This window comes from Haemaphysalis longicornis, unplaced genomic scaffold (assembly GCF_048455015.1).
Source record: "Haemaphysalis longicornis isolate Haplotype H1 unplaced genomic scaffold, Haemaphysalis longicornis Haplotype H1 scaffold_3, whole genome shotgun sequence".
Taxonomy (NCBI): Eukaryota; Metazoa; Arthropoda; class Arachnida; order Ixodida; family Ixodidae; genus Haemaphysalis; species Haemaphysalis longicornis.
Window position 1 is genome coordinate 125,182,029 of NW_027526335.1, and position 144,179 is coordinate 125,326,207.

The 144,179-nt window shown below is 48.1% G+C and overlaps 2 protein-coding genes and 1 long non-coding RNA gene across 5 annotated transcripts; 1 reads left to right on the plus strand and 2 right to left on the minus strand.

Moving 5' to 3' along the window:
* Positions 1-5,156: 5,156 nt before the first annotated feature.
* LOC144175069 (cytochrome P450 2A4-like) lies at positions 5,157-104,949 on the minus strand. Of its 3 annotated transcripts, none has more exons than XM_077704111.1 (9): positions 74,967-75,069; positions 51,082-51,340; positions 47,791-47,915; positions 34,124-34,230; positions 27,218-27,522; positions 22,360-22,475; positions 20,702-20,960; positions 10,018-10,208; positions 5,157-5,587 (listed from the first exon to the last, which is right to left on the minus strand). In XM_077704111.1, exons 1-9 carry the CDS (start codon positions 74,983-74,985, stop codon positions 5,328-5,330), a joined length of 1,641 nt encoding a protein of 546 aa, XP_077560237.1. In that variant the 5' UTR covers positions 74,986-75,069; the 3' UTR covers positions 5,157-5,327. The 3 variants fall into 3 exon arrangements, with proteins under 3 accessions (XP_077560237.1, XP_077560239.1, XP_077560238.1); XM_077704113.1 differs by lacking the exon at positions 74,967-75,069 and adding an exon at positions 104,826-104,949 and having other exon boundaries at positions 5,158-5,587; XM_077704112.1 differs by lacking the exon at positions 74,967-75,069 and adding an exon at positions 86,163-86,263 and having other exon boundaries at positions 5,158-5,587.
* On the minus strand, positions 89,964-94,275 carry LOC144175421 (uncharacterized). Its single transcript, XM_077704499.1, has 2 exons — positions 93,060-94,275; positions 89,964-89,992 (listed from the first exon to the last, which is right to left on the minus strand). Exons 1-2 carry the CDS (start codon positions 93,994-93,996, stop codon positions 89,964-89,966), a joined length of 966 nt encoding a protein of 321 aa, XP_077560625.1. The 5' UTR covers positions 93,997-94,275.
* Positions 104,950-129,504: 24,555 nt separating the features above from the next.
* On the plus strand, positions 129,505-133,743 carry LOC144173415 (uncharacterized). Its single transcript, XR_013323259.1, has 3 exons — positions 129,505-129,642; positions 130,614-130,737; positions 133,434-133,743. It is a non-coding gene; the product is annotated as an uncharacterized LOC144173415 (long non-coding RNA).
* The last annotated feature ends 10,436 nt before the right edge of the window (positions 133,744-144,179 follow it).

Here is a 144,179-nt window from a genome sequence, read left to right on the forward strand (position 1 = left end):
TTACATCAAAGGAAGGCGTTCCTTTCTGGGCCTGAGTCTCCACCACAAGCCACAAAGCCATCTGATGAACAGCACTTCCCAGCATTGTCATCTTTGGAATCCGCAAATGTGAAGGACAGTGCACACGTTTCGCCACGCTCATTGTCACCTGAGCTGCCAGGTCCTCCAAACACGACCGAGTCCACACAACAGCCATTACAAGTAAAGCAGCGTCCAAGAGAAACAAACTGCTCAGCGGCACCTGAGTTGCACTTCCAAACGCGACTTCATCCGCAAAAGAGCCATCTCGGCATTTGCAAGCAAAGCAGCGTAAAGGAGAACTATACTCTCGAGTCCTGAAGGAGCGTCATACTCAACGCAATCAAAAAGAGGAGCAACCGAACACGTACAAAGATAGGGGACAAGTCTCGACTACAGATGAGCAAATCAAGGCGATGTTGAAGCAGCTGATAGCTGCCCTGCGTTTGTTATTGGCCGGCGTCAAAACACCAGTTGCGCAGACAGCTGTACAAATCCTGGATGCTGTGGAGCCCTTTTTGGCCTCGTTTAACCAACAACCAGCACAATGGCCCTGATGTCGCAACAACCGACCCTGCAGGAAAGAATTCGTCAGTTCTTCATTCTCCAATGGAATGCTCGAGGTCTGAAAGGTCGCCTGGAAGATTTCAAGCAAAGGGTGTTGAAATACCACTTTCCTATTATTGTGATCTGTGAGCCAAATATCACGTCATTTCGTCTATCTGGATATGAACAATTTTCGTCGTATGCGAGTGGAAGTTCCAGCAAAGTGTTAGTCTGCATTCGCCGTGACTTAACCTATATTAGGCACCAAGTTCCGGCCCACAGCAGCAATGAATATGTTGCTGTCACGGTGCAGTGTAAGACCAACACATTTTCAGTGATAGGTGGATATGTGTCACCCCGTGCACGATTCGATGATAACCACTTGGACACGATTATTGACGGCTGCCCTGGACCTCACATCATTGTAGGTGACTTCAATGCGCACCATGAGATCTGGGGAAGCATTGTGAACACCACAAGAGGGCGACGTCTCGCGAACTTTATTCAGACTCATGATTTGGACATTCTGAATGATGGTTCGCCGACATTTTTCCAGGGCGCAACTTACAGCAGCTGCCTAGACCTCGCACTTATATCTAGACGCCTTGTGTCCAAAGCCGCGTGGTGCGCTGATGTTGACTCCTACGGAAGTGACCACGTGCCCACATATGTTCAGTTTACTTGGTATCAAGGTTCACAACGAACACGGGTACAACATTATACTGACTGGCAGGCCTTTCGGTATTCTGTTGAATTGTCGTGTAATAGCTTGGATTCCGTGACTGATTTTGAACTGAGCATTGTCGAGGCAACCAGGGATGCATCACGAAGTGCCACATGCTCCTCTCAAGGGAATCCGGGGGACGCTTTGTATCAGATGCTTCGCGCTGTTAGACGTCGCGCTGAAAGGAGGTACAGACGGACAAAAGCTGTCTCTGACCTGAGAGCGTCTCGCAAAGCTCAGAAACTTGTGCAGCGTTATTTAGAGAAGCTTGGCCGACAACGCTGGAGATCCTTCTGCTCCAGATTAGACCCACGAAAGCCAGTTTCTAGGATATGGCAGATCGTTCGGGCGTTGCCATCTACAACCACTCAGCAGCATCCATTTCGAGCTCTGGCCGTATACCAGAACCGCATGGACACAGATGTTGCCGAAGACTTCTGCATTCAAGTGGCAAGGGACAATGCTGCAGGCATGGCTCCATTACATCGATGTGCTCCTCCAACTGCGGATAGCCGCCTAGACGTGCCTTTTACGCTCCACGAGCTCATTGTAGCGCTCTCTGCTTCGGCTCGTTCTACAGCTCCTGGGCCTGATGAAATAACGTACCGTGCACTTTGCCATCTCGGCACGCAAGAAAACAAAGCTCTGTTAGACCTCTACAACTTCTATTGGTGTTCTGGGTCTGTCCCAAACCACTGGAAAAGAAGTCGTTTAGGGGCTGTCTTGAAGCCTGGCAAGTCTCCACGAGACATTTCGTCCTACAGGCCAGTGGCATTGGCTAGCTGTGTCAGCAAAGTGATGGAGCGTATGGTGCTCGCTCGTCTGGAATGGTTTCTGGAGAAGCGTGGCTTGTACCCAGACGCCATGACAGGCTTTCGCAAAGGACGTTCCTCAATAGACAGCGTTATTCACCTTGTGACTACCGTCTAGAACGAGAAACACCGCCGTCGTCTTACAGCTGCCGTGTTCCTGGACATTAAGGGAGCATTTGATAATGTGTCCCATGATACCATTCTGGATGCCCTTGAGTGCATTGGTATTGGAGGACGGTTGCATCAGTGGATAGCAAGCTATCTCCGCGGACGGATGGTTTTTATGTCCACACTTGATGGAGTGACATCCGATCACCCCGTCACGCGCGGCGTGCCACAAGGAGGAGTCCTCAGCCCTACGCTATTTACCATGGCTCTCATAGGAATCACTAAAGTGCTCCCTAAAACGGTATCAGTATCTGCCTATGCGGATGATATTTGCATTTAGACATCAGGCGTAACGCGACTTCACGTGCAAGCACGGCTTCAGACAGCAGTATCTGCCACTTTGACGTACCTACGTCGCCAAGGACTTGAATTTTCAACGTCAAAAAGTGCAACATTGGCATTTACCCGAAAACCCATGATATGCTACCCGGTAAAGATCGAAGGAGCTGTTATTCCATGTGTCACGCATCATAAATTTCTCGGCGTGACAATTGATAGAGATCTGTCATGGTCAAAACATGTCTCGGCACTAAGAAGGAAATTACAAAGTTTCACCCACGTCCTTCAACATATGGCAGGGAAATCATGGGGCCCATCGGTTTCATCGCTGTTGCGCCTTTACCAGGCGCTCTTTATTGGCTATTTGCAATACAGCGCCCCCATACTGTGTAACCTTCGGCGATCGTCATTACGCGTGCTTCAAAGTGCACAGGCACAAGCCCTACGAATCTGTTTGAGGTTGCCTCGATGCACATCAACACGTGGAACGATCGCAGAAGCGCGAGTCTGCCCGATTCAAGTCTACCTCGCGCAAGAACCTCTTCCTGTGCACCTCCGACATCTGACAAGACATGAGTGCCATCCACTGTCGAGTGTTTTCAGGTACCGGCCAAATTCAAACTACTCCCGAAGTATTTCGGCGCAGCAACATTTGATTCCCTTCAGATTTGCAGTCGCCAAAATATCAGAAGTGCCTCTATGGATTGTACCTGATCTACAGGTGCGGTTGTCGATTCCTGGAATCGGTAAAAAATCCCACATGGCGTCTTCGGTCCTACGACAACTTTCACTATTTTACATCAGTGAAATGTACGGAGAGGCATCGCATGTTTTTGTTGACGGCTCGGTCACGGCGTCTTCGTCGGCAGCGGCAGTGGTTATGCCTGGGAAGGACCTGACCAAACGTTTCAATATTGCTTACAGGACGTCGTCTACCGCAGCAGAACTGGTCGGTTTACGCGAAGCGCTCCGCACCATTTCTTGTGAAAGGCCACAGCAGTGGATTATCTTTTGCGACTGCAAACCAGCGCTGCAGGTACTATGGTACCCAATGAAGAGAGGCGCGTACGATCAGCTGACCACTGATGTCGCTATCCTGTTTAAAGAGTTGAATGAAAAGGGCCACACGGTGGTATTTCAGTGGATACCAAGTCACTGTGGCATCGCTGGGAATGAGTTGGCGGATGCAGAAGCACAGCAGGCACACCACAATGGAACTCTCCTGTCTATACCCATCACAAGGCAGGATGCTAACGCGATACTCTACGGAGCGCGTAAACAAGCCGCAGCCTTGCATTCGTCGGACCCGCAGAATCGACATGAACGCCTTCACACGCTCGATCCAGAGCGGACGTTCTGGGTCAGTCATGCTCCTCGTCTTCGTCGAAGTCGAGACATTGCTACACAGGCTGCGTCTTGGAGTAGCATTGACTCGGAAGTATCTTCACACAATCGGGCGAGAGGACAGCCCAGACTGCCTTCTGTGCGGTTGTCCTGAGACTATCGAACATTTGCTTAGTGCTTGTCCAAAGTACTCGAGTGAGCGAATGAACCTTGAGACAGCTTTACTACGCTTGGACACTCGCCCTCTGTCCGAACAAAAGATTTTGGGCACGTGGGCTGACAACAGGAACCAACGCCTAGCCATTAAAGCCCTGTTAACATTTCTTGGTGACTCCTCTTTGGATTCTCGCCTCTAGGTTGTGACAAAATTGAACAGACTGCGAAATAATGTCTGAGCAGTGTTTTACATTTACTCTCTCTCTCAGTCTGAATGGCCCGATCCCGACTTTGCAGGAAAAGGCCTGCCACAAAAAGGATCGTAGGAGTGTGCAAATTTCCCACTTCCTACATGACAGTAAGGGTTAAGCAGCATCGACCAGGCTGATTCACTGGGGCACACCGAGTGTGCCACTGGGGCCGCGTGCTGTAGATCCTGCCTGTAGATCCGTCTGTAGATCCTGCCTGATGCGGAAAAAAACACCACTGAATACAATCCCATGAGAATAGACGACATACTCGTCAACATACTAGAAATACAACCTGCGAGAAGCAAGAAGAAAAAAATAATCCTATGTCCCAGACGGGATATCTCACTCAAGAATGCCGCTTGCAGCAGTGGACAGGATCAAGTATCCACAATACGTCTAGGGGAATTGGGCACTAAACTACACATACTCATCCATACGGTTCAATGAAAAAGCACATGATAGCTTGTGCGTCAATTGCTGTTTGTAGGAGGTGTCTTCTTGCATATTGTTCGTAGTTTGTGCTCATGTGTGTCCAGAGAAATGTTAGTTTAGAACATACCACTTATACTCTACTTTACGTACTCAAATTTAATTTTACTATAAAATTTACCTTATTGTTCAAATATTATATTTTTTACTATATGTACACTTTGATGATTCTTTGAAACGAATATGACGTCCTAACAGCGAAATCAGCCCATGCAGTACCGCATCCCCTATCGATGGCGTTGATTGGCCGCAAGATTATTAGTTGTTACTAGTAAACATTTGTCTTTAAGACGCGGTATTTCCACAATCGTACAAAAAGTGAGTCAGTAACTCGAAAATTTTACATTCTTTATATTCATTGCTTTGCAAACACTTCTACATACAGATGTTAGTGGAAGGCATCTGCGGTTGAATGAATGGAATAATTAATTAATGGCAGAAAAAAGAATAAATGAACGAACGAACGAATGAATGAATGAATGAATGAATGAATGAATGAATTATGTCAGTGAGCGTTCCTATCTTGCTTCGCGGGGCCTCCTAAGCGGCAGCGTTGGCCTGTGTGGACTGTATTAGTTCTACGTCGGAGACCTGTCGGTCTCCCCTGCTAAAGAGCGGTCGAGAAACTCGTGGAAAGAAGCGTAGTTTCTGTTGATTACTCTTTAGAACGAAGGTGTCGTGTACGTGGATGTCGACCACGCAGCCTTCCTGAGGAAGAACTCGGAATTTTTGGAGAAACCCAGTCAGGTAAAGGAATATCTCCACGGAGGCAAATATTTCTCCTGGGCACATCCGTCTTCCTGAAAGACAAGTAATAAAATATTCAGTCATATTTCCCTGTTTATTCAAGCATAATCGAAGCATGCACCAACTTCCGCAATGTGTCACCTAGAACACGAAGCACAGTATCGAATTATATAAATTATGTGAGCTGATTTGATGCAAATTGGTTCTATGAGCACAATCAAGCCTCATTTTGTTCAAATAGGTCAGAAAAACGGTTCAAACGCATTTTTGGTGTTCTACTCAATTTGTGCGCACCACACTTGGATGGTTTTTTAAACAGCGAAGCTGTTTGGCGGATGGCAATTTTTCCAGTCCACAGTTAAAAATACCAAGAAAATGCGGAACGCGCGCCTCGAGGCGACCACGCTGCCGTTAATAAACCAAGGAAATGCCGAGCGCTCGTGGGTGTGTGCCTCACAAACACCGCCCAGCGTCCACGGCGCACGTTTGCAACGCCAAGCATACCAACTTAGGGAAATTGGACAAGATTGTGACGACCGACCAGATGCAAACAAAAAAACAAGAAAATGCCAAGCGCTTGTGTGCGCGTGCCTCGAAACGACCGCCCAGCGTCCGCGGCACCCGTTTGCCAAGCCAAGGATACTCACTAAGGGAGATTGGTCAAAACTGGCATAAAGAAACTCCAGCGATTGCCGTAAGTGTGGCAACACTTGCTTGGAACGAAAAAGACACGTCATAGCGTAAGCCCCTCGAATGTGATTCCCAATGATTATCACTTAAAAAATGAAAGAAGCTCCCAATTAAAGCCAGTATATTAGAGTAATGGTCGTCGCGGCATCGAAGAAGCAAAACGCCTGAAATCATGGACAGAAACCGTCGTGATAGTCATGAAGGTTGCGTACAGCTTCGCTACCTTCAAGTCTTACGCGTTAGTGTGAGCTTGCTTCATTTTGTAAAGCGTTGTCCATCGACCTTTTAGCGGACATGCAAATGAGCAGATAGTACGCCGGCAAGGTTTCTTGTAGTGAAACCTGTTGGCCCTCGTAATGCTCCAGCTCGAATATTGGGTCGGTGAGACGACTGATTTCTGGGACTTTTATGATTTTCTTTTGTTGTGTTTGGCGCTACCCATCGCAGCGACAGGCTAACTCTTATTTTGTCGTGTTTTCACCTGTCTCCTTTTTAACGCCATTTAACCTTGTTTTTGTATGGGACTGGAAGACTCCATTGACAATCACTGAACTTGGAACGTTTAGTGCCTTAGCGCTGGACATGCCTGTCTGCTCCAACATTTCTCCTTTCTCTGCTAGATATTCGTGCATATTTCCCTTTACCGCGCGCAGCATAGCAAACTAGCCTTTACCCAGGTTAAATGGCGTGCCCTTCTTCTACCTCCATCTTTTTAATTCGGTGTGTCATTTATGTTTGTAGAAACCTATACAGAGACGTGGTTAATAATAAACATACGGTGTATTTTTGTACCCATCGTTATGCTTTTCCTTAGTGTGTAAATTATGTTACCACTGATAGTAAATTGAATAGTTGTTCCCTATATAATACTGTTTTCGCTCACTGCTAAGAATACCACATAAATACCGCCCGTCAATTTCCTGACCACGAAAAATCATGCAGTATGAAAACCGCAAATAAACAGTTTGCCATGGTTGAACGCAGTTAAACCATGTTGGCTAGAGTGATGGTGGCTAAATCATGGTCTAAGGCGATGTTGTCGCGCCTAGAGCACGCAGTGAACGTGCAGACAAGAGCACCGCAAGGCAAAACAAGACGCTTGTCGTGGCCGTCGCCAGCTTAAGAATGAAGGCGCGTTAGCTTGGATGCAGCCAGTGCCTCCTTCCATCTTTTTCTGATGTCACGCGCCCTTACCCTTTCCCTTATCCCCCTCCGCGCCCCTTGGAACAAACTATCAGTTAGGAGCTTTCACTCCGCAACCGCAAGAGGCGCTGGCTGTACGTTGGCTGAACTTGAAAGTCCAAATGACGGTGCGATGCGTTTTCAGATTGGAAACTGGAATAATACAGCTTTCACTCTGAAACTTGATCTGTACCCCTAGAACTCTAGATGAGTAGTACAGGGATGCTACGCATTCAAACAGCCACTGCAGTCTTGAATACAGCTTGTTGTCTCATGCTGAGAAGCGCAGCTCTTAGCCACTAAGCCACGTCGGCGGGTGGATTAGAGTATTAGCTGCTCGCGAAGTAAGTGAGAATATAGGAATATTGTTCTGAAGAACTGTAAATCATGCAGTGTTAAGTTTGACATATGAAATAATAAAAACACCAAAACGTTTTATTACTGTACTTTTTGGTGGAAATTGCCAGATAGTGCTTACGCATTCTCTGCAGGGCCGTGTCTGTATACATAAACTTTTACATCTCTCTGCCTTCGAGGCACTTCGGTGAAGTGCTTTACATTTAAAGGCCCGTACCGTTTTGTAAAAAAGCATTTAATAAATAACGGCATTCATTCATGTAAGGCACCGCCACCTTTGTTAAGTACCCCATACGGCCCAGTATAGCAATGCAGCGCTCCTTATATCGTGTTACAGACAGGCAGGAAATCATACAGGCGGAGAGACGGGCATATTTGTATAACTAGCAAAGCTTACTCGTATACAGTGGCCGCACAGTGATGTTTGTCACTCCACCTCGCGATTCTTCACAACACCTCTCGAGCACATGTCGCTTCCTTTTATTTTGTCAACTTCAACGTTGTCTATGTTTTTATGGACGCGGCTCTTAGTTCTTCCCCGCTATAGTTCCGAGTGCCTAACACATCGTGCGACAGAGCCCGAGGTCCAGTCGTCTCTCCTCATGCGCCGCTGTATTTGTGATCGAATGTAAATATGAATGCAGCCTGTGAACAGCAAGTTTGCACCCATCACATATGGTTCCAACTCCAAACCCAAACGTACTACAATCACACTGGCCTTCAACGACTTTCGCCCACCATTTCACAATTATAGTGTAAAATTGCCAGCCCCAGCCCCAGCCCCACCAACCACGTAGTTTGAACATGCCCGTCGAATATCCTTCTTCCAAGCTCTGTAGCCCACTCGGCCGAGCATTGCATGGGAGCACACGCTGCGTTGCAGCCGGCTCGGAAACATATTGAACTAGCATCACAGACTTAACGTCGCGAAGACTGGTCAGACGACAAAGCTGTTTGCACTCCTTTTGCACAACAAAGCCTGTCTCTACAGTGAGAGTAGACCAGATACTAAGAGCACCTGCACTTAAGAGCGTACGTCATCACCAGGCTCAGGAAATCCCATACGAAGCGCCTCGTCTCCACGGTGGCTGCATCGCGCTCCACACTTATAGGACAGTTGCAAGTTGTGCGAGTTGGTAGGTGTTCTTATCTAATCACAGCGCGAAATACGGAACAGACAGAAGAATAACCATAGGACAGATAGCGCCTGTCCTGTGGTTATTCTTCTGTCTGTCCCGTCTCTCGCCCTGTGATTAGTTATCAACCCCGCGCCTATACACAGCTGTCTCTCTCTCCCACTATGCCCCCACTACTCCTCGTGCGCCATTCGTTGCACACCACCCATCCCTCCTCGCCACACGTGCCGCTGTGATTGCTTCCCTCGGCCGCGATTAGCTATCCCTCTCTCTTGGCCGAGCGGAATGTTCTACTGCGTGTCTTTATCTTAATCTTTTGATTCTTGTTCTGCCCGGAACAGCACGAGCAGAAGCTCTATTCTTTTTGTGCTGGCCTTTGTGTCGCACGCGCTCGAGTGGAGCTTTTTTTTAAGTTCGGGACGGCCAGAGCTAAAGCTTAAACAGATATCTCTCAAAAAGAAACGAGGAGTCTCCAGGCGAAGGTTGCGGCCACGGTCCGCCGTTTAGCAGAATAGGATGAACCCCCATTGCTACACTTTTCCACCCAACACTCTTCCCTCCGCTCCTCGATAAACATTTTCAAAAGCAACACCGTTAACTCGAGTAGCTCCAGATACCTTCCACCATGGCTCATCCTTTAGCCACATTGTAGTTGCGGCATGCGAAATCAGAATATTACCTCTTCGCCGTTAGCTCCAAGTTTACTTCTTACAGCACTTCGCCTTTTAGCGCCTACTTTTCCGGGCATCTGCTTATTTCAGCCACTGTAGGTGTGCGCACACCTGATCTTTCTCGGGCTAGCTTACGACGCTGTCCGCTTCACTCCTCTGACTGCGTTTATCTGTGATTACTCTCCGTTTCAATTGAGTCTGACAGTGGTATTTTGAGTCTGACAGTGGTATTTTCACCTCTGCTAAGAAGCATTCAACACCGCCCAGATGCGCACTTGCTCATGTAGTGAACTTGCTCAGAGATGATGGGAGACACGGTATCAGTTGCGCTGTCCCCGATCTTCTGCTCTATTATCGTCCGATACCGATGAAACGATACGTCTATCGTGTCTTTTCATTTCCTACAGCTGCGTAATTTAGGGAGGAGGAAAAAACTGGTGTACTTACCGACAGAAAATGGAATGATTTCTTGCGCTTTGTCGCATGCCAGGGAGCCATCTTTCTTCAAAAAGCGCGTTGGGTCAAACTTCTCCGGTTGATACCAACGTCGAGGATCGTGGTGCACTGCCCAGACGTTAGCAAGGACAGTGGTATCTTTTGGTAGAAAATATCCGCCTATTATGGTGTCCTGTTGAGCACTGCGAGAAAGAAAAACACTTTTGAGCATGAATATGGGCGTTTATTTAAATAAAACAGTAAGTACAACCAGACAAATTAAGTGCAGCTTGATCAAGTGTGAAATTTGCTGAAATAGTGGAGCTGTGGTTGTCCTGCGTCGGCTCTAGGCCCCGAGAACGGCAGCGGTGTCGCCTCGCAAATTCTACTGTCGCGCAGAGAAATCGGCAGGTAAAAGTCAACAGCGGGAGGCTCCCTCCACTCTCCCTTCCCGGCGGGGAAAAGAGGAACCCGTCGATGCCAGACCACTGCGCCATCTATCGGTAAATCTGGCAACCGCGAGACCCACCCATAGAGGCTCCGGTGCGCCTGGGAATCTTGTCCCACGCCTGCGTGACGGGCTACCTACAGCCGACGGACGAAAAGGCTCGGCCTGCAATAGCTCCACTATTTAAACAAAAATAAATTATCTTCACAACAGTATCAAACCTGTGAAGCTCATTACAATACTGAGCACTTTGCATGCATCCACTATAGACTTTATCTCTCCTGAAAGGTAAGATATCACGCACATAGGTCCCACTTGGCCTCATAGATTGGTCCCAAATAAACAGTGAGTGTTGAATATACTGCGGGGGTTGTCTACATAAAAATACAAGGGTATAAATTACAGTACGAAAATACTAATCAAGCTTAATTCCTTTTTCCGCACTAGAATGATATTTCCCAGTGTTCCGGAGAGAAACTTTATTGTCGCTCTCAACGTCAGCACCGTCCTACTCGTGATACTCGGCTTTCATATCCTCTCCCCTAACCGAGGAGAGACGTGAGTGACAATGATGATAATACCAGATTATCTCGTAGAAAACGGCGAATTGCTCTTCAGGAGTCACGCTGCGTACGAACATGGGATAGACGGATTGCTTTGTCCACTGCCTCCCAATCAATTTTGTTGTCACGGCGGTTTTTACATTCCACTCGGAACCACACCCCTTCCCAAATCCGACCGAAACTTCGCTTGCGGAGCACAGTAACCCAACAAATCATGCATAAACTATCAATGTTATTCCTCTTGATTTCATGCTCTACAAACAGCTGCTGTCGTGCGTCCGTAACATATTTTGCGGCACAGTCTCACTGCGCGTCCCTCAAACTTTGCTTGTGTGAATGTTTGCTTTAGAAAATAATTAAAAATAAACGATGGCCCCTACCTCAAGACGAAAAATACCGGGATGGGGATGACCAGCCAAACTTCAAGCACCTTAGGCTCGCGGATGTTAGGTGTCTGCGCTGCAACGGATATTCGGGGATAAAGCCCGACAGGCCAATGCTAGCTGTTCTGCTAAGGAAAGGGAAACCGACGCTAGTAGAAACGACCAGGTGTTTGAAAGCGAAGCGTAGAAGTGTGCAAATCACACGCAGCTAATTGTCGGTGAAAGCGCCATGCCGATCCGCATTCTCCGCGAGAGGACTTCCTCCCAGCACCTAATGTCACTTAAGTGATGCTATCCACATAGTAGTATAGGTAGTTAGTGCACTCGGGAATCTGGAAAGAGCTTCCCAAAAAGCTCCACATTGAAATGAAGCCTGCTTTGGTTGGCGCGTGAAGGGGCGAAGTGGCAGTTTTGAGTGGCAGGCCGGATCCGCAATCTATTGAGCTGGAAAACACCCCATGTGACCATTCTATTCGCACGTGAGACGTGAAGTCGTCTAGAAAAATCATCTGTGTGAATGAAGGAAAGTGAAGTGGCACGTGGTTCATGCACAGCAGCCGAGTTCGTGCGAATGTGAAACCGAGTCGCGTTTTCAGCAAGGCAATTGCGAAATGAGGCCCAGACACCAAGAATAGAAAGAAGCTCTGTTGCGTCTTGAAGCACGAGCTTCGTAGAAGCATACCTCTTGTGAAGAAATTCGGAATGGGGCCGTAGACTGCAGTAGTCATAAAAGAGTCATTGATGCTGGCATACGCTGCAACTTCCAAGTCTGGTGAAAAAGAATGGTGTCGCAAAGGCCTTGCCGAGATAATCGCTCCATACATGCAAGAATGATTCTCTGAAGGGGTGCAATAGTACGAACCAGACGAAAAAAACGACGATTTCTTTCGGGTGGATATGATAACGGCAGAGTTTCTTGAACGCCCATATAATTCTATTGAGAAGCCCACGGACATGCGAGTACGTTTATAGACCGTAATTGTTCTGCGCTGGGCGACCTGTTCACCCGGTGTGTTGGACTGAGCCCCTTAGAATTATAACTTGCTTAGTGAACATACTTGGAAGGTAAATTATTGCGTGCATTGCTGAGAGATTATTGCTATCAAGCGATGTTCACTCAGTCTATATTAGGCCACAGAACTGAGCAGAGCACACCAAACGAGTTTACACGGTGGAGAAAACCAATATACGAGCTTCGGTTGGTGTTGCCCTCCGCCTTTCCTAACGACGTGATCAATAAGATGAAGCAGCTGCAGAGACAATAGTGTGCAAAGCCAGCAACCAAAGGACTCAAGAACATCAATAATTGAGACAATATATCGGAGGCTGTCTACAACATGGTTAGAAGCTGCGCGAATGGATATGACATGAGAGAATGGTGACATGGGCACGCAGAAAACACTTGGCTACATGGAGAATGGCGGTGTTTGTTGTAGCCAGCTCGTGACCTTGTGTGTCCCAACTGCCGTATAATCAGGGCAATCTAGAAAAAGGAAAATGCACGTGTTTAGTTCAGATGCGTCAACCAATCAATTCAATCGTCCGCTTAAATGAATGCCTTCAGGCTGAATTCCTTCTGGTAGAAAACCTGCCTTAAGCAGTCGTGGGTCTGTACGGAACCCAGTGCCACACTACGGCGGGCTTCAAAAGAGACGGGAGAGAGAATACATGAAATATAGAATAGAGGCTAGGTTTTCAGCGATGCCGGGAGGCTGGAGTGGACATATGTCTTAGGTATGTCCATGTCCACGCCCAAAACAGCGCCCGCGAAACTGGAGAGGCCAGGACGAGTAGGTATGAACAATCAAGATCACCCACTGATAACAGATGTAGTCGGAAGCTGAATTGTAAACGACGATGCCAACGATGCTCATCGGGCCCTCATTGGAGCCGCGTAGTAAGATAGGTTTCACTAGCTTCCAAAGTGTCGTCTTGTAACACTGCTGTAGCTTAGCTAGAGCAGTTTACGGCCAGGCAGGCTCATTACTAGCCACTACTGCAGCTGTTAGTTAATGGGTAAGCCTTTAAGTGGCCACATATGAATATTCAAGCTTAGTAGGACAAGAAGGATGGTATCATTTTTGTTCTTGTAGCGCCATGTGGAAATCCGTTCAGATAGGGCGAAGCGTGGGGCTTGGACCTATCGAAAGCGGTCAAAAGCTCACCGAGAGTTGATAGGGCGAAAATACTGTTACGAGTGCAATAAATACTTACAGGCTTACTTACTTACTTACTTATAGATACTACAGGCTTACTTACAGTGAAAGGGGCGAAGCTGGAGACACTGGTGAATCAATACTTTTCCTGCGATCGAACAGAGTTCACCTCAACCTCTTCCCACCAACCCTTTACCCCTGATATTCCCTACTCGTGGTAAAACTAGGCCTCTCCCCTGCTAATCTAAGGGCCCCCTATGGTCCGCGTTGGCTGCTCACATTGCAAGAAACTATGCACCTCCGCCGAGCTCATCACCGTCGGAGGACCGCGGAACACCCCCCTTCCTCTGAGGCCACATAATAACGGTGCTGCTGAGACTGGCGCCACTAAACATAGTGTGCTCCATATATGGCTCAACCTTATCTCTCTCTGTCTCTCTTTCCACCTCTTGTTTCTCTCCGCCCGCGACTAGCATTGTCCTCCGACTTCGTCAGCCACTTCTCCTAGGGCTCAGCGTTAGTTGTACCGCGTAACACCACAGGATTTCGTTCAGTCTGTCTTGTCGTAACAACTTCACGAGGGTTGGGGAAGAGTGAGTGCGCCCTCGAGCTTTGTTAAGCTTGACGTGGCCAATCTGTGTGTTGCTTGATCGATGACCGTGAGAGTTTATTTCAGTGAGACGTGGTTGACTTTGCTTAAGCGCTTGGGCCCAAAGAAGGCCCAAGAATACTTCGACCAAACTTTTTCTTCAGTGCGCGTTTTTGCACAGTAGTTCCCACCCCCACAAAGTCCCTTGGAGCTACGTGATGACAGGGTGTTCTCCGTCATGAGAGAGCCTTCATTCGAGCCTGGGAGGCAAGAGTACAAAGGTTAGTTAAGCGACGTGACTCGTCGGCAAGGCAGAGTGTTTGGGCGACCGATGAATTGCCATTGCGGATAAAAGAGAAGAAGCTTTCCATGAAGCAGCGCGGAACTCGGGCGTAGAGAAGTAGGTAAGCAGGCTACCCTACATTTCAATGGTTCGCAGTATTGTATGCGTATGTAACGAAAGGCAGAACGGCATCCCAGCTGTTCTGGTCGGATGCCCCATACATGGGCATTGTGTTTGGGATTGTCCTATTTGTGGTCTCCGTTAAACCGTTGGTCTGGGGACGGCAGGGCTTTGATTGACGCAAGTCAGTACCGCTAAATTTCAGGAGTTTTTTAACCGTAAACTGTCGGACATTCATGACAAAAAATCATCATCACCACTAGCCTTTCTACGCCCACAGGATGGGAAAGCCCTGTCCCCTAGATATCCAATAATCCCGGTTCTCTGCTAGCTGCGCCTAATTTCTCCGCGCGAACTTCATGATTTCATCTACCCACCTAACTTTTTGTTGTTCCGTTCTACGCTTGCCTTCTCTAGGGACCACTCTGTTGCCTTTAATGACCAACGGTTATCTTGCCTTCACGTTGCATGCCCTGCTTCTACTTAATTTCTACTAACATGTCCTTAACACGCGTTTGTTCCCTGACCCACTCCGCTCTCTTCTTATTTATCAACGTTTCCTTTATCATCTTCCGCTCCAGTGCACGCTAAGTCGTCCTCAATGGCGAACCCTTTTAGTCAGCTCCGAAGTTTCTGCCCCGTAGGTGAGTACCGGTAAGATGCAGCTGTTTTATACTTTCCGCTTCAGGTACAATGCTAGGCCGCCATTCATTATCTGAGAATGTCTGCAGAATGCGCTCCACCTCATTCTTATCTTTCTAATTATCTCTGCCTTATGGTTGGGATCCGGGGTCACTACTTAGCCCAAGTAGATATAATCGCTTGCCACTTCCACCACCTCGCCACCCATCTCAAACCGCTGTGCTGTCCCGAGACTATTGACAATTTAGTTTTCTGCATATTCTGCGTTTTCTGCGGTAAATATGCTTTGCAATTCGTCCCCTGAGTTAATTAGCAAGGCAGCGTCATTAGCAAATTTCCGGTTACTGAGGCATTCTCCATTACCCTTGCACCCACATGTTCCTAATCAACTCCAACACCAACGTGTTTCCAACCTGTTCCCAATGACAAGAAATAAACGTGCGCAATAGAAAAAAACTACATCAGTTCCACTCAGCGTGAAAGCGGTCGGAAGTGCACAGCAGTGCTTAATCCGCCAGAGGGGCTCTGGTGCCGTAATCCGCTCATTGCTACCACCCCTCACGCTCTTCCCCTTCCTGTCTCACTCCTGTCCTGATGAATTGAACATAGGGTCTGTCCAATGCAGTTTACATTTCTCGCCTTCGTAGCACTAGCGTGCCCTCTGCCTGGAACAGCACGAGCGGGAGTTCTGTTCTTTTTGTTCTTGATTTCATCTCGCATGTCTCGGAGCCTTACTGCGCACTTTAGGAGACGGCGTTTTTTTTGTTTTTTTTTTTTGCGGCCGATTTTTTCGCCTACTATGGCAAAAACCAATTCAATGGGCGTTCCTTACAAAAGGGACGCGTGCGCTGCCGGTTGCTTCACATATTTTGCTTCAAATGTAGCTGCAGTGTCTTTGCGCTAAGCAACGGGGAGATGTATGGCAAGCGCCAGCGGTTCAAGAGTTTCGAAAAGTTTTGACTGTATAACACGCGTGTTTTTCGTAGCCTCTGTTCGGGTCCGTTACGTCGCTGCAACACCTGATTGCGGCGTTGGCTAGACAGCGTGACAGCAAACGAGCTACGACGACAAGGCGGGATCCTAAAGTGCTCTGCACTTAATAGGCCACATCTACAGCTTTGGCAGAAATCAATGCAGTTGTGTTGACGTACCTAGTAAGATGGTCAACGAACAAAATCATCCACCTATTTCCACTGGGGCTGTTGGGAAAGGTCCCGCTATATCGATGCCTGCTTTTTGGAGAAAACTGTAGCGGATATACATGGCGACCTATTGCAGTGTATTCTTTCGCAATCTGCGACAGTAAAAATGGCTTAGTGTTTGATGAAAACTGTGTGAAAAAGCAAGATGACTAGAAGTTGCATCCTCATGCATGTCACGAAGGATCGCTAGGAGTAAGATTTCAAGTACACCGATCAAAAGGCGAACCCACCCGCGGAGCGATTCTCTTGTACTATCGTGCACGACGCACAAGGCGCGTGAACCAGCCAGCTGGGCCAAGTTACCATAGGGTGCCAACGAAGGGTCGTTTCGCTGTTCTTGAACGAAGGTCAAAGGGACGGGTACAGCAGCTGAAATGGTATCGAGACAACTGTCGAACTGATTGTCGCTACCAGGAGCCGTCTTGACAGGGAGGCGCGACAATCAATCAGCATCAGTGCGTCGCCGACCACTCCCATGCGAGCCAGAAAAGCCATATAATTTTAGCCATAGGGCCCGACGATGAGCAAGCCGGCCGGATGTATCGCGAAGACCCACCAGCCAGCATAGCAAAAGCTGGTGCGTAACTATCGTGAAGTTGCGCCCGTATATGTAGTGCCGGAACTTCTTGTCGGCAAACACCACTGCAAGACATTCCGTTCCCGTGACCCTGAAGTTCCTCTGCTCAGGAAACCGGCCATAACCCAGAACACTAGCATCGGTGTGCAAGTCAGTTACGCAGTGTGGGTTAAAACCCCGCATAACCCCGGACCCGTAGAACCGGTCCGGAGGGGAGTAAAAACTTCGTTTGGGTAAACGAAGACCCACACTCCAGTATCCACAGAAAGGAGGTGCCTTTTTGCAACATTGCCGTGAGGGTAAGAGAAAACTGGCGAAAATTCTAACAAATCGATGAAAGTAAGAACATAATCCCTGAACACTTTGCAGATCCTTTCAGGTGCGCGGTGGTTGAAAGGCACATACTTACGCAATATTCTGGGGGTCCAGACGCATTCCATCCTTGTCAACAAGGAACCCCAGCACTATTGTTGGGTGTTCACCAAAACGAAACTTTTTAGTGTTAAGTAACAACACAGCTTGTTTGCTACGGTCACGAACAAGGCCAAAACGGCTATTATGCTATTGGGTCGTTTTTCCGAATATAATGCGGTCATCCAAGTAGCAAATGCAAACATCCCATTTCAGGCATTGCAGGGTGGTTTCCATGAATCGCTCTAACGTGGCCGGGGCATTGCACAAACCCAAAGACATTACATTAAATTCAAACAGACCACCGGGTCTCACAAAAGCTGTCCTCTGTTCATAACTGTTATCTGCCAATAACCGAGCGGAGATCTTTCGATGAGAAGTATGATGTTCAATGGAACCAGTCAACCGCGTAATATATTCGATCGGGAAGGCGGACAACCTTCTTTGTAATGACGTTCACTCAATGGCAGTCTATGCAGAATCTTTATGAACCATGTTTCCTCCTCACCAGAATCACTGTGGTTGCCCACGGGCTGGAAGACCAGGAGTCTCCCATCCCGTGCCTTCGTTTGTGCCTCCGCCAGCATTTCTTGTGTTTGCTCGTTGATGACTTTGCATTTTGTCGGAGCCACTCTAAATGCTTTTTCGACGGATGAGTGGCGCTTCACCTGTGCCAATTCTGTGATACATACGAGTTTGGGCCGCGTTGGCGGTTTATCCAGCGCAAATTCGGATACCAATGTGTACTGGGCTAGTAAGCTTTGCAGGGAAGCGGCCACTGGAAGAAAGCGACTTTTCGCAGCAATTCATAAGAATGTCCCGCCTAATCGGTGGTGACCTGCCTGCACCACTGACCGCTCGAATTGCGTGACGCTGATACGCTAATCGAACTTGGTGATCCTGTATCCGCTAGGCAGGAGCACAGATTCAGCGGACGCGTTCACTGTCCAATCTTGAGTAGAACCACCAAATGCCTTATCCAACGCCTGTGGTACGAAGACATTTTTCTTAATGACGCTATTGCTTTATCTTCAACTAGGACATGGTGGTGACCTACGCCAAGGCGCGAAGTTGTGATGGATACGAACACACTGCACTCAGGGCTGAAACAAGCACGTCTTCAGTGACCGAAAACGTTATTTTTTTTTCGTTTTTCCAGTTAACATCTAATTAAGTTGGCAGAATCTCAAGACAAAAGAAGAGCTTACCCGCTGCTCAGCCTACTGTAGCTCGGTATGCATCCAATAAATCAATACCAAGGATGATGTCGTCTGTTGCCTGTACGGGAACCATAAACTGTAGCAAGAAGCGAAGTGATTTTATTCTGTATGCGACAGAGCATATGTCAGGGCTCGGAAAGCAGCAGTAGCGGGGAAGTGGCCGGCGGGCATTTCATAGCACTCAAGTCAGGGCTGCCTGGCCAAAGGCTGGAAAAAAGCAGCAGTGACCGAATTGTTCTGGTAGTCATTCCATCGATCTCTGTAGGTATACCCGGACCAACATTCAGCGACGTCAGGAGGGGGAGGCTGTTGCCGAACTGCACACTGGTAGAGCCCCAAATTGGGCTCAATGCAAAGACGATGCCTTGTGTGAGGGCTTTTTTTAATGATTTTGCAGGTAATCATGACGATGTCGTCTGGAGCATTTGTGTCGATGTAGGCAGCGCTAGCCACGTTGACAAGGCAGCAAAATTTCTGTGAAATCCGCCGAGTTTTCAGCGCATCATATGCGCCGCAGTGCCACATCATATCAGCGGCCGAGTCTAGGTCTTCCTTGGTTATCAGAAAGTTGTACACATCCTCAGCCATACCCCTGAAAAGGTGACCTCCTTCATCTTCATCCGCCATTTCGGGAAAAACAAGGCTGCACGGCTTGAGCACTTCAAGGACGTTGTTATGACGCGACATACTATTATAAAGATCTCGGTGTTACGCGGTAAAAGCTTACGCAGCGTCCTGGGAGACGACGTTGCAGAAGTAGGTGGAGGACAGCGCCAGTTGCGGTTGTCCTCTGACTGGCGTTTTCCTCTCCAGTCGGAAGTTTAGGTAGTCTCGCATCGATCTCCAGAAAAGGACCGATTCACCAGCGTCTCCGGCCTCACCCCTTCTACTATAATGGATCACATTCCATTTGTTACACTAGAAGCAATATCCGCGACCTCAGCCAAGTTCGGGATCAGTTCAACGTCATGTGAAACTAGGGAACGAGTTGTGTGCTTTGCCGATAAGGTGGTGTGCGTTCTCTTGGTGGGGCAAGAACAATCGGTGATCGAGTTGTCGGTGGAACCACAAAGGACACAAGTGGATTCTGGAGAGCGAGCGAAATTAAAGGTCCCGGCATGCAGTTTTCCAGCCCTAAGTTTTAAAATAATCTGGTCTGAGGATTTTCCAACAAGGGTCTCCTTGGGGCTTCTACGGCCTCGGCACGAGGAAGCAGCCGTTGCACATAAATCTTATTGGTAGTTTTGAGGGGTCAACCTCCACCACTAATAACGTGCAAAGCAGTTTAAAGTAACGGACCGGGAGGATCGGGTGAGTAAAACAGTCTAGTTTCTCTGCAAAACCTATCTTGGGTAATCTTGCTCCACTCTCATTCTCCCGCGACCAATATTGTTGGAGCAACCATCCAAGAACTCCAGAAAAGCGAGTTTGATGCCGGGAGCCTGGTCAATGAAGGTGAGCGAGGTCACATAAGAGATTCTATCCAATGGTAGCAAATAAACGTAAACTCTGTTATTCTGCTGACCACGGCGTAGACAGTGTATCCAATAAATTATGAAGAGTCTGCGTTTGTATAGTTTGGTTGTAAAGTACGTTTTGGGGCGGATAGATTCGTACTATACAGACAGCCCACCTTGAGCACGACGTGGTAGGCTTGCATGAAATAGAAAGCCTGCCGGTGCAATGAAAACTTCGAGGTCTGTGTCCTAGCGTTTGGTATACTGGCGAAATCGTCGTGTTTAGGTCACCCGAGAGTGACAATCATCCTATTAAGAATGCGGCATGGTTAGAAAACGGGTCGAACCGTTTTTGTCGTCATCGTCGCCTGCCCTTGTTCGAAACTTCTTTCGTGGAAGTGCTCTCATACATCGGCTTTATCCAGAAAATAGTTATTCCCAAGAATGGGGGCACAGAGGGGCGAAAAGACGCAAAAATACCCTTCTAACCTTCTTCCGCTCTACGTTCATTGGGCGAAGACACTCCATTACCATGGTTGCTCTCAGCCACCCTGAACTCTCGAGAGTGCTCGGGAATGCTGTCAATGTTCCATCAAGTACCATGGAAATAATCCATACGGAGGGCGGTGCCCCAATACTACTCACCGCCTCGGCACGCCCATCGGAAGAAGCGTGTGCCACCGGTGACACTCCAAGATGGTAGCCATTGTGAAGGGCATTGCATGTCGGTCTTCCCAGGCAGGAGGCCGCTCGCACCCGATGACAGCGTCAATTTCTTCCTGGATGCGCGCCTGCACCGTATCCGGGTAGGCGGCTAGCAGCAGAAGGTGACGTTGAAGCACAGCCGTCACCGTGTTTGACCCTGCTATCATCAGGCCCATTGCATTTCCCACGATGCAAGCCACTGCAGAATGAAAGGTAGAGTGACTGAGATCACTTTTTGCTTAATTCTAATGTTTATATACAGCGTTTGTTGCACCTACTTAGTTTATTCTCTTTACATTTTCATTGTATCCGGGAGTTATTATTTGCCCTCAATATTTCGGTTAGTCCATTTCCGAATCTGTTTCACCCTTTTCTCCATGCGTAGTAATTCGACAATGCTTCTCTGCAATAAATACATGCAACAGCGATATATATATGTTTAACTTTGGAATACAAAACGCCCTTAGGGCTGCAAATGATGCAATATGGCACCTTACATCCAAGCTGGTAGATCCCTTCATAAACGATATCCATAGTTATCTCTGGTTCCATGTTTTTGATGTTGTTTAGATTGTAAATAAATACAAAAACACCCTGGCTTCCACTGAAAGCAATTAAATATATTCTATCATCCTCGTACACAGTTTAGCTTAATACACTGCAGTATGAAGGCCTCCCTTAGAGACTTCTATGCGCGTCTATACTACGCCGTCAGAGTGCCTTTTTTGGCCACGTTTTGTGACCTGATCCCTTTGCGGAGTTATGCATCTTTCCTCAGCTGTTTGCCCGCCCCTGGCAGCTACTTGCGTGATCTAGCTGTCCACGTGACCTCAGTCTTTCCTACGCCTCGTCCGGCTAAACTCTACTCATTTCTTCTAATTTGAGTGAAACTTATTGCTATACTAACTTATTCATTAATCCCAGACAACAGTTTCTATCCCTAAAAGCGCATCCATTACCCCTGTTGCCGTCAGTTGATCTGACTTAAGTATTCTTTCAATTGGCTTGGTGATTAACTAAGATAATTGCCACGTCAGTTTGCACCGCTTGTTGGCATAACTTGTGTTCAATTTGTTTGGCGGCAGAATGAACGCATTGTTTATTTTTTTTTTAAACTGCTTGCCAAATGCACCGAGACCATATCATCTCGTTCACTAAAGTTGAACAGCTTTGTTTAAGCGACACAAAGTTCGTTTCTTTACGTCTACTGGTATCAGGGTAGTGACCTTTGTGGCCATGTGTTGTTTTCGCCGCATTAGTGTGACTATTCCAGCAGAACCTTACTTTTAATGTAGCCCCGTAAAGCCACCGTGAGACACCCATTTGGTGGTTTTCTTTTGCACGCGTGGAGAATTCTACTATTGCAAAAAGAATTCAAGACTTCTGCCGCTTAATTCACTCGAACAAAGTGTTGGATTAAAACATTGCTCTTGAGATAGCTTACTTTAAATACACAAGAGTATACTTTCACTGATCCTAGCCTCTTACGGCCGCTCCTGATTCTTCTGGGGCGTTTCCACTTACGACCTTAATTCCGCACGCACACTCTATGCAATTGCAAGTAAAGTGCTTAGAGAGCAATTAAACGCGGTACTTACGGCTATACGTAGTTGTTTCGTCGTTCTCCCGCCCTTCCCTTTTCCTTAGATAGGCATCCATGTAGTCCCGATTTTCGTCGCCACCGAGGGTTTTACGATGCCAAGTGAGCTGGTGACTGCACAACAAAAGTATTTTTTCTAACGTTAAGCAAAGGAACTCAGCTAAAGCATTTCCCAGAGCTAACTGCCACACAATTTTTTGCGTACAGGAGGTCACGGTCATCCTCAACTCTTTTTACAAGGTTGTGTTTACGAAATTTAAACCACGTCCTATTTTGAGTTGTCTGTTAATTTTGCTTCCTGCAAAAATAAAACAAAACTTCTATTTCATAGAACGTACAAATCCCTCCCACTTACGTGTTATTTCAAAAAGTAAACCTGAACTTTCTGTTTCCCATTTTAATTCTATTTAATAATTTTATTTACCAATACACTGCACGACAATGAGGACAGAATCCGCACGAAACACTCTGCAAAAGGCAGCTTCTCACACCCACGCGTTAGTCACGCATAGACCGCAATATTGGCAACGAAAAACATGCATTCATCCCCGACAACAAAACGCAGTTAATATTTACATACGATGTGCAGGCACAACGCATAAAAGGTTTCGTAAAGCGACTCTTATATAGAATTATGCAGAACATGCATAGTAAAACAAGGAGAAATCATGCGTACACAGACACCTCCAATAACAAATGATTAGAGCCAATTCCACGCCTGTGAAATGTGCTGACACAGAAGAGATGACTTCAGCACGCTGACGGCCACCTTCCAGAGAGTCGGTAAAGAAACCTTTAGTACTAAAGAGTACGTTATACTTGTTAGTTTTCGGGTTTTATATTTAACACGAAAGTGTTCGATTCCGGGATACACCAAGATTTCAGTGACGTGATATCCGTCACGGAAATGACGCCAGCACACCTTTGCCCAAGTGACCCGCCAACAGGACGTCCCTGACCAAGCTCACCCACAAGACAGCCGCCGACCTGCAAATCATGCTCAGCTGCAGATTTCACTGCACATTTCACTTTAGTGTTTTACCAATTTCTATGACAGGTGAATCAACCACAGTTTTTATCTTCTTACTCAGCATTCAACAGTGTTTGCCTTTTAAAATGCATACTCAATCTTTTAAACCTCCACAATAGAAGCAAGTTTTTACGTATGTCCTTTTTTCAGTCATTGTAATTTGGGGACTCTTCATTCGGGGCTGTGCGCATTCTTCTTGAGCATCACACTTCCACGCGTGTTTATCACATTCACAAGGTATTGCCCATGTTCGCAAGAACAGTCCAGTATCAAACTTCCCCCCTTCCCTCCTCAAACGTTCCGTATATACGGAATTATGGGAATGCGGAGTACATTCTTAGCACGACACAAAGCCGCCACAAATCAAGAAAGATTGTTCAGAAGCACATGAAAATGAAACAGTGCATGCCTATTGAAACATTTGACATCGGTTTTAAGTCTCTATGATCAATAGAACCGATAAATAATTGTCCGTATGAATTCCGTATATACGGAGTATACGGAAATCATACGGAGAGTTATTTTGCTTATTATTGAAGATAAAAACACGAAAACAGTGCCAAACGTTCATATTGTGCAAACTCATATAATTCCCGTGTTTGTAGGACTAATATATACATTTATTACGCTTGGGGGCGTAACACTCCGTATGAACTCCGTATTCCCATAATTCCGTATGTACGGAACTTTTCAGTAGGGTTTGATAGTCAATCAAAGCATGGAATGAGTTACCAGATTGCAATGTGGCAATAAGGGACTCTGCATCATTTCAGAAAGTTCTTTTTGCCTATCTCGAGTCAAGAACGGTGCAGTTATTGCAAGCGATAAGGTAATGTTGAAAGTGACTGTTGTATATACGCGACTCTGGTGCGATTTTAAACCCGCTATGTTATGCGTTCAAGTTCGCCAAGATGTCCCTTTTTTAAGTGCGAATGCACTTTATAAGCGACCCCAAACCATCCACCGCCGGCGGCGGCGGCGGCGGCGGCGGCGGCGGCGTCGGCGTCCGCAGTGCTCCTCTATATTTAAAAAAAAGAAACAGCATCCGGCGCCAGGTTTCGATCCGACGACTTTGCGGCCGCAGCGCGACGCTCTACCAACCAAGCCACGGACGCGACGCTGATATCAGTGTTAGTGACGCGCCTTATATCTTTAAAGCATTCAAACTACGTCGTCAGCGGCGTGCGTTGGCGACTCAGCGGCGTTATAGTGGCTTGATAACTGCGTGGTGTACACGTGATACTACAAACCCGATGGGAGAGATGGAAGAGAAGGCGGCGAGGCGGTGGGCTGCGGGGGCCGAGCGCAAGCGCCGCAAGCGGGCCGACAACCGTGCATTCGCACTTTCACATTCTCCCCCTCGGGGAAATGCGGGGGAATTTTCTTTGCATGCCTTTTCTTCCTTCTGTCGTATATGTTTTAAATATTGATTCTGTAAATTACCCTATCTCCCTATGTAATGCCGCTTGGGGCCTTCAGGGTATGTTAATTAATTAATTAATTATTAATAATAGGATAATTATTATCCGTAAGTAAATACATAAATAAATAACCAAACATTTTCATCCAATTAAAAAAATGGTGCAGCTTGCACTAGTGGTGCAAGGCTGGAGAAACAGCACAGCTGGCGGCCTCTCTCCCTTCGTCGGTGAACCGGCGATTGCATCATCATCATCAGTAGCAGCAGCCGAATAGGTCCACTGCACGACGAAAGCCTCTACCATCGACCTCCAACTGCTCCTATCTCGCGCCCTCTAGTCCATTCGTTGCCTCCATTTTTTTTTTAATTTCGTCCCTGCTTGGAGTAATTGGTCGTCCTTGTTTTGCACACTGTACCCCTTGTATTCCACCGATTTTCATTTCGCCTTTGCGTAGCCAGTTCAAGTCCCTTTCTTTTTCTTTATTTCAGCGACGATATCTTCTACTCCATCCATTCTATCAATGCAAGAGGAGCCTCAAAAAGCGTTTAAAACGACTTCAACAACGAACATGCTGCGCCTGCTTCGCAACAACTTAGACTGTAGTGGCGACGAACAACAATCGATGTGATGCATTGCGCAGGTCGAGTACGCTTTTCTGGGGAAAGATGGGAATGCGATACAGGCGAGTATCAAGCAGTTCTTTCTTCCGCAGTAATAAAAAGTCGTATTACAAAAGCTCCCTTGCGCAATTGAGCTTTTGTTACCATGAAGCATTAGCCCTTATCCCATTGACCTGACCATACATTTTTGGCATTTCGCTTAACTGTAAACTCCGCTTATGTGGACATTTTCACCGAATTTTACGATTTCCAGTAAACGAAGGCTTGGTTTATATGTTGCCAGACAGCAGGCTGCGAAATCTTAAGCAAAGGCAATCTTTCCACGCCTGTGTCTATAGTTTTTCGTTTGACTCATGATCACTAGGTTTAGTATGTAAACCTTGAGCCCTTTTTAATAGCAGGGCTGGCGTAGCTGTTGCAACTGTTCTTTGGCGGGTAACGTGTTACAAATACCAAGAAAATACCGTGCCTCTATTCTATCTAGTTCACTGTTTCCTTGTTACGTATTCCCCGTGGCAGAATGGCGCAATAAACAAAATACCGAGCGTTCATGAGGGGTGCCTCACGGCAACCGCCCAGCGTCCCCGGCACGCGCAGTGGCTTTAGAAAAAAATACTGGCGAAAACCCCGAGGAACGCTTCGCGTTGCCTCGTAATCAATAACGGCCCCCGGAATCTCGATGCGACACCAGGAACGTCGCGCATCCATCGCGCACGTACGCGACGCCACTGCGCCCCGTCTGTTGTCATGCTTCGCATTTAATGCCTCGCATGAGGAACACGACGATATCGATGCATATGACGATGACTATTACTAGCATATCGACTACGAAATCTGTCAATAAACAATTTCAAACTTGTACAAACACGTTCTTATGCGTTCCACAGTGCTCGCGTAGTAAGAAATTCTGAAGCTTCGTTATGGGTTAAGCCTTGCGCGACTTAGTGCAAGCTTCCCCAATTTGTTTTCACCTGGCTAGTATCCATAGGCACTTGGCCCGTCCTTTACAAATGTACATCCCTGAAAAAATTCTTGGCACTTAAGACTGCTATGTACTTTTAAGGCACAATGCTCGTAATACTTAACAACTTGTCTACTGCTGCATGATACTTGCGTCTCTTTCTTCGCTTTTGTTCCGTTGTATTAGGGCGCCAATAACTTCAGCAAGCAGTCTGAAACACGCCGCAGCTTTCTTATAATAACGGCTTTTGCAGAAGGTTCCCACCTGCTCTACTGACGTGTCATCACGTTCGGGTGTCACGCGGCCTGCTCTATTCTACAACTTTTACGCTTCCAATTCTTCGTTTTGCAAAGCGGGCACGTTAGCCCCTAAAAGCTACCGATTTCTGGCTTATCCCCCATAAGGCTATGTGCCAAGAAGCAAAGAACAACACTAAAGCTTTTGTTGCTCCGCTGGCCGTGGACGGATTTAGAGCAGTGGTAACGGAATTAACTGGTACTGTGAAGACCAGGGTATAAAATGCCGTGCAAACACAAGTGTATTTTTATTTGCGCTTTAAAGCGGGGGGCATTTTATCGGCACGACAGGCGGGCGTATTCTTTTAACCTTTGGCCGGAAGCCTGACTCGAGGTACAGACAGACAGACAGACCAGAATTGTTGAGCTACAGTAGCCCAAGACAAACGGTAGTCTTTAAAAAGTTCCAGCTGGTTTAAATAGGGTGTCCTTTTTGAGGCTACTTCCGCCTTAATGTGACTCAGAAACTCGCCACGTACCCCTTTGCGTTTGATCGTACGGCGTAGCAGAGTGTTAGAGCAATCTCACCCGAAGAATTTCTCCATCCATGTCATAGCTTTGACGAGTGAGCCGCTGCGAGTGAAAGACAACCGCTGGGCCAAAGACCTGACGAAGTCGGGACGGAAGCCCAGCACGCCTCCGCTTCGGCTCGCCGAGAACTGGTCGAGCAGAGCCCAGCTGAGGCCTTTTCGCTTAGGGTGACCATGCTCCAAGCGACGCCCGAACACGAACACACCCACGTTGTTCGACAGGCTGTCCATGAGTAGTTCCACGATGTCCAGCGCCTTCCCACGCTCCTTGGCAATGCGTTCCATCAAGAGTTCGCATCCCTCCTGATGGCGCAACAAAAAACGCATTTTCGAGGTTTTTTCAACGACTCAGTTTGATGTGCGTATACGTGTGAGCTGAATAAACCTCGAGTCACCACGGTTGTATTCAAAAAACGCTTTTTAGCGCAGAACAAACTAAGACGTATTCGTAAAAAGTTTGCGGCGTATCTGCTTACTAAGGTACAAATATCGTCAAAAGACGACAATCTTCTGCCGGCCCTGTCACAAAAATGTCTCTCTTCCATTTCCCGTCCACCTATCGCTCTCTTCCCCTCCCGTCTGTCTCCTCCCACGTTAAACACGGTGGAGATTTCGTCAAGTCAATTCAATTGTCCAGCGTTGCACTGCTCACGGGCCGTTTATTTAACCCTTTCGTTATGTTGTATTTCAAACGACGCCATGAGGTCCGGGCTCCACCAGCTTAGCTCTATTTGTTATTTCTTTGTGAAAATATTGTTTTCAATGCTCTTTTTATTTATTATTGCCAAAATCATGCAGGCACGTATGTTTAATTAAAACGACACTGCCGAAACTAGTTTTGTGCCGATGTTTTTTTCTCAAATATCACTCATGATTTTTTTTAGTCAACTGTATTGGCAAACATGAAGGGTGCAGTGTTTTGGATGCAGTCCAGATGCAGTGTTTTGGAAAAGGTCTGCACTAAACCTCTCGTTCAAGTATTCTTTTAACCTTTGGCCGGAAGCCTGACTCGAGGTACAGACAGACAGACAGACCAGAATTGTTGAGCTACAGTAGCCCAAGACAAACGGTAGTCTTTAAAAAGTTCCAGCTGGTTTAAATAGGGTGTCCTTTTTGAGGCTACTTACGCACAGAAATTCTTTTCTGCGTCTGTATGTATACATGTATGTGACTGGGCGGCCTTTTGGCACGAGTGGATAGGCTTACAAGCGGCCGCTTCATCTCATTTGTTATAAAATGTTCAGAAGACATGGTCTACAGATGTACGACGAGATAGCGTCACTTCGCAATCGAGGGAAAATTCTGGAACGAACCTACCGCATTCACAGTTTATGCTCTCTAAGCATTCACTATTTCTGCCTAATTTCGTCAATAAAGGGCAAGGAATGTTGGGTCGCGGGGGGTGGCGACGAAGCCATGCCTTCCAGCAATCTCCAGCGCATGTGTCAAGGCCCAAACTTGCATCGACGGGTCGGTGCTGAGCATCGCGGCCTCCAACGTCTCTGAACTAGTTAATTGCAGGTCGCTAGGAGAGGATAAACTAATGTTGAATGCCAATGGCAGATCCGGAGTACTTTCGGGGCAACTTTTCTGCTCTGTCTGGAGCAGACGCGTTCCAATGGCAGATCGGGAGCAACCAAATCCTGTTCCAATTGCAGATCGCGAGCGCCGTCGCAGCCGAGGTCGCTCCGTGGAACACAAAATTGGCCACGTATCTGCTACTTTCGTTGCAAATGCCGCCAAAAGACGATAGTCTTTATCGGCTTTTGCGAAGTAAATGCCTCCCTTCGCTTTCCCCCTCACCTCTCATGTTGCTCCTCTTGCGTCGCGCTCCTCCCATGGTAAAGACGGCAAAGGTTTGCTTAAATCATTTTAAATTTCCCGCGTTCCACTGCTCCAAACCGGGTGTCTCGATGCGAACGCTGCCGTACGGCGAAGACGCGCGTTAATCGAGGCGCCCTACTTCAACGTTTATAGAACCGTGTTTCCCTTGTGCACGTGCGTTCCAAGCAGAACGTGGAACATATCTAGTGGAACCTTTCGTAACTCTTGCCACTTGATTTCTTCAAATGCCGCCAGAAGCTATATGGCGCGGGCGACAGCAGGCGACGCCGGAGTGATATTTTTAAATGCAGAGCATTTCAGTAACTCACGATGTCACCCGCGTTGGCGTCCGTAGTCCGCACGCTGACTGCGCATGCGCGTCGAGTCGAGGCGAAAGCGAACACATCTCTCGCGAGGGGTATTGGATTGGATTCGAACACTCTCTCGCGAGGAGCATTGGATTTGATTCGATTGGATTGGCTTGGATTGGCTTGGCTTGGATTGGCTTGGATTGGATTGGCTTGGCTTGGCTTGGATTGGATTTGGATTGGATTGGATTGGATTGGATTGAAGTGGATTGTGTTGGATTGTGTTGCGTCATAGCCGCGGCACGTTGCGTCATAGCCGCGGCAGACGCGCTTGGGCCGGCGCATGTGCAGTACTCTCTCTTCCGCGGTTTCCTCTCCTTCGGGCGCGCTGCGCATATAACCGGTGTGCCGTTCTCCGGCCAAGCAACATCCGCGGTTGGCTCAAACACCTAGAGTCCACGCCGCTTTACAAGTACGCCAACGTCGTCGACTGGGACCGGCTTACGCAGTCCCCTCAACGTATATAAGCGGCGGAGCGCGCGTTCGGAATTCAGTCAAGGGCGTCTTTGCATGGCTTACGCTTGACGTGACGCTTTGCTTGACTCGAGTAGATGCGACGCATTTACTCGAGTTCCCCCCGTGGGAAGATGCGGGCGGCTTTTTTTTTTCTTCAGTTTATGAAGCATTTATTCTCGCCAAAATCAAACATGTACGATTTTTTATAAAGGAACGCTGCAAGTATCCCTTCTGTATTGATTTGTTGTCTCATATTTGCGTAATGTCTTGTTCTTCTTCAACAATGTTGACAAGTATGAACATTACACCGGACATAGACGGGTAGATTTAGCTGTGACTATATAAGACTATTGCGCAGGCATTGTTTTTCTTTGGCCGGGTGGCTGAATCGAGTCACAGACGGACAGACATACAGACATGCAGACAGACAAAAATTTCTGGGTTTAAGTAGCCCAAGAAAGACTATCGTCTTTAAAAAATTCCCCCGCATTTCCCCGAGGGGGAGAATGTGAAAGTGCGAATGCACGGTTGTCGGCCCGCTTGCGGCGCTTGCGCTCGGCCCCCGCAGCCCACCGCCTCGCCGCCTTCTCTTCCATCTCTTCCATCGGGTTTGCTGTATCACGTGTACACCACGCAGTTATCAAGCCACTATAACGCCGCTGAGTCGCCAACGCACGCCGCTGACGACGTAGTTTGAATGCGTTAAAGATATAAGGCGCGTCACTAACACTGATATCACCTTCGCGTCCGTGGCTTGGTCGGTAGAGCGTCGCGCTGCGGCCGCAAAGTCCTCGGATCGAACCCTGGCGCCGGATGCTGTTTCTTTTTTAAATATAGAGGAGCACTGCGGACGCCGCCGCCGCCGGCGGTGGATGGTTTGGGGTCGCTTATAAAGTGCATTCGCACTTAAAACGTTGCTCCGCCAATATCGGCGGAGTAGGTCGGAGCTCACTAGGGCGTTTACGTTTGCCGCGTGACGTCGCCAACGTCGCCGCCGTCTGCGCTTCCAGCCAGTGCTCTCTTTCTCCGCCTCCTCCAGCCGCGCAGCGCGAGGTGAACGCGCCCGCGGGAACCAGACGATTTCGGGGAAGGCGCGACGCAAAGGATGCTAGGGACTTCCTGTTCCCGTCACGGTTTGGCACTCTGCTCCGGCGGGAGCGGCTGCGTTCCAAAGGCAGCTTCGGAGTACCTGCTCATCGCGGAGTCGGCGGGCTCCGCGGTGGAGCACGCTGACCGCTCCGGATCTACCATTGGAATTCAACATTAATCTCGTCTTTAGGCTTTGCACAGAGAGCATTAGGGTCGGCATAGATCTTAATAATTTAGAGCTGCCTCCAGGTGGTTCACTGCATATATGCAGCAAAGCACCTAGAGGAAGCTCTAAACTAAACATCCTCCCCCTCATAAATATCCAAATTAAATATCCTCCCCCTCATAATAATCAAAATTAAATATCCTCCCCCTCATAAATGCCTCAACAAAATATTGTCGAGGAAGTTATGAGGGGGAGGATATTTAATTTGTCTGGGCGGTAGTGCACAACTATCTGATGATAGGTTTTCATGCGTTCCCTGGCCGATCTGAGGGAGAGGTCACCCACATCCCGGGTGACAATAAAGCCCGAGCATTTGAAAAAAATGTGCAGGGGCAGGCAGGCCACCAGGCTGTTACACCGCGAAACATCGCCCCACGCAATAAAAGTGCTTACTTGTCGCATTTCAAAACTTCTAGGGATGGAGAGTGGTACATGGTGCTTCGATACTGCCATATAAAACCACTTACATTACTCTTGCCAAAATGCCTTCCCATTTAATCACTTCTGTATAGAGGTGAAGCCGACTCTATAGAGGCTCGCTGCATAAAATAGTGGCTGGAGAGGATGTTTACGCATTATTAGACAACTGTTAGAATTTCCGTAACATTTCTTGTAGATTTTTACTGGTATGAAAACGCAAGAAGAATTTGCTTTTCCTGAGTGTGAAAGGAAGTTCCGAACTGAAGTCGCCTAACTTCGTGGTCGGCGCAGTTCCCCTCCTGCATAATTTAGTTTACACGCTCTGCATGGGAGTTAAAAGTAGCCATGAACCCAAAATAATCCATGACGTTGTTTTATTTGATAGTAATAGCATTTGGTAACGCTCTCTACGCTATACCGGCCTCACAGGCCGTTGCATTGACCAAAAACTATAATCAGTTTCGAAAACCCTTCAAGTTTCACTCTAACCGATGTCAGCGGTGACGTAATGTGGGAAAACAAGATTTATCAGGTATTTAATTTTATGTTAGCAGTTACAAGGCAGGGTAAAACAAGATTGGAGGCACCACTAAATTTCATAAACCTGATTTTTCGCTGTGACTTTGGACGGCGGCAGCCAACACATAAATAAGCCCTTGTGACGTCACAAGGGCTGTGCAAGAAGGTGCCCCTTGAACGGCAAGAACCTCATTTATTTTCACGATGATCTAGCCAAATTGTTTAAAGTTGCCATTATGACTGGCATCGTTGCTATTTAGACAAAGCCATCTTTTGTATGAACCAAACGTATTTTTTGGTCACGGTCCCTTTGAACTACAAACAACTTTTTTTTTGCACTTAGCTATAGTTATTCGTTCCGGACCGGTTTCCGAACCGGTTCAGGCTTGCAAACCCGTTCGGGAATCGGTTCGGAGTGGGCTTTATTCGAACTGTAACTGAACCGGTACAAAATTATTTCACCCGAACCAGAACGGTAACCGAACCGGTTTTTTTTTTCCGGTTCGACATTACTCATTGAAACCCCTGCTCTAAAGTCGAGAAGGGAGCCGTCACGGAATAGAACAATTGGTAGTGCACCGCACGCGTTATGCGGAGGTTGTGATATATATAAATATATATATATATATATATATATATATATATATATATATATATATATAAGGTTAGTAGAGACAGAGACAAACGAGAAAGACTTAGAAAATAAAAATAAGTTTACTGACGTTTCAGGGAGAGGACTCCCTTTCTCCTCTGAAGAAAGGGAGTCCTCTCCCTGAAACGTCAGTAAATATATATATAAATAAATAAAATATATATATATATATATATTTATAATATATATATATATATTTATATATATATATATATATATATATATATATATATATATATATATATATATATATATATATATATATATATATATATATATATATATATATATATATATATATATATATATATAGTCTGGAAAGATAAAAACTAACCAGAGCGCGAAAAAATAAGGTTAGTAGAGACAGAGACACAAGAGAAAGACGTAAAGAATAGAAATAAGTTTACTGACGTTTCAGCAAGAGGACTTCCTTTCTTCAGAGTACAGAATAAGTTCGTTGCAGAGTTATATATATACAGAAAATGAAGCAAGGGCGAGGGCAAGGTAAGAGAAGGGAGAGTTTGTACAATTGGATCATGGTTGGTGGGTAGTAAAAGAATGAAAAGAGAGCAGAAAAAAAATTATAAAACGGATAGTAAGAACACACAGTCACGCGGTACGCACATGGGAAAGAAAGAGAGAAGAACCAAACAGAAAAAATTAACAACGTAATTCCCCCCTCCCCCGTGGCAACAGGGGTGAAAGAGGGGTCAAAACAAGATATGCCCATGCACGTGTTTAACAAGGGCTAAAAAATTAGTCACGCGGAACGAAGAAGGTCCAAAGAAGATATGCCCATGCACCCAAAGGGCGAACATCTGCCCATACACACCCGTTCTAAGAATCAGGGTAAGGTCATTGAAACATGAGACACTTGGCTTCTGTTGGTGGGAGGCAAGGGTCGCACCCAAAAGCAGTAGGACGGGCAGTTTCGACAGGAAATAAGTGTACATTGATATTCAAAGAGCGGGAAAAAAGGACAAGGTCAAACAACTCATGAAAAGAAAGAAAACAGGCAGGTGCACGCGTATGACGCAATTTGTTGGAGGGAAACCTTGTTGCTTGCAGAGCCCTTGACTTCATGATAAAATGTTTACTTTGGAGGTACGGTTAATGCTCTTGTGCTCAAGTGCAGGGATGATAACGCATTATCTCAGTTAGAGATAACTGTTCGTCCACGTGCGACACGTACTTTCAGCTGCTTCAGAGGCCGAGACTGTATACAATGGATATATCCGTTAACAAAACAGTCGATAACCCCGCGAACAGCAGACGAAGGCGTATGCGGCTGCTCCCAATTTATCTGCGAAAACAAATCGGTCTTGAAAGCATGTAGGACAATTCACTCACCGAAAATGTGTTCTTCATAACCGATTTGGCGAAGCCGAGTTCACGAAGAAGCTTTAGAGAAAAGTTCCGGTTCTCATCCCAGGCGTGACCTCCGAACCCGGAGAATCCTGCGATATTCGAACTTTGTATTAGCGTCTGAGGAAGGAGTCATGGGTCACATATAAATGTAGAACAGGTTCGAGGAAAACGCAGTTTTGAACAAGATTCTCCGCATCGTAGTTCAGTTTCCACGAAAACGCTATAAACAAGGCGAAACAACTTAGGCTGATTCAGAAGTTTTGTCACGCCGTAGTTAGGGCGTTTGCCTTGAGGGGGTTGTTTCGATTCAGGCTACCGTGACCGCTAACTTGCAAAAGCCTATCAAACGGATCTAGGCAAGGAGCTCGTTGGAATTGGTGGTCATAAAAAGTCAGCCGCGCAGAGAGATATGGCTGGGCAGGACGGTAGGTGAAGGCGTGCTCCACTATTGAGTTACATCCTTAGATCGGGAAAACAAAAAGATCCTCCTCAAATAATCGCATTTTCTCCTTCACGCGGCACTCACTCAAATCAAGACTCAAAAAGCTTCTTTGCGCCTAAAATCACTCGTACTTACTCATCACATACTCATTTGTAATGGTACCTCCTTGTAATTAAACTCAATACTCCTCATGAGTACTCGTACTCAATATGTAATCATTCGTACTTAATCTGTACTCACTTGTAATCGCACTCAATCTGTACTCAGGAGTACTCGTACTCAGTATTGTATCTTCGCCGAAGCAGTGGCGGGACCGGCAGGCAGCACAGGCTGGCCGCTGGCTAAGTGCAATACGCGCTTATTCGGTCACACAACGAACAGTTTAACAAAAGGACGGAAAAGGGCCGCTGCCTAAATACAGGCTCGAGCCACTATCACACCAAGGCATTGAAGTCACTTAGAACAACAGTCCGGGGTCACCGCTGATAGCGAAGCGCGTCTCGGGCAGCACCACGATGCACAAACACGATAACACAACACTCCTCCCCCCTCACGAGGTTTCATCTCACGGCACGTAACCGTCTGGCGGGCGCCTCAACCGGGTAGAGCGTCGAACCTGCGGTGCCGAATGTCCCGAGGGGTCGCCGTTATGGGGACCACTGTCGAGCGCCGGACCGCTAGCGGGTAGAAGGCCCGGAGAAGGCCCAGTGGAAGGCCCGGCCGACTCAGCTGCTGGTGAAGTCAGGTTCAATGCTGGTTGTTCCTGATTGTTGAGCCGAGTAGGCGTGCTGGTCGAGGTGGGCTCTCTAGTGTCCATGAAGAGCGGACCCCCGCCTTCCAGTCTCGGCCCGTCCAGTACTGTTTCCGCCACCTTAAGCCAGTTCCGCTTCTCCTGAAATGTACGCAGTCGCAGGTCATCAGCGTGAACATACCGATCTTCGTCGCCGACGCGAACGACGTACGTGCAAGCGCTGCACCGCTGAGCAATTGCACCCAACAGCCATTTGTCGACGTCCGGGCGGAGTCCTTTTAGCAAAACCTGGTCGCCTTCACTGAAGTCTCTCCATGGCCCTCGTTTCTGGTTTGCGTGGAGCTTCCTCTGTTCCCCCCTTTCGCGCATGCGTTGTTTCATTTCACGGTGCAGCAGACTCAGCCTGGTTCTGGGCTGCCACGACAAGAACAGCTGGGCCGGGGTCTCACCAGAGGTGCTGGACGGGGTGTTGCGATAACTGAATAGAATTTGGTCTATACGGTGTTGTATGGGCTTCCTGTGTCCTTTTCATTCTTCGTCTAGTAACTGTTTAAACAATTACTTCTTGACCGCCTGAACGCACCATTCTGCGCTACTATTCGAAGCTGGGTGATAGAGAGGAGATTTGGAATGACGAATTCCATTCCTGCTCAGGAATGTTTCGAAGTGCTGCGATGTGAACTGGATCCCGTTGTCGGTCACGATCTCCTCTGGTAGTCCGTAGGCCGCAAAAACACCTCGCGATTTCTCTACCGTCTTTTCACTTGTTGTCATGACAAACACCTCAGCCCACTTCGAATGAGCGTCCACTAGGACCAAAACGAAATGCTGATCCCTTTGCGCAAAAGCGAGATGTACTCGCTACCATCTACGCGTTGGCCTGCCCCATGACATTAGTTGCACTCTAGGCGCCCCATTCTGTGACAACTGACAAGGAATGCACTCTTTCACTGATTGCTCTACGTCTAGCATTAAGCGAGGCCACCAGACATGACCCCTTGACAACATTTTCATTCGAGTCATCCCTCGGTGACCTTCGTGCAGCATTTCTAGAACCTTCCGCCGCACCGAAGCGGGTGTAATGACGTGATTACCCCATGTTACGCACTCTTCGTCTACCGACAGTTCGTTACGGCGAACGAAGTATGGTGAAAGATCGTCGTCCGACACATGCGCAGGCCACCCGTTCTGCGTAAAAAACAACACTTTGGACAGCAGTTGATCTTTACGTGTTTCCAATCTGATTTTTTTCGCAGACAGTGGACCCTCGTCTAGCACAGAAAAGAAATAAACGCCCCCGACTCTGCTTTGTCTCGGAGTGGTAGCCATGAAAGGGCATCGGCATTTTGGATTTTGCTTGCCTTTCGGTAGACCAATCGGTAATCATACGCTTCAAGAATTAAGGACCACCGCTGTATCCGTGCTGCTGCAGTTGTAGGGGTTGGCTTCCTATGCCCGAAATTTATAACCAGGGGTTGGTGATCTGAATAAACGAAAAATTGTCGACCACAAAAAATTTGTGAAATTTCTTTAGACCGGAAAACACTGCAAGAGCCTCTTTTTCCAGGTGGGCATAGCCCTGCTCTGCCTGACTTAGTGTCCTCGATGCGAACACTGTCGGTGTTTTGACACCCCCCGCGATTTTATGGAATAAGATTGCCTCTACTCCATATGCGGACGCGTCGCATACCATTCCCAGTTCCTGATCCAGATTGTAGTATGTTAGTTCTCTGGGGTGCATAAGCCAATCCTCAGATCTCTTAAAAGTATCCGCCACCCTGTCCGTCCATTGCCATTTTACATTTTCGCCCAACAACTGTTACAGTGGGTACAGCTCTGCTGACATGTTCGGAACAAACCTGGCATAAACATTGAGCATGCCCAAATATGTTTGCAGCTCCTGTTTGTTCTTTGCTGTCGGCGCGTCTTTGATAGCGCGCACCTTATCATGCGATGGCTGAATGCCATTTGCGTCAAGCACGTGACCCAGATACGCCACCGATGTTTCGAAAAACTTGTACTTTTCTTTGCGCAGTTTAATGCCTGGTTTCTTGAACCTCGTCAGCACGCTTTCCACCTTTTTCCAACATTCCTCAAAACCTTCCCCGCAATCCACACATCATCAAAGTAACAGACGACTCTATCTAGGCCTCCTAGCACATAGTCCGTGACTGCCTAAAATATCGAGGGTGCACTGGTTATCGCATACGGTAGGCGCGTAAACTTAAACAGCCTCATATGCGTATTTATCGTGAGCAAAGACTGCGAGTCAGGGTGCAAATGCAGCTTCTGATACGCTGTTGAAAGGTCAAGCACAGTGAAATATTTTCACCTATGCAAGGCGACAAACAAGTCTTCCATGACTGGCTGCGGATAATGATCGGTGCGCAAGCAGGGATTCACCTTCATTCTGTAGTCTCCGCATATCCTAACCCTGTTGTCTCCTTTTCAACCACTACCAGCGGCGTGGTCCAGCCTCTTTTGAGGATGGGAACAATCATCCCTGCGTTCTGCCAGGCCCTCAATTGGTGGGAAACGAGATCTCGGAGTGCGAAGGGCACCGGTCGGGGATAACAAAAGACCGGTGTTGTGCCATCCTCCATCACTAAGGTTACTTGACAATCCGTTATCTGTCCGAGCTGTGGTTCAAACACTTCCGCGAATTTTTCAAGCAAGCTAGCTACTATATCGATCCCCACCCCACATATACTCAACCAGTCCTACTTAAGGGATTCCAGCCAGTCTCGCCCTAGCAATGCAGTCACACTCTTTTCCAACGTGCGGACAACGACCAGAGGCAGCGTCGCTGTCTGGTTATTGTGCTCTACCGGCATCATCAGCCTTGCCCATAACCGCTAACGGCGTTCCCCCATAGGCTTATAGCTTTATGTTAGACGGCAACAACGGTCGCCCCGCCCAGTGTCGCTGATAGAGAGTCTCGGGGACGATAGAAACAGACGCGCCCGTATCTATCTGCATCGTCACATTACGACCCCCGGCCCGTACGTTTACAGTAGAGTTTTCGGACGCTTTCGTCACAGGAAAATACGTTCTGTAGCAAAATACTGTCCCCACCGCTACTGTCCTCCACATAGTGCGCTGTGTTGGCGGACGACCCGCACGCTCTTGCCAAGTGACCCACTCGTTTAAGGGCGCGACAGTGGTATTTTCCGGAACGGGCACCTTTCGTCTGTGTGGGAGGAGGCTCTGTAGCGATAGCTCCGCAGCACCACGAAGCACAAACACGATAACACAACACTCAGCTCATCTGTACTTACTTTCACTCCTGCTAAATCTGTACTCACTTGTAGTCGTACTCAATATGTATTCACTTGCACTAGACCAGTCTGCACTCAATCCGAACTTGCTCGTACTCATCTGCACTCACTTGTACTCAATCTCTACAAACCTTTACTGGTATCGAAAAGTGTTTCTGCTAATTTGTTCTCACAATTATCCACTTCTATTCATGCGCTGCAATAGGTTGATCGACTCGACTAAGCCCGAGCTAGAGAACGCTTCAACCCATACCAGTTGGTTCTCCTGGTTCCCTTTTTGTAGCGGAAGCTACACTACGCTACCTCGGGCAGTCTTCACGGGGTGACCAGGTTTGCCCTTGAGCGCTAGAGGTCAAACCACGCACCCTTCTGCAAGCGCCCGGCACGGAGCAGCGGCCTGATTACGGGTAGAGATAGGCGAAGAGGTAACGAAGGCGTGCGCGGGACCCGTGCGCGGAGGAAGGCGAGGAGGCCGCCGCGATAAGCGCGCGCCACGAAGAAAGGCCACGTGTGCCGCAGAACCATGCGCGATAGAGGAAGACGAATCCAGCCGTGCTCCCTCGTACAGCGGCGAGGCTTAAACGACGTCGTGAGGCGAAAAAGAGGGAAAACGCTGCTGTTGCGTCCAGCTTCGCTACCTTCAAGTCTTACGCATTAGTGTGAGCTTCCTTCATTTTTACCTTTTTGTGTAATTGAACGGGTGAAAGCTTTTCTGGTTACCGATTTTGATGACCGAAACAGAGTGGATTCAGCGAAAAGTTGTACATAAAGCAGCTTCCCGCACCCCTGCCTTCGAACAATGGTAACCAAGAAAGTGCAGCGAAGTCGACCATGTTTGTCAGACTTTCACTATGGCAACCCGTGACGAATCGTGGCAAAGAGCGGCAACACCGCCCAAGAGGAAATGGAGAGTGTCGCAGTTACCCCCCAAAACAGGGGTGGCGGGAAATGCGTGAGACTCGTACACGCACATCCCGGTTATGGTGCGTGATCAAACTTACAAATTTCTACACAAGAGTATGGTATCGCGAGTACTACTCGCGAGTGCGTGTACTCGTGAGTACAGTATAAGCGACTATTTAATTCACGAGTAGTACTCGCAAGTGCATGTTCTTGTGAGCAGAGTACTCGCGAGCACTCCATTCACCAGTACAGTGCTCGTGAAAACCTTCACTCGCGAGTAGTACTCATGAGTACTGTACTCCCGAGTACATGTACTCACATCGGTACTCACTCGTCATCGGACTCGCATCTTTTGCCTGGGTCTGTACCATCTCATTGTCGTACCCACTCGTAAATTTGAGTAACAGTACCAATGCCGGTACTCCCAAGTGACTACGCCGACCTTTGGTTATAACTCAGTAAACGTGGTGAAGGCAGCAGGAACATCTATATCCCATTACTCCACCCTTGTGGTGAAGTCTCGCCACGCGGGCATGTCGGACTACAAGGCAGGCAATGTGCTCTCAATTCGATGGTGTCTAAGCAGCGTAGCCCTGTCGTTCGAAAAAGATTACAGAACAAGCACACGAGTCTTCTCTAGTGTCTGTAAGTAAGCAAACACACCGGCAGAACATACGCACGAAATAACTCGGAACTGGTTAATGGTCACCAGTAACCAGTATCGAACGATGGGCACCACATCTGCTCTCTCCATCTAATCCCCTTCAAGAGAAACATGCGAAGCCCGCAATTTTTTCTCGTGGAGGATAACGACAAAAATGCCCGTCCGTACGATATTTAGGCGCTGGTTTAAAAACCACAGGCGGGCTAAATTTGTACGTAACCGTCTATTATGGCATGGGTGCACCAGCGGAAGTGAAACAACAATTTGAATTAGAATATACATCGAGTCATTCAGGATAATAAAACTTTCAGACATTCTCCGACGCAGTGCCTGATCAACCAGCTTATCTATGCCTGGTCTTTGATGAATGCTGGACATGGGGCTTTTATAAGTCTCCCCGGCTCACTTAAGCCCATCTTAGGAAGGTAGATGCGCAATTCCAAACCCATGTTTGCTTCCCTGTACTTCACTGCAGTGTCTTCACGGGTGAGGCCATTGCCATATATAGATATACGAAGACAAGACTGATCACAGCATTTGAACCGCTAAGTTAGCTATTCACGAAGTCCAAATAAAAAGAAGAGGTGTTGGTCACAAATATGTCTGAGCGACTTTTTATTGCACGCTTCTTGCTTGCTATTCACACATTTCTTTGATAAAGGTGATAAATGACAGATGCACATGAACTTCTAGTTCCTTTTTCTCAATACCTTCGAGGCCGAACTGCAGTCTAAGCCGCTTACAGGAAACAATCGCCCTTAAACTCTACGTTAGTAAGGCAAAACTATTATTTCTACTATGCGTACCGTGAACAGTCATTTTGCAATACAGCTATCAATAGTCGGAAATACAATTCGAAATTTAAGCTCTCAAGCTCAGATTTCGAGGGCCTGGTAGATCAGTTACCTGAACTTTTCATTCTGACGGGCGAAGAGAATGCACATAACTCTCTTTGGGGCTCCGCTCGAACGAATGCCCGAGGTCGCCTCATTGAGAAATTCTTAGCATCGTCGGAAGCATGTCTTTGCCACCAGAAACAGCCAACATACCATAATATAGGACGCAACCCTTATTCACACCTTGACTTGGCTATTGGATCTGCAGTTCTCTTTCCATGTTTTGAGTGGGGTGTGGGAACTAACCCATATGGTAGTCACCACTTCTCCACCTACACTAACATATATATGGTAAAGGCACAAGCAGTCCATCTTCCCAGAAGAGGTTCAATGAATCAAGAGCACACTGGAATACATTTACAGAGGCATTCAAACTACACTACACGTACATACGACACCTACACGTTGAACAGGCAACCCAACTACTCACGGCGCACATCCTCGAAGCTGCCGAAATATCCATTCCCCACGCCTCTGGTGACCAGCGCAACCAAAGGAGGCTGTGGTGTAATGAAGACTGTAGGCGGGCGCGAGAGGCCCAGAACAAGGCGTGGGGTGTCCTTTGTCGGTGCCCCACATCGGGAAACCTCCTTTTGTTCAAAACAGCAAAGGCGTTAGGAAAACGTGTGCGCCGTTAGGCGAAACGAGATAGTTGGCGTTAATTCATAAGATCAATAAACTCCTACACAGACCCACGGAAAGTATGGACACGAATACGCAAACTCAATGGACAAGAAACACACAGCCTGCCTCTGGTCAGCACAACAGGGACACACTCGAAGACCAGGTTGACACACTCGCACAACACTTCCAACACTTGTCCAGTTCAGCAAACTACACAAACACTTTCATGAAACACAAACTCTCGGTCGAAAAGAAGCCTTTACAAGATAACAACAGGTCAACATCTTCTTATAACTCAGAGTTTTTATTGCATGAGCTAAGGGCTGCTCTGAGCACGTGTAAACCCTCAGCTGCAGGCCCAGACAAAATCATATATACATTGAGACAACACCTACACGCAGACACACTTGAAACACTCCTAGATCTAAATAATAAAATATGGCTTTCGGGGCACATTACACACTCTTGGAGGGAGGCCATTGTAATGGCTTTCTTAAAGGAGGGAAAGGACGCGTCGTCGCCCTGAAGTTACCGTCCAATACCCCTGACGAGCTGCCTGGGCAAGCTGTTCGAGAAGATGGTAATCCGGAGACTGATGTATTTTCTTGAGTACAATGGTTTTCTCGTGAGCTGCTAGGCAGACTTCATGGCGGGGCTACCCGCGAACGACCAACTCGTTGCGCTTGCATCATGTATAAAGGATGCCTGCGTGCATTAACAGTTCTGTCTTACAGTGTTTTGCGACATCGAGAAGGCCTATGACAACGCTTGGCGTTACGGCATTCTTAGAGACCTCAAGTCACTTGGTGTCTCAAGTACCACGTTAAACACCCTTGTTAGTTACTTGTCCGGTGGAACGTTTCGTGTGAGAGTCGGTAGTGCACTCTGAAGGGTTCACGTGCAAGAAAACGGCGTCCCTCAAGGTGGACTGTTGACCTACACTCTCTTCATATTCAAGATGAACTCTCTTGGGAAGGCATTGCCACATACAATTTCTCATTCCATATATGTAGATGACGTGCAGATATATTTTAAATCATGTAACATGTCAATCTGCCAACGTCGAGTCCAGCATGGAGTCAGGAAACTTGCCGCGTGGGCGGACAAGAATGTTTGAAACTGAATCCTTCAATAAGCTCTTGCATTGTGTTCGCCAGGAAGCGTGGGGTCCATCCGGACCCAGACATTACTCTTAATGGTGAGTCGCTTCCTCTTAACAACGGTACACGTTTTTAAGTGTTGTGTTTTACCACAAACTCACATTCGTTCCTACAACCAAGCAACTCAATCTTAACTGTCTCAAAACAATGAATATCCTGAAGGTCCTTTCACACCAACCATATCGTGCAACAAAAAACTCCTGCAACGCCTGTATACTGCTTTGGTTGGGTCTCGTTTGGACAATGGCAGTGCGGTGTATAGGTGGGTGATAAAAGCCGCATTAAGAATGCTCGACTCAGTGCTACACTTGTCGCTTCGTCTTGCGTCGGGTGCTTTCCGAACTAGCCCCATCCAAAGTTTCTATGTTGAGTGTAACAAGTGGTGCCTCGAGGACCCACGAACGTACAAGGACTTGCTCTACGCGTTTAAAATTTCATCGCTGGATAACCATCATTTGAAACCTGTTTTTAATAATACATCCGCATTTCTACGGTTTGTAAACCGCCCGTCCATTTCTTTGCCGTTCTCTCTTAGAGTGCGACAGGAAACTTCGGATTTCAACATCTCCTTTTTAGACATTTACACATCTTGTTTTACTGACGTTTTTCCACCCTAGTAGCTTCAACCTATATGTTGTGACTTGTCTTTCATGAAAACTCATAAAACCAGAACACCACAAGCTGCAATTTTGCAGCACTTATTGTCCCTGCAGTATAAGTATCAATCTGCAGAGTTTTATAGTGACACATCAAAAACTGCAACCATCGTGTCTTGCGCCGCTCATGGGCGACACTTTGATGCATGCAGAACAATGAGCACACACACCACAATTACTGAGTAGAAGAATATGGCATCTTACTCATTGCACAGCACATTCTTGAACACAAAATTTCAAAGTCCATCATATATACAGATTCCTTGACCGTCGTGCGCGCATTGGCATCACAAAAGCCATGCAGAAACAGAATTGTTATAATGGTTTTCAACACTATCGTGTCTATATATGCCCAAACGCTTGTTCTGGTGTTGTGCTGGGTTCCAGGCTACGCTGGAATCGCTGGCAATGAGGTTGCAGATGAGAGGACCACTGTTTCCAGACTCAGACATAACAATAACGTATACATAACAATACTACCACACAGTGACCTTAAGCCACAAATTCGACAGCACCTTTGTAGCAAATGGCAAGCACAGTGGAATGAACAGACATATTAAAATACACGTAATAAAACCACTCTTCGGAAGGTACACGACTGACTCACACAACAGACACAGCGAAGTGACCTTGGCTAGGCTACGGATAGGGCACACCCATGCAACGCACTCGTATCTGCTCCCGGGATCTTCAAGACCCCAGTGCAACAGGCGCGGAGAGGCCCTATCCGTAGTTCACATACTCATTCAATGTAAGCCACTTGACACCATATGCCGCAAACACTTCCCACGACTATACAGACAACACATCCCGTTTCACCCATCATACTTTTTAGGAGACGCGTCCAGGTTTTCCATCAAGCGTGTTTTTAAGATTCTCACTGAAGTCAAGTTTCTACCTCTCATTTCCTACCATGCATCATGACAACGTGCCCTTTTACAGCAGTCAACTTCACTACCTTGAGTTTTACTTTATTTTTACTCAAATGGTTTACTTTTACATTCGTGTGACTCGAATGAAGTAACCATCGTTTGGCGCTCTTTGCCCTCAGTCGGCCTTGCGGCATAAAAATCCAAATATCATGATCACCGGAAATACTATTGACAGTGCTAAATGAACAACAGTCCGTTCTCCAGCTTACATTCTCCAGCTAGACGAAGTCTTTTCTCTAAAGGAAGGGCAGGAGAACCACCAGTCTGCAAACACTGTAGTGGATATCCCAATCAGCAACATGTCCTATGGGAATGTTCTTACAATACTCTGAGCATTCCTTACTTACGCACACCGACGCAGCTGCCATATCCAATTGAGCCCATTCGGCTCCCTCTCGCCTCCACTTTTGGCGAACAGCTAGCTCTAGTGCGGTACATCAAAAACGCACTAGAGCAGGGTTCAGCATTCACTGAAGACGACCTGTAATTGGGTTGCCTGAACCGCCTTTTATTCTAAATAAAATTTTCTCTCTCCCTTCTGACTCTCTCTTTCTCTCTGTTAAATTTCTATGACTACGCCAGAGAACAGGTAGTTAGGCTTCAAGACTGCCCCGTGGCACTCCCTCCTGTAGTTTCTTTCCTCAATGCCGGAATGCCGGCCTGCCGTAGAGGAACGATGACGTCAGTCGACCAATCCTGGTTATCACTTCAAAGCGCCTGCCGTCGGGAGCGCAGAAATCGCCCGGCGCGAGACCGACCACGTGCGGGAGGTATAGCTGGATTTTTTCGTTTTGTCTCAGCCAGTAAGTAGCAAGTTGGGTCGTTCTGGAGCCTCTGGACACACCGTGGAGAACTTTTAGGGGACATTCTAGAATCATCGAGCGCCATCTTGCCTACTGTGGTATCTGGATTCGGTTGCAATGAGTGCCTATGTAGATTGCCCCTCTCTGGTCATGGCTGCCACCGATGTTTAAACCAATTGAAGACAAGGGAAATGCAAACATTGCCTACCAATGTTTGACTTGAGCTCCATCAAACAAGACGATTGGGGCGTCCAACTTCCAAGACGTCGGCGGCAAACGTGAAGAAGGACGTGCAAGTAAGGTTTGTTTATTATTCGTTCATATTCGCATGCAGAACAGGAGTTCTGCATTCAAAGTGCTTGCAGTCACACATTAGTTTGTAATTCACGTTACACAGGGTTTCCCAGGTTTTGATCTCCAAGAAACTAAATGCGCGATACATACATGCATGCTTGCACGTTTTTGCTATTTGTGTTGCGCTCTTTTCAAGTTGCAGAATTTTGGCAACATTTTTGTTAGTGGTACCTGCATTTATTTATAGCGGTACCTACGCAAACGTGGGCGGTTAACAAAACCAGCACGTCTGTGTACTTCACAAAAATTGCGGGGAAGAGGTGGAAAGAAAGCATGAAGTGCAGGTGACCTGTCGCATATTAACATAATTGTGAATTTTGAGACTTGAATCGAAAACTTGATAAGAATGGCCAAAGAAACAAGAAAAGAAAAGAGCAAGAAAGGCTCAAATACGCGCGCACGTTAAAACGTTTCCTGCGGTAAAAATGCTTCAAGCTTCAGGCTATGTTCAGACTACCGGCGCAAAAGCCGTACCGTGATACATGGACGTAAAAAAACGGCATGTCACGCGCATCGGTTGCCTGAGACTGGAAATGACGTCATTCTTTTAAAGTTATTGCGATGGTTGTGGCAACACTGTGAACCCGGCCTTATCATTCACATAGAAAATGTTTGGCATCGCAGTGATTAGGCCCGTATTTTGAGCGAGGTTAACATCATTCTAAGACAAACCTCGTTAATTATGTTCGGTGATTCCCAGCTTGTTTCCAGTAAAAAACTATAACTTCATTGCTGCGAGTCCGAAAAATTACCTACTTCGGAATAATTACACACTCCATTGCACCGAACACCAGTCACCTCACTGGATAGCCTCGTTCGCCGATAACGATACGCTACTAACCTTTTTTGTGTGCGACGTATCATTTTTGGTTGGCGTCTCACGAAAGGGTGTATGTGAGGCGAGCTTATGTATTTATTCTATACACCTGAATTGACTCTTGCTATTAGATGGAGGGGGGGTATACAAATTTAAAAGAAAATTATAACTTATTTGTAATATTCGCACGAAGAGACAAGAAAACAGTCACACGGTATATGTTATATAATACACCGCTGAACTCAGTAGACAGCAATAAAGTTGAAATTCTTCACATCGACACATACTCAGCACCACTTTATAGTTACGTAGGACAATATAAGCGCAACTATCAATTCTACTAATGAAATGCTAAAAGGCTGATAATTTTAAGCGAAAAAGGTGAGAACCGGAAACAGTTACGACGTATCGTGGAATCTCCTTTCAGTATTTAAGGCGCGGGTCAAGCACGAGTTATTATGTGGTAATGTAGATCGAAACATCCATTTCTGACTTTAAGTGCGAAATGCATGCGACCTTTATATTGTGAAGGGGTCATAGAGGCGAAGTGCTTAGTCCGCACGTATAGCATGATTTCTACTCTTTTTGTTTAGCTAGCACATCTGCACAAGCTCCAAGAATACGAGAACGTAATGAAAAGAGGATGGCGCAAACGCCTCTCCGAAGAGGCAGCGCCGATTGTAAAGTCCCAGACGCTAATCTCGAACACAGGGCCGTTTTCCCTTTTCGCCTCCGTCTCAAAGGCGGCCGCCGCGGCCTGGAATCGAATCCGTGTCCTTGGGCTCAAATTATATGTTATGGTGTTATTGGTGAGTTCTATTGCGTTATGATATGTCATCGTATGTTCTTTTGCGTAATCTCCTTCTAACCAATGTGTTTTGTGCCGCTGCTAATAAAGCGCATCTCCTATTGGACCCGGTACTAGCAATTTGTATATGGGTCCAAGCACTCTGATGAATAACTCTGTAACCGTACATGAATAAACGATTTTATTTTGAAAAAAAAACTTGTGCTCTTGTATGGTCATTAATTTGGCGCGTGCTGTTTCCTTACGCCGCGCGGTGTTATTTATCACTTCTTAGGTCCCCTATACACTCACGCTCTCGCATTCATCATAATTCATAACGCAGGTAACGTGTCGTCGAATCGAGCCCGGGACATTCACTGTCCACCAATCACCGCCATTTGTGGTCCGCGAGTAAATCTTAGTTGGACCAACTCCTCCACGTCGTGCACAAAAGTTGGTCAGTTGGACACATATCAGTGCAAAATAGTGCGTGATAAAGCTCAAGCCACAAGACCCCCCCCCCCACCCCCCCCACCCCCCCCACCCCCCACTAAAAAATCTCAAAAGCGTCTCTCTACTTACCTATGTTTATACCCAGATTCATTTCCCAGTCGAGAGAGCGGTAGAGTAGGTTTTGGTGGCTCAAGAACTTCTCTATAGATGCCCGGTCATTGAGTATAATCATTTCCGAGGAACCGGCCTTTACCCTATAAAATATAAAAGCCAAATATGGTGAACGGGAAGTCCTGCAGCTCAACCGTGGAAAAAGAGGACGGGAAATGTATTAGTTTTTTTATGAAGCTAGGCAATGCTGGCAACACCAGTCCCAACCCTCTCCCTGGCAACAAACTCAGAATTATTTATGAAAAGCAAAAAAATGCTAGGAGAGAACAAAAACCACCATGATTCAGAGCACAATACATGTAAAGTGAAACACCAAAAAAAAACGCAACATTAGTTCATGTTTCAAGAAATAAAAATGCGCAAACTACCGGTGACCACCACATGTGCCTTAAGGCATGCCCATCTCTGATCAATCCAACTATACATTAACACAAACACAGCAAATAGCGGTAATATTGTACAGAATTTCTTCAATACAGCCAAGTGACAAAATACTACACCAGAGGAAGGGTTGCCTGCAGGTACGGCATGAAGAATTCAGTACAAAACGTTTCGAAACGTTAAGGGGCTTCAAACATAGTTTGACAGAATCACTTAGGTACTGCGTTCTGAGAAATGCCGATTTTATTAAAGCCAAAGCTTTTTTAGTGGGATTTATGGCGTCCTCCCAAACACATATGCATTACCCCATATACCAGTTGGTCGACCGAAACGCTCCTATAGATATCTGGACACACCACGCGTGCGTGAAACCGGTCTTCGATTGTGTCGAAACGGTTACCTGAAAATCGCCAAAAAGGAACGGTTCTAGATAAGACAATACACGCATCGATCAAGAAGAAGCAGTAGAATACTATATCTTTATCTCATACACCACGTGTCGGTATATATTTATATCGTTCGTAGATGCGTTTAATTTGTGCGCGAAAAATCATGGCATGGGTTCTTCGTGCGCGATTCGGGTGATTGAATGTCTGACATTCGATGGAACGCGCTTTTAGCGAAGGTTTTTATGCAACTTTGACGCAGTTTTGATGTTAAAAATCTGTCGCGCTTCTCCCAACGTTTTTTTTTTAAGAAGGGGTGGTATTTTTATTTCGTTACAATCCAAGCGAGTGCGTATGGTATGACCAACGGTACCTCATTTCCACCTCCCAGCTGGGTCCCAGCTTTCAATCCGCTCAAGACCAGGGAACGCCTGCGTTTACACCGGCATAAAACGTACTTTTTGGGCTCCTTCACAGGGTATTTCGATGAAGTAGGCTCAATAAATTGTTTTAGTCCGACTCGACCCTCCGCAGGCCTAATTGCACGGAAATATACCTGCAGTTCGTGAGTCCCGAATATTGCCTGCGACTACTTCCCCCTATATTCCATTTGTCATGCCTGCGAGGTCAGCGATTATTGCCTATTATTGCAGCTCTGCTTCTGGGCGGGCGATTACATACAGCTACTCACCTGAGTTGCACTGATTTCGAAACTGTTCCAGATTAATCTGAACTTCTAGTCCCCATTTGCCGCTGCTTACGAACCTACATTGGCCAGACCAACCGTTTTATTATCGACAGGATTCGAGAGCACAAGGCCACATTAAAGAAACTTAAGTCAGGGCACTTGGTTATGCACCGCCGAGACAGCGGCGAGTGTGAAAGACTTCTATGGCGTCATTACCATGCACAAAAACCGCGGTAGGCGTGCGCGTGAAATCATAAAACATCATAAAACATTAAACAGAAAATCATAAAATCCTAAAACATAAAACATCAGTGTGAATAAAACCTAAACGATTGTGTCAGCACTCCGTTGCCTGCGTTAACAGGCGAAAAAACACTTTTCCTGCGCACTGTTGCACCATGATCACGTGCCTAGGGAGTGTATAAATGTACAAAGCGAGGCGAAATAAAATTCGGTTGGCAGTCACGCTTCGCTTTGTCTTTCGTTTGTGTCTGTCCCGAGGTACATTTAGGTTGACCAGTGCATGCCACCTGATTGTGGCATAGGGCGCTAACAAGACCCATTTTGAAGCATCTGTGTCATTGTAGAGTCCTGTGTATGTACGACCGCTTGTGTAGTGCCGAACGGATCCCACTTACACCTGCGCCAGCGGTGACTCACATCCAAACACGTTTTATTCAGGCCGATCACACCGTCGATGAAAATCCACTGTTTGGGGTTTGCGTTTTGTGAAACGTAGTTCTGTGTCACTAATGTACTTTTAGACATCCAAGGTAACTCCAGTCATTGTTTCCTCCCTATGAGCCGGGAAGGACCGTGCCCTATTATATCCGCGGGCTCGTTTCGAGACTTATTTCGTTCCCCAAACACAGTAGGCTACCTGCACTAAAGTGGCATTACTCAATGCTTTTGCAGATTTTATTTTTACAAAGATGCTTTTATTTATCTTATTATGTAAGCTCCTTAATTCGATACCTTCGATTATGGCACACATAATTCGGCGTCAGGCTAAGTACGGATACGCTAAACACATAAGGCTGTGTTCAGACTACCGGCGTGACAGCCATATCGTGAGCTATGGACGTAAAAAAGCGGCGTGTTCCGCAGTTCGATTGGCTGAGACGTGAAATGACGTCATTCTTTAAAGATATTACGACAGCTGCGGCAACAGTCTGAACCCGGCCTAATCCCGTTCTTAGGAAACACTTCAGATGTGCCTATAGCGCGAACCGTATAGGACGTTTTCTGCCCACGAAAACGCGCGGAGAAGCACAAATGTTGCTTATGAGGGAAAGGAGCCGATAATCTGCGTGAAAAGTGCACTATAAAACGTCATCCGCGCCGCTTGTGAAAGCGCCCATCAAATCTCCACCGCGGTGGTAAGCCTAAAAAACATCGATGGCGGGGTCACCCGGCTATCCCGAGCGCTTCGAAGCGAAGGCCATGTGGCGCGCTCCCCACTGTTGCGCGCATCGCGCGTCATTTTCTAACCGAGGCTTCTGAGAAGATGCCGCAGGCGCGAAATTACCGACGCAAAAGTGAAAAAATTGCGTGCGCATCCCAGACGAGCGCACATTGCGTGCCAAAACGCACCATGCGGTTCACGCAGGACCTATGGAGCTCTTATTCTATGGCCTACCTCAGAGCCAAACTTTTTGTACGTTGGACATTAATTCTTATCAGTCTAATCCTCTATTATTCATCAAAGAAAACAGTGAGTATGCTCTTGTTCAGGAGCATTCCTTTCATAACTAACTTACCCGCATCAAGGTGAAAACAATCTTGCTAACTTACCTCACGATAGGGCCGTATCTGCAGGCCCACCCTAGGCACTTTTCGGGACCGAAACCAGTCAGTAGTGTGGGAAGGTGTCCAATAACCGGAAGACTAGCAGGTCCTGGCGGAATTTTGGTGCCTTTCGGAATCCTCATTTGCTTCTCCACCTCGCTTAGGTAACGGCGCACAAAGAGCATAAGAGCAAGCACCAAGACAGCTCCAGCTGCCACCGCCGCCACCGCCCAGTCCATCTTCTCGGAAAATGGCACGGCAGACACTAGATTTTAAAAAGAAACAAAAAAGATTTGTAAGCATTCTGATGCCTGCGTCATTCGCTACTTCTGAGTAGACAGACGTACTGGTCCGCTCATCGCTGCGTAGCATATAGTGGCGTCTGTGACCCTGTGTCACTGATAAAGCCCACTTCAGTCGGCTCCGAACAAACCTTCCGTAAAAACAACTCGAAGCATAGATTCTTCTTGCGTGCTTTCAAACCGAAAGCCTGGCATCCTATTGTTACGAGCAGCTTCTATATAGACGTTCATCCGTGGACACATCATCCACGATATTTTAGAGGGACCATGGAGACAAAATACATTCGAAAAAATGTCTCTATAGCGCTTCGAGTGCTTGTCTGGCAGCAAACGCTTCTTTATTCTCCACATAATTACACAATTAAAGTCAAAATTGCAACCCCCCCCCCTAAATCGTGTATTTTGTTACGTGAGCGATGACGCATTCAGGGCAGGTATTTGAAAATGGTGTTAGTATGCTTACTAGGGCTGAAGCGGGCGAAGCAACGTCTTTCATTGCTTTGTTTCGCATCCATTCTCTAGATGGCGCCACAATAGCGCCCAGGCCCGTTGTTCGTACTCGCCTGCTTTTCGCGAATTTGCACCTTGCTTATTCTTGTTACGGTTGACAGTTATCCTTTCATGATACGTTTGGAATGCTCAACAAACAGGGTCACATAAAACAATGTCGCTAATGCCAATTGGCCGGTGTCGTGTGAAACAACCCCAAAGCGCGGTACGGCTGTGCAGTTTTAACAAGCATAGTGCGTGCAGTACGCACTGGTGTTTCTATGTTATCGTGCGCGTTTGTAACTTGCATTGTTTACCCCATCATTGTTACTGCTATAAAAAGGATATGTATTAAATTTAGGCGCAGATAGCTCGCTCTGCAAGCTTATAAGCCAAGCCTAACTAGCGTATGCTTTTGCTGGCCTCAGCCAATCACACAGCTGCCCATAGTACTTCATAGGTTCTAATGCTGGAATTGAGCTAGTGGGTCGCAGGGCGTTGAGCTAGTGAATCGCATGGTCATTCTCTTTTCCCTAATTATTGGCCTATTTTAGCAGTTTGCGTTAAAAAGGGGTTCAGTGTTGTTCTAAAAAAGTAACCTTTAACGTCCTTAATCAATCTTAATCCTTCGTAAACAACGTTGATCTACATTAATCCATTTTTATTCATCTTAACCTCCCTGATTCTATTTTAATCTAATCATCATCCCTGATAATTCATCTTCATACAACTTAATTACCTTAATCTATTCGTAATACACACTAATACACGCCTAATTCTAGCTAGATCCATTTTAATTCACCCTAATTCGTCTTATCCAAACTTAACTCTGTTTTAATAAACTTTAATTATTTTATTCCACCTTAATCCGTCTTATTTCACCTTACAAATCATTGCTATTACACACCAACGAATCATTACTCTATCGTACTCTATTTAAATCTACCTATTCTCTACTAATTTACGTAAGTCCACTTATTCCACCCTAACCCTTCTTAGTCTACCTTAATTCTACCTTACCAATCATTCCTATCAGTCTCTAATGAATCTATAACTACTTTTGTAACAAGTAATCATCTCTTATAGCCGCGTAGCATGCTAGCCGCTTTCCCTCACACTTCTTGCCGTGGCATTTTCTTCATCTCCACTTGGCCGAAAGGAGTTTTCTGTTAACGTTTGGCCCACCCGGAGTTCAAGCTTCACCAACTCCGCCGTTAAAATGAGGCGCTGATCGCGGCCAGTAGATGATGAGATGCGTTAAAATGAGATGCGCGGGTCGCGGCGAGCAGAAAAACCCGTTACTGCAAGCAAGGCGTGGATGTTTGCGCTTCGCACCGAGTCATTGCACGTTGAGCACAGCAGAGAAGTGGTGACGTCGTTGTCGGGGGACGCTTTAGGTGACCCGTTGCCGCCTCGCTAACGGCGTCAGTCCGCCTCTTTATCAAGTTCGACCTAGCCTTGTTTCACGTCCAGCTGACCGCTTTGTTCTTTATCACGTCGGTATCAGGCGTCTGCATTTCTCGTGCTTCTCCCCCATTGTTGTTTGCCCTGAAGTGTCGCCGTCTGGCTACATCAGCACCCTGACCTTCCTTTCCATCACTGCACCTGGGTTGATAGCAGCTGGTTACCTATTTGCGTCCTTCAGTTGTTTCGGCCGAAGCCAAAACGCTTCATGCCGCTCGGCATTCGCTCCTCGCCATGCGCGATAAGTGCGGTGAAGAACGGGAAACGGTCTTTTAAGTGCGAATGCACTTTATAAGCGACCCCAAACCATCCACCGCCGGCGGCGGCGGCGGCGGCGGCGTCCGCAGTGCTCCTCTATATTTAAAAAAGAAACAGCATCCGGCGCCAGGTTTCGATCCGAGGACTTTGCGGCCGCAGCGCGACGCTCTACCGACCAAGCCACGGACGCGACGCTGATATCAGTGTTAGTGACGCGCCTTATATCTTTAACGCATTCAAACTACGTCGTCAGCGGCGTGCGTTGGCGACTCAGCGGCGTTATAGCGGCTTGATAACTGCGTGGTGTACACGTTATACTACAAACCCGATGGAAGAGATGGAAGAGAAGGCGGCGAGGCGGTGGGCTGCGGGGGCCGAGCGCAAGCGCCGCAAGCGGGCCGACAACCGTGCATTCGCACTTTCACATTCTCCCCCTCGGGGAAATGCGGGGGAATTTTTTCACAACACCGCAGAACTTCGCCGTCCATTTACACCGCTACACATTCAAACAGCGTGCTGAAGAAAATAACATTCAAAAACCGCAGCGACGGCTTAGTGGCCAAGGCGTTCTGTTTCTGAGTCCAAGTACGACGGTTCGATTCCCGAACAAAGGCGGCAGCTTTTCAGATGGAGGCGAAAAGCGAAAACGCCTGTGTGTCGACATTTCGGCGCATGTAAAGGGACCCTGCAACACGTTCTATAAGCGCTGCGGAAGCTACAGTTAACGCCACCACGGAGCGGCACTTCGTGAATAACTCGTCGCACCAGATACGCCACCCGTTTCTGCTTTGTTTTTGTGGCTTTTTGTTTAAGTTGCTATAAAAAAAGCATTCATGGCCGCAACTGAAGGAAAACCGGCCAACAGCCGCTACATGGCCTTAGTGACGTAATTCGAGCCGTCGAAGACCGTCAACACCTGGAAAGAGGGGAAAATTTTTTGAGCGAGTTTACAAGTTACCTGATGGGCATAGCGCAGCAAATTCGGCTGAGGTACTTTGCGATCCCCTCATCTGAGTATCGGGTGTGTTGGGTGACTACGTTCTGCAAGCATTTAATATTTCAAAAAAAAATGTTGAAAGAAGCACTGCAGGGTGCCTTTAAAGATCCCAAGGTGGTCTAAATTAAACCGGAGACCTCCACCACAGCGCGCCTCGAAGCCCAGGCGCAGCTTCGGTGCGAACCCACAATTTTGAAGATAACGCTTAGGATTACCGCATGCCGCATGGACCAGGCTCTGCGCTTTGAGAGTGACGCTGAGGCAGTGCACGGCTAGATTGAAACGAGACAGTATGACCGGGTTGTATTACAATGTGCTCAAGTATCAGTTGTAGTCGTTGGGGGTCGCGGCGGTATGCTAGAACCCCGTGTCTCCGTTTGGTGACCGACTCAATGAACACAAACCTTTTCTGCGCTGCCTGCGAGAGCAAATTTTCAGTGCAGTTTTTAAGATGCCTGAATTCAAATATCACCCACTCGAATCTCAATAGGCCTTATACGAAATCTTCTGCCCTCTCGCGGCCACCGCAAGCGCGCCCCCCATGCCGAACGGTTGAATCGGAAAGCGGCGCAGCTAATTGCAGAGGGTTGGATCACCTTCGTGTGCTGCTGTCATGGACGCCCACATACTGTTCTGTGCCACGCCGCACACAAAGTGGGAACAAGGATGCTCAAGGGAGACAGGAATAAAGTCTAAAAGTCGAAATACTGTTTCTTGTGTCATCGCAGGTGCTGCAGTGACCGTGGATCTTCGTTCGTGTAACAATGATAAGAATAAATCGTATCAGTGTGGTACGAAAAATGTTACAAAATAACTGCCTGGTCATCTCAAATCTGCTAGTTACTTCGCGCTAACGCAGCTGCGATTGCGCGCTACTACTGCGGTGATCGGCGCGAACGAGAATGGGGCTCTGAGACAATTTAAAAGGTTATTTGTTAAAGTGATAGGTTAACGTTAGTTTTTGTTCTTTTGGTGGGTGAAAGTGTGTCATTCATAGGAAGGAAAAATGTCAACAGAAGCTTGAACGGGGAGGCTGCAACCGCTGCGTTGACATATATGCGTTGTGAGCTCAAGGCAAACTTAGCTGCTAGAATTCCTGGTCTGATGTTCTTTATGTACTGTTTGCCATAATCAGTTTTTACTTGCCCATGACGAAGAGGATTTCTCGCCGTACCACACGTGACGTAGCCACTGTGTTCGTTCCAAATGGCATGTGTCATGAGCTCGAGCAGTCGTGTAAATGAACTTAGTGCCATACCCTGACCATTGTTTGATCTGTGATTATTATTGCCATGAATGACCGTTATCGGGCGCAGTTAGACAACGGCCTCAAAAAGGCGCCGAGCACACAAAAAAAAACACTTTGCGAAGATGCAATACAGCGAAAATGACAAGACAATATTAAAGGGGCGCAGCTTGGGTGCCCTTATATCCAGGTACATTTGGATGCTTTAGTTCGGCGACTAGAGGAATAAATATATGTATAAGGACGTTTTTTAGGTTCGCGATTTAGGAAGTAGTGTAAAAGAGTAGTAGTCAGGAAAGGGGGTGGCTTTCTCGTTGAATATACTGTTCTGTGTGGTGACCACCGTGATACTACGTTTCAATTTATGAAAGATTCGCAATTAAAAAATTTTTATGAAAGATTCCTCTTGACAGCTTCAATCAATGAAACTAATATATGTGGTTTGCGATTACAAGCTGGCGCAAATTTTCAGTTAGGAAAACAATTTAAAGAGACTTTCTTTTGTTCTGTCAACAATCATTACGTCACCAAAGTTTTTCACGTGCCATTGCGCTGCATGCCTGATGAAGAACAAGCACGTAAGGCATGGCTGATTGCAATAAAAAAGGACCACATATTGAACATCAGGGCATAGTAACAACAGCGCGAAAAAGACAGGAACGAAGAAAGCAAAGACGAGCGCTTGTCTTGTCCTGCCCTGCCTGCCCCGTGTCCTGCCCTGCCCGGAGGGTCATTGCTCGGGCGTGGTAGTCAGCGATGACGTTGCCGGCTACCTTTGTATGGGCAGGCACCCATGTGAGCTCTATGGCTCGGCCCAGTGCCCTCTTTTTCGATAGTATTGTGGCTGCCTCTGAGGAGATCACCCCCTTTCTGAAACCGCTGTAGGCTCTCTTTGAGTCAGTGACCACCACCCCGACGCCCGGTTGAACGAGCGCCAGGGCTGTGGCCACTTCCTCCGCTGTCGTGGGCTCCTTAGTCTTTACCGCCGCGCTGTTGATGAGTCGTTCTGCATCGGTGACCACCACCGCTGCGCGATTGCTTCCTTTCACAAGAGAGGCGTCTACGTAGAGCACTCCATTTTCTTGTTGTAGTTGCTGGGACACTGCTTTGGCTCGACCCTGCCTCCTACCGTCGTCCTTGCCCGGGGCCATGTTCCGGGGTAGGGGCTTTGTCTTTAAGGTCCTCGTCCATTCTGTTGGTATGGTGATCTTGATTGTTGCCTGTTCTTTGCGCCATCCTATCTTGTCCAGCACCGCGCGGCCGGGAATTGTCTGGCTCAGGCGGAGACGCTGGCTGGATAGGTGGGCCTCGATGAGCTCGTCAACCGTGTTATGTACGCCCATGGCTTGTAAGCGCTGGGTTTACGAGTACATCGGTAAGCCGAGGGCCTGCTTAGTGGCCTTTCGGATGATGGTGTCGAGTGTAGTCTTCTGGGTCTTGCTGAGATTGAGATACGGTGCCGAATATATAATTCTTGATATTATGAACGCTTGTACTAGCCTGAGCGCGTCGTCCTCCTTCAGGCCTCTGTTCCGGGTGGTGACTCTTCGCAGCATCGCAAGGATCTTCTCAGCACTGTTCTTAATTTTATCGACGGCGGCGTGTGCCTTTCCGTTATCTTGTAGGGTAAGCCCGAGGATTCGGCATTACTCCGTCGGCGTGATCTTGATGCCTTCGATTTGGATAGCGATGTCAGGCGGGAGCTATTGGCGGGGTTTGCCGGGTTGGACCACGAGGAGCTCCGATTTCTGTGGCGCGCAGCTGAGTCCGCAGGTCCTCGCGTACTCGTGCACGGTCAGTGCCGCCGCTTGGAGGGTCTCCTCTATCCAACCATCGGAACCCGCTTGTTTCGTCCATATTGTAATATCGTCAGCGTAGAGCGCGTGACCGATCCCTTCAATTTGATCCAACAGGCGTGGGAGGGGTAGCAGAGCCAGGTTGAAAAGGAGTGGTGACAGGACTGCTCCCTGAGGGGTGCCTCGTTCCCCAAGTTCGATGGGTTCCGATCGCTCGTTGCCCACCGAGATTTGCGCCGTACGGGAGGATAGGAACTTCTTGATATACCCGAAAGTGCGTATGCCGCATCTCGTACCGTTGAGGTTCGTTAGAATGCTTGCGTGTGTAACGTTGTCGAAAGCCCCCTTTAGGTCTAGGGCCAGAATTGCCCTGGGGCTGTTTCTGGTAGCTTGCTTGATGACTAACTCGTGAAGTTGGAGCATCACATCTTGGGTGGATAGTTGTTTCCTAAATCCAAACATTGTCTTTGGCAGTTGATCGGTGTTTTCAAGGTGCGCTTGGAGTCGACGGAGCACCATCCTCTCCATCACCTTGCCCACGCATGAGAGCACGGCTCTCCAGGAGCCACGTGAAACATGCTCAACCTCGGCCAGTGTAGCTCACGCTACAAAAACCCGCGTGTGGCACGGTAACAGTGACCGAGGTTACTTTTTAACACGGCGTCAAAAAGCGGGTTCGCGATGGCTCCGGCAAAAGGCAGCCCTTTTGAAGGAGACCTATACTGGGAATTTTCATTGACGACCAACAGATTTTTTTCGACATAAGACGCTTAATTTAGGTACATAGCTGTTTCCTCATGCGGGGAAGGCGTGACATACCAAAACGTTACAGCCGGGCTCTTGATATATGGAGGTTTGACATGGGCATTGCATGGGCTACATGTGATAATACGAAGTGCTTGGTTCTGGATATGTTGTATTAAATCTAATTGAACTTGGTCAGTCAGGCCACAGACTTCAATGCAATATCTCAGATGGCAATTAAAGACGGTGTTGTAGTGTGCAAGCAGGGTGTGTGGGCGAAGGTAATAGCGGGCTTTAACGAGCAGTATAATGCCATATCCTTTCTTTTTCTGACTGCAGGGGTATGGACATCAAATTTCAAAAGGTTGTGAAGCTGGACGCCAAGGAATGTGCATTGATTGCAGGGTATGATAGGGTACACTCTAATGTATAATGGTTATAGGTTATTGGTCTAGTTCCGAGAACAGAAGACCTCATATTTTGTTTTCAAGGAACTGATTCTTTTGTACACCAGATGTTTACACGAGATCGTGATTTAATCGGGTCCTCACTCTTTATATAGATTTATGAGAAGTATAAATAGTTGTACCTTAAAGGGACCCCGAAAAGCTTTGTGAAGTTGGCAATCAAATGCATTCAGGTGGTAGAACACATAACGGGGGATTTTTGAGCCAAGTGTGAGCCCCATACGTTGTACGGATAATTTGTAAACAATTTTTGAAGATCGCCTTTTTCAGCGGATGAGCGCGACGCCGCAGCGAGCCGACCGCGGCTGACGCAACGGCGAAGGCGCCCCCTGATTCGCCCAATCGCCGGCGAGGTCGGCCGCCGGCGGCGTCACTGCCACTGGCTTCCGGCTGCTCCCTCTCCTTCCTGCGCGATCCCGAGGCAAAGGCAGCAAAGGCGGGTCCGCAGCGATTGACGCGTGCCAGGCGCAGGAATGTAGCTAGCGCAGAGCGGAAGTCGGGCGTCGCGATGTCACATGGCTATTCCCAGTGTTTCCAGCTGCTTTGAAGGAAGCAGAGAGGGAGGAGGAGTCGATCGGCAAGTGGGGAGAGGTGCATTTAATTGCTTCTGGTGCAGCTAATACTGAATGTATATCAATAATTCCAACGGCATTGCATCGCTATGTTGGTGCTACGCGACAATACAGGCCTTTTGTAACTTTTACAAAAGGCTTTTCTGGGTCCCTTTAAGCCTACATGAGACATTCTGCGGAGGAGGAAAGACAGGCAGGAAGGTCATTAGTGTAGACTGAGACTAGAAAATAGCCTAGAATGAACCGTTGCGGGACGACATAGTTAATTTTTCGTTTTTTTTTTTTTTTGGCTGAGAGCAAAAAGAAACACTACATATTAGTTCGCGATTTAATAGGCAATTACAAAAAATCTGTAAAGATGGCCCTACTATGCCATAAGATGCGGCTTTTTTGAAAAGGATATGATCGATGGAACCATAAGCTTTAGTAAGGTGAATGAAAACCGATACAACAAAGTTTGGGTTTGGGCTTGTTGGTAGCGGTAATCCATGACTTCGTGCACCGCAAAAAAAAACGACTGAGAAAACAGGGAGGCGACGGAGGGAGGCGACGGGCACAAGCGCTTGTGCCCGTCGCCTCCCTGTGTCTTCTGTCGGTCTTTTTTGCGCTACACGATTACCGAGCTGGTTCATCCCCTCCTGTGCCTTTGATCTACGCTGCAAAGTCTCTGGCCCCTCCACGGACAGTCGGCAAGCAAGAGGTTGACCACTCGGGGACGTCCTCTGCTTCGGATCCCGCACACCGGCCGCTAGGCCTAGCACCTCAATCGCAGTCCAATTGGCGGGCACGTCACCGCTCAGCTATGCCACACATGTCAGCGCAACTGGCGGCGACCCTTGCTGCTGCAGAATCGACTGCGCACTCGACGCTAGAGGATTTTCCACCAATGGAGGTAACGCTACCGTTCCCGCTACCTCCGGCTGAGCCCTCCAGTTTATCGAAGCGGTAGGATGGAGAGTTGGACGAGTTGGTAAAGCGACATAATTGGTTGGAAACAGCGCGTTAAAACGGGATCACGAAGAAAAAAACCGGACAGGACGAGCGCTAACTATGAACTGAGATTGATTGAAAAAGAATAAACATTTAAACATGAAAAATTCAAAACTGCGCATGTGCAATGCTGAGAATCACACTCAAACGCTCAAAGAGATAACAGGAACGATTTACCCTTGCTTCGACGTTTAACAATCAAAAAAAGCCACTTCTTTCTCGTACAGAGGGCTGACTAACACACTTATCACCAAGCCTGGTTATGTTAAATGCCACTATAAACACTCGCTTAAGCTGCATGTGATGACGGAATAATACAACTGTTTTATCGAAATGGGGCTGACAGGCACGCGAGGAACACCAATGGCAGTGATCCGACGAATGAGATGTGGGTGTGCCTTTTGATGAATTAAAGTGCTCTCTTAAACGCACATTCAGCACCGCCCCGTCTGACCAATATAAAACAGACCACATGACAAAGGGATTTTGTAAACAACACCAACACAGCATGGCACATATTTGTTCTTGTGATTAACCGAGCACTTATGTCTACCCGCTTCCTTTCCTTCTTTCTGTCCACTAAGGCACATATTTTTCCTAGTTTGTTTGGTGCCGATATGGCTACCTGCACCCCATATCTAGAAGCAACTTTTTTTAGCCTATGACTGGTCCGGTGAACATATAGGACCACGGCGTACTTTTACTGATGTGCTACTTCCTTATGTGCGCCAGTCTTATCTCGACCTCTTATCATTTTGACGAGCTTAATGCACGTTGATGACAAAGCACTGGTCGGAAAACCTGCTTCTTTTATTTTTTGGACCTGTTCTTTGAAAATTTCATTCATAAAGTGTATGCATGATTTAGACAATGCTGAACGAATGCTAGACAAGGCAATCGAGTTCTTTACAAGTTTACTGTGACCGGATTTGTAATTCAACAATGGTTTTACTGATCTAGGTGCGAATTGCCAGCAAACATGGTCGTTACCTAAAAAATTGGCCGCGTATCTGCTCCTTTCGCTGCAGATGTCGTCAAAAGACGATAGTCTGTAGACATTTGCCAAAGAAATGCCCCCCTTTGCTTTCCCGCTCACCTGTCATGCTGTTTCTGTACCGTCGCACTCATTCCAAGGTAATCACACTAAAGGTTTGCGCAAGGCGATTTGCATTTACCGCGTTCCACTGCTACAGGCCCGGCTCCTCGATGCCAGCGCTGCAGTACGGCGGAGACGCGCGTGAATGGAGGTGGCCGACTAGATAGTTTATAGAGCCGCGTGGCCGTGCTTCACGTGCGTTCCAAGCAGAACGTGGAACCTTTCGTTGTTGTTGCCGCCTGATTTTTAATATGCCGCCAGGAGGCGGCGGTTTTCTGCAGTAGATGTAGAATATCATTTGCTATCGAAAAACCAAGCATCCATAATTTTTTATTAAAGGAGCCATGAAGAGAAAACACAAGTTTGGTTCATTCGAAAGATTGCCTCGTTAGAACCATAACGACACCACTTATAACGCAAACTTCGCTCAAATAAGCTACATAATTAGGAAAAAAGGAAATGACCATGCGACCCACAAGCCATTTTCCGCAACAGAACCTATGATGTCACTCCAGAATGCTCTGCGATTGGCGGAGGCCGGCAAAAGCAAACGCATGTTAGGCAGGGCTTACAGTTTGCATAGCGAGCTAAATGCCCGTGAAACATACTGCACATTCTTTTTATGACAAAGAACGGTGGAGTAAACGGTTGAAGTTCCGAACGAACACGCAAGCGTGTATGCCAATGCGTACGAAACTACCGCCAGCCGAACTCTACATCTCGCCGTCGCCACCGTCGCGCAGACGAATTTTCGGGTACAAGGCTCTTCGGGGCCAACGAACCGTCCCAGCACGCACAGCCGCGACCTTGCTTGGTATTGTAATCCCTTCACAGGAGGTTGGCCGTCATATCGCCAACCAGCAAAGGTAAAAATAGAAACAAGGGGAATAAGGAACACAGAGCAGCAACGAGATAGTGCCACTCGTCGCACAGGTTTCGGTATGGAGGTCGTGTTGGCTTGCTGCTGTCGTTACGAGCTCGTTTACAGTTTACAACCACTGAAAACTTCAGTTTGTTCGAGTACTTTACAATGAAATTTCGTTGCTGTGTTTTGAAATGCCCATGTAGTACGGGCAAATCGTCGAGGGAGTGCGACATCCCCGCCGGTGAGATCTCCTTTCATGTGCTGCCCAACGACGAACCTCGGCGAAGCGCTCTGACCTTGGGGAAAAAAATTGCCGTACACACCGCGCATTGACGCTCGAATCTTTCTGGTCGGAGCAGAGAGCTTGAGCGAACGGCTTTCCATACACGACACCGGCCAACTGGCATAAGCGATACTGCTACTGAAATTGAAAATACGGCACATACGTACCAGTCTGTATTCGTCCGTCGCGACGGGGCTGACGAGGCAGCGGTGCCGACGGCTGGGCGTTCGTCTGTTGTGGCTATCACGAAATGGTCGCTTTCCCGTCCACCGCGTATCCCACAATTCTTGCCGCTCGTGCACTTAGAAGCATTGAGCGTTCAAGTGGTGTGAGGTTGTTAAATGCAAGCCCGAGCTCCTCGGCGAGAGTTTTGTTCTCCGGATCAGGCGATTCCATGACTAGGGCTGCGGGTGCACTAGGTTTTACTAGTATTTTTAAAATGGCCGCCGTCTCGGTCGACTCCCGCGTGTGGGTGCTATATGGAGTCGACATACTAAGTATCTGTTTCATGGACCGGCTCGTATGACGCCATTGTTCACGTGACGAAATGTGCAATTTTAGCGGGAGATTTAAAATTTTGGCTTAAATTGCCTTATTTCTCAGTGAATAAAGCATCATTTGCTTCCGGGAAAGCGCTTGGGGTACTATGAAACACCTAATCTTTCGAATAAAACAAACTTTTGTTTTCTCTTCATGGCTCCTTTAAAGGAACACTGTAAATATCCCTTGTGTACTAATTTCCTGTCTTATATTTGCGTAACGTCTTGTTCTTGTTCAACAAAGTTGACAAGTATGAACATATAAATCGGGCTTAGACGTTTACATGTGGCTGTGAGTATACAAGACTATTGCGCAATATCAATTTTACTTTGGCCGGGTGGCTGAATCGAATGACAGGCAGACAGACGGACAGACAGACAGATAGATAGACATACAGACATACCAAAATTTCTGCGTTTAAGTAGCCCAAGAAAGACTATAGTCTTTAATAAACTAGGAACTCTCGACAGCTGCCTGGAAACCTCTGGATTTACTGGCTATGCCTACCACAGTCGCACCAACAATATATCGGTGTGTGTGCCGTCTCTAGGGGCTGTCCAGTGGCTATGCTCCCTTCACCGTATTCCTCTCGCGGCTGAAAAGCAGCTTGCTGTACAAGCGTACCTGTTGTCGGGAAGTGACATCCGGCGATATGTCGTTTCCGGGGTAGACCCCGGAGAGGATCCCGAAGCTCTCCGTGCCAGCCTCCGGTGTGCCACTCACCAGGTGCTTCTTGCCCGCTACATGGGCTCTGGTCGCACGTGCCTGGTTACTGTGCGTGGTCCGCTAGAGCCACCGGAACGACTTTTGTACAATGGCTGCGTACTTCATCCCCGCCTGTTTAAGGCCGGAGTGGTGCACTGTTACCGCTGTTTTCGTCAGGGGCACATGAGCACTTCGTGCCCCTCCTCTGCATCAGTACCACTCGCTACTTCTGAATCGGAATCACCTGCTACCCCGTCGGCCGCACCACTGGTTCGAGAACCATGAGAGCTCTTTGACCAACTGGACCCAGTTCAAAAGCGAGTTCTTTAAAACCTTCACTACCGTGGTGAGAAAGAACGAGCTGCGGTTTTGCTTGAAACTCGAACGCGACACACCAACGAAGGAGTTGTGATTTTCGTTGAACAAATGAAGCGACTATTTCGCCGCGCGGACCCGGAAATGACGGAAGAAAAGAAACGGAGGTTTTTTATGCGAGGAATAAAGCAAGAACTCTTTGCTTGCATTGTCCGCAACCCCCCCGAAACAGTGGCCGAATTCGCGTCTGAAGCTGCCGCGACGGACAAGACGCTAGAAATTCGAACGAGGCAGTACGACCGCCCTGTCAACTCGCTGTTCTCGGAGACCATCGGTGCCCCAACTGTAAGCTCCGATACATTACGCGAGACCATCCGAGCAGTGGCCAGGGAGGAGCTTCGGAAGCTTTTTCCAACTAGGCCGCCACCTCAAGTAGCTTCCCTGACTGACGCCATCCGAGAAGAGGTTCAACAGGCACTAGAAACTTCTACGCCATCCGAAGCCCCCAGCGAGCCACAAGCGATGAACTAGTCCGCAGCTCTTCGTCAACCCCACTCTGCTCGACCCGTCATCAAAAGGCAACGCCCTAACGCCGTCCAGTGTTGCCTGCCCGACCCCTGTAGACCAATAGCAGACGCCGAGGAAGACCGACGTGTGACGAACGCCCGATAATCGAATGCTGTGCTACCACTGTGGAGAGGCCGACCAGATCTACCGTCGCTGTCCCTACAAGAGTCCCGGTTTGCGAGGGTTTTCCGTCGACGCACCACGCCCCTGACCCGGCCAGCGCCCTACTGCGATCGAAGAATACCTCTCCAACACCAACCGAGGACCAGCCTGCTTCAACCGTTCACCGTCGCCCTACCCGTACCAGTCGCCGAACCCCCGTAGTACTGCTGACTTCTCATGTGTGTATCATATCTTGCGCAGCATGCGCCTCGTGTCAAACCCACCCTTTTGGGATACGATAGAGTGGCAAGGGTACGCACCCTTTCTTGTCTCGCTCCATTTATAAAGACTGCTACAATACAGATGCGGTCTTCTACCCATCGCACCCTGCGTCATGCCTCCCTCGATCGCGCTAGCGATACATGATGTCAGAAGTGGCTAGTCAAACCCTCGACTTCACCGGAGGACCGGGACGATGGCAATAGCCATGGACTTCCTCAAGCCACCGGACCCGCTGCGCATGTCAGGAGATGCAGGCAAGAACTGGAAGCTGTTCCTTCAGAGGTTTGAACTTTCCTTGACCGCATCCGACCCACCTGAAAAACCTCGATCGGAAAAGACGAAGGCAGCTTTACTCCTAATTGTCGCCGGCGAAGAAGCGCTCGAAGTTTTCAACACCTTCACGTTCACCGACAGCGAGAGCAGAGTGAACTACGCAACGGTTGTGAGAAAGTGCGAGGAATACTGCGCCACCCAGTACAGCGAAGTACACGAGCGCTACGTCTTTCGGAACATGAGTCAAGCCCCAGGTGAGCCCCTGGAACACTTCCTGTGAGACTTGAAAGAACATGCTCGTGAGTACAACTTTGGCGCACTAACAAATTCCATGATCCGGGATCAACTTACTTTTGAAATAGGCGATGATAAAACCCGAAAAAAGCTGCTCAGTGAGATCAGTTTGACCTTAGATAAGCCAGAGCAGGTTTGCAAGGCAGCGGAGGCAACAGCGGCTCACCGAGGCGTATCGGACAGCCAGCAAAAGCAAGTAAACTCTGTGCGGAATTCAAAGCAGAACGAAGGCGAACATCGACAAGGCAACCGTAACTACCAGAAGTGCGCGCGCACGCACGCTGTAGGAAACTGCCATGCATACGGATGGACTTGCCGAAGATGCCGACGAAAAACCAGTTTGCCATATCTTGCAGAAACGCATCGCAAGTTAATGAGGTGGGAAGGCATGAAGACGAGTTTGAAGCGCTCGACGTGTCCGTAACAAGAATGACAACTCAACGTGATTGGGTCGTTCAGGCGAAGGTACAGAACATCCAAGTCACGCTGAAGATTGAACACAGGATCACAGGCAAATTTACTTCCCTTCGGAGTGTTCAGCAGGATGCATCCGAGAGCAGCACTGAAGCCCAGCTGCGCAGTACTTCGCTAATACGGCGGTGGTATAATCAAACATTCAGGGATGACGCGAATAGAGGTGACGCTAGATGACCACACCGTTGAACTCGACTTTTTCGTGGTGCACAAGGGTCAGGCCATCCTAGGCATGAAGGCGAGCAAGCAACTTGGATTGATCCCGCACGTACACGCCGTGTCTCCTATAAGCTCTGAAGAAATCGTCGACGATATTCGCCACTTGTTCACCGGTACGGGTTGTGTCAGACGCGTCTACAAGATGGTCCCCGACAAGGGAACGGTGCCTGTGGTCCAACCAACTCGACACGTACCCCTGACTCTCCAGAAGCCCCTCAAAGACGAACTAAAGCGAATGGAACGGGGCCACATCACACAAGTCGACGAACCGACGTACTGGGTGAGTCTACTTGTGATTTACCGGAAAAAGACGGGAAGCTGCGCATTTGCATAGACCCATGAAAAATAAATCAAAGCCTGAAACGAGAACACTACGATGCCTAGCCGAGAGGACATGGAATCTGAGTTGTCTGGCGCGGCGCTGTTCTCTCGACGAGATTCAAATTCAAGGTTCCATCAAATACCGCTCGATGAAGAAACGTCTAAAATTTTCACGTTCTCAACGCCCTTAGGCCGGTACTGTTTTCTGAGATTACTGTTTGGTATATCATCAGCATCTGAGGCTTTTCAGAAAATCTTAACAGAAATTTTAGATGGCCTTCCCGGTGTCCGAGTTTACGTTGATGATGTTCTTATCTGGGGCACAACACGGGAAGAGCATGACGCGCACCTGAGGTCGGCATGTCATCAGCAAGGACGGCATCAGGCCGATCCCCTCGCTGATAAAATGCATGCACCAGACGCCTGCGCCGGAGGACAAATCGGCTGTCCAAAGAATGCTCGGAGTCGCCAATTATTTCGGCAAATACCTCCCATCACTAGCCGAAAGGACAACTGCCTTGCGAAACCTGCTGAAGCGAGATACAATGTTTGAATGGAGTGCAAACCACGCGCTCGAGTGAGAGCAACTTTGCACTGACCTCAGCAGGCAGCCCGTACTTTCAGTGTTCGACGCCACGAAACTATCGTGCGATGCATCGCAGAACGTTATCGGGGCGGCTCTGCTTCAGTGCAACAATGACACATGGAAGCCGGTCGCCTGCGACTCCCGTTTGCTAACTCAAGCCGAGCAGCGTTATCCGCAAATTGAGAAGGAAGCGATGGCTTGCCTTTACGGATGCGAACGCTTTCACCACTTCGTGTATGGCCGAAAGGTTATCATAGAGACCCGTGATACAGATTGACCATTACCCCTTTTTCGTTATCGCCCAGAAACCCATTGGTAATGTCCCGCCCCGCCTGCAACGATTCTTCTTGCGAATGATGCGCTATGAGACAGAAATGCGATTCGTTCCAGGAAAGAAGCTTTTACTGGCCGACATGCTGTCACGGGCGCCCACTTCAAATTATGCCAGTGACGTCGGGAGCGATGACGTGAAAGTTCGCGCCGTAAGTGTCGTTTCATCTCTTGTCAGTGATGACACATGAAAACAATTGGCTGCAGAAACGAGTCTGGACTCGTATTTTAAAGCGGTGCTGCACAGTTTCGAACACGAGCCATAGAGAAAGAAATTTTATTTCTCTATGCACGAGCTACGCATACAGGGACAGCTCGGGCCATTTTCTACAGAGCTGACGCAGGTGAAAGGTGTTCTTTTCAAAGGTGTAAAGTGGTAATTCCCAAGCGTTTGAGGAGGGATACCTGAGAAAAAATTCCTCAACGACACATGGGCATCAACAAATGCAAAGAAAGGGCAAGGCGGCTTGTATTTTGGCCTGGCATTAAGCCCACATTGCTGCATTCGTGCAGAAATGTGCAGTGTGCAAGAAGTACGCTTATGCGCAGCCGCAAGAACCTTTCATGATGCGCCCGGTGCCCAAGATTCCGAGGCAAAAAGTTGCATCGATATCTTTGAAGACGGTGGACGGTGGTACCACAGCGTATACGACGCCCTGTCAAATTTTCCAGAAGTGGAGCAGTTGCGTGACACATCGGCGAGCTCTGTCATTCAGCCAACCAGCGCCATATTTTCTAGGTACGGCATTCCACTGAAAGTCCTGACAGATAATGGCCCACAATTTTCGTGTCATGAGTTCATCTCCTTTTCAAAGGGCATACGACTTTAAACACGTCACATCCAGTCCAGGATATCCGCAATCGAATGGTTTGGCTGAGAAAGGCATCCATGTTATCAAGAGAATCCTGAAAAAAAAAACGCATGAAGCAAAGCAAGATTGCTGGCTGGGTCTTCTTGCTAACAGGAACCGCCACTAGAGTGTGGCACGACCCCAGCGGAGATATTGCAAGACAGAAGACTGCACAACACCCTGCCGGACACTGGGACCGGACCGGACCACTCCGTCGTGAAGCTCTCCCAGACCAACCGCGCTGGAAGACTGCTGGCGCCTCTCGCAACAGGGGCGACGGTTCGTCTGCGTTCCAAAGAAGCCTGGGCGAAGAAAGCTAAAGTCCTAAGGTCTTCCGGGCATCCAAGGTCCTACGACGTCACGACAGAAGAAGGGCGGCAGCTGCGACGGGATCGTCGACATTTTCTGCTAACCAGCGAGGCCTTCAACCCAGACCTTCCCAAAAGACCTTCCCGTCTGCTACGGCGCATGATGTTCCAGTCGTCTTGCCGGGATACTTGCCTGCGGGGGCACAACACCTACACAAGTTCCAACAAGATCGCAGCGACAACGCAAAGCGCCGAAACGGCTGGCTTACATCGATAGCTTTGTTGGAATGCCGTGAATGAGTGCTTAGCATTTTGTGAGCATTTCAATTGTGTTAACGTGTCAGTTGTTTTATACACCAAGGAGGATGTATTATATCTTGCTCAGCATGCGCCTCGTGTCAAACACGCCCCTGTGTGTTATGATAGTGCGGCGAGGGTACGCACCCTTGTTTGTCTCACTCCGTATATAAAGACTGCTACAAAAATTAGTGCCTTTCCACTCTGTGAAGAAGGATGACCTGCAAAGCTGGACGCAATGCACAGACTGCACGAAACAAAACACGTTTATCGTAATTTGCGATGGAGCATATTTCCTTGCCAACTAGCTGAATGAACGTCTGACGGATCCAAGCTTTGGTCTTTCAGATAAACATGGAACTGCCTGTGTCCCTCCCGCGTCGTAAGCATCGTGTGAGGCCGGGTTAAGAATGTTGCCGCAACTGTCGTAATAACTTCGAAGAATGACGCCATTTCACGTCTCAGCCATCCGAACTGCGTGACATGGCATTTTTTATGTCCATAGATCACGACACAAGTTTTTCATCTCTAATCTGAACATAGCCTAATACACAATCCCAATCCACTCTACCACTAAGGACTCCGGACAGGTCCTATAAGGCTGTTTAACATCCGCGTTTAGACCTCACACCAGCAAGCACAACGGACATCCCATCCATCAGTATGAGCATGAAACCTATAGCTGCGCGTGCACGCCTCCCCTCCTCCTTCTTACTATTCTCCACTACAAACCTGGGCACGCATAAACCGGCAGCATGTCATGTGCGCGAGCTTAGAATTGACAGACGCAGTCGAAAGTATCCCCTAAAAGCCCTCTGAAGCAGTGATACTGGCTCCCACCGGCATTCCAAGCGGGCAATTTTCTGTTCATCCGGGAGGAATTCGCCGCTACTCAACGAGCTGAACTTGAGGCGGTAACGGTGGCGCCAGCTGCTTTCCGTTATTTCTGACCCATTCGCACTTGTGTTTGGGCCAACCCTTCGAATCTCGATCTTCTTCCTCCAAACGAACGACATGCATGCGTCTTATAACGATTTAAAACCTGGAAGCCCTTGATCTCTATTCTAGCGCATAAACATGTGGTTTTCCGTTTTCCTTCCCCATCGTATGCATCTTACTGGGTGTGTAAGATGTCTCTGTAACACATCAACCCACACCCGAACCAGACGACTGAGGAGGACAGCCGACTAACCGCATTGAGCCACGTAATTTCGACATCTAAATACCAGCCCAACCGCCATTTCATCGGTAGCGGCATGAAGCGTAGGTGTGCGTGCACGCCCCCCTTTTTCTACCCTCAAACCATGCACGTATAAACCGGCAACCGGTTATGGCGCATACTTAGGTGTGACAGACACAGGCGAAAATGTCGCTCGGGAGGCCTTTCAAGCTGATAGGGCTCAAGCCCGCGTTCCAATTGGAGAAGTTTCTCTTCTACTGGGAGAGATTCGCAGCTAATTGGCGAAGTGAATTTGAGTGGAAACAGCGACGGCTGGTTTCCGTCGTTTTAGGGGGCAGCCTTTCGGGATCCGTAACCTGGGCTTCGCGGGAGCGGCGTCTGTTCATGTCCCCGTAGCCGAGGGAGCGAACGCCGCAGTGACGAAAGAGGTAAAATGGAGAGGAGCGTTTGGCGAAGGGTGAAAGGGAGTACGACACGAGCGGCTGCGGTTTCATCTCTCTCACTGCCTTTCCCTCACACATGTCTCATGGGCCGCCACCAAAGAGCGCCCTTCCCCTGACAGTTTCCCCATACGCTGTTCCATTTTTCACAAATCCAAACTACGTGACGTTTGTGCGGGAGGTTCAAACACGAAATGGAACCACATGCTCGCTGCTCCCTTGTGCGGGGCTAATCCGAACCACATGACATATGCGCGGGAGGTTCAAACCCGATTTGCCATATTCTGGCCGGCGGCTGCGGCGCAGCAGACGTCGCAGCAGAGTAGCACACACCGCCGTACGTTCGCTGATCACGCGAACACTTCCTTAGACGCAGCAGAAATGCGCCGTGACCGAGAAGACTGCAGCTCGCGCAGCGCACAAATTTCATATTAGGGAGTGTAGTAATCGTCAGTGCATTTTTTACGCCCATATGTGCTTCTCTTTATTTTTCACAATCATCTGATAACCGCATACCGCCGTTAGCTGCCGACTGCGCAAATTGCCAAAGGGGCATCGGTGGAGGATAGGGAAAAATAGTTGTAAAAGAGGTGTCAGCGGTGGTGAGGGGGGGGGGAGAGGGGGGTTACACATATACTGCTTTGCAGTAATAAAGATGCGGGCTTCTTCCCATCGCACACCTGTGTCATGCCTCACTCGATCGCGCTATCGATACAACGTGGGAGGTCCCCCAGCCCATGCGGGGAAACTAAAAGCAGCAACTTCTGGAGGTAAAGTTGCACGACCGAGGGAAAATGAAAACCCTCCAACGACGCAGCGACTCGCTGAAGACCATGATTCACGACATGCCCTCAGCCCGACGACCCGATCTTACCCTGACGTGACTCCCGACCACGACTACAACGACACGGCGCGACGCGTAATCTAAATGACCAAGCCTGCTGCTCAGAAGACAATGATAACGACGACGCATAATGCCCCACTGCCAACACGCACAAGCCGAGATACGATGCCCCGATGCACTCGAAACTCGAGGAAGCGGCGTACGACGTCCAGTTGTCCATCGATGGCTTTGATGTAGTTGCCCTCATCGACACGAGAGCCGACTACTCAGTAACGAGCAGGTCATTCGCGTCTAAGCTGAAGAAACTTACGACAAGATGGGACGGTCCGCCCATACGCACAGCAGGAGGTCATCTCGTAACGCCGAGTGGAACGTGCACATCGCGCGTCACATATAGACGGCACAACGTACCCTGCGGCGTTGGTTATTTTGCCCAACTGCTCCCGCGAAGTACTTCGCTGAATGGACTTTTTGACGGACAGCGGTGCAATAATTGATGTGCAGACCAAGTCTATAACTTGTTTCTTCCGATCACTCCATGACGCCGGAACTGAACCCCGAACACCGTGCTGCTGTAAGGATTGCCGAAGATCACGTCACCCTACCACCTCACGCAAGCTTGATGATAACCGTCTACTGTGAGGATGCTGCTCCTGACGTCGACGCTATCGTAGAGAGTGACCAAAGTTTGCTTCTCGACCGTGGTGTCTCCGTCGCAAGAGGCATTGCGCGCTTTAAGCAGTACAAATCCCACATTTTGGTCACTAATTTCACCGAGGAGTACCAGCATCTAAACCAAGGCGCTGCATTTGCGTTCCTCGAAGAAACGCATGAAGCAAATGACGTGATCGCAGTCGCTGACTTTGAACGCGCACCCGAAGATACCTTCAAGCTTCCGCATCCCTTCTACGTGAATCCGGCGCTACCGCAACAATAAAGGAACAAGTTATCTACTTTGCTGCGTCGCTACAGCGAGTGTTTTTTGTCGAACTCAAAATTACGTCAGACACCTCTGGCGAAGCACCGGATAATAACCGAAGATGGAGTCCGACCTACACGACGGTCACCGTACCGTGTCTCTTCACACGAGCGCGAAGCCATCCGGACTCAAGTCGACGACATACTCAGCGACGACATTATACAGCCATCGAAAAGCCCCTGGTCTGCGCCGGTCGTACACGTGAAGAAAAAAGATAGCACATTAAGGTTCTGCGTTGACTATCGGCGTGGGAACAAAATCTACAAAAATGATGTTTTGCCACGATGTTTTGCCCTTGCCACGAATTGACGACGCCCTCGAACACCTCTGTGACGCAAAGTGCTTCTCATCGATGTATCTGAAGACAAGCCACTCGGAAATTCAAGTGGACGAGAGAGATCGAGAGACGATTGCACTCATAACCTCGGACGGCCTATACGAGTTCAAGGTGATGCCGTTTGGGCTATGCACGGCGCCAGCAGAGTTTCAGAGAGTCATGGACACTGTTCTAGCTGGCCTGAAGTAGCACACCTTCGTCGTATACCTCGATAACGTTGTGGTATCGCTTTTCACAGCCCAGCCTAAACAGCTGTGCTGTGAAAAGCGATACAGCCCGGTATACCGCTGACGACCTTGAAAACGGCGGCACATATACGCGTACAGAACGTCGGGATGCGTGCCTGCGCCGTAATTAAATCCGCTCACTAGCATTTAAATGGTGTGTGCCATTCCTAACAGACACCTCAGAGAAATTGGACCTGAATGAAGGCCAGCATGTCCCAGAGGTAAAAAAAATAACGGTACATGAGGCGCACAGGCGCGAAGCGAAGCAATAACTCTTCCTGAAAACTGAGCGCTCCGCATGTTTGCAAGAAAAACTTTCCCTTAATTATTTATTCTCTAGCAAATAACTTCTAACGAAGACTGGTACTCATCTAGAATGAAATATATCCAGGAAACTACGGTCGTCCCAACCCTTATCTCAAGTTCCCCATTCGTAATGCTCTCCCAAGAACCGTCTTCTGATACTGGCGGTAACTCCATGGTGGGAACTATTACTCATGCTTACAGACGTAAACTTTTTGTTTTCGAGCCATTTAGTGTCGGCAAAATGATATCGTAGTTTAAAGGTCGTTGTTAGACACTGGCTCGTGAAGCGCTGCGCCAGTCGCTCATCAGGGAACCAAACGATCGCACCTGTACGCTCACGTGCTGGCGTTAGATTCCAGATGGTGAGCGCAAGCTTGGAATCGCCAATAGCGGACATGCATGGGGATGATGTAAGCCACCGAGTTTCCGCGTATTTTTCTGTCAACGCGACTTCTTTTGCTCTGTTTAATAAAACGGAAATTCACTGCAGCTTTTCCCGTGACCTTCGGCCTCGTCTGCGCAACGTGAGAGTTACGATGATTGCAAAATAGAGCGCGACTGGGACAATGACAAAAATGAAGAACGACGGGACAAGGGCTCACTTGCACCTAACATTCATTGAAACATCGTCTCGTATATATACATGCATCACTAGGAGCATCCGCACTGGAATACACTAAATGGAATGCACAAAACCGATGATGGACATAACCAAAGTGACGCGAGAACGCGAGCACAGTTCTTCACTTAGCAATACCACGCGCTCGCATTTACTCGCGCATTGCGAAGATTGCAGGCGTATCAGTTCTTTGGAAAAATGCACACCTTTCTTTGAGCAGGTTCGAATTCTCGGCAGGAGTAATAGTACAGTAGTGAGCCAGCTCTTGGAAGCGTTTTATATTAAGAAAAAAGAGGACAAGTACGTCAGTGATACATGCGTGCTTTTGCGTGCCGTCGAGTTTGAATTTTTTAGAAACATCACTTTGTTTGGATCCATCATCTCTTTGGTGCTTTCCATTTAGCGTATTCAATTGCGCATGCTCCTAGACGTGTATAAATACGAGATGGGGTTTCAATAAAACAGTTGCAAGTGAGCGCTTGTTCCGTCGTTCTTCATTTATGTCGTTGTCCAAGTCGCGCTCTATTTTTCAGTCATAATGCACCAACTTTCCCAACAGCTGTGTTTAGTGACAGTTACCGCAGCGTACCTCCCGTACTACATTCCGCGTCAATGCTACACTATTTCACGCTTTAACCCTAGCGGTCTCTTATGCTCACGACGCCGCTAATGTATCACCCAGAATTTAAACTTGAAGTTCGGACTTCAGTTGCAGAATAAGAGCGACGCCAGATTTCTCGTCACAAAGGAGCTTTTCCTGAATAACCTGAATTGCACGCTTCTGTTTCTTCTAAAAGAAAACCGCCTAATAAAACTTTTTTCATGCACACAAATACTGAACGAAAATACTCATGCATATTCAAGCGATAAAAGCGAAAATGCGGTAGCATTCGGAAACGATTCGTAAAGCTGAAAAGTTAACAAACCTGCAATAGAAGGCAGCATAGTCCAAAAGTCTGTTCAGTAGTACAAGCGACTCCGACAGCTCTTCACCTTTCTAGCGGCCACCGTTGTGTACTTACATCGCTTTGAAGCTGGGCAACCGCTTGAGAGATTGTAATAGAGATAAAATATCCCAGGTATGGGTGCGGCCGCAACTACAAACCAAATTGAGAAACTAGGGGAGTTCTGGTCTCTATACTTCTTGTCACTTGCCCGTTATCGCTGCCACCGATGGAACAATGCGTTGCGGTGTCACCAAAAAACGACACACGTGCGGACAACCTAGAGACAGAGCGCGTGCAGCGCGTAGCGGACAACAAGGCTCAAGGGGGAGTAATCTTTGACCCACCCTTTGTGTAAGGACGGAGCTCGTCTATCTGTATTTTATTGTGGCCCCTTTCAAAAGTTTGTAAGGGTACTTTTGCGCGTGCGTAGCATGTGCTTTCTGTCGTCATGCCACCCCGCGGTCTCGTGGAAACACAACACGTTCCTGACATGATTGGGAATGTAAAGACTGGCGGCCGAGTACATTGTTTTTGCCATTTGTTTCTTTTTTTTTTTTACCCTAATGCAGGACCCACCCTATAAGTTTTTATTAAACTGCTCCCTCTCTCCTTCTCTCTCTCTCTCTATCTATCTCTCTATCTCTATCTCTTTTTTCTCTTTCTCTCTTTGTCTCTCTCTCTTTCTTTTCTCTTTCTCTAGCCCCACCACCTCAGCCCGCTCCCCAAACTTATTCCCGAGCAGTGGGACTAAGGAATGACCAGCTCGAACCCGCAAGACCAGTGAGGCGAGATACGGCGGGCCACCCGAGCAGTGAAAGCACGCGCCCACGTTGGCTAAGAGGCCCACAGTTGCTCCTAACCTAGAACTCAATAAAATGTTATCCCTCCTCGTCGTCAATCCCCCGTACGGACATATTTGACATGCTGTATAGGTCTGGGGCAGCAACGGCAAGTTCTACTAAGCCTTGCTCAAACGAAACTTTGATGGGTTCACATGTTTTTATCGCAGCTTTCTCTGCCTGTTCTATTTTATTCGTTGACAAAATGCTTGATCTGAGTTCTCGCGTTTATTTAACATTCTCTCCTGATCATCACTCCGTTTTTTTTCTCATTCTATAGTTGTATGCAATAGAGAAAAAAAAGACACGCGGCGGAGTCGTTATGTATTCTGTTTCGGAAGCCGAGAGCCTGAGAATGATGCCCAGAATTTCCAAACTTAGACGCCATTTTTACCTCTCATTTCTGGGCTCTCAATATCCGTAATGAGCACACGTTCGCCAGGTTTCCAGCCATAAATTAATTGTCATGAAGAAACAGCGACGCACATACGTTCTTTGTACCGCGTTAGAGGAAGTAGCACTTAAAAGGGCCATGAAGACAAAATGAAAGTTTTGTTCATTTAAAAGATTGCCTCGCTAGAATCATGATGACACCACTTTTAACGTAAACTTCGCTCACATAAACTGTATAATTGGGGAAAATAGAATGGCCATGCGACCCACTAACTCATTACCCGCTCCCCTCTCCAACGCTTTATGGCCCTGAGGGTACTGTAAATAAATATATTAATTAATTAATTAATTAACAAAACCTATGATGTCATACCAACCAGCTCTGTGGTTGGCGGAAGCCGGAAAAAGAACGCAAATTAGGCAGAACCTATAAGCTTGCCGAACGAGTTATTTGCGCTCAAATTTTGGGCACATTATTTTTCTATCAGTAAGAATGGTAGGGCAAACAGCGGAAGTTACGAAATCCCACGTAACCATAGAAGTACCGATGCGTTTTGCTGTTGGTACGGCGAGCACTATGCTTGGTTTAGCTGCACAGGACTGCGGAGCTTTGGGGTAGTCTGATGACACTGGCGGACTGACGCAAGCAACGGTACTTTACGTGACCAAATTTGTCGAGCGCGCACCATGTTTCACGGAACAATTATTTTCTCAATGAACAAAACCAAGCCCGGTTAAATAAGGTCAAAAACTAACCAAAGGCAGAAAATGGCTTGCCACGCTATGGTGGCGCCATCTAGGTTTACTAACAGTAAGCAAGTCTCCGCTCGACACAAACTTTAGCTGAAAGACCTATTCTTATGATGTCGTTGAAAACGTCGTTCAAACACACGTTTTGGTGCGAGAGTGAAAATTTCAGCTTCAATTGATTAATTTTGCAGTGAATAAAGCATCGTTTGCTTCCGGACAAGCGCTGGGGGAACTATAGGACACAAAATCTTTCGAATAAAACAAACTTGTATTTTGTCTCCATGGCTCCTTTAAACTGAACTAGTGACCTCTTTCTCTGGGGTAAAATTGTTGGTAGGTGCGTACATAGCGAACATTCTGTGCTCTTTACTCCTTTAACATATGTGAAACCTCTTAAATGTTCATGCTTGACCCAATTTAAGGTTGTCCAACCAGAACGTCATAACTATTTTATCCGGTGCCATAGTGTAGTGCCTAAGTCTTTGTGGGCTGAAGCACGTAACCGATTGGGCTGAGGCAGAACACCAATTTCTAGCCCAGGCCAAGCGGTACGAAAAGCAAACAAAAAACGCATACACATGCACTGAATGCATCCTAAGTAATGCCATTGGGACACAAATATTTATAATTATTACCTAGTCCTTTATAACTTCGTGCCTAATACCTCTGAAACTTCAGCGCGTAAAATTATGAAAACTGCAATAACGGTGTCAGCTAAGTTTACGCTCGCCGCACTGCGCCGACACTTCACTCTTATCTGTTGATGCTCCAAACGGTTGCTCGCAGCGTGCTTATCTATCCGCCTCTCTTGAGATATTGCTATGATTCGCAAAGGGCACCCATTTGACTGCACGCAGTTTTTTTTAACAATGTGTCGAGTATTTATCGAGAACCGCTGCAGAAGAAAAACATAATGGCAGTATGAAGGTCTGCACGTCTACCCTGCTAAGATAAGGAAGTAACAGCGGGGTCACCGACACCAACATAGCTAGGCTTTCCGCAGAACCTACCAACCACCGGATAATAAATGTAGTTAGTTGTGTAGTTTAATACCCGTCGTGGTGGCTCAGTGGCTAAGGCGTTGCGCTGTTGAGCACGAGGTCGTGGGCTCAATTCCCGGCCGCGGCGCCAGCATTTCTGATGGAGGTGAAAAGCAAAAACACCCGTGTGTACGAGATTTCGGCGCACGTTAAAGATCCCCAGGTGGTCAAAATTATTCCGGAGCCCTCCACTACGGCGCCCCTCATCGCCTGCGATGCGTCTGTGCGTTAAACCCTACAATGAATCAAGTTGCGTAATTTCAACCTCAGGTTGCAACGTAGTCAGTATTTCCCGCATCCCAGTATTAGGGAGAAAGATAGACAAATTTGGCAACATTTATGCTCTTGGTTTTTAAGAGTGCAATCTGAGGTGCAAGTTTAGTTCACTTTCAAACGAATCTGCATTATCCGAGTTATTCAGGAAGTTATCATTGACCTCCATTTTTCTCACGCAATGTGTGCCGGTTCCCACCATACCATGGCCCCTTCCCCACTAACGAAGTAAATGCGATCCCTTCGTTGACCTCTCATAGTGGGTTCGCTAAGTTGAGCAGAAGATGTTCATTGTGGAAATGTCTTTTAAGCACCGGAACCGCTTCGGCGGTGAGCATTTGTCGCACGACGGGTAAGATAAATACTAATTTTTCAAACACATTAAGAAAGACGGTTTATCCAGTGTTAACGGCCGTTTTAGATGCGGAGCATCTCATGCTCGGGGCTGGGTCCCTTCCTCCCTTGTGGTCCGCCGTCCGCACTCTAATGCGCATGCGCGTCTCTGCAGCCCTGTCAGCGTTTGGGCTGACGTCAGCACAGTTCACTATAAAAAGAAATAGGCGGCGCCCGGTTTCGATCCCACGACTGCCTGGCCGCAACGGTAGGTACGTGGCGCTCTTCCCACTGCGCTACAAACCGAGACGGGAGCATGTGCTACGAACGCGCCTTATGTCCTTCACTCATTCCAACTACGTCAAGAAGCTACTTATACAACGAAGGCACGCGAAGCTAAACGTCAACGAAAACGACGAACTGAAAACTAATGGGAACTTCAGTCGACCCCATGGCTGCTTCGCATACTACTCAGGGTTCTCATGAGGGAAGATGGCGTAATTTGGTTTATGTCGTTCTCAACATCAGTATGCACTACTTAATATCCTTCAGCAGGGATTGTAACAACGTCTGCTGAAAAATAAAGTCTTCTTCTTCTTCTTCTTCTTCTTCTTCTTCTTGAGATCAATTAATATGTCTCGTGTGCGCTGACCCACAATGCACGATAAACTACGAAGTTTTGTTATAGATTGGGTGGCATTAGACATCAACCGAGAAGCCTCGTCTGTCAACGTGTGGGATATGGAGATATTTTGTATTGGGTCACACTTATTTAGTGGTTGATTGATTTTTCGATTTGATAAATCGTTGATTGATTGATTGATTGATTGATTGATTGATTGATTGATTGATTGATTGATTGATTGATTGATTGATTGATTGATTGATTGATTGATTGATTGATTGATTGATTGATTGATTGATTGATACATCAACGTAGAAGTACGTGCGACCGAATATTCGTAGCGTTGCAATTCAGAACTACTGTACTACTACTTTCTAAGTGTGTCTTGGGATCTTAAGAACATCATTACAAACCCCCTGTTCAGCAATACCAATGACGGCCAGCTGTGCCTCTCGTACACATTAGCCAAATACTAGCTTCACCACCAATATTCGAGTTTTCATCTCGTTTTCGTACGCGGTTGTGTGTTTTTCTGAACGTCGCTTCCCACCTGTCGCTATCTACTTTGTTACGGGTGCTATCTATTCTGCCTCCGCTTTCACGGTACTGACCCGGCTCCATCTCAACACGCTTTTCGGAATCTTTTCGGTCCAAGTTTGCCCCTTCACATCATTGTAGTTCCATTCCATTCCAGTGCTTCGGAAATCCCAGAATTCTACCACAAAAGCCAGCCCACAAAGTATGCACTTGGTGCACACCTTCTTTTCATGTTAAACTTTGACGAAATGTTAACTACTAGTCGATAGTCAATAGAGCGCCCTCAGCGCGCTCCTTCAATAGTATTTTGCTGTATGTTATATCTTATTTTTATTTTGTTCTTTAAACTTTTTTATTTATGCCTTATGCCACGCTGACGAGCATTATATGGTTATTTTATGTCCTTTGTTCTTACGTTCTCCGAAAACAAACTTTCGTTTTTTAGCTACTTAACATTAGATATCTTAATATTTCTTGTCTGTCACTAAACCATACAGATCTTGAACCATTTTTGTTTTGTTTCTTATCCAGCATCCCTTCGCAAAACAATGTGGTCTGTGAATTGCCAGCGGCCCAAATATTCTACCTTCACTTGCGTCAATAGCTGCCCCATTCAAGTTGTACACACAGTATGTCCAATAGGTTCTGACCATGCTCGGTCAAGCCGTATTTATTTATCTTCAGTATTTCGTCATAAGGACACCATCTATGTTTTTAAGTGACATGGTTCCTGTACCTTCTTGCGTATGTCTTCCAGACTTTTTGTGTAAATCTCAACTTTATCCTTTTTCACTTCCCACATGTTTCTGTGCTCTTCGTGAATCATTCTTCTATTCCCTATAGCTAGGGCAAGTTGTGGTGTATTGACGTTTGTGGTATTCATAGGCTTCAATCAGTTATTCGACGCTTTAAATGCAACCCAATACTCGCCGCGGTGGCTCAGTGGCAAAGGCATTGCGCTGCTGAGTCCAAAGACATCGTTTCGATCCGGGCCGCCGTGGCGGCTTTTCTGATGGCGAAAATCGAAAAGATTCCCGTTAAAGATCCCCAGGATCCAGCGTTGTTTCTTCGCTTACACTCATTTCGGAAGTACGAAAATGAGGGGAAGCGAAGAAACAATCCTGCATCTCATCGTTCGTCCTCATTCTTATCGTCTTTGGTTGAGCATGCCAAACCAGGAGATGGGTTGGGGGGGGGGGGGGGGGGGGGGTCGTGTGAATGAATGTCCAAGGGAGGAAGCTTGGCTGCACTGCTGCATCACTTTGGGGCTTTATTTTCTGCGAGCACTGGGTAATTATAGTGTACAGAGTGGCCTTGCGCGATTATTGAAGCCTGTGGGTGACTACCCACCCCGAGAAGAGCCTTGTTAACATCATGGACGAAACATGAGTGCTCAAAGAAGGGACACTCAGTTGTGTGACGAACAGCTTTGCTACTTCCCCATTCCTTCACTCCCTATTACCCCATGCACGGCCTCTGGGTCTCCCCTTTTCTCCAATTAAGGGTTTGAATAAATCGATCAATCCACTCATCTTTGTTTTTTTGTTTATTTCGGTCCTGTGCATTTCTATGTTCTGCCAATTTCTCCTTTTGCTTTATCATCGTATAGAAGATTTAGTTAAGCACCCTCCTCTCAGTCAATCCGTGTCAGTAGATATTCGTTATTTCACTCTGTCCCCACGCCCTGTAACAAAAGTTGGGCAATCCCCTTTTCCTAATGTTCGTCCTGTCGCGAGAGAAGAAGATTCGAAGAGCCCTGAGGACCTTTTTCTGCAGAGCGGTGAGATGACCAAGACTCTGGTGTGGCAATTTTGCGCTTCAGCGTTGCTGTTGACCAAGGGTTGTATTGGTGAGATTTACTGCTACCGATAGTGTAGTTAAACTAATTCTCAAAAGAAATGCTCAAGCGTGAGATTATGTGTGCCAACGATCGTAGGAACACCTTTGGTTTGCCTTTGAGCAACAAGAAAATGTGCTTTAGCACCTTCCTGCGCTGGGTTGGCGATGACGTTCCTCATTATTTACTTACTGGCTTCATGTTTCAGGAAGACCCTGTAATGAAAAAGATTTTCAGACTTTGGAAGCTCAATGCGTCTTGGATCTGAGGAACAATATGAAGCTGCTCGGAAGCGACCTCGTCACGACGAATTGCAGGTAGGTCGTGTACGGTAGCTTCGTAGATGAAAATTTTTACCGTTAGAATTTAAACGTCTACCAGTGCCGCTCAAAAAAACATAACCGCTTTTTTTTACTCACGTTCTGATTACGTGCGATGAAACTCCCAGGCATAGTTGGCATATCGGAGGTGAAAAGTTTGAAAAGCTCGCGCAGCACAGAATCGTCCAAAAAGCTCAACGGCCACTTTTATTATAAGGGTGAAAATTTAGATGTCACATCGTTGCTAGGTTTGGCTCAAAGGAGCAAACGTTTTACGATATAAATTACGAAACGTGAAGAAAACTTGTGTGAGAGAGTTAAAGAAGATAAATGACGGGTCACGCAGTCCTCTAACGTTGGGTACAACCCCGAGACAAAGAACAGAGTACGATAGGTCTGCTGAGTTGTAGGGACGAAGCCCCTTAGGGGCTCGCGCTGTCGGCATCTCATGTCGTCGTCGTCATTTCATGTGGTCGTAGTATCATGTAGTAACTGTAATAAAACACCGTGACACTCATTTTCTTCAGACACGAGACTTTCACAGCCAAGCTGTATCCCTCTACCCCCCAACAGTTTTAGCTCCGCGGGCACAAATGCCAATGCGCCAGGAATACACGTTTACAGTACATGCATCGCCCCTCCCCACGTTTCATGTTAGTGTAGATGGCACGGGTTTTCTTTTTCTTTTTCCAATATCCTGCACCGCAGCCTGCCTTTGAAAATGCTTAAAGAAGCGAAAAGCATCTTTACAGAGTGTTTGGATCCTATAACTTGAAGAACCACCCCAGGCCGGTGCAGGATTAAGTTTAAGGCGTAAGCCCTGAGTGCCCCATTCTGCGAAATACCGTCGTTGTTGCTTATGTACGGTAAATAATATGGCAAGCCACTTTTAAGAGTAAAAAAAAAACGTTTGATTCAGTGGGAATATAACAAGGTTATCTACAGTAGCAGCCCCGGTGGCGTATTTCCAAACACTTCGCCGTACAGAGCACGCACGTGACATGTCTGTTTGCCCGAGGGATCGCGGTAATTCAACGTGGTCATCTGTTGCGCCCCAAACCTAAAGCGACCTAAAACATACCAAACCACCGATATTAACAAAAACAATGCGTAGGTTTTAGTTAGGAAAACATGAAAGTTGCCAAAATTAAGCAATGAAAAAAAAAACTAGAGATACCTGCTGAGGCTCGAACCCACGCAGTCACCGCCAGTACTCAGCAGTCTACATCGAGGCTACAAAGCGCGAACGTTGGGGTTGTTTTAGCTGGTGCTCAAAAGAATAGCACGCGCAGTGACATCACACATGTCACGTGGGTGCACTGTGCTGCGAAGCGTTTGGAAAAACACATCCCGGTGCGCTCCCAAGGTGCTATCTCCGCACGTTGTCAGCAGTACTGCAAACATTGCTGCCGTTGTTGTTCCTTCCTTCGTAGCGCATGGGTGCTTGAATGAGTGGCTAGCAATGGATAGACTTTAGCGGCTAGTTTGCCCGCTCCACGAAATTCACAACACTATGAATTTAAGCCGTGAAAGTTGTGAAATAGTGCGTCCAGGCACCTTGCCATGATGGCTCGTGTGTAGAAAAGGTGCGTACCAAACGGGAAGAACCCGAAGTCTGAGGAAGCTAAGGAATGTGCCAGTCTGCTTGCCGACATAACTCGCGGTATAACACGAAGACAAGAAAGCGAGGAGAGGTGTACATGGTATAGCAGAAAAGAAGCCGCTCGACAAAGAAACGAAAGCGAAAAAAGATACGTAAATAGGATGTAGTAGTAATGAAGTGGTTAATAAGTATCGCCAACATTCGTCTTCAAATTTTGTAATCAAACTTAAGTTCCCCAAGCAATTTTTCGATGTTTTCGTTTGCATTGCGGAACACTTGCGCATTATGGAACCACAAGTCTTATGGGCGTTTGCTTGTTGCGCTTGCAGTGACTTGGCCGATTTTGCGACTTGCCTCAAGGACAGCTGGAGGACGTCCAAGTGCGATAATTTGCGGGTGTTTATCCGGCGCACAAAGACGCTTATCTTAGACATCCAGAGAAAACACTTTCTCAACTGCTCCGGTAAGTAGGTTCTGTGCTCATGCGGGCCAGTTCAGAAAAAAATGGCGATCATGTGAATGATAACCATTAATAATGGAGGTTTAGGTAGCCCCGCCTGAGGTTAACACAGCTTATAAAGCTTACGTAAACTTATAGAGTCACAATGAGCCCATGTAATGTCGAGGAGAGAAAAACAGCAACCTTTTCCGGCAAACTTTACCAATTCGAAAATTACAAATGGTAACACGCTGCAATGCAGCAATTTAGTAGTTGTTAAAGTATATAACATATTAAATAGTTGGATATCGTACTGTGGCTATTGACGTTTCCCCCTTTGCATAGAGGAAACTGACTCGACGCGTTTTCTAGGCAAGTAACATTACGCCACCAAGTTCTGGGCATTGATTAGCCTGTAGAGTGACCGGCATTAGGGGAACTATTCTGTGCTGCACCTTGTACCACTCGTAATCATCCCCATAACTATATATCTCACATTATTGTCGTCCATGTAATCATCCTCAATATCATCACAATCGTCGTCATCGTCGTCGTCGTATCCGAGGTCGGCGATTTGACGCCGCTACACCGCCGCTAAATGAACCCCTGATGCTGCACCTATTATCCCTCAAGAGTCTCTCACTCCTCCCTGTATGTATGTATGCATGTATGTATATATATATATATATATATATATATATATATATATATATATATATATATATATATATATATATATATATATATATATATATGTATGTATATATATATATATTGAGATATTGAGAGACGATGGAAAGCGTGACCGGTTTATTCGGACACTCGGACGAAAAACCCCATCAAGTGCTGATGATGATTATGTACAGGTGATGATGATGCCGGGGCCATGAGAGCTAGCACTGATGATAATGTACTGATTACGAGGAAATGTCCGTAACGTGTTGAAGAGCACAGAGTCGTGGTCAGGGTGTCTCACATAATTACCCCCCCCCCCCCCCCCGCGGCCGGAAGCGGCCACCTGGCCGCGACTTATTGTTCTGTCCTGCGGTTGAACGGCTTGAGGCGAGATGCGTGTACGATTTCAGTACCACGGCGGCGCCGATATGACGACTGTTCTACTGGCGTCACACGGTAATTAACTGGCGAAGTCTGTTCTGTGATTTTGTATGGACCAAGAAAGCGATGAAGGAATTTCTCGCACAGACCGGGTACACGAACAGGAGTCCGTAACAATACTTCATCACCTGGCCGAAATTGAACAGAGCGATGTGCGACGTCGTAGCGAGCTTTGCGTTCTTGTTGTTGACTTTCGGTTCGACTTCACGCGAGTTCGCGGCAGTGGGCGTACTGCTCCCGAGATGACATTTCAGAGGGGACAGGAGCATAGAAGAAAGTCGACTCGAAGGTGATAGAGGGAGAGCGGCCAAAGACTAAGAAGAATGGTGAGTATCCAGTCGTTTTTTGCGTTGCAGTATTGTACGCAAAAGTCACAAATGGCAGGATGGTATCCCAGTTGCGATGATCAGAGCTGATGTACATCGACAGCATGTCCGCGAGGGTTCGATGGAATCTCTCTGTTAATCCATTCGTCTGGGGATGGTAGCTGGACGTTGTCTTGTGCACGGTCTTGGAGGCACGCAGAAGCTCTTCGACTACAGCGGACAGAAAAGCCCTGCCGCGATCGCTGAGGAGGACGCGTGGCGCGCCATGGCGCAAAATAAGGTTGTGCAGTATAGAGTCAGCGACTTCAGCAGCCATTCCAGAGCGAATGGGTGCTGTTTCAGCGTATCGTGTCAGATGGTCGACAGCCGTAACTATCCAACGGTATCCAGATGGCGTTGGAGGTAGTGGTCCGAACAAATCGATGCCGACGGTTCCGAATGGCTCTGACGGACAAGGGAGAGGTTGAAGTAGTCCGGCAGGAGGAGTAGTTGAGCGCTTGCGGTGCTGGCAGGAGGCGCACGAGCGAACGTATTTGGCAACAGAAGTAAACAGGCCAGGCCAAAAGTAGAGACTTCGTATTCGCTCATACGTTTTTGCAAAACCAAGGTGCCCAGCGGTAGCTGCATTGTGGTAGGCTTCGAGAATAGGGCGCCGGAGTGTACGAGGCACAACGGGGACCCATTTTCTGCCATTTGGATGGTAATTTTGCCGGTAAAGAACGCAATGAAATAGTTTGAACTTACTGAGTTGGCGATGCGCACGGCTGTTTGGAGGTGTTAAACGACCGTCGAGATAGTCAATAATGGGGCAACAATATGCGTCTGCGCGTTGCAGCGACGGCAAATCGACGCGTCCCTCAATGTTTGAGGGGATAACGGGGGCCAAACAAAGGGTGTTATCGGCGGGCTCCTGCGCATCGTAAGATGAAGAGGACAATGGGCAACGAGAGAGAGCGTCGGCGTCCATGTGCTTCTTCACGGTGGACAACCAGCATAGCGAATGATGGTATATATATATATATATATATATATATATATATATATATATATATATATATATATATATATATATATATATATATATATATATATATATATAGATGGGCATAGCTTCTAACAAAACTGTTTATTGGTCGACGTTTCGATCGGATGCCGATCTTTCTCAAGATCTCCGATCGAAACGTCGACCAATAAACAGTTTTGTTAGAAGCTATATATATATATATATATATATATATATATATATATATATATATATATATATATATATATATATATATATATATATATATATTGTAAGGATGCCCGTCGCCAGCGCCCTTCACGAATGAGCAACAGGAGTGTAGGCAGCACTGTCCAGCCGCCTTGAGAGGGCACGTGCCGGAACACAGGAGCATCATCATCGCAGTCACGTGGGGCCAATACACGGCAGCCGCATCGCGAATGACTAGAACGGAGAAGCTGCATCTCGCTTTTGCTTTTGGTCAACACGAGACAGAGCGGACTTCGTGCTACTGACTTCTTCAGCTGACTTTGTGGTCTCCCAGTCCCTCGGTAAGGAAACAAATCCTCGTACTCAGGTATCTAATAAAACCTACTCAGGGTCTACAACACTGTTCTACAACATTTTTTCATGCACCCACCAAATGTTGGCACTCAGGATTTCTGGAAAAGGGTGTGTTTTTACACACTCCTCAATATTCACACAGCCCGTTGCTATATCCAATCTGTTCTAGCTTGCAAATGGTGCCAACCCAGTTGCCCAAAAATCGATTTGAGGATTTTGTCCTAACATGCGGATAAAAAGGCCACCGAGATTTTTAAATTTACATATCCCATTGGACATGGAAATTAGTTGAATTTTCCCGAATTCGCATAGCACTCGCCATCTTGGCGCTTTCTGCAAACACGCGCCTCCGTTAGAACCCGTGTCATATATCATAAAACTGTGACCGATGAGCATCGCTCAAACCTGCGTAGATAACAGTTCCTATGGGTAAAAATACCTTCCCTCACCCAGTCCACCTCCATCGTTTGTTCCCAACGCAACCTCCTGCCGAATTCAAGTTCTGTTTGCAACCCGGCACCCGTCTTCATATCATATTAGAGTGGAAGCAAAGCCCCAATCCCTCCTCTCGTTCATCCCCCTTCCCACGCGTAAGCTCTGGGAAAACCTGGTTACTAGCAGCAGCTTGATGTCCAGTCATTTTTGCCCTCCAGAGCGAAGGCCGCCCACTCATCACATGGCTACCTCGAATAGGCAACCACCCCCACTTCACCGGCTCAATAAAATATTTTTCACTCAGTCACTCACTCGCTTGAGCAGGCCATCTCGGTGCAATTTATTTAGTGAGAGATTAAGTAAAACACGAGCCCCAGACATTTCCCATTACCGCGACACGCCTCCTGTTGACAGCAGGCAGTTCTTAACTGCGGACCACTTCACGATGAACTAGTCAAATATGAAAACTAACAAATAACTGAACACGTGGTATACCCATTAGTTTCATTAGTATAATGGCCGACCCGGGCATCACCGTGGTGAATGCCGCTAGTTATATTATACACCGAACCTATGCCTTCCGAATTGATCTATGCATCCGAGGTCAAATGCCACCCATGAACTTGCCGCATTTCCTGTCATCCCCATCACTCGCGTTCATGCAGTGTGTTCCTCCTCGCCCCCTCCCCCCCCCCCCTCTTTCTTTTGTTTTTTTTTGTTTGTTTGATTTATTTGTTTTGGGGGTCTTTTTCGCTTGCCTTTGCAGAATAAGCTCTGTATGGTGTGTATGGTAGTTTGTGAGTTTGTTTCTCGTGTGGCTTGTGTTTCGGGATGCCGCCCCGACCCTGAGTCCGTACGATTTTTTTCCCAAAGCTTTCATTCCTGTAGAAGACCTGTCTCAAGTTGAAACGTTGGAAATAAAGTCTCCTAAGAGCGTACTTTTACTTTGTGCGTATTCCTGCAGCAACTAAGGACTCTACTTTACGACTATATATATATATATATATATATATAGTAAGGAAATGAGGGGCTCGTTGACGAAATACAGAAAGATTGGTCAGCAGTCTACAACGCCAAAGGAGGCATAGGGGTGTGGTTAGGCTCTTTTCTTTTTCACTACGGTTAATGAAGTACACATTTTTTTTTAAATATACAGAAGACAGAACGAAAGAAAAACACGCGCCCAGAGTGGGGACCGAACCCACGGCGTGGGTTCGGTCCCCACTCTGGGCGCGTGTTTTTTTTTTCTTTCTTTCTTCTGTGTATTTTAAAAAAAATGTGTACTTCATTAACCGTAGTGAAAAAGAAAAGAGCCTAACCACACCCCTATGCCTCCTTTGGCGTTGTAGACTGCTGACCAATCTTTCTGTATATATATATATATATATATATATATATATATATATATATATATATATATATTCTAAGGGGATGTATTGCTCAACGCGAGGTAGCTGACGAAAGGCCTTTAATGACCGTTATCCAAGATTGAGCCGGTTCACAGACGCGCGCCTGTCGTCTTCGTCGTCGGTGGTTTTTGTCTTGTTGCCACTGTCGATGCTGCTTTCGCGGCTGCGGAGTCTGGCGCACTATCGTGTTTTGTTCACTAGCGCCTGTACCATTCATCTCCCTTACAACTTCCCCGGGACGAATAGGAGCCATCCTGGCGACCGACTTAGGGGCACGAGACCATGGCGGGTTCGAAGTATCGCTTCAGGCGTGCGACGTGAACGGTCTCTCGGCCACGGCAGCGATTGTCAGAGGAAGGAGTCAGAGGCTCGACCACATAATTAACAGGCGACGTCCGTTCGAGTACACGATACGGTCCGTGATACTTTGAAATGAGCTTGCTCGACAGCCCAGGAGTCGTGGCCGGAATCCAGAGCCAAACGAGATCACCCGGACAAAATTCTGGGGTAGGCGTCGACGCATCATGGCGGAACTTTTGGCGCCCTTGCTCGTCTGACGTGAACGAGCGAGCCAGTTGGCGACACTCCTCCGCACGTCGGGTGACGTCAGAGATTGACAAGGCTTCAGACACGTCGGGACTGTAGGGGAGGATCGTGTCAAGCAGGCACGACGGCTCGCGTCCATACACAAGGAAGAAGGGAGAGAAACCCGTGGTGGCTTGCTTGGCAGTGTTGTAGGCGTAGGTTACGAATGGGAGAATCATATCCCAGTTGGAATGGTCGGAGGATACATACATTGCCAGCATGTCCCCCAAGGTGCGGTTAAAACGTTCCGTTAAGCCGTTTGTCTGCGGGTGATATGCAGTAGTCGTGCGGTGGACGATGCGGCAGGCCTTTAGGAGCGCTTCAATGACGTCAGAAAGAAAGACACGCCCCCTGTCACTGAGAAGTTCACGAGGAGCGCCGTGACGTAGGATGATGCGGTTGAGCAGAAATGTTGCAACGGCGTCGGCAGTACCGGCACGCAGCGCAGTGGTTTCGGCGAACCGTGTCAGGTGGTCGACGGCTACGATGACCCACCTATTGCCAGCCGCAGTACAGGGAAGGGGTCCGTAGAGGTCGATTCCTACCCGGTCAAAAGGTCGAATCGGGCACGCCAAAGGCTGCATCGGGCCAGACGCACGAGGGGGTGGTGGCTTGCGCCGTTGACAGTCCGTGCAAGACCGAACATAACGACGAACGAAGCCATACATACCACGCCAGTAATATCGCAGTCTAAGGCGTTCGTAGGTCTTTAGCACGCCGGCGTGAGCACACTGAGGCTCACTGTGAAACTGGTCGCACACTTCAGAGCGCAGATGGCGGGGAATGACGAGCAGCCATTTGCGCCCATTAGGGTGGTAGTTCCGCCTGTAGAGCAAGCCATCACGAATAGCGAAGTGGGACGCTTGGCGCCGAATTGCTCGAGGTACCGACGAGTTGGACGGGTTCGAAAGGTAGTTGCAAAGCGACATGACCCACGGATCTTTTCGCTGTTCGGATGGCATGGAACTCACGTCAAGGAGCGATACAAAGCACTCAGAGGGGGAATTACTCGTCTCTTCAGGCAACATCGGACACCGGGAGAGGGCGTCAGCGTCGTGGTGCTTGCGGCCAGAGCGATACACCACGCGGATGTCAAAGTCCTGAAGGCGGAGTGCCCAACGTGCCAGTCGGCCAGAAGGGTCTCTCAGGGACGACAACCAACAAAGCGCATGATGGTCGGTGACCACGTCGAAAGGTCGGCCATACAGATAAGGACGAAACTTCGAGAGGGCCCACACAATTGCCAAGCATTCCCGCTCAGTGACAGAGTAATTCGACTCCGCAGGTGTGAGTGTGCGGCTCGCATAGGCGACCACGTATTCGTGAAACCCGGTTTTCCTTTGAGCCAGAACAGCACCCAGACCAACTCCACTCGCATCGGTGTGGACTTCAGTTGGGGCCGACGGGTCGAAATGACGAAGAATTGGCGGGGACGTGAGGAGGCGACGTAGGGTTGTAAAGGCCTTGTCGCAAGCCGATGACCATGCCAAAAGACCCGTCTTGTTGCCAAGAAGTTGTGTCAATGGCGCGATGATGGAGGCGAAGTTACGCACAAAGCGGCGGAAATACGAGCATAGCCCGATGAAGCTACGAAGCTCTTTGATGGTGGTCGGCTTCGGGAATTCAGCCACGGCACGAAGCTTGTCCGGATCAGGAAGAACGCCATCTCTGGAAACGACGTGGCCAAGGATCGTCAGCTGGCGAGCAGCAAATCGGCACTTCTTTAGGTTTAGTTGGAGGCCTGCGTCCTTCATACAAGCTAAAACTTGCTCGAGCCGCCGTAGATGCGTGGAAAAGTCAGGTGAGAACACTACGACATCATCCAGGTAACACAGGCATGTTTTCCATTTGAGGCCGCGAAGAATATTGTCCATCATCCGTTCGAATGTGGCGGGCGCGTTGCACAGGCCGAACGGCATGACGTTAAATTCATATAAACCGTCTGGAGTAACAAAGGCTGTTTTCGGACGATCCGCATCTGCCATCGGGACTTGCCAGTATCCGGAGCGCAGGTCAAGGGACGAGAAATATTCTGCTCCTTGAAGGCAATCTAGGGCGTCGTCGATGCGTGGTAGCGGGTAAACATCCTTGCGAGTTATTTTGTTTAGGCGACGGTAGTCGACACAAAAACGGATGGAGCCGTCCTTTTTCCGCACGAGTACTACCGGCGACGCCCAGGGGCTGTTCGATTGTCGAATGATACCGCGCTGGAGCATGTCACCCACTTGTTCGTCAATTATGCTCCTTTCGGAAGGGGCAACGCGGTAAGGTCGCTGGCGTAAAGGCGCGTGGGAGCCGGTGTCGATAGGGTGGCTGACCGTCGTGGAGCGACCGAGCGACGTCTGCGCACAGTCAAAGGACGAATGAAATTGACACAGTAGTTTCATCAGTTGGTCTCGTTGGGGCGGCGTAAGGTCGGCGTCGATGGCACGATCGAAAACTTCCGGGGATACCCGAGATGCAGTGGCAGGAGGTGGGCAGAGTCCGGTCACCTCAACGTGCGGCAGGTCGTCCAAAGCGGCGATGACAACGGCGGACTCCACTGACTCGGCGTGTCCAAGGCACTCGCCGCGGAGCAAAGAGCGAGGACTAGCTCCAGGATTAGAAACGAACAGGGTGGTTTGGCCATCGCGGATACTGAGCAAGGAGAAAGGAAGCAACAGACATCGGCGTTGGCAGAACAATTGCGACGGCATGAAAATTGCATTGACGTCGGAAGGAAGATGGCAGATCAAGGGCACAGGGACGGTGGAGCATGAAGGGATAGTGGTGTCGTCGGCGACAGAAACTTTCACAGAAAGAGGTGTTGGAGAAACTTCTGATGGTATATCAAGCGGCGAAAACAACTCAACTTCGGCTCGGGCGCAGTCAATGATAGCGTTGTGCCGGGAGAGGAAATCCCATCCCAGGATGACGTCATGTGAGCATGAAGAAAGGGCAATGAACTGAACAATGTACAGAACGTCTTGGATGAACACCCGGGCAGTACACGTACCGACTGGTTCGACCGAACGTGCTGCAGCAGTACGTAAGGGTGGTCCAAAATGCGGCGTCATAACCTTTTTCAGGCGGCGGCAAAGCTCTAGGCGGATAACTGAAACGGCGGCTCCAGTGTCGACAAGCGCATGAGTGGCGACTCCGTCTATTATAATGTCGACGACGTTATTGGGTGAGAAGGTAGGTCTTGAACAGTTCGACGATGACGCAGCTCTTGCCTCCGGAACTGCGGCGCCTAGTTTTCCGCTTCAGGAGGCAAGGGGCGCCGATGCATCGGCGAAAGTGAACGGCGTCGCGGGGATGGGTGACGGTTGGTGGTGTCACGCGAGTTGGCGGGCGGAGTCGTCTCGGCAAAACTGGTCGGAGCACGAGGCATCGACTGCGGCGAGACATACGGCACGTTCCAAGAAGGCTGCCGTGCAGGCATCCCCCCGCGGCGGCAGTAACGCGCCACGTGTCCGGGAGTTAAGCAAACAAAGCAGATTGGGCGATTGTCCGGCGTGCGCCAAGCGGTGGTCGAAGATGACGGGTCAAGCCGTACGCGTGGCGGCCTCTGCAACACAGGCGGCATCGGCAGATAGCTGGGATACGTTGGTCTTCCTGTGAGCTCAGTGGGCTGTTGCGGCATGACCGGGAAGATTGGCTGACTTGTGACGGCTTCGGCAAAGGGCCTGGAGATGGCGTCGGCGTAGGTTAGAGGTCCGGCAACAGGTAGTGTTTGCACTGAGGTCACGTACGTGGGCGGAATAGCAGGTGGTGTGGGTTGCGCGATGCCGGCACCGATGAGCGAAGCGGTCACAGGTGCGTGTTGGCGGGAGCATGGAATGGTATCGGCCACCTGCTGCTGGATAGCACTTCTCAACGAAGGGGCAAGGGTGGCGTCAGACGTCGGTGTGAAGGGGACTAGGGAAAGCTGACGGGCAACTTCTTCCCGGATGAACTGCTGAATGCGCGGAGACAGAGTGTTGTCGCTACCAGCAGTTAAACTCGACACATCCTGGCCAACAGATCGCCGTGTAAGAGCTCGCTGTCTCCTGAGCTCGTCATAGCTCTGGCACAGGTTGATGACGTCGGTGACCGTTTGGGGATTCTTCGCCAGCAGCATTTGAAAAGCGTCATCTGAAATGCCTTTGAGGATGTGCTTAATTGTGTCCTCGTCACTCATCGTGGCGCTCACCCTCCTGCACAAATCCACAACTTCCTCGATGTAACTGAGGAAGCTCTCACCGGGCTGCTGCGCTCGTTCTCGCAAGCGCTGCTCTGCGTTAAGCTTCCGCACTGAAGGGCGACCGAAGTGTTCCGAAAACCTCGATTTGAATTCCGACCACGTGGGGTATCGCTTTCCGTGGTTGCCATACCAAAGCTCGGCCGTACCGGTGAGGTAAAATTCCACGTTGTTGCGCTTCACGTTGTCACCCCAGTTGTTGTGGGCGCTTACTCTGTCGTACGTGACGAGCCAGTCTTCCACGTCCTGCTCGTCTGTGCCATTGAAGAATGGGGGATCCCGCTGACGAATAGAACCGGAACAGATGATGGTCGTCGTAGTAGGTGCAGCCGGGGGCTCAGTCTCGCGAGGAGGAGCCATGGCGCTGGGGAGCGTCCGGGAGCGGAGTTCCAGTGTATAGAGAGGTCAGGACCACAGCAACCTCCACCAATTCTAAGGGGATGTATTGCTCAACGCGAGGTAGCTGACGAAAGGCCTTTAATGACCGTTATCCAAGATTGAGCCGGTTCACAGACGCGCGCCTGTCGTCTTCGTCGTCGGTGGTTTTTGTCTTGTTGCCACTGTCGATGCTGCTTTCGCGGCTGCGGAGTCTGGCGCACTATCGTGTTTTGTTCACTAGCGCCTGTACCATTCATCTCCCTTACAATATATATAAATATATATATATATATATATATATATATATATATATATATATATATATATATATGTGTGTGTGTATATACACAAAGTAGAAGTACGCTCTCGTTCGTACGCTCTCGGCGTTCATTCCTGAGGAAGACCTGTCTCAGGTCGAAACGTTGGAAATAAAGTCTCCGAAGAGCGTACTTCTACTTTGTGCGTATTCCTGCAGCAACTAAGGACTCTACTTCACGACTATATATATATATATATATATATATATATATATATATAATGCCGCGAACCATACATTGGGTTTGTTTATTTGTATTTTGCTTTTTCTCTGAGCCACCGCTGCAGTAACCGCAGCGGTGGCTCAGAGGTACAGCACTCGCCTCGTATGCGGAAGGTACTGGGTTCGAATCCTGGTGCCGCTGGACACCCACCGGTTTCTTTAATGGGTACAGGCGTCCCTGGTCGAGTGCGGACCCTTGAAAGGGGATTTCACGTCTGGAAAGCTGCCTTTACCCTATCGAGGGGCCCCTGACCCTTGTCCATCTGGCGGGGCCCCCGGCCATCATGCCGCGTTGCGCCATTGCCGGGGGTGAAAGAGTCTGGCGGCTTGTCCTGCCACAGGCGGTTGCGAGTTGAGCGTCCATCGTGGCTGTGGAAGGCACCATGCGAATTCGTGTTCCTTGGTGGCGCCGGGCACCTACCGGTAAAATAGGTACAAGCGACTCCCCGGCCTGGCGCTCGGCCCTTGTGTGGGACTACAACGCTTGGGAAGTTCACCCGGCTTGCACGGGAAATCGCCCCTATGGAATGGGGCGGCTGCAAAATCGCAGGAACTTTTGGAACCGCAGCGATGGCTCAAAGGTACAGCACTCGCCTCGTATGCGGGAGGTCCGGGGTTCGAATCCTGGTACCGCCGGACACCCACCGGTTTCTTTAATGGGTACAGGCGTCCCTGGTCGAGTGCGGACCCTTGAAAGGGGATTTCACGTCTGGAAAGCTGCCTTTACCCTATCGAGGGGCCCCTGACCCTTGTCCATCTGGCGGGGCCCCCGGCCATCATGCCGCGTTGCGCCATTGCCGGGGGTGAAAGAGTCTGGCGGCTTGTCCTGCCACAGGCGGTTGCGAGTTGAGCGTCCATCGTGGCTGTGGAAGGCACCATGTGAATTCGTGTTCCTTGGTGGCGCCGGGCACCTACCGGTAAAATAGGTACAAGCGACTCCCCGGCCTGGCGCTCGGCCCTTGTGTGGGACTACAACGCTTGGGAAGTTCACCCGGCTTGCACGGGAAATCGCCCCTATGGAATGGGGCGGCTGCAAAATCGCAGGAACTTTTTTTTTTTTTTTTTTTTACAACCTCGAGAAGCCGCCAAGCCAGTCCAACAAGAGCCAGCCCTCGCCTGCAAGTTTTACCACCCGAGTTCGGTTTGATGCCAGAAGGGCCCAAGAAAAAGAACGCTGCAACCAACACCATGGTGCAAGAAACAACATCGCCAATCGTCCTGCAGCAGCCCCGGGAACCGCCATCGTTCCGGGGAGCCCCCGCTGAAGACCCCGAAGAATGGTTGGAGAAGCTGGAGCGCGTCCGCATCTTCAACAGGTGGGACGACGAAGAAACTTTCCGGCATGTCTTCTTTTACTTAGAAGATGCTGCTCGAACTTGGTTCGAGAACCATGAGAGTTCTTTGACCGACTGGACTCACTTCAAAAGGGAGTTCCTGAAGACATTCACTACCGTTGTGAGAAAAGAGCGAGCTGCGCTTTTGCTTGAAACTCGGACACAACACCCCAACGAAGGGGTCGTGATCTTCGTTGAGGAGATGAAGCAATTATTTCGCCGCGCGGACCCCGAAATGACGGAAGAAAAGAAGTTACGCTTCTTGATGCGCGGTGTGAAGGAGGAGCTGTTTGCTGGACTTGTCCGCAACCCGCCCAAAACCATCGCTGAATTCGTGACCGAAGCCAGCACGATTGAGAAGGCTCTCGAAATGCGTGCTAAGCAGTATGACCGGAACTTTGTTGGCGCGGCCAGTGCGAACTACATCGACAACATGCGGGTTCCGGCTGATAGCATACGCGAGGCTATCCGCGAAATAGTGAGGGAGGAGCTGCGGAAACTGCTCCCGACGACGCCGCAACCACAAGTCGCTTCTCTTACCGACGTCATTAGAGAAGAAGTGCAGCAAGCGCTGGGAACTTCAACGACGCCAGTAGCACCTCGCGAGCCGCAAGCCATGACCTACGCGGCTGCTGTACATCGCCCTCGCCCACCTGCACCCTATCGTCACGAGGCTCCGTACCGTCGTCCCCTCTCGCCGGCCCGACCACCTGCAGCGCAACCCCCTGCCCCAAGGAAGACCGACGTGTGGCGAACGTCCGACAATCGTCCGCTGTGCTACCACTGCAGAGAGGCCGACCACGTCTACCGTCGCTGCCCCTACAGAAGGCTCGGTTTGCGAGGGTTCTCCGTCGACGCACCCCGCCCCCGAACTGGCCAGCACCCATCGGAGATCGAAGAGTACCTGTCCAACACCAGCCGTCGACCAGCCCGTTTCAACCGTTCGCCGTCACCCTACCCATACCAGTCGCCGAACCGCCGTAGCAATGCCGAGTTCTCACGTGGAAGGTCCCCCAGCCCACGCGGGGGAAACTAAAAGCAGCAACTTCTGGAGGTAAAGTTGCACGATCGCGGAAAAATGAAAACCCTCCAACGACGCAACGACTCGCGGAAGACAGTGACTCACAACATGCCCTCATCCCGACGACCCGACCCAGACCTGACGAGACTCCCGTACACGACGAGACGTCCGCTGAGAAGACGATGACAACGACGACGCACAGTGCCCGACCGTCAACACGCACAAGCCGAGATGCGACGCCCCGACGCACCCGGAACTCGAGGAAGGCGGCATCCGACGTCAAGGTGTCCATCGACGGCTTTGACGTAGTCGCCCTCGTAGACACGGGAGCCGACTATTCGGTAATGAGCGGACCATTTGCGTCTAAACTGAAGAAAGTTATGACCAGATGGGACGGTCCGCACATACGCACAGCAGGAGGCCACCTCGTGACGCCAAGTGGAATGTGCACATCGCGCGTCACCATAGACGGCACAACGTACCCTGCGGCGTTCGTCGTTCTGCCTAACTGCTCCCGCGACGTGATTCTCGGAATTGACTTTTTGACGGACAACGGCGCAATAATTGATCTGCAGACCAAGTCGATAACATTTTCCTCCGATCACTCCACGACGCCGCAACCGAACCCCGATCACCGTGCTGCTGTCAGGATCGCCGACGATCACATCACCCTGCCACCCCGCGCAAGCTTGATGATCGCCGTCTACTGTGAGGATGCTGCTTCTGACATCGACGCTATCGTAGAGAGTGATCGAAGGTTGCTTCTCGACCGCGGCGTCTCCGTCGCAAGAGGCATTGCGCACTTTAAGCAACGCCAATCTCACGTTTTGGTCACTAATTTCACCGAAGAGTACCAGCATTTAAACAAGGGAGCTGCAATTGCGTTCCTCGAAGAAACGCAAGAAGCAAGTGATGTGATCGCAGTCGCCGACTTTGAACGCACACCCGTAGAAACCTTCAAGCTCCCGCAGCCATTCGACGTGAATCCGGCGCTACCGCAAGAACAACGGAAAAAATTATTGGCTTTGCTGCGTCGCTACAGCGAATGTTTTTCGTCGAGCGCAAAACTACGTCAGACCCCTCTAGCGAAGCACCGAATAATAACCGAAGATGGAGCCCGACCTACCAGACAGTCACCGTACCGCGTCTCTTCACACGAACGGGAAGCCATCCGGACTCAAGTCGACGACATGCTGAGCGATGACATTATACAGCCATCGAAAAGCCCCTGGGCTGCGCCCGTCGTACTCGTAAAGAAAAAAGACGGCACATTAAGGTTTTGCGTTGACTACCGGCGACTGAACAAAATCACGAAAAAGGACGTGTACCCCCTTCCCCGAATCGACGACGCCCTCGACCACCTCTGCCACGCGAAGTACTTCTCATCGATGGACCTGAAGACCGGCTACTGGCAAATCGAAGTGGACGAGAGAGACCGAGAGAAGACTGCATTTATAACCCCAGACGGCCTATACGAGTTCAAGGTGATGCCGTTTGGGCTGTGCACAGCACCAGCGACGTTTCAAAGAGTCATGGACACTGTGCTAGCTGGCCTTAAGTGGCACACCTGCCTCGTATACCTCGACGACGTAGTGGTATTCGCCCGGACTTTCGACGAACACCTTGCAAGGTTGGAGTCTGTACTCGAGGCCATTCGTACGTCGGGGTTGACGCTAAAGCCTGAAAAGTGCCGTTTCGCATACGGGGAACTCAAGTTCTTGGGCCACGTCGTCAACGCCGCGGGAGTCCTACCTGACCCGGCAAAAACTTCAGCGATTGCGAACTTCCCAAGGCCGAAAGACAAGAAGGGCGTGCGAAGATTTCTCGGGCTGTGCGCATACTACCGGCGCTTCGTGGCAAACTTCGCACGCATTGCAGAGCCACTCACGCGCTTGACGAAAGATAGCACCCCTTTCAGCTGGGAAAACGACCAAGAAAAAGCATTCTGCGAGCTGCAAATACGCCTGCAAAGCCCGCCCGTGCTCGCTCATTTCGACGAAAATGCCGAAACGGAAATGCACACGGACGCCAGTGATATCGGCTTGGGTGCCGTCCTTGTCCAAAAGCAAAGCGGCTGCGAAAGGGTAATCGCCTATGCCAGCCGTGGTCTGTCGAAGGAGGAGAAAAACTATTCTGCCTCTGAGAAAGAGTGCCTGGCTATTATATGGGCGATTTCAAAATTTCGCCCATACGTGTATGGAAGGCCATTCAAGGTTGTAACAGACCACCATGCGCTGTGTTGGCTCGCCAATTTGAAGGACCCCTCTGGCCGTCTTGGGCGGTGGAGCTTGCGCCTGCAGGAGTTCGACGTTACCGTCGTTTATAAATCCGGCAGGAAACACTCCGACGCCGACTGCCTGTCCCGCGCCCCCGTCGACCCACCACAAGACTCTGATGAAGACAGCGCGTTCTTCGGGATCGTGACGGAGAGCGACCTAGCCGCCCAGCAGCGTGCCGACCCCGACTTACGCGTCATAATCGAGTACCTCGAGGGATGCAACGTTGCCGTTCCTAGGACCTTCAAACGCAGCTTACCAGCATTCAGCCTGAGAAACTCCGTCCTTGTGAAGAAGAATTTCTGCCCGGAACAAGAGCGAATTACCTCCTCGTCATCCCCGCGGACCTTCGTGACGAAATTTTGGAAGCGTGCCACGACGACCCGTCTTCCGGACATCTGGGCACAGCCCGCACTATTGGAAAAATCAAGGCGAGGTACTACTGGCCCGGCCTTACCTCTGACGTCACCCACTACGTCCGGAGCTGCCGTGACTGCCAGCGACGAAAAACGCCGCCGACAAGACCCGCCGGACTTCTGCAACCGATCGCCGTCCCATCAAGACCATTTCAACAGATTGGAATGGACCTTTTAGGCCCGTTCCCTACGTCACGATCACAGAACAAGTGGATTGTCGTAGCGACAGACTACATGACGCGCTACGCAGAGACCGCCGCTCTTCCGAGGGGGACTGCACAAGAAGTGGCGAAGTTCTTTATAAGCCAAGTTGTGCTACGACATGGAGCCCCGGAAGTCCTAATCACAGACCGCGGAACGGCATTTACTGCAGAGCTGATGCAAGGAGTATTACGCTACAGCAACACGGATCACCGAAGAACGACCGCGTACCACCCCCAAACGAACGGACTAACAGAACGTCTGAACAAGACAATCGCAGATATGCTGTCAATGTATGGTTCGCGGCATTATATATATATATATATATATATATATATATATATATATATATATATATATATATATATATAGCGTATGAGAATTGTAAATGAGGGGCTCGTTGAAATGATACAGAAATAAGGATTGGCAGCAAGAATGCCAAGTAAACCAAAGAGGAGGATGCGGTAGATCATTGAAACAGGTAAAGAATTTGTGGAAGAAAGAAAGTGGAGAAAAATGCCCGCCGGGTGGGATCCGAACCCAGGACCTCCATAATACGCGTCTGGTGCGATGACCACTACGCTACCGGCGGGAAAATTAGCCATGGAAACAACTGAAACCATGGAGGGAAACTCAAGCCATGAAGTCATGCCCGGGTAGCTGAACGAACGCGCCTTGTGTCCTTCCCTCTAAGTTGTTTATTCAGGCGTTGCTGCCGTCTACGAGAGGTGAAGCGAAGTAATGCGTCATGACGCTAATGAGCTCAGATAGTTACCTCTTCGATAGGGCAGCATGTTGCAGCGGAACCTGCTGTGTTTACCCGTCCGCCGCCTATGTGAAACGCCGCTCAGCTTCTGGAACGCCGCCGCCGCGTTCCACAAGCTGAGCTCGTCGCAACGCAAGCGTCTGGCGTACGCGCCACGGAGCAAGACCAATGTGGTCGCACCTTTGCCTGAGCGACCCCCCACCAGGACGTCGTTCTCCAAGCACACTCACAAGACTGCTGCCGACCCGCAAATCATGCTCCTTTTCGCTGTTGCGGACCGTGACTTCACCAAACGATCCGATGACAACCCGTTCGGATTGGTTCGCACGGTTTACGAGCGCCTGGCGTTTCAATCGGATTTCCGCAATGCTCCGGGGCGCGTAATCCCGTGTATAATGTTTATGCGTCTAACAGTGCCATACCGAAGAAATATAAATAGCGATGTGCAAGTTCATATTGATACACAATAAAAATCCAAGCGCTCCTGTGAAGACACATTTCACTTTTGTATTTTGTCGATTCCTATGAAAGGATCAACCACATTTTTTTTAGAAACGAAACCACCTGGATGGCTTTGATTCGAAATAACTTGCAATTAACCGTGGTAATTGGTTTTATCTTTGAATTATCGGCCAATATTTCTTCCATTGAATTGTATGTACAACGGCCGGAACAAGCCGATTACTTCCAATTATCCAAAAATTCCAATTAAGCGACTTCCATCTATCGAGAGTCGACTGTATATAGTACGTTATCGCGCAGAAGTCTCGTAAGGTAGGCTTCTTCATAACGCTTAAAAAATCAATGGAAACGCGCAAGTGGACTCAAAAGCGCACAATCGGTGAATGACGATCGCCATCATAAGAATGAACTTTAAAGCGAAAATTCGCAAGGCGTGCATGGCATTTAGCATTTCTCTGCGTCCGTGCGTCCATCCCGTTTTCAAGCTAAAGCCCTACACAGGGTGTTACGATGATAATTGGTACACTTTAAATTTTTTTTTCCTGAGCGATACGCTGCTCCGTTCGCACTCATACTTCACAAGTCGCATTTTGTGCTCTATTTTGCTTGACACCGAGAACAAGAACGGTACATTCCTGTTTGTTCTGAAAACGAATAAAAACGATTTTCGCGTATGGAACAATGGCGGCTGACTTGGACGTGCGAGCCAGTGCAGGCAGATCGTGGAACGGCCGCGTCACCTGGCTTATGCAGAGCGAAACGGACGATAGGGATTCACGCTCCTCCTTCCACAGCAGCAAGGAGCCAAATGGGGTAGCTGACGATCAGGAAATGTGAAGGCAGGTTTTCCGATCGTCTGCTATCTCACATGGCTCCTTCCTACCGCGAATCCCCATCGTCCAATTCGCTCTGCATACCCCAGGTGGCACCGTCAATCTAAGATCAGCCTGCCCTGGCTTGCGTGTCCAAATCGGCCGCCATTATCCCACAGGCGAAAATCGTCTTTATTTATTTTGAGAACAAAGAGGTAAGTACCGTTCTTGTTACCGGTGTCAAGCAAAATAGACCACAAAATGCGACCTTCGTGTGAATTTTCAGAGCGAAGCGAGCAGCGGTTCGCTCAGGAAAAATACATTTTCAAGTTTTCCAGTTACCGTCGTAACACCCTGTATCCCTATGTTTCATGGAACGCATAAGGTACAGAAACTTTTTGTGAGCTACACAGATATGCACAGAAAATCGGATCGCGGAAAACAAGAGCGCCTGAGAAGGGTGCGCCGCGGCCGCACGTGCAATACGAGCTGTATTAAGGGGTCACGGTACCTACGGGGAAGAACAGGAGGTTACTCGGAGATTTCCAGCGAGCAAAACAAACTTTGAATGATGACGACCAGGGGACTGGTCAGTTTCGGACGCGGCCGCGAAGTTCAACCCAGAATTCACCGACAGGTCAACAGAAGGTCTAATTAGGCTTTCGCCTTAACATTCTCCGGAAGTTCCAAACATTCGCTGTAACTTTTTTCGGGATATCACTTGTTGCGTGTCGTCAATCGCCTATTTCCCACACTTAGTCGCTATAATTGTATGCGCCGGGGCGTTATGGTAGAGTATACATAAATTATGCTGCAAAATGTATCCGAAGCTGGGAGGTCTTAACGAGAATAACAATACCGGGATACACCCACCAAACTAAGCTTTAAGATAATGCCTCGAGAAGCAAGACGTAATCGGTTCGATTCTCTGCCTCAGCGGTAGTTTTACAGCGAAGCTATGGTAAAATCCCCATTGCAAATTGTTTCATGCCATCGCCAACCATGAACAAAAAATCATGCACCCATCCGCCTAACACGACAATGCTTGAACGCGATGCGATGCTTTCTCGCGCCGGACTCTTTGGTTGTCTCAGTTTTGCAAACCGCCTTGGCCATGTCGGAATAAAGCAATCGGATAGACGCTGCCTTCCGAACGAAATGGACTTACTTGCGGGTCTGGCCACCACAAGCGTTTTTACTGCGAAGAAGTATATATACCACCCCCCGAGTTTTCATTCCGGTGAAGTCGATTTACTCGGCGCCACTCCGGGGCTGCTCCTCGCCACCGCCGACCCTCTTTCAGAACGGTTATCACAACGGTTATTCTCGCCGCCACCGATGCCTGTTTCACAAGTTTCGCGGTAGAATTACAGCGGCCGTAGCGCCGTTATCAGATGATTTCAGAGAATCAACCGCAGCGTTAATGGGTGTAAAAACGCCGGAAAGCCGCCGCCACAGCAGCCACCGAGATTAAAGCTGCGGCCGTTGCGCCTCAAATTCCACCTCGCCCACTAACTTTCGGGTCAGAGCCAGTTGAAAGCAACCGGCCCCCTTGCAACGCTGTCGTGAGCACATAATTCTTCTTTAGCTCGAAAGCCATTCCGAGAGACATTGTCGCGTCGGCGGCACTCGTTGACCAGCTGGTTGTAGTTCTTTTCGCTCAAGAATGTTTCTTAGTCTGGCCGCATATAAAATCTTTCTCACTCCCTTCACCGGTGTATTCCACGCTTATCTATGCGCCCTTCCCCGGTTTCCAGTTTAGGCGTGCAAGGTTGGGGGCGGAGGGATGGGCCATGCACGCACAGCCAGGCTTAATGCCGCTACCGATGACAGACCCGTTGTGGTGGTGGGAGATTTAAGCGTGCGAGTCTCATGGCTCGATGCCCCCTGTCAGCTCTCCCTTCACAATCGAGCGGTTTAAGTCTGGGTTGGCGTGTTGCACAACGAGATGCCTACGACTGGGCAGCGAAAGGGACACCCACGTGTGTGTCCGCTAGAATAAAGTTCTAGTCATTCGAGCTGTTAACTCGCTGTGGGACGCAGCCATGTCGTTTGCTTGGAGGAAGAGCTCAAGCTGAAGAACCATCAGCCCGAACAAAAGCCTGAATGGGCGCAAAAACAACGAAAAGCCGCTGCCACCACCATTGCCGCCTCAAGTTCCAGCTGCTCGAGTAGCTGCGAATCCCTCCCGGATGAACACCAACTGGCTCGCTTGGAATGCCGACGTGAACCAATACCACTTGTTCAGTTAAAGCGGCTTTCAGAGCGACATGTTCAAAAGTATCTTTTACTTCTAAGCACCCTCTCATGACCGGTTGCCGGATTAGGCGTGCACGGGTTGGGATTAGAGGGAAACGGGGGGCGGCACAGCTAGAGGTTTTATGACCTTACTGATTACGTGTCCGTTGTGTTGGCGTGAGGTTTAAACGTGGCCGTAAAACAGCCCAATGCGACCGGTACGCTGTCCTCAGTGGTAGAGTGGATAGCGTTGGCGTGTTACACAAACAGTAAGATTCCTACGACACGGGAGGGGAAAAGACACCGTTACGTTTGTCTGCTAGCATAAAGCTCCGGTTTTCGTGCACTCCGTCGACTGCGTTGAGCTTCGCAGGTTATTCGCTTTCACAGAGTCGAAGGGCACTATTTTTTCCCTTCACTCATGATCATTCAAGTTCAAATTCAAGTTTATTCAAAATAATAAATACAGTATTGTTGAATGCAATAAACACGCTACACAAGAGTGCGGACTGTAGATATGAATAAATTTATTCATCATAATTCGTCATCATAGTGACAGAAAGTTCGCTTTCCTACACTAAAGCTTCCCTTTAACACACTGCATAAGGAACAAAACCTGTAGCTCTAATTCAGTGAAAATCCTGCGAGATCCGCTCCACCCTGCATTATTTTACATGCGCACAACACACCCGATGAGTAACCACGTCCACACGCAAAAAGGGGGCCAAATAATTCGCCGGCACATACCGAATATCCGTGCGCTGCCTGAACGTTGGTCGCCCCGCCAACGCCTTTGACGTTCGCTATCGTGCAAGCTTCCTCCTCCACGTGCAGTCACCGCCCAGAGTAACACATCCGCTCACAACAACAGCCGATAGGAATCTGAAGGGTCAATTCATGTCTATCTGCGCAAGTGAATGGTCCCGTGTTCGGGCAAGGCAGCTGTTGAAATTTTTTGGTTCTTATCAGGGAAAGAAGGATGGCGCTACTTGAAAGCACTTACTCCGAGTCTCTTGCGTCGTACATAATTGTTGTTCCACGGCGACAGTACAAAGATGAGACGAACCATGGGTGATGTTGTAGCGTTGTATTTAGGAGACGTCGGTGACAGACCTTGTTGCAAGTGACCATGACAGTACCCAGGCAGGCTGTGCGCTGCCTACACCTTCGTCGTATTCGGTGGTAGATGAGCATTTGGTCACGCAGCAGTTTGCTCTTCCTTTTCTACTAGTGACACGGCCTTCTGGTTGAAAGCGACTGTACCGGTCGACGGCGCAACACTATGACGAACGCGGTGAGGTTGATCGATCTCATCACCGCAAACCGTGAATGAGTCCCCGCCGTCACGCATGATGATGATGTACTTCGTGATGCCTCGTCCCGCAATAGCGATACCGTCAAGACAGCGTCTCAGGTGCTCGGAGCATCGCCAGACGAGAGTGCTAGGAACATGACATCGTCTCTTCGTCACGTCTCGTCTCATCTCGTCACGGATGATGTTAATAGTCTTGTCACGGGCTGGGGCACGGTGCAGGGGCCGTGGTCAGATGCTGGTCACGGCGGACCTGAGGCTGCCCGTCATGGCCAACGCACTCTCGACGTCAGCGCCCAGGCCGAGGCATTGCGAAGTTGAGGCCGGAATGAGGGGGACGCCGAAACTTTCACGGCCGCAGAAGAAAGATGCGACGAACCATAGGTGATGCTTTAGCGATTTATTTACAGGACGTTGCAGACAGACCTATTTACAAGTGGCCATGACAGCCGCCAGCCTTGCCCGCGTGCTTTCCACACTTTCCTTGTCGTCGGTGGTAGTTGAGTGCAGGGCTACGTGATAGTTTATTCTTTTCTTGCACAGAACGCTGCAAAAGAACCCACAGAACGCGTATCACTTGCGATCTGTGCAAACGCCGCAAAGCTCCCCAAGGTCGCCCTTCTGGTCTCCTGCAGCCAATCAATGTATTAGCCTAGCCTTTTTACCGCATCGCACTCAATTTTCTTGGACCCTTACCGGTGTTTAAACACGGCAACAAGTGGATCGTAGTGCCATCGACTATGCTACCCGCTTTACTATAACCAAGGCGCTTCCAACCAGCTGTGCTGCCAACGTGGCATACTTTAGTCCACGCCTTGGAGCCCCTCTCTTAATCCTCATAGATGGCGACGCATTCACTTCGGCGCGCGTGGTCGACGACATTCTTCCCTCCTGTGCCACTAAACACATTTTCCACTGCTTACCATCCGCAGACCAATGGTTTAACCGAATGTGTCAACCGTACGCTCTCGAACATGCTCGCCTTGTACGTTTCCCTTGATCACCAGGACTGTGACTTAAGCTTCAATTGTTACCTCTGCGCACAACTCGTCCCGTCATGACACCGCAACTTACCCACCCTTCCACTTTTTATACGGAAGGGAACATACCTTTCCCTTCGATACAGTATTTCCCTGTTCAGCTGCTCTCGTGACAATACGCGCTAGAGGTTTTTTCCAGCGTTGACTTCGCCCGCGAGATCGCCCGTACCCGCTTTACTGCCTGCCAGACCCGCCAGAAACGCCATTACGATTAGCATCACCGAGTAGTGCAATATGCCACAGGCACGCTTATCCTCCTCTGTCGCCATGCCGTCACGTCAGCCTCTCGTCCGAGCCGCTTTTTCACTGCACTGGTCCTTGCAAGATTTTGCGCCAAGTGACGAGCCTCAGGTATAACATCGAACCTCGCCAGTTTGCTTCGACTCGATCGTCGACCGTCACTATGCACTTCCCCCGACCAGAGTCTTACTATAGTCCTTCTCTCAGGCCATGATGACTGGACGGCGTCTTTGCCGCTGGAGATAGGTTGAAGACGAGCTCTAGAATGGCTCCCAAGAGAGTGGAGGGTGAAGGCGACGAGGATATGTTCGCGCCTGGCCAGTGGAAGCACCCAATCAAGCAGCCCGTTCACCAACCAGTATTTTAGCTTGTAATGTTGTATATACTGTAAATATGGCTAATTTTACCCTTTTCAATATCACAATCCAGACGTCCGGAATGAAGCAGCATCATGCGCATGCCATCTGGGTTTAAGAAATTTATTCAGAAGTACCCCATTAACGTTTTACAACATCGTCGACGTTTGACTAACCCAGTAACACGTTTTTAATTTCAAGCGATAGGCTTTCGCCAGTTCCCGTCCGCTGATTTTAGTGGCGAAAGCCATTTTTAGGATCGGAATGCTGCTCTCTGGGCTGCAATTCTTGTATCTGTAGTGCGCTCGTCGAAACTGCGAAGGAAAGCTCTAATCGTGCTGTTTCGGCGCGCGCATGGACTCTTCCCGCTTACGAGGTCAGCTAAGCCTGGAGGCCTGTTGGATGTGTTCAGGCGGGGCGTGTCAACAGGAGATGACTCCAACAATGTGCAGCGGACTTGAGCCATAGAAAATGAATGGTCAAATGGCTGCCATGGCCAGTTATGGTCTGTACCTTAGTGATAATTTATAGTTTCAAAAGATCTCTATTTTGGCACTTCCCACGAAGGTTTCTCACGAATTCCCCGGAAATTTCCCTGTATTCCCTTTCTGCGGCTCATAGATCTTTACGTGGGTACCTCTTCGGTATTGAGCGTTAGCCATCGCCACCTATGTCTACTTTACGTAGACTTCTGCGCCGCAGGTTCCGTTCAAAGAATCGCAATGTGAGCGTGAACTAAACTCCAATAGACCTGCCGTTGAGCAGCATTTGACTATGCATTTCCCGTTTTGTACCAAACAGCATGCTTAATTTACATGCTAAAGTTTTAGGTTGAAAGTTCCCGTATGAAAACGAACTAGATATTGATGGGTAATTAAAACTTTTTATTGACTTATATTCAGTACTACGTCGACGTAGTACCGCACTCAAGCTTGCATTTAGCCCACTCGGGTATTCATTCTCCTGTGCGTGAAGAGCGACGTGCTTCGGAATAACTTTGCGGGTGTCGCAACAATTTTTTTCGGAGTTGAATCTGGAGCGCACTACCATGGTGGAAGTAAGGAAGCAAGAAAATTAGAAACCATAACACACCACCATAGAGAAAGACAGCACTGCGCCAGCACAACTCGCGAAACCCAAATTCACGCATGCGTTCGGCTGTACCGCCTGTACGCAGCATTTAAATGCGCAGAAGAAACGAACAGGTTGTAGAACTGCCCGCGGAGACCCCTGACCCGGAGGTGACCCTCCACAGCGACATCATCGCAAAAGTCGGTGCACTGCGAGTGTTGGGTCTGACTTTTCAAAAAACGGGGCAGGAGCCGCCACACTCTAAGAACTACAAAACACTGTCACCCATGCAACCTACCTAATCATACCAGTGACGAACTGAAAACACGCGCTGAAGGAAGAGGGCACAATCAGGATTCTAAAGGACCTGGTAATTAGCAGAATGACTTACGACACCCCTTACTGGGGGCTAAAAATCGTCGAAATAAAGAAACTCGATATTTTAATTCGGAAAACCTACAAATTGGCACAGGCAGTATTAACGAAGACCTCGGCAGGAAAACTTTTCCAGTTAGGTTACCAAAACACCTTGCAGGAACTCAACGAGGCGCATAAAGACAGCCAAATTGGGCGACTGAAGTTTACCGAGATCGGCCGAGCTACCTTTCATCGCCTGGGTCACAAGCCGAGTGGGGCACCCCAAAACCAAAAACGACGCATCCCCCATGCCTTGACGGAATACATCATGCTAAAAACGTCCCACGCAACATGCACCCAGTTTACCACAAGAGGTGAAGGTAATAAGGCCAAGGTCAATGCCATGAGAAAAGCCTACAGCAAGGACAGCTCAACAAAAAATTCCCCGCATTTCCCCGAGGGGAAGAATGTGAAAGTGCGAATGCACGAGTTGAATTTGCGCGGTTCGGTAATGTTCGCGAAAGAGAGATCACACACACACACACACACAACTACAAAGAAAGAAAGATGCATTTATTCACAGACACCTATTTGTGTTGTCGTTGTACTTGATTGCTAGAGCGGATCTCAGCTTTGAAATTTCGTGTCAGTACTCCTTTAAGCAGGTGCATTAGCCCTTCTCACGCCCGATTCTTGGCCAATCCCCCACGTGGGTATGTGCCATGTCAGCGGCCAGGCAGCGCGCGCCCATCTCCCCCCGTTGACAAGGAAGACGAGGAGATTCCTGGCCAATCCCCCACGTGGGTATGTGCCATGTCAGCGGCCAGGCTGCGCGCGCCCATCTCCACGTGCGCGGACATCGCCGGTGGACGCAGGTTCAGGGTCGCTTAAGAAGTGCATTCGCACTTAATATGTCGACGCTGCGAGATATCCGGCCAGAGACAAGTGGGCGCACGCGATAAGTCTGACAAACGACAAAGGAGATGACGTGTGCTCCGCAACGGTCAATACAAATGACCCTGATTCTGCGGAGAAGCAAACGCGCTTCCCACCACCACAATACCAGATCTCCAACCGCTTCGTAACCTGCGCAGAAAGCATTGTATAGTGGCGTTAGATTGTGGGCAATGGTACTATCGGCGTCGAATGAAACTCGAACACGAAAATATGAATCAGAACGTGCAAAATTGAAAAATACTGTTCATAGAGTTCATATAATGGCTTGCTATTAGTATGTTTGGAAATCCACTTTTCCCAACTTTGTTTTTGTAACTAAGGCACACGTCATTTTGGCTTGAATGGAAAGAAATCGCGCTATTTGTGTGTTCAGGTTCATATTTTCGTGTTCGCGTTTCATTTGACGCCGATAGTACATAGGCCAAACAGGGTGGTGCCTCAGTGATCGTCGCCGTGAGCGCAGCAAAAATGTAAAGAACAACACCGGGGGATGCTTGCGTCACACTGCATGTAGCATGGTTGCAAATCCAGTGCGCTAAAATGACCAATCAAACAGAATACAAGTTTGTTTTATTCGAAATATTTCGTGTTTTGTTGTGCCCCCGGCGCTTGTCCACAAGCAAACGATGCTTTATTCACTGAGTAATTATTCGATTTAGGTTAAAATTTTGATTCTCCCGCCAAATCAAGCGTTTTCACAACGTCTGCAATGACATCACAAGAGCAGGTCTTCAAGCTCAACCTAGTGTGCTGCGGAGCCTTGTTTACCATTAGTCAACTGGCGCCATCATACGGCGGAGGACCATTTTCTGCCTTTGCTTTGTTTTTGACCGTATTTGTACCTGGCTTGTTTTTGTTAAGGCAGAAAATATTCGTTTCGTGAAACACGGTGTTCGCTCGACAGATATGGTCACGTAAGACGCCGTCGCTTATGCCAATGGCCCAGTGTCGTCTGAGACAACCCGAAAGCGCCGCAGTGCTGTGCAGCTAAAACAAGCATAGCACGTGCAGTACCAACAGCAGTACGCATCGGCACTTCTATGTTTACGTGTACTTTCGTAACTTCCTCGGTTTATCCACCACTGTTACTGCTATAAAAAGAATGTGCCCTAAATATAAGCGCAAATAGCTTCTTCGGCAAGCTTATAGGCCTGCCTAATTTGCGTTTGCTTTTGCCGGCCTCAGCCAATCGCAGAGCTGACACATATGACATCACGGGTTCTGTTGCGGGAAACGAGGTAGTGGGTCGCACGGTCATTCCCTTTTTTATGAATTACGTAGCTTATTTGAGCAAAGTTCGCGTTAACAGTGGTGTCAGTATGATTCTAACGAGGCAATATTTCGAATGAACCAAACTCGTGTTTGGTCTGCATGGCGCCTTTAAAGCGATGTTGCATTTATGGCATGTTACGCAGGCACGTTAGCAAGATGTCGGCCAGACAAAGCTCTCCAAAAGCTGATGAAATGCGGGAGCCGGTTTTACGAAAGCGCTGACTACTTCGTCTCAAATCGATCGTCTGAATCTCTTGCCTCCCTCTGCTCGTAAGTTCGACGCAATTTATTCATTCGTTAAACTCTGCCCTCTTTTTCTATACGAGTTCCTTGAAGTGCAAAAATTAAAATGCTACGGAGTATATAGCATATAATGAATACACTATATATATATATATATATATATATATATATATATATATATATATAGTCTGAAAAGATAAAAACTCACACAGAGCAGGACAAAAATAAGGTTAGTAGAGACAGAGACAAACGAGAAAGACGTAGAAAATATAAATAAGTTTACTGACGTTTCAGGGAGAGGACTCCCTTTCTTTGGAGTACAAAATAAGTTCGTTTCAGAGTTATATATATACAGAAAATGTAGCAAGGGCGAGGGCAAGGTAAGAGGAGGGAGAGTACAACTCTCCCTCCTCTTACCTTGCCCTCGCCCTTGTTACATTTTCTGTATATATATAACTCTGAAACAAACTTATTTTGTACTCTGAAGAAAGGGAGTCCTCTCCCTGTAAACTTATTTCTATTTTCTACGTCTTTCTCGTTTGTCTCTGTCTATACTAACCTTATATATATATATATATATATATATATATATATAACACAGAAATAAGGGTTGGCAGTCGAGAAAACCTCGGAAAGCAAAGGGGAGGATGTGGTAGATCATTGAAACAGATTAAGAATTTGGAAAGAAAGAAAGAAAGTGAAGAAAAAATGCCCGCCAGGTGGGATCCGAACCCACGACCTCCAGAATACCGGTCTGGTGCGATAACCACTACGCTACCGGCGGGGCGATTTTCCCATTCACTTTCTGGGGTAATTATGTTAGGTATGTTTGTTTCCTGTGCTTGGGGGTGGTAGCCAGCGCCATTCGGACTAATCGGGGTGAAGGGGACCTTCTTTTTAACCCCCGGGTCGTGACTCGAGTGTCTACGACATGTCCAGACTGGTCGACCAGCTTTGAACCCTCTTAAGCTCCCTTTGGCAACAAGACTGCCAGAACAGAGGCCCTCGCTATGCATGTAGCGAATCAGAATAGGAAATGAGGGGCTCGTTGAAAATAACACAGAAATAAGGGTTGGCAGTCGAGAAAACCTCGGAAAGCAAAGGGGAGGATGTGGTAGATCATTGAAACAGATTAACAATTTGGAAAGAAAGAAAGAAAGTGAAGAAAAAATGCCCGCCAGGTGGGATCCGAACCCACGACCTCCAGAATACCGGTCTGGTGCGATAACCACTACGCTACCGGCGGGGCGATTTTCCCATTCACTTTCTGGGGTAATTATGTTAGGTATGTTTGTTTCCTGTGCTTGGGGGTGGTAGCCAGCGCCATTCGGACTAATCGGGGTGAAGGGGACCTTCTTTTTAACCCCCGGGTCGTGACTCGAGTGTCTACGACATGTCCAGAGTGGTCGACCAGCTTTGAACCCTCTTAAGCTCCCTTTGGCAACAAGACTGCCAGAACAGAGGCCCTCGCTATGCATGTAGCGAATCAGAATAGGAAATGAGGGGCTCGTTGAAAATAACACAGAAATAAGGGTTGGCAGTCGAGAAAACCTCGGAAAGCAAAGGGGAGGATGTGGTAGATCATTGAAACAGATTAAGAATTTGGAAAGAAAGAAAGAAAGTGAAGAAAAAATGGCGCTGGCTACCACCCCCAAGCACAGGAAACAAACATACCTAACATAATTACCCCAGAAAGTGAATGGGAAAATCGCCCCGCCGGTAGCGTAGTGGTTATCGCACCAGACCGGTATTCTGGAGGTCGTGGGTTCGGATCCCACCTGGCGGGCATTTTTTCTTCACTTTCTTTCTTTCTTTCCAAATTCTTAATCTGTTTCAATGATCTACCACATCCTCCCCTTTGCTTTCCGAGGTTTTCTCGACTGCCAACCCTTATTTCTGTGTTATTTTCAACGAGCCCCTCATTTCCTATATATATATATATATATATATATATGCATCATAGTGGGGTTTATTGACAGGACGTTGTAGCAAGGCCTTACTACCGCGAAGTCCAAACGCGTCCAAGCGAGCTCTCGGGTATGGGAACCAGTCTCGCGCCCAGCACTCTCGATGGGGCGGCCTAGCCCAGATTCAAGCACATACCCACTTGTTGTGCATTGTCCCAGAACCACGCACATACATCGTCTGTCTTGAGACGCGTACGGTACATGCCCATTTAAGGAAGTGCAATTGCTGCCCGTGATATCTTCATTACAATCACCCCCCGGCAAAACGAGGAGCCATCCTGGCGACTCAGGGCGATGCGACAACGAGGGGGTCATAGTAGAGCTTCATACTCTGGACGTGCACTGTTTCGCGCCCTCGGCGAGGAAGGCCGGTAATGGAAGTGATCGGCTCGACGACGTAATTGACGGAGGTCGTTTTCTCAAGAACTCGGTAGGAGGAGGAGGAATAAACGTGTATCTGAAGCTGTCAGCCCTGAGGAAGAGTCCTCATTCCAGGACCCCTTGAGTCCGTCCGGCTTCTTGGGCTCGCTGCACCAGCCAAAGCTGGAAGTCAGGGTCCGAGCTGGACAGTGCTCTCTCCCAGTGCTCAGGGGAGGGGAAAGGCAGGGGGGGTAGGTGGGGGTTCTTATCACAGCCCCAAATGATATGGATAGTTGGTGCCCGGAGCCTCGCAGAAGCGGCATTGCGAGGAGTACAGGGTGGGGGCCAAAATGTGGGCTCTAGTGGGGTGTGGAAATGTGTTTGTCTGAATGCCTCGGAGGTGGCGCTCTTGTTCTTTGGTGAGGCTTTTGTGCGCAGGAGGATATAGCATTCGTTCCAGACGGTAATGCTCAGTGACTTCGTGGAACGACAAGAGAGGGGAGACCTGCCACTGCTCGCCGAACTCCTGGCTTGCCCGGTGGGTCAACTCTCGGGCATGCTGATGGGCAGCTTCGTTGCCAGACACGGCGGAGTGGGCTGGAGCCCAAATAATCCGTACGGGATGTCGAGGAGGATGCTCGAGTAGAATTTTTCGGGCAGGTCGGGATATGAAACCGCTGGAGAAGGTTCTACAGGCTTGTTGGCTGTCTGTGATGATTATTTCTGCCGAAGTTTGTGCAATCGCTAGGGAGATGGCCGCTTCCTCCGCCTGCAGAGAGTGGATGGTGGGAATTGATACGCACGTAACGAGGTTTTCGGTAGTAGAAACAACAGCGGTCATAGCTCTTCGCCCGGGATATGAAGCGGCGTATGTATAGACTGTGGCAGAGTTTCGTCCGTATTGATTAAGAATAGCTTTCGCTCTGGCTTCCCTACGAGCCTCGTGATGTGTCGGATGCATGTTGCGTGGTAGTGGGGCCACATCAATGAACTTGCGAACCTCATCGGGAAGCTGAGTCGCATCCGCCTGCGGGTGTTGCAGAGGAGAGCGCAGGTGTAGTTGAGATAGAATGGCTCTACCGGTAGGGGTAGAGCTCAGGCGTAAGAGTTGGCTCAAATTCTGGGCTTCCAATAATTCATCTAAGGTATTGTGTACTCCCAACCGCAAACGTTTCTGCGTTGAGGTGGTAACAGGTAGTCCTAATGCTAGTTTGTACGCCTTGCGTATCAGGGCTTCCACCTTGTCCTTTTCGGTCTTGGAGAGTATGGCGTAGGGGAGGGAGTAAGTGACCCTAGACACGACGAAGGCTTGAACCAGCCTGAGTATATCCTCCTCTCGCATACCCCTCGTCTTGGTACTAATCCTGCGGATCATGTGCGATACTTGCTCTGTGGTGTTCTTAAGTCTATTGAGCAGTTAGGTGTTCGAGCGATCCGCTTGGAAAAGCATGCCTAAAATTCTGACCTGTGGAGTTGGAACAATTACATGGCCGTCCATGTGCAGGGAGATGGTTGGCGACCCAGGAGAGAATTTCTTCTTTCCTGAGACGATCAGCAGCTCCGATTTCTGCGGCGAGCATTCTAGGCCACACTGCCGTGCATATTGAATGACTATGTCAGCCGCCTGCTGTAGATTGTTCTCCATGTCCCCTACTGATCCATTAATGGTCCATATGGTAATATCGTCCGCATATAATCCATGGCGTATGCCTGGTACGGCAGCCAGGAGCGGAGGGAGACCAATCCGGGGTATGTTAAATAGCAAGGGGGACAGAACGGCACCCTGGGGTGTGCCCTTGTTGCCGAGGGAAACGGGACCTGATTTCAGGTCACCCACCTTGAGAATAGCTTTTCGGCCTTCGAGGAAGTCTCGAACGTAGGTGTAGGTACGTTGCCCGCAGTTTAGGCCGTTTAGCTGTTTCAGTATGGCTGTGTGGCTGACATTATCGAATGCCCCTTTTAAATCTAGGGCTAGTATGGCTTTTGGGTGGTCCCGGGAGGCCTTAGGCATGACCTCTTCCTTGAGTTGAAGAAGTATGTCCTGGGTACAGAGGTGACTGCGAAATCCACACATGGTGTGAGGGAACATGTTGTGCTGTTCGAGATAGTTCTGTAGCCTTTTGTGGATGATGTGTTCCAATAGCTTCCCCAAACACGAGGTTAGGGAGATGGGGCGTAGATTATCTGTGCTCGGTGGTCTTCCAGTCTCCATGGTATTTAGCTTGGAGTTTCGGCGAAAGACCGGGTGCCTTGGACGGCATCCACAGCCACACGAGGGATCCGGAGGAATAGGTAGACGAGGGGGCTGAAGCGTGATGACGAGATTTTTGGCGTCCTTGATCCGCAGCGGTGAAGGATCGAGCCAGTTGACGGCATTCTTGGGCATGTTTAGCTATCTGGGGAACGGGCCTGCACTCGGAGACGTCAGGTCGGTAGGACAGGATGTTGTCTAGGGTGCCGGAAGGCTCACGCCCATGAAGTAGGAAGAAAGGCGAGAAGCCCATCGTAGTCTGCGTCGCCGTATTGTACGCATACGTGACAAAGGGCAGAACTAAGTCCCAGTTTGAATGACTCGAAGAGAAATACACCGAAAGCATGTCGCTAAGCGTCCGGTTAAACCTTTCGGTCAACCCATTGGCTTGCGGGTGATACGCTGTAGTTTTTCCATGAATTACTTCGCACTGGGTCAGCAGGGCTTGCATTACGTTCCACAAAAAGACGCGTCCTCTGTCGCTCAAGAGCTCCATTGGCGCGCCGTGGCGTAAAATAAACCTCTGTAGGAGGAATTGTGACACGTCATGGGCTGTAACGGTGGGGAGTGCGGCTGTTTCCGCATACCTGGTAAGGTCATCCACTGCAACGATAATGCAACGGTTGCCTGCAGTTGTGGCGGGGAGGGGCCCGTAGGTGTCGATTCTAACGTGATCGAAAGGGCTCGCGGGACATGGTAGTGGCTGCAGAGGTCCGGTAGGACGTTGCGGCGGAGACTTGCGGCGCTGGCATTCGGGACACGAGCGGATGTACTTCGTAACAAACGTGTACATCCCGCGCCAATAGAAACGTGTGCGCAGCCGCTGATAAGTTTTGAGGACGCCAGCGTTGGCGCATTGCGCGTCAGCGTGGTAGGATGAACAGGTAGCAGAACGCAAATGACCAGGAATAACTAGAAACCATTGGCGGCCGTCGGCGAAATAGTTGTGCCGATACAGGAGTTCATCACGAACGACGCAGTGCACGGGACGCCAAAACTGTGGACGGACTCTACAGGTATTGCAGTATGGACGCTATCCAGGGGTCTTTCCACTGCTCTGCAGTCATGTCGTGAATTTCAAGTGACGCCAGGGCACAGTTCATTGAGGAAATTCAGTCATTTTCTGACTCCACGGGACATCGATAAAGGGCATCAGCGCCCGTATGTTTGCGGCCGGACCGATACAGAACGCGAATGTCGTATGTCGTACTCTTGGATGCGAAGAGCCCAACGGCCAAGTCTGCCTGACTGCTCTTTTAGGGACGACAGCCAATACAACGCGTGATGGTCCGTGACTGCGTTAAATGGGCGTCCATAAAGGTAAAAGCTGTATTTGTTAATGGCCCAAACGATCGCCAAACATTCTTTTTCTGTCACTGAGTAATTTCTCTCCGCCTTTGTGAGAGTACGCCTGGCATAAGCAACCACGTACTCCTAGACGTCTTCTTTGCGTTGAGCGAGTACAGCGCCAGGACCGGCACAACTGGCATCAGTGTGGACCTCAGTTGGCAGGGGGGGGGGGGTCGAAATATGCTGTTTTGGGGGCGATGTAAGCAAATGGCGTAAAGACACAAAAGCTTCTTTGCAGACAGGCGACCAGTTGACAGGTTCTTTACTGGATCCAATGAGAAGTTTCGTCAAAGGTTCGATGATGGTGGCAAAGTTCCGGACGAAGCGACGAAAATAGGAACATAACCTGACGAAATTTCGGAGGTCTTTAATCGTGGTGGGTTTCGGAATTTGGGTGACTGCGCGAAACTTCTCCGAGTATGGAAGGATGTCATCTTTTGATACGACATGACCCGAAATGGTTAGCTTGCGAGCAGCAAAGCGGCACTTTTTCAAGTTCAGCTGTAACCAAGCACACGTGAGGCACGTCAATACCTGTTCTAGGCGCTCTAAGTGGGTGGTGAAGTCGGGTTAAAACACGACAATGTCTTCTAAGTAACAAAGACATGTTTTCCGCTTGAGGCCTCGTAGAACACCGTCCATCATTCTCTCAAACGTTGCGGGCGCATTGCAAAGTCCGCGTTGCGCATGGGCATGTCAGCGACGTGTTCATCAATCACGCCTCGTTCGGAAGGTGACACACGATAAGGTCACTGCCGCAGAGGGGCGTCGGATCCGGTATCTATTTTGTGGGGAACAGTCGACGTGCGGCCCGTGGCGGTCTGATGACTGTCGAAAGATTGACGGAAGCGATCAAGAACGGCAAGGAGTTTGTCGTGTTGCGCTGGGGTGAGATCTCCATCGATGAATTGAAGGGCAAGACGAGCTGTTGGGCTGCTGACGAGCATCACACTGGACCCAGTTTGGACGTCGAGGACAGCAGCGGACAAAGGCAGGCATTTCTGAGACGAAAATACACTCAATGGCGTAAAAATAACAGGTGAATCAGACTTGACGTCACAAGAAACAGCCACGAACACGGAGGAATTGGGCCGGAGGGAGGTGTCGCCCGTCACGATTGACCTAACGGACAGGTCACTCGATGGCGGTTTGCATGGCGGAAATAGTTTGACCTGCGCACGAACACAATCAATGATGGAGTGACAACGTGATAAGAAGTCCCATCCGAGGATGATGTCGCGCGAACATGACGGAAGGACAATGAACTCGATGACGTATGTGATATCTTGGATGGCTACACGAGCGGTACAAATGGCTAACGGTTGAACCTCTTGCGCGCTTGCGGTTCGGAGAGTCGGAGAGTGGTGTCGTCACTTTTCGCAATGAGCGGACCTTTTAAACAAATTATGAAATGCAAAACGTTTACACACATCGGGTGTGGGCTTTCGCTGTTGCGCAGTGGAGCACTCCTGCAGCCTGATTGCTCCAATAAAGTCGCAGCAAGGGAAGGGCAAAGTCGTTTTATATCCCCTGCAAACTGCCGAGAATAACATTTTGTTTGGTCAGCTTGCACTACGCTCGCGCTTGCAGCAGCAACAGACCATTGCTACATTGGTGCTCATTCATTTCCCCTGTTACATAGCGCGTGATGGTGTTCAATTGTCTGGTGTGGAAAGTGCATAAGCGGGTACGAAGTTGATGGTACGTATAAGAAAAAAATGCCTGAATTGAATTGGTTGTGCAATATCAACAACAGAGGGCCAAACCGTTTCGGCATTAACCGGCAACCGTTATTTCTTTTTTCGGTTCAGTTCCGGTTCGGGTTCAGCGTGCTGAAAAAATAACGGTTCGGCTTCGGGTTCAGTTCCGGTAAAAATACCTGTTCAGTTCCGGTTTTCGGTTCGGTTCGGTGCTAGTTCGACACCCTAATATATATATATATATATATTGAAACAGATTATATATTGAAACAGATACATATATTGAAACAATATATATATTGAAACAGGTCATTGAAACAGATAAACAATTTGGAAAGAAAGAAAGCGGAGAAAAAATGCCCGCCAGGTGGGATCCGAACCCACGACCTCCAGAATACCGGTCTGGTGCGATAACCACTACGCTACCGGCGGGGCGATTCCCCCCCCCCCCCCCCCGCTTTCTGGGGTATTTATGTCAATGTCATTTTTTCCTGTGCTTGGGGGTGGTAGCCAGCGGGCCAGCGGATCCCACCTGGCGGGCATTTTTTCGCCGCTTTCTTTCTTTCTTTCCAAATTGTTTATCTGTTTCAATGACCTACCACAACCTCCCCTTTGCTTTCGAAGGTTTTCTTGACTGTCAACCCTTATTTCTGTGTTATTTCTACGAGCCCCTCATTTCCTATTCTGATTCGCTATTCATATATATATATATATATATATATATATATATATATATATATATATCAAAAAATAGAGTCCGACGCACGTCTCAAAAACAAAAACAAAAATATTTACTGGAGGACCAGTCTTTATTGGAGTAGCACGTAGAGTACACTGCAGCACGCTTTTAGAGGCGCTTGTGGAGAGAGAAAGGTGCGCTACAGGGCGCCCTGTTTAAAAGAAATTATATCTCATCAATCACCCAACCCAAACAAGGAAAGACGGGAGATATACACATGAGAGGGCGTGCACTGCCCTCCCTCTTAATTTGGGAGTAAAGGTGCGCTACAATGCGCCGTGCTTATAAGTAATTATTGACACGTGGTACAGCAAAAACAGAAAAAAATTACGCCCACCTCCCCTCGCGGGAACCCTGGTGTGATGCGACGCTGAGGGGGTCCAAGCGCAAGCGGAGAGCAACCGTCGACCGAAAGGCCGCCGGAGAGCGGCACACCGGTTATATGCGCAGCGCGCCCGAAGGAGAGGAGACCGCGGAGAGAGAGAGTGCTGCGGCTATGACGCAACACAATCCAACACAATCCACTTTAATCCAATCCAATCCAAATCCAACCCAATCCAAGCCAATCCAATCCAAGCCAAGCCAAGCCAATCGAATCCAATCCAATGCCCCTCGCGAGAGAGTATTCGCTATCGGAGAGGAGAGGGGGAGAGTGGCTGCGGACAACGGACGCACGCGGACCACAACGGACGCACGCAGGAAGGACAGGGCCGCCGACAAGAGATGCTCTGAGCGTCGCATCTAAAAAATAGATAAAAAATGAAACGGTACACCTAGGAAGGAGGTACATTGGCACCCTTCTTTATGAGAATTAACAAAAGAAGGGGCAGAAAGAAATAAAAAGGACAGAAAGAAATAAAGAACTGGGAACGCCGTCAGCCCGCCCACGATTTTCGTCTTAGGAATGTGGCACGCAGTGGCCAGAAAAAAGGATCGCCCAATCATCGGCCGCCACATAAGCCTCGGATACTTGGATTCGACGAGAAAGGGTCGAGTCGACTGGCGGGTTCAGCTACCTCGACCCCTCCCGCGTTTATATCCACTGTTGTAAGGAACGGCGTTCCAAGGAACAGCGTTCCTGGAACTAGTTCATTTTTGGAGGAACGGGGGAACGCCATCGTTCCATTAAGTGTCGGCGGAACTGTAACGGTAACTCGTTAGGTTTATGAAGAAACGGCAGGAACGGCGTTCCTTCTGAAAACGTTACATTGGTAGGATTTGGCCGTTTTGAGCCCAGGGCTCGAGTACAAAATTTGTCAAGTCGCTACTGTGTTTCTCTTCCTACAAGCTGACCAATGTGTCTGCTCCCTTCAGCGGAACGTGCTTCCTCGAAAGTCAAAGGCAGAAGAATAACCACGCAGCGGGCTGGCCGCAGCTTGTGCTTGCTTTCATACCGGTTGAGCTTACGCGTTGTTCAACGTGTGACTAACGCAGCCGCGAGAAGGCTTTTCACCTTTCGTTGTTTGTCTGGAGAGGCCTATAGAATTGTTCCCTGCCGGGAAAAGGTTGTCTGAGTCCGATCGGCGCTGCAGGTCCCTTGTGAAACCAGCCTACCTCTATATATTGCCAGGGGTAATTACCGGATTAGGGCGCGCGATGCGCAGGTGCGTTCACCGACTATCACCGACTATCAAAAGGGCCGCGCTCCAGTGTCTCGGTTAGGGTACAGGGTATGCACGCAGTTCCTCACGGCGCATTCTGTCGCCCATCTGGCGGGAATGCGTAGACGGGAGGGCCAAGTACTTTTGTATGGCCCGCGTCGTGTTGACAGAGCAGGAATTTCGTCATCGTTGGGCATAATTTCGTCGCGTGCCGTATGGACAATATATGAGAGAGACCGCCCGAACGTGGACGACCAGCGTTCAGAGTTGCTTTAGTTGGTCGGTTTCAACCTGTGCTTTGATTTTTAATGCGCAGCATTCTTTTCCAGGTACCCCCACAGCAAGAAGCGTGTAACGCCCTGCACCCGCCGCGGTGGCTCAGTGGCTAAGGCGTTGCGCTGCTGAGCACGAGGTCGCGGGTTCGATTCCCGGCCGCGGCGGCCGCTTTTCTGATGGAGGCGAAAAGCAAAAACGCCGGTGTGTTCGAGATTTCGGCGCACGTTAAAGATCCCTAGGTGGTCAAAATTAATCCGGAGCCCTCCACTACGGCGCGCCTCATCGCCTGCGTTGCGTCGGCGCGTTAAACCCCACAATCTATCAATGTAACGCCCTGCACTTCCGCAAAAATGCAGATTTCGCAAAGTTCAAAATGTAATCGTTGTAACACCGTAAATGGAGGTAATTGGTCGAACCAAATTGTGAAAAACTAAAAAATAACAAAAATAATAAAATAAAATTAACAAAAATAACCAAAAAAATAACAAAAACTAAAAAAGTCGCCAGCCACGATTCCTTGGATCCTCGCGGCGGCTTCGGCCATCCGGACTGCTGTGAGTTGTGCAGTGTCCCATCGTTCTGCGGTCTTAATTTTGTATCTTTTAAGTGTATATACATCAGATTTGCTGTTATAGCCGGGTGTATTTTTTTGGAGCTCATGGCAGGACCATATCATGTGGTGTAGGTCGGCTCTGCTGTTGCTCAAAGTGCAGAAGTTTGAGTAAAGGTCCGGGTAGCAGCGGTTAAGAAAAAAAGGGCGTGGGAAAGTGTTTGTCTGCAACCATCGCCACGTGACTGCCTCTTTCCTGGAAAGAGTGGGGTGGGCCGGTGGATATTTGCATCTGGATAACCTGTAGTAATTTATTATATCCCTGTATGTGACTAGCCTGTCTTTGTGAGATCTAACTTGTTCTTGGCTTTCCAGCGAGGTCTCGTATGGGGATGATGGTGTTTGTGGTGGCGTCGTAGGCAACACAGCTCGGTTGACCCGAGCTCGAGTAGTTGCGTGGGCCAGTTCATTTCCCTGTAGACCGCAGTGAACCGGAGTCCATATCAAAAATATTGTTCTTTGGTTAGTGGTCTTCTCTAACAGCGAGGCTGCTGCAGGGGAGATCCGAACTTTTGCGAAGTTAAGTGTGGTGGACTTCGAGTCGCTTATGATTGTGGTTGCTTGGGTAGAATTTATTGCAAGGGCAATGGCCATTTCCTCACCATGAGTGGGATCTTCGGCCGGAGTGGATGCTGACGTCATTGTGACTCCGTCATTGCTGACGACTGCAATTGCCATGGCGTTGAGACAAGAGCCACCGTTGTAGTAGTCGGCAGCGTCAACGTAGACAATCTCCCGTGGCTCACAATGGGTTCGGAAACGCTTGTCAAGGGCTCGTGCTCTAGCTTGTCTTCGTTCCACGTTTAGCTCTGGATGTATATTTCTTGGTAGTGGCGGGATGCGAATGTGTTTTTGCCATTCGTTTGCGAGGTCAACTTCAGTTGGGAGGGAACTTCCGCTTCGGATTCCTAGTGACTGCAGAATGTGCCTTCCCGTTTTGCTTTTCGATACCCAGATTGGTTTTATTGGAGTTTGGTTTTTCCAAAGCAGGTCCTGCTCCACCAAGGTTGATTAATTGCATAATTTTTTTACAGCAAGCCGACAAGTGCTCATGAACCATAATTTATCACCCGGATGGCTTGCCGCTGCCCACTAACTCTCGCGTGCGTAGGAATCTCCGCAATTTTTTTCTCTTTAACACCACGGCTACCACCTCACTGGTACAAGATCGGTTATGGTGATTCCCCGCTACCTCCGACCTGAACTTTAAAAACCTACAGTTAAGATGCTGTTGCTAGTCATCTTTCACTCTGGAAAACCTGCAATCACAAAAAATGCCGGTTCTAGTGGCCTGGCATCGTCACCCGCGCTACCAAGTACGGTGCTTTATGTGCATTTTGCCATCAAATGAGCGTGCTCGTAGGTTTGCTGCAAACCATGTCGTGCCCAGAAACCCCGTTCCACAATATTTACATTGACCTCTACGGACACCTAATTGTGGCGCCGACGAATAATAGGTAGACAATCACACCGGTTGTCCACTCCACACAATATACCAAAGCTGACGCTCTCCGCACAGCCGCAGCTTTAGAGGTCGCTCACTTCGTTTTAAAACGCGTCGTACAAAACGATTCTCCCATATTATACTTAGCGACCACGACGAAACATTTATGTCAAGCCTCCTCGACAAGTTCATCGCGCTCTTGCCACCTTGTCATGATATTGCCGCGAACCATTTATGGGCTTGATTGTTTAGTGTTTGTTTTTACTGCCGGGCCAAGCCCGGCTGTGTTATCTGCGTTCCAAGCAAAGCGCGTCTTCCATTCTTTATTTTTATGCCGCACGGGCTATCACATTCAGATAAGCAAACTGTTTCGCCCTAACGTCGCTAGCCCAGAATAATCGTCTGTGATCTACAATGTTCTGGATGTGAATCGACGGTTCCAGAAACACTCGCGCCGAAAGGTAAAAAGCCTGCAGAGCAGACGCCTCGGCATTCGATTCTGCGACGCTCGCCGACGCAAGTCACTTTGTTGACCGCTGCTAGCTTCGCCGCCTCTGTATTCTTTTGAGTCGTTAGGGGAGCACAAGTTCGCTCCAATAAACTTGTTTCTCCTTCAAGACAACTGCGTCGTCCTTGGCTTCGTGACAATATCATAAAAAATGAGTTCAGTAGGGATTTCATCACACGCTCTGTGGTATGCGTTAGTTTTATATCAACCCTCACCCCAAGAACTGGGGCACTGCTCTATATTTTGTCCCTTATGCGCCTTATACCACCATACCATAGGCTGATATATCACCATTTTTCGTCACAGTCATTATACACCCTATATTTTCGATGTAGCATTCTTCCTTGCACCTTCTCCCACGATAGCGAGCGTAGTCAACCAGTTTACATACATCGCCCGGTGAAACGTTCAGTTCTGTCAACAAGACTGGAAGCCTCTCGTCAGCCGATCAATTCTGCTGTTTCGTTTCGATCACGTGGTGAAGTTCATCTTGCAAAAGAGCACGAAAACAATAGAAAATTCACAGGAAAAACTCTGACTCTTGCCATCAGGATTTATAATAAAAATCGAAATGGGAGGGAAAAACCGATAAAGCAGTGTACCGGCATTCTGCGCATGCCAACGGAAAAGTACATTTGTTGAAAGCAAGACGGAACTGCGACAATCTCTCAGGCGGCATTGGGCAAAAAAATTTACACCATCTTCCCGCGAGGGGAACCATGGGGTAGATGCAACGCATCGGGGGTTGCCGTTGCGTTTCCGTTATGTTAGCGATGTCAGCGTGTGGATTGCTGTTGCTGTGCATCCTATTTACGCAGCATGTTTACCCCCGATGCGTCGCATCTACTCCATGGTTCCCCTCGCGGGAAGATGGTGTACATTTTTAACCGAGCGCAAGCTGCGCGTTAACGCACAGCTGGCGCTGTGCGCTGACCGCGCTGACGCACAGATGGCGCTGCGGTGAGAGCGGCGGAGCGCGCAGCTGCCGCGGTGAGGAGAATGAGGGAGGGATGCGGACTACGCCGCGACAACGATGCGGGACAAGGCGAGTTAAAGAGATGCGTTGCATCTAATAGCGATCTTTTTATGAGACAGCACTACAGACGGCTTCCTGATAACCCTTCCACTACACGGATCTATCGATTGCTACGCGAAAATCAAACAAAAAGCACGAAGCCACACGGGCGTCAGTGTGCAAAAAAGGTAGCAGCATATCACTTCCTATTGTGCTATTGTGCTCCAAAAAACGCTCTTAAGGAAACGACCTGCTTCCTTTACACGGCGGCGGAATCCGGCCATTCATAAGGGAAACGTATTTTTGGAATTTCGGGTATTTCTCGGCATTAGAATTTTACACTTTTTTTACGCAATTCTATGCAACCAAAGCACCGACAATGAGAAACGCGTCTACAGCAAGCTCTAGCGCGAGATACACGGGTGAGCAACGGGTACCGGCGATATTGGCAAACACACCTGGGCACACGCTGTAATTTTTGAAGCCGATAGTGTGGGCGGTTCACGTTCTTACTTAACACTTCCGCGCTGAAACACTTCACCTCAATTGAATGACGTGAGTAAGAATGGGTCTCAGAGCGCTTAGATGTGGTACACACCTTGTGCATACGCGCCGAATCTACAGTTGGGCTATAGTGGAGGGCTCTGGGATCATTTTACCATCTGGATATGTTTAACGAGTGCCAAATTCTCGGTACACCTGCGTTCTTGTTTTTCGCCTGCAGCAGAAAAACAGCCACAGGAGCTGGGATCAAACCCACGGCTTTTGGCACAGTAGCACCACGCAATAGCCACTGAGCTCGTCTGCATGTTAGGCCAACAGTGAAGGTATCCTTAATAGAACTTGTTGCTGGGATGGTTGGTTCATGGTAATCACAAGGAAGGTTAGCGCTTCACAAAACAAGACGCACGACAGAAAAAGGACAGTACGAGCGCCCATCCTGTACTTTTTTCTCTCGTGTGTCTTGTTTTTTTGAAGCGCTAACCTCCCTTGCGAAGGTAGCCTACTTGTGCAATAAACACACCTCGCCCATGCCCCTGAACTAGCGTCAAATCGTCTAAGCAGGCGAGCCATACAAGCCACATACGTTGTTCACACAAGTGTGAGATGTAAAACACCACAGCCTTCTGACTGCGGCGTGGGCCCCAGTTCAAGTTCAAGCGACACATATACAGTTACAGTAATGTTGACTCGAAGAGGGAAAAAATGCATCTGGATTGGATGGTGATGACGTGAAGGATGTTGGTCAACTTTCTTCACAGGAGACGAGGGTCTACAAGAGCAGGTGAAGTAAAGAACTCCGAGCTGCCTAGCCGTCCCACTGGCATGCCTCACACCCACTGTAAACAAGCCACACTGCCTTGCTAAGCTGCTTGACAGTTTGGCAAAGTGTGCGGGGTAACATACCATGGACATCCACTACGTGCTTCGGAGCCAACGGTTGACTAGACTGTCTCGGTCCACTTCTGCCCTAGGTGATAGCCGTTACCCTGAGTGAGTAGCGCCCCCTGGGAGCCGGATGCTCCAGAGACAGCCCCGTACATTTTCTGCGGAGATAGCTGGCGAGTGCATCAACGAGTGGCTCGCGCACTACCGACGCGCGAATCGGTGGGACACCACAGTGCAGCTGGCCCACGCTTTTCTCTAGAATTCAGTGTGTTGATGCGGTTCAACCACCATGAAGAGGCGCTGACAATTGGCGACCGCTTTGTTCAGAATATAAAGGCCTGTTTTGTGGATTCCCTTGTACAGAAGGACTGGGCGGAGCAGACATTCCATCAGAGGACACAAATCTTTAAAAAAACTATAGAGAAAGTTCTAAAACTCTGCAGGGTCGTGGATCATCAGACGTCCGAAGATGACCCCGTTGGCTACCTTCTAAAGGATATCGCTGATGGCGCCTACCATTTTATGATTGGCCGTGAGGATGTGGACACGACTTCGTGCGTCACATGACACCGTCCCCATTTCGATACCTTGAAGACACGCCGCATCGCGCCGGTTGGGTCGTCTGGTGAATGTGACCCCCGTCCTAAACTTTGCGAATAGTGGGGAAGTCAAGATGACCTAAACCATAGCGCACATTGTGCGCGAATTGTTGTCGCCACACAGGCAAAACACGCGTCGCGCTAGCTGCGTGCATACAGATGACCGGATTCCCGAATAGTACGGGAACTGTTCGTCACCCGTAAGCCCTTGCTGTGAAGATTCAGATTTGCAGCCTCCCACAATACCTCTCGCTTCAACTTCAATATAAAACAGCAAGAACGAACTGCTCTCGTGAACATCCCGAAGTCTGCACGGTGCTTCCGCAACCGTAAAATGAGTTCCGGTTTTTACAGTTTTGACCATGGCAACGTTTTTGAACAGGAGGAAAGGCGCACTGTTCCTTAGCGCTGCGGCCTGTTGGAGCATATCACTCTATATTGTCGCCACTGCCGCCAAGTCCTAGAATAAGGCCTGCAATCGCGATTTTCTTACTCCAAGGCCGATAATCATTTCCACTTCCCTTCATTTCTGTCCGGTTTCCCAGAAATCCATTTGAACCACCGTATGCTCGTAATAGGTCTCCGGCTTCTCACCGGAGTGCAACATCACCTGTCAGTCACTGTTCGCCATAGCCGTGCTACCATGCCCCGCCTCCAGGAAATAAGCTGCAGCTGGCGATGGGGTGGTGTCGCCAGTGAGTGCTTATGCAACCTGCCTCCAGCTGAACTGATTCTAAAAACCGAAGTTGAAACTATTGGCGGTACTGGCATGATGACTTTTCAGCGGACTGTGGCGCGATGATTTTCGCTGTCGGCCTAGATGTTAAAGCTTAAATTAGACGCTAAGGAATGTTTGACTCGGACCGAGTGGGAAGTTGCGGGGGAGTTGTGGGTGACTAAGCTTGGTGTTCGCATCAGTGAGCACGAGCTTAAAGACATGTTTACTGTGCTGCCGCGGTTCACACATGTCGTGCGGACCGTTCATTACAGTTTGTTAGTGCTCAAAAAAATCAGTACCGTCACAAATAAATATAGACATGAGTCCCGTAGCCAAAACCTGCAACCGAATAGGCAACATCAATTCATGTATTAAACAACTATACAAGCAACGTGAAGCAACACAAACCTTGCATAAAATACAATTCATTTTCATTGAACGTACGGGTGATGTGGATTTTAATTATGCAATTCACACAAATGCGAATCAGCAAAAATAACTTAAACAAAAGGTCTCCAAATGGCAACTATAAGCAACGCGACAAACAAAAAATGCGCAGAAATTCAGAGAATTGTTAAGCAAGGCGTAATTCATTCCTACTCCATTTCTCATCACTGAGATTTTGTATAGCGAGGTTTGGCTGTTAGTACCCCATGTACCAGGAGCGTAGACAGGGGGCTATTTCGGTGCCCGATCACCTCCCTACTTCCATCCCCCCCTTCCCCGAAAACTTTTTGAGCGTTGCATCTCCACTCTCCTCCTCCTTTGGACCTTTTTTGCGTGCACGCTATTTACACTCCGCTACGATGAATTCTTTTTTGTGCAAGTGTTTTCCTTTTGCTGGAAAATATATATTATATACAAATTAAGTACTAGGAGTTCTGGCTACATTCATATTTTTATGCGGATATTACACTTAACGAAACAAACCCGTCGGCTCTATTGAAGCAGCAAAATTACTAAGATTGTTTGGGCCTAGGCTTCGTTTTTAATTTTTTTTTACCGGCGGCGCCTAACAACCCCCGATAAATGTTCCTGGCTAGACCACTTTCGTGTACGTTTAGGTTATTTTGTTGTTTTCTTGTTTTCCTTCGTTTTTTATGCCAGTGATGGACATTTACACTATTATAGCGATTAAAAGACTGAATTCGCCAATTGTGTATTTTTGTGCAGATTCAAGGCGTAGTACACGGCTGGCTTTTTTAACAATTTGTTTGTTCGTTTTCTAGGTGGGCGGGGACTTTTTGTTGTCAATCTGTAAAGGCGATGTAGAAAATTAAGATTTTGATGTCGCTTTATTTCTCTATTTGGTGTATTCTTGTTTTTAAAACTGTCATCACCCCTTATCTCTAACTACACTATTATAACGATTGCATGAGTTGAATTCTCCAAGTATGCATGATGGTGCAAACGCAAGGCGTTACAAGGTTGGTAAGGATATGCTTTCTGAAGAATAAGCAGCGAAAAACAACGGGATATTAGAAAAAGAATGTAAATAGAGACAGCGCTCTATGAACAAATAAGGCTGTGTCTGCTCATATTCCTCGGGTTTTGATGTTTCGCGCTCGTTATCATTGCGAATCCTTATTGCTTCGCACCTACGCAACATAGGATTCAGTTACCCTTTCAAAAACGCCTGTTATCTTAATGTTGTAAAGGGTGCGTACTTCTGCTTTGAAAATGATTTAAGCATGTAAAATGCAAAACAAAACACGCCTTAATGCTTGCAGTCATCAGGAACGCGTATGTCAAACTTTGGGAAGCAAATAATCTAAGATTATAATTTTTGCCTCATGATTCACAGGTGACATCGCAGAGTTTGCTTAGTTCGAGTGAGCATAAGTTGTTTGTTTTTGCGGCCCCAGTTACCACTGACTGGGTTTTAGTGTACGGATTTATTTCATAAATATCTGATCATCCAAATTGCGTCTTTGTTACCACTAAGCTATGATATTACAATGCATTTCTCGTTCACCAAAGTAATCAGCAAGAACCAAAAAGCAAACTCCTAATGCTGAACACCTGGGAATTCTACTGCAGGAAAGTCGACAGTTACGTCATTTGTGCTTATGAAAGCCAGGAAGAGGCAAGCTGCTCCTACGGACGCCACATTCTTCCCGATATAGAGCTAATCGCGGAGAACGTTGCAAGAAAACACCATCCTCTTTGCGGAGCCCTTCAAAAAATGGGTATGTTCTAATTTTCCGCATTTCCTTTTTTTCTGACCTTTCTTCAGGAAAATTTTCAGATTACTCTACATATAAAAATAATTATTACGAAAACCTTGCATTTTGCAAATATAATATGCGTTTATTCAAGCCATTTTACAGTACTACGGTAGCCCCAGGCCTGTTAAGAGTAGGAGATTTTTTTTCACTAAGTTCTCCGCAGGCAACTTATAATAAGAACATCAGAAGGGTTCAAAATTATTTTTTATTCCTTCTGCAAGTGTTTGCCTCGTCTTGCGCTGCCGCTTACCCTCAAAGTTGTGATAGGAACAATCCTTCAGTTCATAAAACAATGACAGGTTTGCAAAATTACCTGTAATTTGTCCACGGGGTTGTATAGCAACAAGCAGCAGTAAATTTAGTCCCCAGAATAAGTAGTTGCAGGCAATACGTTCTATGCTGAAACAGTGTCGAAAGGGGTCACTGGTTTTTCACTGGTAGCGCATGCCCTTGAATGTACTGGTTATTTGTTTAAAAAGTAGAGTCCAAGCAGTGTTATCTACATTCGACAGCCGAAAGCTATTTGTGACCGTATTGAAGTTTCCAGCCGAACATACTATACGGCCTCATTACAGTTGCAGTTAGCGCGTTAGCGGATGTATGTACAGACTTTGTAGACGGGAAAGTAGGATGTAATCACAACTAAACTGGTTTTTGGAATAGATAAACCTTGCTTATTGTGAAGGTATCACAAATGAGCGCGTACTAGACCACCCAATCACATACCCCATGAAATAGACTTTGTCAGCAATTTTCACACAGGTAGCTATAATCCACCCCAAAGAGATCTCTAAAATCTACATGTTTTCCCCTTTAAAGTCTTTCGCGGCATTCGGGCAATTCTCATGCGCTTAGCTCTCAGTCAAGGTAATCATACAACAAAACATGCCTATTTGAGTTTCTTTTTCTCATCTTTTAAAATACCTTTCCAGCCTTCCAGAAAGGAACTTCAGCATGCAACAGACAGAGATTCATAAACGACATCTTCCTCTGTGGATACCACTTTGCGAACATTGCGGACATACTCAACAAAGAGCCTTCAAAAGCTTTGTGCAAGTATGAATCTTTTGCACGAGTTCTTTGAAAACACATTCACACTATTACAGCAAGACAGAGGCTTCCACACTTCAAAACAATGTGCAGAAGTTCGGAGAATTGTCTACTAATGCGTATCATTCTTACTTCGCTTGTTTACATTGCGAGTTCTATGCAGCTACATTTGGGTATGAGTAGCAAAATACATTGATTATTTTATTGTTTATAAATTTTCTTTTGCTTCTTCTCTCCACTGATGTAAATATACACCCTTTTACAGATTCTTGCCTTTACTTTACTGATTCCGCATTTATCCACACATGCAAGGCGTAGTCGCGGTTGGCGCATTCTTCCTATTTTTCATTGATATTCTCAGCATTCTTTTGAGGAATTTTTTAGTATACGATGCGTTATTTTTATTTCATCAATTCATTTTGTAAATCTTCTATTTTTGTAATTTTTGTAATTTTTGTGTTATCAAAATTATATTACACCAACTATCTCCATTTACACTATTATAACTATAAAATGTCCCACTGGCTGATTCCACGTTTTTTTGTGTGGATATGCAGGGCGTTCCACAGTTTGTTCATTTTCACAATTTTTAATCGTATTTCCAAGGTGGTATTCTTTTGCGTTTTTAATTTAGTGTTTTTCGGAGGACATGTTCAAGATTCATATTTGTGATTTAGTCAGTTCATTTTCGTAAAATTAATACACTCCTAGTTCTCCTGTATTATTTTAATTTATCAAAATTTTGTCCGAAAAATTATCTCGATTTACGCTTTTATAACGACAAAAGGTGTTACTTCTGCTGATTACGCATTTTTCGGATATGCAGGCCGTTACACAGCTTGCTCAATTGCGCTATTTTTGTTTGTATTTTTAATGTTTGTTTTGGGTGTTTTTTAATTGAGTGTTCGTTTTTTGGAGGAGATGTACAAGATGCATATTTTTTGTTTCGTTAGTTTTTTTTTTATCTTATTTTGCATTTTTTTGTTTACCAGTATTTCGTTCAACTAATGACCTCCATTTGCGCTAGTATAACGATCAAATCTGTTGCTTCTGTTTTGTGTGTGAGTGCAAACGTAGAGCATCACACGGTCCCGCCAGTGGGGGCAATCGGCAAAGAACACTGCGCTTTATTACTGTTCCATATTATTTACACATCAACATAAGTCTATCGCTACGAGTATAATTGTTCTGTCAACCGCATGTGATTACGATGACTATATAACACACCGTTTAATTAAATACCTGTAGTTTAGGGCCATAAGAAACCACACATGCACCTTGCTTCATTTGAAATAACTAGACCTATATCATTTGCTCAAATCAATTTTGGCCCCCCAGGGATCTTGATTTTATGACAAAAGATCAGTAGTAATGGCAGACTTTCAAATATTGCGGTATGCGATAGTAAGCGACACAAAACAGGCTAATCACCATGCTGGTACTCAAATGAAAACCAAACAAAACCAAAGGTGACACGTCACCCGTCCATCCGTCCATCCGTCTGTCTGTCTGTGTCTGTCTCTCTGTCTGTCTGTCTGTCTGTCTGTCTGTCTGTCTGTCTGTCTGTCTCTGTCTGTCTGTCTGTCTGTCTGTCTGTCTGTCTGTCTGTCTGTCTGTCTGTCTGTCTGTCTGTCTGTGGCGGGAAGGAGGCAGGCAGGCATACAAGCGGACCTGATTTTGGCATTTACGTAGCGCAAGTAAGCAGCCCAAAAACTTCCCCAGACATTTTCAAACACGCCAACATGTGGCAGATGCAAAATGAGGATCCGATCTGAAAGAAATATAAGCTGCGTGCATCATACTAAGAGTTCCGTTTTGTTCGCTTGCTTGCTCGCATTCGTTGTTGCAAGTTGGTGCATTTACAGAAATCCACTCGCGCTATTCACGCTGTCGATGACTATCTTAGATAAGTATCAGGTGCCATTTCTATGAAGTTTTCAATGACCATAACCTAGACTAAGAAAACAGAAATTAACACTGACGTTTTAAATTCCTGTGAGTTGCGGTATAAAAATGGTCTCCACAGAAACGAAAGTTCAGATAGTTTGTGAGAAACACTAGTAAACTGCATAAAAATATCCGTCGTAGTGTTTTTGAACAGTGTAGACCTAATAGCCAAATGTGTCCAACCAAGTTAATTCACAAAGTAACGCAGTCACTGGTCTCAGTGAATGTCCACACATTAGAGCTTCGTTTTGTTTCAACATCTTTATCAAATTGCATGTACCCTCAGATATAGCTCAGTAGCTAAGGCGTTGTGCTGCTGAGCCCAAGGGCGCTGTTCGATTCCAGGCCGCGGCGGCCATTTTTTGATGAAGGCGAAAAGCGAAAACGCCCGTGCGCTCGATATTTCCACGCACGCTAACGATACCTAGTTGGTAAAAATGTATCCGGAGCCTTCACCGCGGCGTGACTCATAGCCTGCGTTTCGTCGGTGCGTTAAACCTCAAAACATCACAAATCAAATCAGATTGCGTGTTCTGATGTCTTATGCTTGATCTCCCTAAAAAAAGTTTGTCACCAGAGAACTAGCCCGTCATCTCCGGTGGTGGTGGAGTCATTCTTCGGAAGACACCTGACTGCTGACAACTCTCATGCTGCAATATTCTTTACCTACTATTAATGACACAACTGTTCAATGCATACCTCAACTCGAAAGCGCGGAGTGATCTAAATGAGCTTCCCGGTTAAACTTTCAACAGGTACGTCGAACGCTACAAATTATGCCAAAACGCATCATTTGAAACATACGGTTGCGCCCCTCCAGACCAACTGTCCAGGGACGCCGACGAATTCTACAAAATTTTAACAGAAAAGTTCACCGAGTTTGGGAAATGCGAAGGAGGCCACAAGGAAGAAACGATTCAGATATCACGCCTGACGCTCATGAATGGTAAGTGGTGTCGTCGAGTAGCCGTACAGTTATTCTAAAGCGAAAGCCTTGAAGCACCAGTCTGCCAAAATAAAATGGCGCAGCTTGCACTAATGGTGCAAGGTAGGAGAAACAGCAGAGCTGGCGGCCCCTTTCCCTTCGTCGGAGACCCGGTTGTTTCCCCTCATACGAATTTTCTAACTCGCCGCCGAAAGTGCTCCGTGGCTGGCAGGCCCGGATAGTTTTGTCATCAGGCCTTCACATCCCTCACTAAGTGGACCACGTCAGCACGTGCCAGAACTGTCTGCATCCGGCTTCGCGAACTCACCGCGAAGTGGCGAAGAGAAGAGCACGCGATAGATCACGCCACGTACGCTGGACAGAGGGTTCTCTAAGGTCGAGCTGGCCGATGCCTGGCGCTCCTCACGAGGCGCACGCTCGCGTGCGCTCGGCTGGGCTGAGTTTTCTGATAACGCTCCACGGCGGAACTAAAAGCTTAACGGCTCTCCTGCAAAAACAGTAGATGTTGGCAGACCAAGAAAATCACGGCCACTGTAAAGAGTAAGCAAAAAAAAAAACTCCCCCCACCTCCCCGAAGGGGATCGTGCGGAAATACGAATGCATTGAGTGCACCGATGAGTTCGCTGCGGCACGCAGTAACGGAGAGAGGCGTGCGCTCCACTGCATTTATATACATTTTCCGAGTGCAGCGAGCGGAGAGAGGGTACGCGGAGAGGAGAGAGAGACCCGCGCAACACGCCCGCCCCGCGCGCGAGCTCTCTCTCCCGCCGAGCTCCGCGATGCGAGCGCCCTCACACGCCCGAGCGCGCTCCTCCTCTCCACTCACTCTCCGCTACTCCGCCCGAGCTCCGCGATGCGAGCGCCCTCACACGCCCGAGCGCGCTCCTCCTCTCCCCTTGCCCTCCGCTACTCCCGCCCGAGCTACCACCCGCTAAGAAATGCATTCGCATTTAAAAAGACTGTAGCGGCGCGGGTCCGCCGCGCCGAGACGACGACGACGACGACGAAGGCAGAACTACGAGGCGCGCGCTCACGTGCGCTCGCGCTGGAGGAATGCAGGCGCACGCCGACGGAGCACGACAACCCCCGACTAAGAAATGCATTCGCATTTTAAAAACTCCCGGGCCATCTCTACGAACGTGAAACCTTGGAAGGGGCGAAGCATGCATTGCATACGCGTATTCTTGGCGCCTTGGCGTTTTTACCCACGGAGATGAAGTCATTCGGGGGTAGAGGTGTACAGCTTTGCTGTAACAGTCTCGTGTCTTTGAAGCGCCGAGTGTTCTAGTGCGAGGCGTGGGAAAACGAGTGTCCCTGTGTGATTTTTTAGTACGTGTTTTTCCCACGGAGGTGAAGTGTTCTAGCGCGGGGCATCGAAAAACGACTGTCCCGGTGTGTTCTTTTATTTTAGTACGCGTTACGTTCTGGCGCGACGCGTTGGAAATCGAGTGTCCCGGTGTTTTAGTACCGTGACTACATGGTACTGCGTCGACATGACACGACGACGACATGAGACGACGACAGCCTGAGCACCTGAGGGGCTTCGCCTCTGAAACAACTGTGATCCGGTGGGCTGTGATCCCGGGTTTCCGCCGTAGAAGCTCCATGCGCAACCACGGCATATCTCCGTACGCTGCCTGCTGGCAAAAGGTGTCGTCGCGGCTGTTCCTTTTTTTTCGTGACACACGATCACCTGGCTGACTGGCCAGGAATCGAGAGACATAATTCACAAAACTGTGCATTGCGAACATAAAATCTGTCGAATGGAGCATGCTGCGTGACGCCTGATCGTGATGGCGCGTGAGTAGAAGAAAACAAGCACGTCGAAGTCATTCGTGCCTGAAGACAAAGAAACGAAAGCGAATAAGAGACGCAAATACGACATAGCAGTAAACTATGCATTTAACGACCACACGCACCAGTTTCGTGCACTCCTTCGGACAGCGCGCCGGTCAATTGTATTTTGTTTCTTGAGGGCGCGCAATTAAAGCTGGAACACCTTCTCCGCGTGGATCATCACCATATTAATGGTTCAGCCCTTACTTTTTTTTTCTTCTGACACCTGTAACTATGCAACAATAAGTTTATTGTTTCTTCCCTTCGTTGCAGCTAATTACTGGTTATAACGCGTTTTGTATTTTTGTCAGTAGTTTTGTATAATGTTGTCTTTCCCCCCTCCCCCGTATGTAATACCCTCGCCTACAGGGCCTTTAGGGGTACTCTGAATAAATAAATAAATAAATAAATAAGTTTAGTTGGGAATGAGGCGAAAATACTCTTGAGTGCTTGCACTATTAGCTTGCCGCCTTGAGCATTGACCATTGTAAAAATGAGAGTTATCTTAGCGGATAACTGCGTGTTAGACCGCAGCCTTTGCGCACGTGGAGTTAACAGTTCTGAAATTAGACACAGTTGTTTGTTAAGGAACAGGTACTGCTTTGTCTCCTGGACTAAAATGTCGCCAGCGTTCTGTCAGCGCGTTTGTGAGATCGGTGAAGTACCTGCTCGCTGGCATGGATTCGTGATCTTGCGTTTCCTTCGCCGGGCGCCACTGACGCCTAAGCGCAGATATCCCTATCGATATTACTGAGAAAGGCCCGAGAATCGAGCCAGCAACAGCACGAGCCTTTGTTTATTTCGCGCTTCAGTTTTCGGGCGCATTCATTGTGACCCTGAGCAGCGAGTGGAGTGGGTTGGTCATGTTCATTGTCTCCTTTGTTTACAGCCATAGCGCACGCCCGTAGCAACGGTCACCTGGAGATCACTGCCCTCCATAGGCTCGGCGGTTACGTTTGGGCTGAAAGAGATGTTAAGTATTCAGAACAAAATGGTAAATGGACGGTCATATACGAGCATTCACAAGAACGATACGCTAGCATTTATTCAGGAGAGGGAAATGTAATAGGGCGCTTCAATAAAACATAGTGTTGGTCGACTTGGTTAATATAGAAATTTTCCTACTTGAAATTGCATCGTACTCTAGTTGTATTCAGCCCATGCTTACCTCTACCATAGGCGTCACTCCACTTTCAAAAGTACAGCCAAACGCAAAAACCATCTAGTGCTCCTTCTCTTTTCTGTACGCTAATTACACAAAACACCAACAACGTTCAAGCAAACCATTGATTTAAATCTACAACGTGCCTATCGATATATGAAACGACGGGAAAAAAACAAGGACTAGTCGCTTGGCCTCGCTGTCTTAGCTCCACTAATTCAGCACGTCCGCTGCAGTCGATGACCCTACTAGAAATTTCCCAGACCTTCCAACCGGACCACCCCACCTTAGAGACCTCCCCACCTTTTTTCTTAAGAAGAAAAGAACATTCTCTGTAGCTAGCTGGTCAAATAGTAGTAAATTCATTTATTAATTCTGGCTCTACCCATACGGTAACTTATTTAAAACTCCCACGAATGTACTATTACGAGCAATATGAAAGGGAACACAGGAACGCTCAGAAAATACCCTCAGACCCAGCTGTGAGTGATACGCAGCGCCCACAGTCGGAAACAAAGTGGAAAGGGGGACGCTGTTCTAATAACTGTTCCCATTCCCGCCGTGCGTCTTATCGGCTGTCGTAAGATACCATATTATCGGCGAAATGACGTAGGCTGCTGCTTTGTAGCAGCGGGGTGGGAGTACCAGCACTTACCGGAAGAGCGCCCTCCTTTCCACCTTTGTTTTTCACAGCGCCATCCGGGTATCGCTCCGAGTCGGTTTCGAGGCTGTTTGCCACGCGTTCCTGTGTTCCCTTTCATATTGCTCGTAATAGTACACGAAGTATTAAAAGTAAAATGCATTTCTCTGAGTTCTCATGAGTAGTAATTTGTATAAGGAATTAAACATCTTACTGGGAAAACCTTAACTCAAACTCAATGCTACGGCATTACCAATACTTCAGCCACACCACGGCGTTCGGAAAATGTTTGTGCTGCTTGCACCGAAGTGTAGCATGTATTTATATATTCAATCACCAATTCATTGGAAGTATTGATGCCGTTAGAATATTTCAAGTAAGCTGCCTTTTCTTATTTCAATTAAATTTAGAATACATGCAACCATGACATATATATATATATATATATATATATATATATATATATATATATATATATATATATATATATATATATATATATATATATATATATTCAAAAGTTCACTGCCGTTTCAGGAAGAGGACTTCCTTTCTTTAGAGTACAGAATAAGTTGGTTTCAGGGTTATAGATATATACAGAAAATGTAGCAAGGGTGAGGGCAGGGCAAGGGAAGGGAGAGTTTGTAGAATGCGATCATGGTTGGTGGGCAGCGAAAAAATGAGAGAAGTAGAAGAGGGAAGAAAAAAAGATAACAATAAATCACAGTCACGCGGTACGAACATAAGAAAAAAGCACAAAAGGAGAAAAGGAACAGAACGAAAAAAATTCTAGCAAGGTAATTCCCCCTTTTCCCCGTGGTAACAGAGGTGAAAGACGGGGTCAAAACAAGTCATGAACGAATTTGACATGGGCAAAAAAATCAGTCACGCGGAACGGACATGAGAAAACAAGAACTGAAAGAAAGAAGAAACAGAACGAAATGATGATGATGATGAATAAACTTTATTGGAGACCAGGTGATGAAAGAAAAAAATCTTAAAAAGGTAATTACCCTTTCCCCCTTGGCAATAGGGGGGAAAGAGAGGGGTGACACAAGATATGCCCTTGCATGCATTTGGCATTGGCATAAAAAAATAAAGAAATCATAGTCACCTGGTACCAAAATGAGAAAGAAGTACGAAGAAAACGAAATTAACAAAGTAATTGCTATATATGTATAAAATTTATTATATATTTTTATATATCTTAATATTATCTCTCTTTAGTTAAGTGTGTCGAGTGGCGACATGTCTGAGCCGTGGAGTCAACTACACGACTCCGTTCATGAAACGTTCCTGGTGCTTGCAAGAAAGACCATAATATAATGGTGGCTTAAACGTCGAATTTCGTATTTAATGACTGCTCAAGATCAATATCACTTGGCTTTCTCATACTACTTAAAATAGTAATGCAAGAAGTGAGGACTAGTCATGAAAAAAAAGTCTCTTCTTCACACTCTTCTATTTTGATTTCAAGAGCATGCCCCCCTCACTTTATACATAGGACCTATAGCACTCAGAACTAGCAACGCATTTGTCCAAGGTACCAGCTTGTTACGTTATTATAATTGCATGATAATGTGTTCTTTTTCTCGCTTAATTTTCTGTTGTCTTTGTATGGTGCTGTTATACAATGCAGGTGCTGTTATACAATGCATTCAACATTGCTTCTGTTCCCAAAATCAATTAACTGATAATATTTTGTACGTAATTTTATTGCGTGTTTAAATTATGCCTCCGACTGCCCAGAAATGTGTAACTATTTAGCACAAACTTTTCCCTTTATTTTTACATCCACATACTGCTGCCCATAATGTATCCTACGGGATCTAGAAAAAGGGGTACTCCTGTCGCCTCCTCCCGTAAAACTCTGCGTTCTAGAACAGCTTTCGGACCTTGCAACACGCAGTCCGGCTGCCTGGACCACCTTTCCCATAAATTTGAGCTGATATGATGAAACATCAGTCCTTCACACAGGAAAGTCGCATAAAAAATACCGTTATAACATCTTGTAAACGGGCCACCGAAATGTTTTGTAAGATGTTAACACGATACAAATTTAATTCGGGTGCTTGCAATCTAAGCAGCCACTTGTTGCCTCGTTTCGTCTTAAAACTTGCAAAAAGCCTATCTCTGGTAGCATCTTCTTAAGGAAATCGACCACGCGAAGCTCATTTAAGTCTCCCTTCAAGTAAGAACAGGCGCCATACTTGTAAGAAACGCGCACAAGGAATGTTTTTAACACAAGTCCGCATCGCGTCTAAAGCTGTCGTCCGTCATGGGCGTCATTCAAGTTACAGCATTCCTTTTTTTCATTTTCAAGGACCTGAATACACTTGCAATGCAAGCCAGTTTATGGGATATTTTTTTAAATGCTCTACCGAGTTTGTGGACGTCACACCCGATTTTCCAAGGGGCTTCTACCAAATGTGCAGGTAGGCCTCGAGTCGGAACGTTTTTGTTTCTACTGAAACTGACAGATCTGTTATATAGTACTGTGTGTTTGAAGTGTGAAGATATATGCGCATGCCAATCAAAACATTTAAAACAAGAGGGCACCAGAGCTCTCCAGTGCAACTTCAAAACTATATGCTTCCATCTTTCTTTCCTTTTTTTGAAGCGACGGCTACGTGTCTTTGATTAACAAACATATTGTGGATTGTACCACGAAGTTAAATTTTTTGAAAAGAAATTATCAGACCTACTAACAAGCTCACGAGCGATATCACAGCACAAGACAAATCGGCTCTATCGCAACGGAGCACCGTAAATCCCAGCAGAGCGAGTGTAGCAGACGCACTTCCGTATGCGCGCAATTTTGAAATTCTCCGAGTCGTTTCGATGGTACCGCCCCTTGTAACCTTCCGGTATCACTGCGTTGTTCATCCGCCCTTCTCTCACCACAAGTTCAGCCAAGCTCACCTCTTCGGGCCCGCCAACCTTTACACTTTGAAGAAAAAATATGCGAAGAAAAAAAGAGAAAACACAGTGTGGTTGATTCCTCTGTCATTGGAATCGGTAACACATGAAACTGAAATGTGCTGGGAAATCTGCAACTCAGCATGATTAGCGGGTCGGCGGCTGTCTTGTGGGTGGGCTTGGCGAGCGATGTCCTGCTGGCGGGTCGCTTCGGCAAAGGTGTTCTCGCGTCATGTCTGTGACGGATATGACGTCAGTGAAATCTTGGTACATCCCGGCATAAAACACTTTCGTATCGCTAAGTATAACGTACTCTTTAGTACTAAAAATTGCTTTCCCGCAATAAGACCCTGTGTACACTGGTGCACCCTTTACAGGCTGGTTGCTTCGTTGTACTGGCGTCATTTCCATGACGAATATGACGCAAGGGAAATCTTGGTGTATCCGGGAATAAAAAACTTTCGTGTGAAAAACTGGTATAACTTTATTTGATAAACTTAAGAGCAAGTCGCCTGGTTGTTGACAGCCCTTGGCCGTGGCTACGCTTGCTGTGTGCACACAATCTGGGGACTACCAGATATCCGGAATGTATTAGGCGAAGAGCGGCCAGGTTCTATATGTATGGGGTTTTTAGCTACTTTCGTAACGTACAGAGAACTACAGATCACTCAAAAAGTGTGGGGTACCTTAGCCATAAAATAAAAACAATGATACTTTTTATATATTTACCTAAATGACTCCACTCTACAACCACAGTAACCAATCAGACAACGTACCTATTTTATCTAAAGTAGCAAACCGCGCATGCGCTCTAAATTTCATTGTTTCGCCAACCCTCTTGCCGAGCTGCCATAGCTGCGTTTGGAAACTCCATGGTTTTTATCTAGCCGATATTTTAGGGGCGAAGCTCCTTAAGGAGTGGGTCTGTCCATCCTCGACGTATGTATGTAGCCACCTCTAGTTTAGTTCTTGGATTGTTTACTAGATGGCGTGGCTACCTCTAGTTTAGTTCTTGGATTGTTTACTAGATGGCGGTACTTGTATATGATGAAAAGATGCGCTTGGATTGTTTACTAGATGGCGTGGCTACCTCTAGTTTAGTTCTTTGATTGTTTACTAGATGGCGGGGAGCGTTGTAATAAAATCCGTTCGCTGTTGGCGCGCGCTCGGAGTCGCCCGATGGATAAGGCTGCAGATGTGCGAGCCCGCGAGGCAGAAGCGCTCCGTGAATCTGCGCGACGCCGCCGCCAAGATCCTGCCGTACGAGAGCTGGAGGCCGAAGCATGTCGTCTGGCTGCGCGACGACGCCGCCAAGATCCCAGCGTTCGAGAACGAGAGGCCCAAGCGTCACGGCAACGGCGCGAGGACCCTGCCGTACGCGAAGCGGCACGGCTGCGGCGCGAATAGGATCTCCAAAACGTCAGAAAACGAGAAGCGGCGAGAAAGCACGCGTATCGGCAGGCAGACCCCGATGCAGTGAGAGCTCGTGAGGCGTCTGCAAAACGCATCAGGCGAGCTCAGCCCCAAGGTGCCGACGCGCGGTTTAAGCGAGACTTTCTAGACGTTACGTTCGGACACAGATGTAGTGGGCGAACTTTCACTGAAGAGTCACGGTTTTACCAATGATTTCCCCTCAGGAGCTTCGCCCACTCATCATCATTCACCCCGTGGATATGCTGTGAATTTTTTTACCTCTTCGTCATTTCGTGAAAACTATTTTAAGATATTTTCTCCCCACTGCTTGACAGGATTCCTGCATTTGGTTTTATTTTTTTTCTTTCAGGAGATTGCGCTACATACAATGCGTGGAACGGGCTCGCCGGGCCACCCACTGCAACGAAAACATGGGGCTCAAAAGTTATGCTTCCAACAAGCAAAAGATCCTCTTGAACAAATACGGGATAATTTGTGCCGCAAGAAACAGCAAAAACCTGGGAAGAAACAGGCCCGAAGAAGGCACGCTCCTACGCAAAATTGCAGTCGCAAGCGGGTAGCAAGCGTCCAACGAAGTTACCTCCCTTATAGCGTAATAGACCGTGCTGTGGACACAAACATTACGAACCACCACACGTTCCCTATTTTCCCATTTCTTTGACTACATGCAATAAACGTTCGAAGAAAAAAATTATCCACGAATGTGTAATGACTGCCATTTGATAAAATTGTGACAAAGATGCAGCTGGCCCTAACGTTCGTCCCGTTTTCTTCTGTCGTGTGTCGCGTTTTAAAGGGCCAACAAAGTTTCAAGGTTCGAGCAACCAACCAGCCCAACTTCCGTCTGTAATTTGAGGAAGCATTTTTGTACGACAAATTCAAAGAGAAATCAATTTTTTTTATGGCACAGGTATCGTAGAATAACAGCTTCATGACGCTACTTTCAGCTATTTCACTTACGGAATACCGCACAGCAATGCAACCTCTATGTTGAACTCAAAATACAAACTCCGACCATATTTTTATTTGCAGTAGCGCAAAATAAAGCGATATTTAAAATGCGAAAATCTTTACAGAACAGCTATCCCGGAGCATAAGGCTCGATCGTGTCAGCTAGCCACCGTGTCTCATCATGCACCACGGGGCTTCCTTTGTATGTGGAGATAACTCCAAGGAAGTGTCAACCACAACCGTTAGGTCAACACATTCTAAATCAATTTTACTCTTTTAACGCCGCATAAAGCTCCGAGTGGATACACTTTCGACATCGGCATCAGCATGAGGTCATCTGCGCCTTACCTCAAACTGCTGACGTCAGGGCTCCCGTGATGTAGCCAAAGCGCTGGCTGCTGTTGGCGGGCGCTGCTTCGCCTTGTGTATCACGTCACAGTTTTGGGACTGACGTCATGCTGCCCGGGCGCGTGCGACCACGTCAAGTGACGTCAAGTGCGCCCTCCTGTCATGGCGGCCGCCTCAGTGTTGGTTTCATCGAAATCAAAACTGACGCAAATAAACGAGGCTTTAAACAATTATTTACGCAGCGATCGACCATCCAACGTACTATTCAATGATTAGTGGGCTGGTAGGCAGCCATAGCAGCGAAAAAAATCCCAAAAATTTTGTGTCAGTACTCCTGCGAGCGCGCTAATTACAGAGGTAGCAAAGCACGTTTACACTAATAGCGTAGGTGTGGGGTTTAGAAGAGGTAAGTCTAAGAGAGAAAGAGAGAAGGAGAAAACGACGCAAGAGAAAGGGATAATGACGATGGAAATGAGAGACAGAGAGAGAGAAATCAAACTCTATTTGAAGCGGCCCATGTCCAGGCTGCTGAAAATTGGGTTCTGGTAGGCCGGGAATACGCTTAGACGGGTATTCCGCAGGACTCACGGCCCCGTACGTGGATACAGTCACGACACTGGTATCTGGGGTCCCGTGGGAGTAACTTGAGCATGCTAATACCACAAGTAGCAAAGCGCATTCACGCTAAAGGGGTATGTGTAGGGCAAACAAGGGCGCGCCCACAGTGAATACGAGCAAAGAAAGGGCGAAGGGCAAGGGAGAGACGTGACAAGCGCTAACTTTCAACAAACGAGTTTGTTGCCGATTCGCGCATATGTATACGCATTAGATACGCAAAAGAATAGGAGGGAAGGAAAAGACAGGTGTTTGGCAAGTTTCGTTTTATCTCTTTCGTTCCTCCGTTGTCCTGACTCCACCCACCTCCACCTCATCTTTTCCACCCAACCACCTTCCCTCTGTGCTGACTGTGCCCATCCTGGTACTATTTATCACGTACAATGGGCGTACCAACGCACCCCAGGTTTTCTCCCACCCGCAAACCCATCCTTCGAGCCGTGGAGGGCTTCCTTGGCCAGCCTATACCAGCATACTCAGCTCAACCTGGTGACCTTAGCGCGGACAGCCAGTCGAAGCCAAGGAATCCCAGACTACTACGGATGCCTTTCATGGGGTGAGGTCCATATCATCAACTTCATCATCGTCATCATCATCATTAACAACAACCTATGTACGCCCACTTCCGGACGAAGGCCTCCACCCGCTTC

Excerpts from the sequence above, each read along its gene's own strand:
- LOC144175069 (XM_077704111.1), bottom strand. Across the intron at positions 34,231-47,790 it reads GAATCTGGGTATAAACATAG|GATTCTCCGGGTTCGGAGGT; the intron begins GTAAGTAGAGAG and ends CGAATATCGCAG. Across the intron at positions 22,476-27,217 it reads TGGATGGAGAAATTCTTCGG|TCACCAGCTCACTTGGCATC; the intron begins GTGAGATTGCTC and ends TTTGTTGTGCAG.
- LOC144175421 (XM_077704499.1), bottom strand. The coding sequence starts at position 93,996 with ATGGCTCCTCCTCGCGAGACTGAGCCCCCGGCTGCACCTACTACGACG. Across the intron at positions 89,993-93,059 it reads CTTTGCCGAAGCCGTCACAA|CCTTTGGCGTGCCCGATTCG; the intron begins GTCAGCCAATCT and ends GGCCCGATGCAG.